The 143,848-nt window shown below is 40.0% G+C and overlaps 3 protein-coding genes across 26 annotated transcripts in view; all 3 read left to right on the forward strand.

The window, feature by feature from the left end:
* Positions 1 to 8,650: 8,650 nt before the first annotated feature.
* On the forward strand, positions 8,651 to 92,495 carry SMG1 (SMG1 nonsense mediated mRNA decay associated PI3K related kinase). Of its 2 annotated transcripts, none has more exons than XM_082714866.1 (63): positions 8,651 to 12,893; positions 16,246 to 16,409; positions 16,888 to 17,043; positions 19,131 to 19,267; positions 20,458 to 20,516; positions 21,565 to 21,778; positions 24,502 to 24,627; positions 24,999 to 25,071; positions 26,202 to 26,299; positions 29,158 to 29,331; positions 30,889 to 31,113; positions 32,525 to 32,626; positions 33,878 to 34,147; positions 35,686 to 35,816; positions 35,982 to 36,143; positions 36,600 to 36,718; positions 37,158 to 37,245; positions 37,334 to 37,435; positions 38,116 to 38,256; positions 38,806 to 39,005; positions 39,421 to 39,617; positions 39,772 to 39,933; positions 40,734 to 40,888; positions 43,711 to 43,853; positions 43,994 to 44,195; positions 47,370 to 47,479; positions 48,165 to 48,312; positions 48,681 to 48,840; positions 50,136 to 50,256; positions 53,381 to 53,629; positions 53,947 to 54,231; positions 55,419 to 55,563; positions 55,696 to 55,834; positions 57,000 to 57,230; positions 57,333 to 57,510; positions 58,040 to 58,201; positions 58,765 to 58,982; positions 59,286 to 59,440; positions 61,149 to 61,371; positions 63,456 to 63,702; positions 64,087 to 64,316; positions 65,850 to 66,098; positions 66,592 to 66,730; positions 66,817 to 66,926; positions 67,050 to 67,268; positions 68,053 to 68,243; positions 68,939 to 69,111; positions 69,256 to 69,535; positions 70,001 to 70,273; positions 70,535 to 70,769; positions 71,015 to 71,241; positions 74,365 to 74,515; positions 74,617 to 74,806; positions 74,980 to 75,449; positions 77,324 to 77,461; positions 80,321 to 80,473; positions 81,556 to 81,735; positions 83,041 to 83,268; positions 83,939 to 84,150; positions 84,313 to 84,419; positions 85,224 to 85,403; positions 85,487 to 85,593; positions 88,032 to 92,495. In XM_082714866.1, the coding sequence occupies exons 1-63, from the start codon at positions 12,880 to 12,882 to the stop codon at positions 88,107 to 88,109; spliced, it is 10,905 nt and encodes a 3,634-aa protein (XP_082570992.1). In that variant the 5' UTR covers positions 8,651 to 12,879; the 3' UTR covers positions 88,110 to 92,495. The 2 variants fall into 2 exon arrangements, with proteins under 2 accessions (XP_082570992.1, XP_082570993.1); XM_082714867.1 differs by having other exon boundaries at positions 85,227 to 85,403.
* A 2,289-nt stretch (positions 92,496 to 94,784) lies between these two features.
* Positions 94,785 to 103,527, forward strand: ARL6IP1 (ARL6 interacting reticulophagy regulator 1). The gene is made up of 6 exons (XM_082714941.1): positions 94,785 to 95,050; positions 97,222 to 97,355; positions 97,835 to 97,954; positions 100,606 to 100,723; positions 101,298 to 101,382; positions 101,803 to 103,527. The coding sequence occupies exons 1-6, from the start codon at positions 95,015 to 95,017 to the stop codon at positions 101,919 to 101,921; spliced, it is 612 nt and encodes a 203-aa protein (XP_082571067.1). The 5' UTR covers positions 94,785 to 95,014; the 3' UTR covers positions 101,922 to 103,527.
* Positions 103,528 to 110,739: 7,212 nt separating this feature from the next.
* RPS15A (ribosomal protein S15a) overlaps positions 110,740 to 143,848 on the forward strand; it is a 420,016-nt gene continuing 386,907 nt past the window's right edge. For 10 of the 23 annotated variants that reach the window (XR_014306580.1, XR_014306581.1, XR_014306582.1 and 7 more), the window contains exons 1-5: positions 110,811 to 110,905; positions 111,980 to 112,117; positions 112,740 to 112,819; positions 116,595 to 116,680; positions 138,430 to 138,531. Coding sequence is in view for 13 of the 23 variants with exons in the window: in XM_082714943.1 (XP_082571069.1) it covers positions 111,985 to 112,117; positions 112,740 to 112,819; positions 116,595 to 116,680; positions 138,430 to 138,511 (381 nt within the window). In the remaining 10 variants the exon portion in view is untranslated. Of the gene's footprint in view, positions 111,857 to 111,979; positions 112,118 to 112,739; positions 112,820 to 116,594; positions 116,681 to 117,861; positions 118,033 to 138,429; positions 138,532 to 143,848 lie in introns of those variants that run through there. The other 13 variants (XR_014306589.1, XM_082714945.1, XM_082714946.1 and 10 more) reach the window with 9 other exon arrangements.

Consider the following 143,848-nt stretch of genomic DNA (forward strand, 5'->3'; position numbering starts at 1 on the left):
GAAGCTGTTATTTCAAGATCACCCCTAAAACAAAGGTCCCAGTGCTTAAGGAGGAGAGTTTACCATACGTATTTACCTCTGATTACAGGGAGTATGTTTCTTTACCATTGCACACCAGGATACCTAAGGAGCTGGGTCTTATAGGTATTACAGGGGGTGTTGAAAGAAATCAGAGTCCATTTAAAAGTCCACTAGTTGTCTCAGTACAATGTTGGTAAAGTTAGAAATAAAGTTTTTGTTTGTTTGTTTGTTTGTTTGTTTTTAGATTCTTCTTTAAGATAGATTTATTTTTAAAGAGGATTGGGGCAGAGGTCATGTGTATAATTTGAGAATGTCCTGAAGATATTTCTGTTAGTTTCTTCCTCATCTTAAGAATTACTAGTGTGGAGGGGTGCCGGGGTGTCTCAGTATGTTGTGTCTGCCTTCTGTTCAGGTCATGATCCCAGGGTGCTAGGATCATGCCTTGCGTCAGGCTCTTAGCTCAGTGGGGTCCCTGCTTCTCCCTCTCCCTCTGCCTGTGGCTCCCCTTGCTCGTGCCCATGTGTGCTCTCTTGGTCAAATGAGTAAGTAAAATCTTAAAAAAAAATGGAATTTACTGGTGTGGAATATGAAATTCAGTAAGTGTCTTTTCCATAATTGCTATTGTATTTAAGATATGTTGCATGTCAAGGGCTGCATGGTAGAATATTGCTTTTTTGATACCCTAAACTCTTGACTATGCCCAAGATTTGTAGGGTATATTCTACCATTGTGGCGGTTGTGCCTAACCTGATAATACTTTCCTTTAAAAGTATGTATGTCTGAATTGCATAATATTTGTTTTTGTTTTTTCTTAACGTATTACAAGTGATTCTTGACAACCATGTCATTTTTCTTAGTAGTGTCACCTCAAAAAATTGTAATGATGTTTACCTGTTACATAGTACCTTTGTACTTGAAAGAAACTACAGTGCCTTTTAGGATTATTTTTAAAGGGAAGATTTAATGTAATTTTTGGAGAATCTCACAAGCGTGTCAGTCCCTTGGGGATATGTTTGAGTCTATTAGAGGAACTTTATCTGAATAACTCTACAGTCACAATTTGCCTATTTTCAGGATTTTTTTTAAAGATGGTTGCACACATTTTTATACTGCTAAAACACTCTGCCTTTCCTTGCTTACAGAGTCCCAGTTTGGTTTCAAGACTCTTCCTTTTGGGATTTCTGTAGTAAACTGTTAGTGATCATTCATCTCTAACCTTCTCTGTCCTAAGGGGGACTGTGTTTGGCATTTAACTGGAGAACCTCAGGGGGTGTGGGTGAAGAGGTGGACAGGTTTCTTTGTAGACTTTCTGTCTTTTTGTCCTTTCTCTGCTAGGGAGGTCATGGAGTAAGAGATTTCCTTTCAATCTTGGCAATTTTCCAGGCTGAATGGGATGTTTCTAAAGTACTTCCAGGACTTGCTGACAAAAGAGGAAGATAAGCAATACAAATGGGAGCTCAAGCGGGTTTCTTTTTAAGGCACTCAGCTAGCGTAGGTTAAAAATAAAGGCCAGGAGAAAGTGAGTCAAATTAACATGGTGCCTTAGATTCATGAGCCTTTAGGTGAACTATTATTTAACATAAACAACATTATTTCTGTTAAATACTGAATCCTGAATTCACATTTGTATTGGAGATTGAAAACATACCAGTTTTTATAATTTCAAATATTCTTAATACCTGGTAAGGTAGGAATTTATGCTAGTTGAAGTACAGAACCTTGGTATACTTAAATTAGCAGTAGATTTCTCGTGTCTCTGTCTCAGCCAGTGATTTTCTGATTTTACCCATTTTAGTGGTTTGACTTTTTCTACAACAATGTTCTTGTGCTGTCTCGGTGGTCAGTTAATAGGAATTAATAAGAAAATTTTGAAAGCTATCAAAATGGGTAAGCAATAAAATATTAAGAATTTATAGTGCATTTTTTTGTGCATTTTAGAAAAATAAAGTGCTATAGGGACTATCTTACGTATTTCTCAGGCATGGGTAGAGTGAAATTGCTGTTTTGCGAGGAATTGAGAATTTTTTTCTGTTAATGTTGGTAACAGTTCTCTTTTACTGATACAAGGGCTGTTTTGTTTCTTTCTATACCTTGGCTAGGTTAATCCTTTCTGAGCTTTAAGTTACAGTTCTTAGGCCTGATTAATTAATTCAAATGCTAACAGTCTTTGGTTTTATTGGAAAGCACAGTGACTTAAAGTTGGTGGCACGTTTTGCTTTACCATTTAGACTGGTTAAATATTATAGGCAATATAAGACCTGAAATACTCAATATTAAAAGTAAATAAACTGCCTTTCCCTTATCTTTTCTACTTTTACTGTAAAGATCTGTTTCCTTTAAAGTCAAGATTTACTGGGGTGCCTGGGTGGCTCAGTCGGTGAAGCGTTTGCCTTCAGCTCAGGTCATGATTCCAAGGTCCTGGGATCCAGACTCTCATGGGGCTCCCTGCTCCACGGGGAGCCTGCTTTTCCCTCTGCCCCTCCCTCTCACTTGTGCGCACTCACTCTCTAAATAAATAAATAAAATCTTTTCGAAAAGTTTTTTATATTTTTATTTTTTATTTTTTATTTTTTAAGATTTTATTTATTTATTTGACAGAGAGAAATCACAAGTAGATGGAGAGGCAAGCAGAGAGAGAGAGAGGGAAGCAGGCTCCCTGCCGAGCAGAGAGCCCGATGCGGGACTCGATCCCAGGACGCTGAGATCATGACCTGAGCCGAAGGCAGCAGTTTAACCCACTGAGCCACCCAGGCGCCCCAAAAAAAGTTTTTTATTTTTAAATTTTAATTATTTTTTTAAAGATTTTTATTTATTTATTTGACAGAGAGAGAGCACAAGTAGGCAGAGAGGAGGCAGAGGGAGAGGGGGAAGCAGCCTCCCCGCTGAGCAGAGAGCCCGATGTGGGGCTCAATTCGAGGACCCTGAGATCATGACCTGAGCCGAAGGCAGAGGCTTAACTCACTGAGCCACCCAGGGGCCCCTAAAATGTTTTTTAAAAGTCAGATTTATAGAGGTATTATTTACATGCTGCATAGTTCTTTTGAGTTTTGACAGATGCATGTAATACAAACATGACCACTGCAGTGAAGCTGTAGAATAGTTCCATCCCAGAACATTTCCTGGTGTCCCTTTGTAGTCAGCTTCGACTCTCAGCTCTTGATAACTTCTGTTCCTTCCCCACCCCCCTTGTAATTTAATCTTTTCAAGAATGCCATACTTTTTTTTTAAGATTTTATTTATTTATTTGACAGAAAAATCACAAGTAGACAGAGAGAGAGAGAGGAAGGGAAGCAGGCTCCCTGCTGAGCAGAGAGCCCGATGTGGGGCTCAATCCCAGGACCCTGGGATCATGACCTGAGATGAAGGCAGAGACTTGAACCCACTGAGCCACCCAGGCAGGCGTCCCTGCCATAAAATTTTTTAAAGGATTTATTTTGTTGTTGTTGGGGGGTGGTGGTGGTAACACCTGGTTCGCTTGGTCAGTTAAGTGTCTGCCTTTGGCTCAGGTCATGACCCCAGGGTCCTGGGATCCACTCCCTGCTCACTGGGGAGCCTGCTTCTCCCTCTGCCTGACTTTTCCCTGCTTGTGCTCTCTGTATATCAAATAAATAAAATCTCTAAAAAAGAAAAAAGATTTTTTTAAAAATTCTTGAGAAATTTCTATACCTACTTTGTGGTTTGAACTCATGACCCCAAAATCAAGAGTTGCATGCTCCACCAACTGAGTCACCCAGGTGCTTTAAGAATGTCCTAAATTTTAAAAAAATTGTAAAATGCACATAAAAGTTAACATTTTTACAATTCAGTGTACCAAGTACAGTTGATCCTTAAACAGTGTGGGGGTGGGGTGCTGACACCTCCCCCTACCCCCTTTCGAAAACTTCGTATAACTTTTGACTTCCCTGAAACTTAACCATTAATAGCCAGCTGTTAATTGGAAGCCTTACAATAATACAAGTAGTCACTTAACAAATACCTTGTACGTTGTATGTATTATTTACTGTATTCTTACAATAAAATAGAGAAAAGAAAATGTTAAAGTCATAGGGAAGAGAAAATACATTTACAGTACTGTGCTGTATGTATTTAAAAAAAAAAAATCTGCATGTAAGTGACTGGTCCAGTTCAAATTCGTGTTGTTCAGGGGTAAGCTGTACATTCATGATATTGTGCAACTGTCACCACTCTCTAGTTCCAGAATTTTTCATCACCCAGACAGAAACTCCGTACCCTTTAGGTCGTCACTTCCTACTCTCCCCTCTTCTCAGCTCCTGGCTATCATAAATCGACTTTCTGTATGGATTTACCTATTCTGGATATTTTATGTAAATGGAATCATGTGCAGTGTAGTCTCTTGTTTCTGGCCTCTTTCACTTGGCATAATGTTTTCAAGGTTCATAACTGTCTCAACTTTGTGGCAGGTATCAGTACTTCATTCCTTTTTATGGAATCATATGGAATCCATTGTATGGATATACCACATTTTTGATGGACATTTGAGTTTCTGTCTTTAGTTTATTGTAAATAGTTTTGTGATGAACATTCACATACACATTTTTGTGAGAAGGCCTGTTTTCAGCTCTTTTGGGCATATACCTAAGAGCGGATTTGCAGGGTCAAATGGTAATTTTTTGCTTAACTTGAGGGCATATACCTAAGAGCGGATTTGCAGGGTCAAATGGTAATTTTTTGCTTAACTTGAAGAAGTGCCAAGTTTTTTTGAATTGGTTGTACCATTTTACATTCCCATCAGTTATATATGAAGATAACATTTTCTCAGTATATTTGCAGCACTGGTAAATTTTTTCTTTCTTTCTTTCTTTTTTTTAAAATTTATGACTGTCCTAGTGGGTGTGATTTCTCAGTATGGTTTTGATTTACATTTTGCTAATCACTAATGATGAGCAGTTTTTCATGTGCTTATTGGCTTTCTATCTTTGGAGAAATACAGCTGTTCAAATCTTTAGCCCATTTAAAAAATTGGATTGTCTTTTTATTGAGTTATAAGAGTTCTTTATATATTTTGGATATTAGACTCTTGGAAGATATATGATTTGCAAACATTTGCCGATTTTGTGAGTTGTCTTTTCACTCTGTTGAGAGTGCCCTTTGATGCGATAAAAATAAGGCTTTTAAAGTGCTTATTTTTATAAAAATTACTTTTATAAAATAAAAATTCAGAATTCATTTAAATATATTGCTGAGACCAGCCCTTTCTAATTTTGATGGCTTTTCTGTGTCTGTACAAGTTACTTTTTTTTTTTTTTAAGATTTTATTTATTTAATTTGAGAGAGATACAAAAAGACCACGTGTGTGCATGTTCCCACAGATAGGGGGAGAGAAAGGGGGAGGGGCAGACTCCCTGCTGAGTAGGGAGCCAATGCCAGGTGGCATCCCAGGACCGATCATGACTTGAGCCAAAGGCTGATGCTTAACCAACTGAGCCACCCAGGCACCCCCATAAAAGTTACTCTTAAGATCATATGCACAGGAGTGCCTGGGTGGCTCAGTGGGTTAAGCGACTGCCTTCAGTTCAGGTCATGATACTGAAGTCCCAGCACGAGTCCCGCATCAGGCTCCTTGCTCGGCAGGGAGTCTGTTTCTCCCTCTGCCTCCCCCCACTTTCATGCTCTCCCTTTCTTTCTCATTCTCTCTCTCTCAAAAAAGTAAATAAAATCTCAAAAAGAAAAAGATCATTTGCACAGATCACATTTTAGTAGGGAAGTTTAATGTAGAAGACTAATTTTTACTTAAATAATTGTAATTTATTTAATTTAAATAATTGTAATTAGTTGAACCAAGATCATCATCTAGTCTGTCTGTACCCCTCCCTTCTCTGTGCTGCAACCACTATGCTTTTCTCTTTTCCCTATGAAAGTGTATGGTGTAAGATAGTACCCTCTGCTAACATCTCCAACAAGTGAGCAAATTGAAGCTAGTATATAACTACTAAGTGCCAAGTGTGGTACATACTTTGAGAGTTGGAGGAAGGAGGTGGATAATGGGATTTTTTTTTTTTTTTTTTAATTCCAGAGCGTTTTACTCCTAATTGGGACTTCAACTGACTTTACAGTTCTTTTCTTTCTAGATGATAAATTCTTACAGGGTTGGAGCCATCTTAGTTCATCTTTTGGAGTATTAGCTCTTAGTTGATGCTCTTGTAGCAAATGATGAAGAAAATACTGATTCTGATAGACTGCTTTGGAGAGGAAGTGTGGGTTGAAGAAAAGTAAGTGTTCATTTAGCTTAGGGAACTATATTCCACAGTTGAGAGAAAGACCTCAGTTATGGTGATGGGCGATCATTTAGTCAGCAGGTAATTTGTGTCATCTAGGCTCTTGGGGGTATGTGATACGCAGCACTGAGAATCTCCTGCCCTTCTGCTGTTTACAGTCTCCTTGCAGAACACATTTAAATAAGCTTCTCAATGGGGTCCCTGGGTGGTCCAGTCACTAAGCTTCTGCCTTCAGATCTGGTCATGATTCTAGGGCCCTGTGTCAGGCTCCGCTCAGCAGGAAGTCTGCTTCTCCCTCTCCCTCTCCCCCTGCTTGTGTTTCCTCTCCCACTGTCTCTCTGTCAAAAAAAAAAAAAAATCTTTAAATAAGCTTTTCATATCATCTAAGAGCTAAAGGAACTCTTAGGGTTTTCTGGTAGCACATCTATAGCAGGACTACTACTACCCCTACTCAGGGAAATCAGAAACTTTCCAAAGGAAAGCTGAAGCGTGGAGGATAAAGAGAAATAAGCTAGGGTCAGCAAAGAGGACAAAGCCATTCCAGACTGACTGGCTGAGCAAGGTGATTCTTTCTGTGGCAGTGAAAGATTAGGATGGATGGTGCATAGCGTGTAAAAGGGGTGGTTGGTAGAGATATAGCTAAAAAGGGAAATGAGGTACATACCTATGATAAGGTAGTGAGAGGATATCAGATTTGTGTTTTATGAAGCTAATCTTGGAATGTGGAGGAGAAATGGGACAGACAAGAGAATTGGAAGTGGGAAACATACTGTCTGATCAAATAGTGCCATTTATTAGAAAGTAGTGGTCAGATGATGGCACCATTTATTGAAATGGGGATTCCAGGTAGAAAGGAGCAAGTTACGTTTGAGGCATCAGAACTTTTATTTATTTATTTATTTATTTTAAGGATTTTATTTCACAGAGAGAGACCATGAGAGGGAACACAAGCTGGGGGAGTAGGAGAGGGAGAAGCAGGCTCCCTGCTGAGCATGGAGCCTAATGCAGGACCCTGGGGTCATGTCATGACCTCAGCTGAAGGCAGACACTTAACCAACTGAGCCACCCAGGTGGCCCAAGCTGGTGGTTGTGGGTTTTTTGTTTTTTTTTTTTTAAGATTTTATTTATTTATTTATTTATTTATTTATTTATTTAAATATTTCTTTTTCTTTTTTCTTTTCTTTTTATTTGACAGAGAGAGATCACAAGTAGGCAGAGAGGCAGGCAGAGAGAGAGGGGGAAGCAGGCTCCCTGCTGAGCAGAGAGCCTGATGCGGAGTTTGATCCCAGGACCCTGAGATCATGACCGGAGCTAAAGGCAGAGGACTAACCCACTGAGTCACTCAGGCACCCCAAGATTTTATTTATTTATTTGACAGAGTGAGAGAGCCCAAGCAGGCAGAGCAGCAGAGGGAGAGGGAGAAGCAGGCCCCCCACTGAGCAGGGAGCCTGATGCAGGGCTTGATCCCAGAACCCTGGGATCATGACCCAAGCTGAAGGCAGTCGCTGAACCAACAGCCACCCAGGCACCCCCCCCCCCGAGTTGTTTTTTAAACAGTTGGGTACATAGATCTGGATCTCGGAGTGGACATCAATGATGGAGGCCTAGATCTAGGATTCGATGTCATACAGGTGGTAAATATTGCCATCGGCATGGATTGAGTGAGATAGAATAGAGAGCCTAGGGTCAGGCTTCAAGACATCTCAAGATTTTGGGGTTTGGTAGGGGAGGCTGAGCAAGCTCTCAGAAGTTCCTGAGAAAGTAGAACCAGGTAGGAAGGAATATGGAGTACTTCCTCCCATAAACCAAAGGGAGGGAACAATCTTTGATTACTTTGAATTCTCACGATCTCAGCACAGAGGGTTATTGTAAGAATTTTAAAAAGAGGTTTTCATTCAGGCCACCTCATTCCTCTGCAAGGCACCTTTGTGCAGGCCACAACCTGCTTAACCCTACTTAGCAGCCCTGTGAAAGCTGCTGAGAGGATGAGTAAGATAAAGCCTGAGGTATGAGTTTAGCAACCTGGGCTCATAGTTGGTTTTGCTGAAAGTAGTGGGGCAGAAGTTGGATCAGTGGATTGAGGAGCCAGTAAAGGTGAAAAAACAGGGTGGGGAGTAGGGACAACTCTTTTAAGTTTGCAGAGTGATGGCAGATTGTTTGGTGGAGGGTCTTGTGGGATTGATGGAATTTTTCTGTTTGTTTTCTAATATTTTAAAAAATATGTTTTTGTATTTTTAAATGGGAGACATCAGAAAATTTTATGTGTGTAAAGAGAAGAATCAGTTCAATGGGAAAGGAGAAAAAGGTATTGGTAAAATTAAGAGAAGGTGGAAGTAGATGGAATCCCATTCAAGGCCTAGAATTGGGTCCAGATATGTGATGGTGTCTTTTTTTTTTTTTTTTTTTTTCTTAGTGACGTAGAGAGAACGTGAGAGAATTCGTGTGTGTGTGTGTAGTGGGGTTAGGAGAGTAAGTCATTAAATAATATGTATATGTGGTCGTTTTAAAACTCAAGCAATCTGGTCTCCATCCCCCTCTCCCCCTCTCCCCTACCCCAAGGAGAAATAAAATAGCTGCTTTAGGAAAATTAAGTCTTTATCTAGTAATTTCCAAATTAATATAGATGAAGAGTAAGGTACTCATTAGACTGAATGGGAAGCTTTTTGTTATTCTGGATTTGCCTTCAAAATACTAACTTTTTAGTGATGCCTAAGATATGGTAGTTTCCTCTTTGGTGTGATGGTCCCTGACCTTCTCATGTGATGAAGGTGAAATCACTTGTCAATACAAAGTATATTAGAAATTGATGAAATTAAAGCTTTGAGTTTGAGAAATAAAGATATATTATCACCCCCCCCACCCCCAAACGGGGCAGGTCTGGATAATGCATGTAGTGAATGGGAGATGACTATTGGAGGACTTGGGGATGTGGTGCTTACTTAGGGATGATGGATAATTGATACTAGGGTTTATCCAGGGTTGGAGTTTTAACAGATTGGTGTGAGGAAAAATATTAAGGGAGGTTAAGGGGATTGGCAAGAGTGTTACTAAACTGATAGACCATGAACTGTAAGCTGAAAGAAGAAAGTGAGGAAGGAAGAAAGTACTTGACTGGGAAAAAGAGAGAGTCACTGGAATTCAAGTTACTTAAACAAACCAACCAACCAAAAGCAAGGTGGTATTGAGAGAGTGTGAGTAGATAGTTGTCAAAAGTAAGTCATTGGGGGACATTGAGCAAGATGAACTAAAAAGGGGTTATGGAATTTTAGAGACAAGTAGGCCACAAATGGAAGCTCCTACTGTGGCAGGAACAGATTCATTGGAAGTGCTGATGGTGGAACCCAGGTTACAGTGGATTCAAAAGTGAGCAAAGATAAGGTAAAATTTCCCCAAGAGTTGTGGCTGTGAAGAGTCTAGACAATGAGAATTAGAAGGGAAAAGGGTATTAAAATTTTGCCTCCCTCCACCTTTTTAAAAGTAATCTCCATGTCCCAATTGTGGGGCTTGAACTCAAGACCCCAAGATCTAGAGTTTCATTTCTCTTTTTTTTTTTTTTTAAGATTTTATTTATTTATTTGACAGAGAAATCAAAAGTAGGCAGAGAGGCAAGCAGAGAGAGGGGGAAGCAGGCTCCCTGCTGAGCAGAGAGTCTGATGTAGGGCTCGATCCCAGGACCCTGAGATCATGACCTGAGCCGAAGGCAGAGGCTTAATCCACTGAGCACCCAGGCATTCTGATTTTGACTTTTTGTTGTTGAAAGACTCAAGGGTGCTCATGTGTGGCCAAGCGATGAGCAGTAGCAAAGTGGGAGATCCACAGGATACCTCAGAAAATAGGGGCAACATAGGGATTCAGAGCGTTGCTTTAGATAGAACATTTACTTTTTCCATGATGTGAAGTTGATGGGAAGAAGGTCTGTGTGTGAACATGTGGGTAAATTTCTGGGTTTACTGGAAGGAACTTGGCAGACTCTGGTGGAGTGCTCAAGAACTTGAAAGTTAAACAAATGAATCTGAGTTGTCTTGCTCTGTTTTTTTACTAGATGTGCAGCTTTTGGTCAGTTATGGAATCTTACTTATGTGTAAGATGGTAATTTATGGTCTTTAATGATCATAAGAGGATGATGTTAAAGATGAAGTACTAAATATATGTAAACTGTTTGGCTCATTAGCTTATCAGATATGGTAGGAGCTCAAAGCTGCTACCCCTTATTATTGAGAGTGCTATAGAAAAATGGCTTGCATTTTTTAGGAAGCAGGAATGTGGAAGGTCATGTACCATGAATGTGGAAGAGCTGGGGAAAGAGGAAGGTGCAAAAAGTTTGAAAACTGTTTTGGAAAGGAGAGAACACTGGCTAGGGAAGCATGGTCTAAGCAAGTATATATACATGGTCTAAGCAAGTATTGAAGACCCAGTTGTAGTCTGAGAACTACCTGGGGGTGGCATATTGACCAACCTTTACATTGAGGACAATTGTGCATGTGAAGCAAAGCTTAAAATCTAATACAGTACTCTCCTAGAGTTGCTTTGTTTGTCCCTTCCGGTTAATATGGTTAGAGGTCAATTAATAGAGGGTGTGGTTGAGATTCCTTGGAAGGGAAATTATACTGAAGTCACATCTTTACTATGTTTGCTTAAGATGTTATTAAAAAAAACTTACAATCTTTAAAATTTTGGGTTAAAGCATAGTCAGTGATTTTAAATATAGATGCAGAGTTAGTGGGAACATAGTCCATAAGACCAGCTTTCCTTCTGATACTAGTTCCAAGTTTAGGGGTCCCCAAGGATACTCTTAGGTTGGATAAGTCACCAGAATGACTTGCTGAACTCATTGAAAACTGTTCTACTCATGGTTACAGTTTATTACAGCTAAAAGTCAGATTGAAATCAGCTACTGTTAAAAGCCATGTATAGCAAGAGTCCAGGAAAGTTTCAAATGTGGAGCTTCCAATTGTCCTTTCCTTGTGAAGTTATGAACACAGTATTAGTCTTCTGGTGTTGATGTGTGATACACAGTATGTATGGAGTATTATCAAGCATGGAAGCTTGCCCCAGCATTGGTGTTTAGGGTTTTTCATTGGGACTACATGACTGACTGTCTATATGCGTGAAGTTAGTTTCCAGCCCTTTTGGAGGTTGAGTTGGCCCTTGGGACTCAGAGCCCCTTCACCCTCATAAATCACATTGTTAATGTTCTGGTATGGGCCAAAACCCCCAGATGAATAAGGACACTTTTTTTAGTGTCACGTTCTAGGACTTCAGAGATTATCTTCCAGAAGCCGAGGGTAAAGGCCAGACAGACCTCCTTTGGTGTTGGTGAAATTATTTACAGTTTTACAAACATAATTAAATGTATTTTAATATTTTGAGTCTACATTGCTGTTTAGTTGAGTTTGATTAGTGATTGAAAATTGGTAACAAAGAACCCATAAATCATTAAGATTTGATATTATATACAGTTAAGTAGCTAAGGAAGTTTCATCAAGAAATTATGTTAACTTAATATTTCAGTGTTGCAAAACTGATAAAAACTCATAATTTTGGCATGGTGGTTCAGCTCTGTTTTAATAAATTTGAACTTAGATTTTCTCTTGTGGGAAGAGTTTTGAATAATGAAGTCCATGAGCCTCCTGAATGAATTTTTTAGCTGTAGATTCATATTTTAGAGCATAGTTTCACCTTTTCTTCTATTCCTCATGAAAGCGTATATGAATCCAGGTGAGTAACAGGCATCATAGGGATGACCTTGAATTTATTTCTACAAGATAAATCCTTTTTAAGTGGTATTAACTGTTAGTAATGAAAAACTCACAGCATATTCTACAGCTACTTTATGACAGAGACATATTTTTGTGCACCATTGCTTTAGAGAATAAATGCATTCCCACCTCATTGGCTTAAGTGCAAATCTCATTTCCTGGTTGATATTCATTACCAATTAGATCTCACCGTCAGAGCAAAAATCCCTTAATAAGCCTAGTTAAAAGCAACTTGAAGCAATATGATGCTTATTCCAGTGGCACCACTAAGTGTGCTGTTTGCATCAAGTCATTTTGGGGTGCTTTATGGAAATGCTTCCCATAGGGAATTCCCTAACTTAATACTTGCAGAGTGGTGCTTTTTTTTGGGGGGGGGGGTGCCTTTTAGTGCTTACATGAACTGGATGAGACCACATGTAGCCAGGAGATACTGCATCCCCTAGCACATGGTGGATTGTCGATGTGAGGTCTGAGGATTTGGGTCATTCAAAATAAATGGCCTCTCAGATTTATTACATTTTCAGTACAATGAGAATAGGTAACTAAATGAGCGGTGACTATATTTGCATGTGATTTGTATGTTACAGTTAACATTTAAATTCTCTTATGTACTAAAAAGTTTTTTGGTTGCCACCTTAAGCCTCTCTATCTTCAGAGGCACAGAGTGGCTTTCCATCTCAATTTTTGCTTCAACATTCGAACCCTAAGGGCCATAGTACGACTAAAAGCACCTAACCCATGAATGATATTTGCTTCATGTTTGAACAACAAATGTTTTAACCCACTGTCTTCACTAATATTGTAACTACTGTCTTACAGATTGACTTGATGCAAAACATCACAAAGGCTCCATATTATACAGTATGCGATTTTTGAGGTATGAGCTTTAGAAACTTACCTCTCATGTGGCATGTACATCAGGCTTTAACTTCACTTTAATCATTTGGGGGAAATTTGTGCATTTCTTTTTTTTCTCTCTCTCTCCATAATATTTTTAGAATATTAAAGGGACTGTGGAGGTATTTTTCATCCTTGCTAGTATGATTCTTAGTTTTAACAGATACATTTTTTTCTTATCACTAAACAGACACTAATTCTGGCAGATGATAGCTTTTTCAGCCCTTATAACTGGCTTAACATTTATACCTGCCTCTTTGAATTCAAATCTGTTTTTTGTGCCTTTGATTGCCTCATTTTAAGTGCTCATTTCCGTTCATTAACAGTTTTCTATTTCTTGGACTGGGTGGTGGTGGTGGTGCGGTGCTAACAGCCTGGTACTGACTTTTTTTGAGACCTTAGCAGTCTTGATATTTTAAAAAAAAATCAAGATTTCATATAAATGCGGAACCATTTTGTGCTTTTGGGTTCAGACTACCTATAACTTGAATTCTGGTTGGAAATGTTTTGATTAGTTTGTTTTAAAAGAGTGTGGCAACTGGTGAGTTTTAGACAGTTCTGAGACTAGTTTTAACCCTAGTGATTTTGTTGTTGTTATATTTCTGAAAACCCAAATTCTGAGTGGGGGGAAACACTTGGTGTTCATAACTCATGGGATTTAAAAACCTGTATTTCTAATAAATTGGGAAGTTGTTCCCATTCTTTTTTTCCTTTTTTCCAGTTTAGTTTGAAATCAAATGCTTTTGTAGATATAAATGGATTTGTTGGTAGGACATTGCTTAATTTCTTCACTGAAGAACTTAAAACCATATTGGGTATGAAAACTTGTTTTGGTTGTATTCTTGTGCTCTTGAGCTGTATATATATTATTTGTCTGTTAGACTGGAATACTAAACTTCAGTTTAGTATTAACGGAATTAATAACTTTTTTTTTTTTTTTAAGATTTGTTTGTTCATTTGAGAGGAGGGGCAGAGGGAGAGGGAATCCTAAGAATACTGTCTGCTCAGTGTAGAGCCTGATGTAGGACTTGATCTCAGAACTCTGAAAACGTGACCCGAGCTGAAACCAAATCAGGCACTTAATCGACTGCACCACCCGGGTGTGCCCCAGGGTCTTCGTAACTTTAAGCATACCCTGTAAGCTAAGTATTTCTTAAGAATTGAGTATCTGATTTAAACCTCACAACAACTTTACAGGTGAGGTAGGTATTCTCCCCATTTTACGCAAGAAACAGCTGAGGCGTGGAGATTACCTTGTACAAAATCCCACTTAACTTTTCTGTGTGGGAGCTGGGATTAGAGCCAAATCTTTTTTTAACCCATATTCTCTGCTGCCTTATGTTTACAGCTATGTCACCAAAAAAATGATTCTTACACTTAACTCTCAGTAGTAAGAGTAGTATATGTGATAAATAAACATAATTTAAGCAGGAAATTCAGACATTTAGATACTGGTAGATTTTTGTTATCTTGTATGCATTCATTTGCTAGCAGCTTACTTAACCAGGTTCAGTTAGGAGTCATACAGATAGATAGACAAGTTCAGAATCTGTCAGAGAAGCTCTTAAGCCCTTCTTTATTTTTCATTTCCTGTCCAGAAATTTATGGTATGTTATGGTTTATTGTAGGTGCACATTTAATGTGCTATTTTTAGAAACATGGGAGGTGCTGTTACATTCATTTTTTTAAAAAGCTGTCATGCTCCATTTAGTGTTAATGATACTTAAATGCTTATAGATTCAGTATGCTTAGAAAAAAGTTCTCATACCTTTTTTTTTTTTGAAATTCCAAAAGTTATATTTTTTCACCTATTGGAAATACTGAGCTTTCTTGACAAGTGAACCCTAGATGTTTAAAGAAGAGGCTCCATTATGAAGCCTTAGTTATTTTCATATGCTAGGATCATGGAATTTTACCACGTTTGCAATTGAGAGCCTTTAGGAATAATTTAGATTTGTGCCACTTATCCAAGTTTAATTGGACCTCTTGTTTGCTTTCTGTATTAACAGTGGTTTCAGTAAGTATAGACCAGGTTGTCTGACCGAGCTTATACTAAGTTTCATGGTTCAGAATTTTTGTGAGTGGAGGCAAAGAAAAAATGATAAATTGAAATATATAAACAAACACTGAAGTCATTTTTTATAAGAGGAAGGAATCACAAGGATTGAGGAATAGGCTTGATCTGCTTTTGCCAATGTCCTCAAGTTTCCCAAATAATTGTGAGTTCAGAACCTTTTGAACCTTCTTTTTAGTACATACCATAAAAGTGATTTTTTCCAGAAAGTTGTTCCTCTCAGTAGTAGTATCAACAGGAGAGAAGCTTTTCTCTTGGTATTTTTCATATGTTATTTTTCATATAGTGTTGTCTTATTTCTTGATGCTTTATGTTTGATGGTGGGAAAAATAAGGCTCGTGAAAATTATGAAACTCAGCTCCTGGTTGGCCTAATGAGGCATAGAACTGATCCTTAGATAAGGATAAGGACTCGTTTTACCCTGGGGCTGTACCACTTGTTTGTTAATGGCTTAGTATCAGGGATTATTCTTCACAGTACTTGACTTTTAAATAGATGATGGACTGCAACCTTCAAATACAGCTTTATTGGATTCCTGATACTTTATTTTTCTCACTTTTTATAATTTTGATAGTCTCTGTAGGTAAGGAATCTTCAGTGAAGTCTCCAATACATTAAAATAATCTTACTTTCTAACTAATGTGTTTTTATATCCTATCAAGTTTGCTTTCAAATCATTCTATAATTTCCTTTCCCACCAGATAATTCCCCCAAAATTAGGAATTCAGGTGAGAGAGAGAGAATATGCCACATGGCCCCTCCCTTGTATGTTGCCAGTGCTTTTTACTTTTATGACTGGGAATACTGTAATTTTTCCACTGACCAACCTCTCCTGGGAGGAGAGCTGAGGAAGAGTGATTCCTTTTATCAAATCATGTGAAGAGAATCCTGGACCAGGGTGATCAAATGTCTTGGTTTGCCTTGGACTGAAAGTCGGGGGCGGGGGGAGGTTCATGGACATAGAATTTCCATTGCTGAAATTATTAACTCTTGAACACAGAAGGATGAGTTGGTCACTCTAATCTGGGTAGTTATCCATATATCTTAATGAGTCTGTAGAATAGAAAGGGCTAAAAACCTGGCATTTCTGCATTCACTGACAGTCCCTTCCCTCTTGAAAGACTTCTGTTGGAGTGCTTATTTATTACTAGTAATGATTTAAAAATTAGAGTGGTAGGAGAGGCTTGAATAAAGATTTATGATTTGGGCTATGAAAATATTTGTTTAAAGTTAATCTTCTATTCTTCTTTCTTTGCAGAACTGATAGTGCATCAGCCGACCCAGATACTTTAAAATATTCTTCATCCAGAGATCGGGGTGGGTCTTCTTCTTATGGACTGCAACCTTCAAATTCAGCTGTGGTGTCTCGGCAAAGGCACGATGATACCAGAGTCCACACTGACATACAGAATGACGAAAAGGGTATATATGCTTCCTTTATTGTTAGAGGCATGTTTTTTGGGTTGTTTTTTAACGTACCAGCTTTTCCCTTGCCTCCTCTTTCCCTCTCTTTTTCTCCCCTATTTCTCTCTCTTTTTTTTTAATATGCTTAAAATAAAAATATTTAAGTACAGTGCTGTTTACTCCCTTCATTAAAAAATTTTTAAAATTTTCGTACATTATAATATACATAGGCAGTTTCCTTGTCATCCAAAATATCACAAAGGCAAAGTAGTCTCCTGACTACTATTTCTCCTCTAGATTTCTAAAAGTTTTTAAAGTGCAATTATATTTCTCTTCTGCGGATGAACAAAATGAAAACAAGATGATTTCAAAGCAGGTAGCACAATGGAAGTATAGAAGAAAGGCTGTATGTGGGTAGTATGGTCCTGAACTGTCAGAAATTGATTGAGTAACGCAAAGAGCCCTATTAAAGTAAGGTAAATGTTGCTGTTTTTAGGTGGCTACAGTGTCAATGGAGGATCTGGGGAAAATACTTATGGTCGGAAGTCGTTGGGGCAAGAGCTGAGGGTTAACAATGTGACCAGCCCTGAGTTCACCAGTATTCAGCATGGCAGTCGTGCGTTAGCCATCAAAGACATGAGGAAATCACAGGGTAAGGTTGGGCCAACTGGGTGCCAGTCTGCCTCCACATTTGTATTGCTCTACAAACACCTGTATCCCCTTTTTCCTGGACATCGTATTTCTTACTAATGCTTTTGCACACATGAATTGGTTTGTTTACTTCGAGTTGAAAAACATGTACAGATTCACATTGAGTAACGCAAAGAGCCCTATTAAAGTAAGGTAAATGTTGCTGTTTTTAGGTGGCTACATGTTCACATTCTTTCTCCTGTAAACTGTTTCTTAGACTAAATTCTCACAGGAAAGGTTTTAATACTTTTTTAGAGTACACTTTCTAGAGAATTCTCTTAAAGTAAGATTTGAAGACTAGATAAGTTGAAAGAAACAGTTTTCCTGATCATAGTGGGTAATGAATGTCTAGTGTGTGGTGGGCTCTTCCTGCAGCAAAGTCCTTGGACTCCCGGGGTCTGTTGGGGATTTCCATATAAATGATGTAGATGTTTTTCTAAAGTTAAAGAGGCTAATAATCACCTTCTGCCTTATCACACAGCCTAACTGTATAGGTAAAGTGCCTTGAATGTCAGAGGATTAGAGGTAGTGATCATTAGTTTTCTAGAAGAAAAATTTATTTTGTGTAAAGCTAAGCATGAAATCAGGATTTCTGATTTATTTACTTTGTTGGATGTAGTCACTCTTTGGATATGTTTACTTATGACCATTTGCTTTCATGAGGGTGTGTATGTATATCTGTGTGTTGTGTATATCTTGGTGAATATTTTTGTGCATATAGGTGCTTTTTTTTGCATAGGGTTTTAAAAAATGAATTTTTTTTGGATAAATTCTCAGAAGTGGATCCACTAGTCAAAGGCTGTGTTTTTTGTTTTTTTAAGATTTTATTTATTTATTTAATATATATATAGAGAGAGACACAGCAAGAGAGGGGAGATAAGCAGGGCAAGTGAGAGAGGGAGAAGCAGGCCTCCTGTGTTGCTGGGAGCCCAACACACGGGTTTGATCTCAGGACGCTGGGATCATGCCCTGAGCTGAAGGCAGATGTTTAATGACTGAGCCACCCAGGTGCCCTGCTGTGCTGTTTCTTAAGAGTGTTTGAAGCCCTTGATTTTGGTACGATAGAAGCTAGAAAGTGAGTCTAAAGATAATGTCCAGTTCTTTCTCCTTTGAGGCTCAGAATTAAGTAGTTTGCTAGTGGAAGAATTGTAAATATAGCATAGATTTCCTGGCTTGTAACCTAATGACATTTTCAGTATCCATCTTTTCTGAAATACTCAGTGGGCTAGGGATTAAAAAAAGAATCATTTTCCTTCTCTCAGATGTTGTAATTCCTTTTATTATTAAGTTTTTCCATGGCTTAGGGAGACATGAAACTATCAGACTCTTTAATGTGGTTTGTTTTTACTGTACATTGGTTAATCATTACATAGCACAGCTGAAAATATAAAAAGAAAAATTAGTACTTAAATGTATTTTTATTGGCAATTGTTTCAGCATTGTTGCTTGTTCTTGTCATTAAAAAATAAAAGGGCAGAACAGTCTGGTTTGCCACTTTTCTAGTGGCATCATGCCTTGCACATGGCTGTTGGTAATTAGACATTTGCTGAACTGAATGTTCAACAAATTGAACTGATTTGAATTGAATTGAACTGATTTGCAGTTCATAGAAACTTTGTCTTGGGAAAGTAATGCTAATGTGAACAAGAGACTTCCCTCCATTGGATACCAAGTGAGAAATAGAAACATTTAGCCTCTTTCTGCCTGGTTGAGACTTTATCCCTAACCTGTAGACTTCTCTTACCGGTACTTCTGGTCTTTACCTGAATGTTGAAAAGATTTTGGAACAAATCTGAAGAAAGTAATTTCTAAGCCTTTCTTTTTCCTCTCACCTGGTCCCCTGGAATGAGCATTTGCTTAGGTTTATCTTTTTCAGGGTCTGCTTTCTGTGTAGCAGGAGTCTGCTGGAATTTGGTTTATAGTGACAAAAAAGTGTGATGGGACCTGCATTCAGTTGAAGTTTTACTGTTCAGTGGTCTGTGATTTTTGATGTACTTTTAAATATTTGGTCTATAAAGCTTCTGTGTTTATACATGTTTATTTTCAAAGAGCGATCGATGTCTTATTCTGATGAGTCTCGACTGTCGAATCTTCTTCGGAGGATCACCCGGGAAGATGACAGAGACCGAAGACTGGCTACTGTGAAGCAGTTGAAAGAATTTATTCAGCAACCAGAAAACAAGCTGGTAAGTACAGTATGGAAATGTTGATTACTTACGTTTTTTTCATAATAAAGTAGATAATGCTGTCTGGAGAGGTTTAAGAAGGGAAAAGCTTTGCTTCTCAGGAAATATGACAGGAATTCCTTATTCTAGGTTAATTTGGCCTATGTTACAATGATTGAGAACTTGATGACCATGAGTGTAGTTTACCTACCATTGGTGGATCCGCACTGGTGTCTTTTACAATTAAGTGTTTTTAACCTTTAATATATTTATTCTGTTGTCCTCAGAATTTTATTTTCTGTATGCCGGGATAGACTGTGTCTTTGTTTTTCATATGTGAAATTGGGGTTGCAGTGTGTGTATTTTGTTCATGAATAGGTATGGTCTGGTGGCCAGGGCTAAATAAATAGAAAAATCCTTTAAAGAAAAAAGTTCAGGAGCAGTTACAAATTTCTCTCCACTCTGAGTAATTCTAACGTGAAATTAAGAACTTGATATAGAGGGCGCCTGGGTGGCTCAGTGGGTTGGGCCGCTGCCTTCGGCTCGGGTCATGATCTCGGGGTCCTGGGATCGAGCCCCACGTCGGGCTCTCTGCTCAGCGGGGAGCCTGCTTCCTCCTCTCTCTCTGCCTGCTTCTCTGCCTACTTGTGATCTCTGTCTGTCAAATAAATAAATAAAATCTTTAAAAAAAAAAAAAGAACTTGATATAGAGCAGGAAAAAAATTAATGAGAATTGTATGACTCAAACAATATTTGGTTCAAGGCAGCTTTTCTGTTTCCCCCCTATTTTATTATGAAAAAGTTCAAATATATAGCAAATGAAATTTTTGAAAAAATTTTGAATCTATATTGATGATTGAATATATGTCTGCCATCTAAATTCTGTCGTTAACATTTTATCATGTCTTTTGTTACATATCTCTTCACCTCTTCATCTGTCAGTCCATCACGTAGTGTATTTCAGAGTAATAAATAAAACCGGCTTTTTGAGTTTATTTTTTTTTTCATTGATCATGGCAGTGCATAGGATGGAGAAACTTTTAGAATCTGAAAGGAAACTTTTAACACTGATACATGCTAATTGTGGACTGGGAATAATAAGAAAAAGAAGGTGTGCTGTTTGATTAGAATTTGGAGGGGAAGATGAGTAAGAAAGTGTACAGTATTATTGAAAGTATAGGAATTTGAAGTTTTTTATACTTTTTTTTAAGGTACTAGTTAAACAATTGGATAATATCTTGGCTGCTGTACATGATGTGCTTAATGAAAGGTAAGTAACCAATGGGCAATTTTAAGACTTTAAAATATATTTTTAGAAATTATTTAAAAATGCACAAGAAGATAAACCCATCAGTGGCTTCACTTATGAATATCTACTTAATATTTTGCTGGGTTCTGTGCCATCTTTATCTATGTTAAAGTATTCATATGTTAATTACCATTGAATACAGATGGATTCCACTTGAAAGGAAATGCCTTTTTTTTCTTTCTTTTTTTTTTTTTCTTTCTGATTTGTCAATGTGACTGAGTAATTGAGCATTGACCTGTGGAATGCCATAAACTCTTAATGCAGGCATGAATGAATGCAATTAACTTTTGTAAACTAGAGAACTTTGAAACTGCTTAGAGAATAGAGGTGAAAGGGAGCTTCCTTCTTTGGGCAACAGTGGATTCACACCACCTGCTCTACGAGGCTACTGGGGTTCTCCACAAAGGTGTGCAGTCTGTTCTTCGTATGGGGATTCCCAAAGAATTGCTGTGTTGGAAAGCACCAAAAACTCATCTCAGCAGGTCACGAAACTTACTGCTTTTTGATGGTCTCATTTTATATAGTTATTAATATACTTAAATATACTTAAATCAGTACTGTTATCCTGTTAAGTTTGTTGTGCTTTAACTAGTACCATTTCTTGTTTTATAGTCCTTACCTACTGAACATTACATAGTATTTGTACACTACATAGTAGTATTTGTAGTGTGTTTTATCTGATCCTTGTTGCTGCCTTTTTCTGTGGATTATTTACTGTAGCTTGAGATGGAATGTGAAGCCTGATTTTTAGTATTTCTGGGCCTTTCTTTACTGTTTGTGAATAATTGATTCCATAAAAGAATCTAATGTCTAACAAAGGTACTTTTGGGCACTGTGGGATAGAGAAAGTAGAGAGCATATTTAAAGATAAAATTTCAATCTTTTATGTATTTCGAATAGAAAACTTAAAATCGTTGAAGACATTCTTTGGTAAAATGTGTCATTCTTGTCACTTTGAAAGCTTAAATCTTTTGTATGTTTTGTTTTGTTTGCTTTGAAATAAACACAGTAGCAAATTGCTTCAGGAGTTGAGACAGGAGGGTGCTTGCTGTCTTGGCCTTCTTTGTGCTTCTTTGAGCTATGAGGCTGAGAAGATCTTCAAATGGATTTTTAGCAAATTTAGCTCATCTGCAAAAGATGAAGTTAAACTTCTCTACTTATGTGCCACCTACAAAGCATTGGAGACTGTAGGAGAGAAGAAAGCCTTTTCATCTGTAATGCAGGTAAGAATGAGGGGGAAAATTGATGCATTTGGGAAGAAAATTGTCCCTAACAATTTTCTAGCAATGTTTTTGAAGAGGAACTTGGAGAAACAAAACTTAGTATAGGACTTATCTACTGATAGTAAATATGATATAATTAACATTCCTCTTTCTGAGTTTGAGTTAAAGGATACAAATTAAAGGTAGGTTTAAAATAAGTTAGATTTTTCTTGTCTTTTGGCTTTTTTGGAGCTGTCCTTTGAATTTGCTTAGTACTAGAATCATTTTCACATTTGGAAGTGGGGAGTTGGTGAGGACAGCTGGATATGAGGGGACTTGACTTTTCTGAGGGAGACAAAAACTGAACAATACCACTCATTCTACGCCTTTTAAGGTTTAGTAATATGTCAAAAATTCTTATTCTAGGTGATATAAAATAATTTTGTATAAATGGAAACCAACCCTCCTTAGCTTTATTTCAGTTTTGTGTGTAAGTAGATTAAAAGATCCTTCTCGATTTTTTAAAAAGATTTTATTTGTTTATTTTACAGAAAGAGACATAGCGAGAGAGGGAACACAAGCAGGGGGACTAGGAGAGGGAAAGCAGGCTTCCTGCCGAGCAGGGAGCCCGATGCGGGGCTCGATCCCAGGACTCTGGGATCATGACCTGAGCTAAAGTCAGATGCCTAACCGACTGAGCCACTCAGGTGCCCCAGATGTCTTTTATTTATATGTGCTCTTTACAATTCATCATATGCTTTATTTTGCTTAAGTCACTTTAAATAATAGTTATAGTCAGTTTGTTATGTTTTTTACAGTCAGGTTTTTAAAAATCCATTTTTCTTTGATTATAGAGGTTATATGAGAAATTTTGGGAAAGATTAAGAAAAATTGTAACTAAATATTATAACACCATATTGGGCTTATTCTGCACATAGTTTTTATATTTTGAACATTTCTTCAAATATTTATTTTGAAAATTTTCAAATCCAGAGGAAAATAGGTAGACCAGTGTAATAAATACCCATATTAGCTTTTATCTAGATTTATCACTTACTAACTTTTTTTAAGTTTTTTTTTTTTTAATGTATTTATTTGAGAGAGGTAATGAGTGAGAGAGCATAAGAGGGAGGAGGGTCAGAGGGAGAAACAGACTCCGACTGAGCAGGGAGCCAGATGCAGGGTTCAACCCCAGGACCCTTGGGACCATGACCTGAGCCAAAGGCAGAGGCTTAACAGACTGAGCCACTAGGCACCCCCATCCCTTATTAACATTTTCTACACTTGTTTTATTTCTGCACACATAGCCATGTGTACTTTTTTGTTGAACCATTTGAAAATAAATTACACGTCATGACAGTTCACCCTATAGTGCCTGAACACACATCCCTTGAAAATAAGGCTCTTATATAACAGTACAATTATTATCATACCTAAGAAAATTAATATTACTACATAATACAATCCATATTCAAACTTTTGCCCTTAAGATATATTGTACAGCTTTTGCCTTACCTGACCCAGGGTTCCATTAAGACTTGTGTGTTGTTTAGTGCACTGCCTCTTTAATCACCGTTAATTAGAACAATTCACATCTTTTTTGTCCCTCCTATTTGTGAAATGTTCTATTTTATGAGTTTGTCTGATTGCTCTTTCCTGATTTTAAACCTTTTGGTCACAAATACATCCTGGGTTATTTTGTAGCATCACACAAGCAGGCACATAACTTCAGTTTGTCTTCTTGTTCTGGATGAAGAGTTTGATCACCTGATTGAGGTGATGACCACCAGAATCTTTCCATTGTGGAAGCTTATTTTTCTCCTTTTGTAGTTAGTGATCTGGACATGATACCTGAGACCTTCTGAATACCCTATTTTTTAGTTATATTTCACTCAGTGATTTTGGCTCCCATTTGTATCCTGTACCTGTATAGATTTATCACACTGGCTATGCAAAATATTAGATGCTTTTCCAGTTCTGGCACTTTTTCTGTAGTTATAACCTTTCTAAAGAAGAACTTTACTTTTTAGGAAAAAATGGTTTCTAACAGCTGCAAAATATTCTATCAATGGCATGCCATGTATTCGTTTAAAAAATAGATCTATATATAGTGGTAACATGAGCCTGCATGTCTGTTACTCATGCGGTCGGGCCATGCCTATCTTCTTTAAATCATTCAGATTTGAAACAAATACTAATATCCTAAAGTATAAATTGTATAAAATTTGCTATAAATTTTGAATTGGAAAGTAATTGTCACACTTTTTAAAGGAAAGTTTTCCAAGCACATCTTAATTTCTGTTCTTGAAATTTAATCAAGTCTGTGGTATTAAAGAGAGCACTTAGGAATAATGTCAACAGACATTACTTAGGAATAATATTAAGAGACTTTAAATAAGAGGACACAGTCTTTATTTTCAGCCTATTTATGGTGGAATGAAATGTTTTCAACTTATTTTTGAGCTGAAACTGTAAGACTTTCTTTTCTTTAGTATCATAATCAATTTTAGATAAAGTCACTTTTCAAAAAAAAAGATCTTATTTGAGAGAGCACGTGCTCTGCATGAAAGGGGTGAGGGGCAGAGGGTGAAGCAGACTCCCCGCAGAGCCAGGAGCCCAACATGGACTTGGGGTCATTACCTGTGCTGAAGATATGTCACTTTTTGATATGAACCCAACATGCTTGTTTTCTTGTTTTCTATTTTGTTGAATATTCATGGTTTATAACTTTTTTTGTTTTTCAGCTTGTAATGACCAGCCTACAGTCTATTCTTGAAAATGTGGATACACCAGAATTACTTTGCAAATGTGTTAAGTGCATTCTTTTGGTGGCTCGATGTTATCCTCATATTTTCAGCACTAATTTTAGGGTGAGTTCTCTGACTCCCTCTGTTCAGAAGGATTGGATTTGTGTCTAAGAACCTTTTTAAATCAGAAAGAAAACAGTTTCTGCTTCTTGGAGTATAATCAGTGATGCTTGAGGGTCCAAGATAGAATGGTGCATTAATATGTTTTTGTAAATACCATCTGTACTTTCTGACATTAATACCTTAAAATATTTAAAGAAAAAACATTTTCTCGAGGTCTTAAAGTTCCGTTCTCTTGCCCTGCCCTTTCCCTTTCTAAGTTTGTATAATGTCACATAGGTAGAACACAGATGCTTTTTGTAGGATTTCTTAATTCGAAGTGGTCACAGAAGTAGCAGTTAGACCTTAAAACAATTCTCTTTGTCTCCAACCAGGATACAGTTGATATATTAGTTGGATGGCATATAGATCATACTCAGAAACCGTCGCTCACACAGCAGGTGTCTGGTAAGTTATTTAGCATATACCAGGCGTTTAAATGTGGTGGGAAGGAACTCTGGTTCTTCAAAGTCCAGCTGTTAATACTGTTTCTTTCATAATGCAAGAAAAATAATTTCTTCACAGAAATAATTTGGTTATTATGTATTTTTTCTTTTTTTTAAGATTTTATTTATTTTGTCAGAGAGAGAGAGAGAGAGAGAAAGCACAGCAGGCGGAGCAGTAGGTAGAGGGAGAAGCAGGCTTCCTGCCTAGCAAGGAGCCCAGTGTGGGACTTGATCCCAGGACCCTGATACCTGACCTGAGCTGATGTTAGACGCTTAATTGACTGAGCCACTCAGGCACCACAATAATTTGGTTATTATAAATGAACATTACTTGTTAGCAGAATTTATCCTTTCAGAGGAAGACTTTGTACTTTGAAGTACGTAGGAGAGAGTAAGTACAGATTATAACGTTGCACCTGTGAGAAATTAAAAGGACTTATCCACGAGTCATTGTAGTGTGTTCTGGTGGCAGGAGACACTACATTGGCAATACTCAAGTATAGATTGAAAGATCCTGGATATTTGTGACTCGCTTTTCTGGTTATTAAAAAAACAAATGGATAAATTTGGGAAACTTCGTAATTGATAAATTTAAAAATATTTGTTTTTATTTATGTGAATGACTACCCTGACTCATTTGGACATTTCAGCTTGTTTCAGGTGCTATAGTTTCTCTTAGCTTAATTGGTGCAATGGACTTCTGAAAATAGGATATTCCACTGAGAGTGGTTCTGACCCATTTCCATTGGGGAGATTAGTGGATGCCTTTGGTGGATAGTTGGGGTTCTGGAGTAGAAAGCCAGGCTAATGGCGGATTGTGTTATTTTAGTCTAAGCCTTGTGTATATTGATAATATGGATATTAAATCTAATGAAAAATAAGGACTAAGAATCACATTTTAATTTCTGGAGACTTCATTTTTGTAGTATTAAAAGAGACATTGGTTAATCATGATCAGCATATTTACTAGTTAACAGTACTAATTTTATGAAATATGGCATTGTTTAAGGGTACACAACTTGAAAACCAAAAGACTTTGAAAACAAGGCTTTTAGATACATTTCTTTTTACTTGAATTTTTGTGATTCCTAGGGTGGTTGCAGAGTTTGGAGCCATTTTGGGTAGCTGATCTGGCATTTTCTACCACTCTTCTTGGTCAGTTTCTAGAGGACATGGAGGCATATGCTGAGGTGAGTATGTAGAAAGTTATTTTCCTAAAATATAGTTGAGAACAAAACAATGTTAAAACAGTGGTAAATTAATTTTTTTATTATTTAATTTTTTTAAAGATTTTATTTGAGAGAGTGTGCACACAAGGGTGGGGAGGAACAAAAGAAGAGGGAGAAAGAGCCTCCTCGCTGAGTAGGAGCCAGTTGTAGGGCTAGATCCCAAGACCCTGAGATCAAGACCTGAGCTAAAGGCAGACACTTAACCGAATGAATCACCCAGGCGCTCCATCAGTGCTGGATTTATTTTAAAATAATTCAGACCGCTTGACATTAAATAGAAATTACAAAACCATTGCAACATTTAAAAAGATTTTTTAGATACTGTTTTTTTTTTTTTTTTAATATTTATTTATTTGACAGAGGTCACAAGTAGGCAGAGAGGCAGGCAGAGAGAGAGGAGGAAGCAGGCTCCCTGCTGAGCAGAGAGCCCGATGCGGGACTCGATCCCAGGACCCTGAGATCATGACCTGAGCCGAAGGCAGGGGCTTAACCCACTGAGCCACCCAGGCGCCTTAGATACTGTTTTTAAGCTACCAGCTGAATTACCAGAAAGACTGAAAGAAAAGTAGTAGGTCTCATTTTGCAAAGCTTGAAATATTCCTGGTAGCCAGTAGTCGTCGTCTTTTTCTTTTTCTTTTCTTTTTTTAGAAAGATTTTATTTATCCACTTGAGAGAGAGAGCATGAGAAGGGGATAAGGTCAGAGGGAGAAGCAGACTCCCTGTGGAGCTGGGAGCCAGATGTGGGACTCGATCCTGGGACTCCAGGATCACGACCCCAACGAAGGCAGTCGCCCAACCAACTGAGCCACCCACGCACCCACCAGTAGTCTTCTGAAGACATTTTCTATAGTTCATTTTTATTTTTTGATAAAGAAGAGTATTGACCAGAAGAGTATTTGACCATTTTTATTTTTTGATAACAAAGAGTATTTGACCAGAAGAGTATTAAAAGTAAGGTGAATTGATATTGTATAAAAGCTTCTAAAGACTTCTGTTACATATATTGGGGATTTTGGACCATGCTACCCCATCTTTATAGCTGATCTACCTTGCTGAAGCTCCCCAAGGGGGAGAGTCTTCACAAACCAGAGTGGGCAGCTTCAGCATAGTAGATCAGCTATAAAGATGGGCTGTGAAAATATATATTCTCGGTGTGGAGGCAAAGAAACACGTGAAAGACAAAATCTTCCTCCCACTTCTCACTGAAAGGCTCGAAATAGCATGGATGAAGTTAAATTGTTATAGGAGCCTCAAACACCAGTCAAGAATCATGGTAGGTCTGAATAGAGAAGAACCACAAAGAGGTTCTCACAGGACATGGCCGATTAAGTCATGACCAATGGGATAAGAAAGCTAAGACCCGATACCAGAGACTTAAGCAGCACCCATGAAGTCACTGTACTATACTTGTACAGCCACAAAAGTTTGCTAGAGCCAAGTCTTTTCCTCCAAAGCATGATCTAAGATCCCCAATATATGTAAGAGAAAAGTCTTTAGAGGCTTTCATACAATGTCAATTCACCTTATTTTCAATACTTTTCTGGGGAAGGCAAGTGTTAAAAAAAATTAGAAAATCTGGTTTATAAATCTAGTTAAGGAAATAAGATATACTCAAAACACTAGCAAAAAACGGGATACTGGGCGCCTGGGTGGCTCAGTGGGTTAAGCCGCTGCCTTCGGCTCAGGTCATGATCTCAGGGTCCTGGGATCGAGTCCTGCATCGGGCTCTCTGCTCGGCAGGGAGCCTGCTTCCCTCTCTCTCTCTCTGCCTGCCTCTCCATCTACTTGTGATTTCTCTCTGTCAAATAAATAAATAAAATCTTAAAAAAAAAATAACGGGGTACTAGAACCAACATATTCCTACATATAACTAATTCTCTATTATTTTGGTGCTTAGTTGTATGTAGGTGTATGTTGGTTCTAGTATCCCATTTTTTTGCTAGTGTTTTGAGCATATCTTGCCTCCCCCATTTGCCCTTTGTGTGCATAATGTTGGTGTGGGATGATTATTGAATTGAGTGGCTCAGAGAATACCTGGAATAAGATTTTAGCAGAAACCAGTTTAGGAATGGCAAAAGTTTCTGGCTTCATTTATATCTCTCTGTATCCGAGCATATGTACTAGAATTTATTACCCCCCCCCATTACCTTTCTGAGTTGGTATGAGAAGTTATTTTCTTTAAAGATTTTATGTATTTATTTGTCAGAGAGAGAGAGAGAGAGAGAGAGAGAGAATGAGAATGAATGCACATGCACAAGCAGGGGGAGTGGCAGGCAGAGGGAGGAGCAGGTTTCCCGCTGAGCAAGGAGCCTGATGTGGGACCCAGTCTCAGGACCCTGGATAGTGACTTGAACCAAAGGCAGACGCTTAACCACTGAGCCACCTAGGCATCCCCTGAGATTACGTTTGGTCTACTGAGATTACTTTTGGTTTATTTAAATTCAGATTTGTTAATTAGTGAAGTATAATTTACTTTTACATTTAGATTCATGTTTCTTTCTTTAACATTATTATTTTTTTCTTTTATTTTGTGGTGATGGGGGCAGAGGTAGAGGGAGAGAAAGAATCTTAGGTAGGCTCCATGCCCAGCACAGAGCTCAATGCGGGACTCAGTCTCACAACCTCATATGACTTGAGCCAAAACTGAGTTGGAGGCTTAAACAGTTGAGCCACCCAGGCACCCTTCATGTTTCTTTTTCTTATAGACTAAAATGCCTTTATTTGTAAAGATAAAGTTAATTCACTTAAAAATTGGGAGTTTTTTTGTTTGTTTTGAACATTGTCCTCCTTAAGTAAGAGTGCTGTGATTACACATCTAGGACCTCAGCCATGTGGCCTCTGGGGAGTCAGTGGATGAAGATGTTCCTCCCCCATCGGTGTCACTACCAAAGCTGGCCGCGCTTCTCCGGGTGTTCAGTACTGTAGTGAGGAGCATTGGGGAACGCTTCAGCCCAATTCGGGGTCCTCCAATTACTGAGGCATATGTAACAGATGTAAGTGTCTTAAGGAGTTTTAAGTATCATTCAAAAATAAAGTTGTTGTCTATTGTAAATACTTCTTTTCTTTACCGAGTGAACTATGTGACTAACCCTCGTTTGTTCAGTACGTATGTACATATGTGGTTACTTTCTTCAATTGGCAGAAAAGTAGGAAAGCCTATTACATCCTGGCCCTTTTCTGTTCCTTCCCCTATGTGAGAAAAAGGCTACATTCCATTTTAAAATATGCATAAACTTTTTTCTCATGAGATCCTTTATAGATTCATTATTCTTTATTTATATTCTTTTAAAATCTTTCTTTAAAGATCTTATAATATTTGTTTTTAATTACTGAAGTTAGTTTTTCAGCATACTGAGAATAACATACTGTAGAGAAAGCCTGGAAGAGTAATTTTTTCTGAGCATGACAGGATGAAACAACTTGATAGTGTGACATCCAAGATTATAAAGATACAAGAACTTAAATATATAGTAGTCTGAGATCAGTCACAAGAGGCAGCATGATTACCACACTTCAGCAGCTGCAAACATTAGCTGTACTCTGTTAAAACAGTGAGTGGTTCCGTGTAATAGACATGAGAAATGAACCTGTCACTGTACGGTGCTTGAATAAGAAGGGAGAGACGTGCGTGATACAGACATAAAATATTAAAAGATTAAAATTTTACTCTTAGGATACGAGTGTAGCTTTTACTTATTTCTGTTGAAAATGTTGCAAAATAAAATAGGATATTAATTTTATATATGATTTTTTGGTAGGTTAATTGTGTATTTGAACAGAAATGTCAGATCTTGAGGATAAGTAAAACCAGCAGTTTGATATTTTAAACCTGAAGGAGATGATATAATATCTTCATTTTATTTATTCCTTTTTAAAAGTTGGTGGTTTGGTGACTATGTCAGTGTTGAAATAAAGGCAGCAAACGCAGATGTAAAACAAAAGGAAAGAAAATAATCATTTCCCAGGATAGTTATATATTTAATGTATTCTTGTATGAAGGTCTTTTAGGCCTTTTTTAATCTATAAATTTAATGTCTACATAAAGTGATTATTGAATATTACAGAAAAATATACTATATCCCTTTGTTTTTTCTTAACTAATTTTGACTAGAAATTTAGTGCATTAATATTGACTACTATAGTTCGGTAGGGTTTTTGAAGATGCTTCTCATGGCAGGTTATTCCTGTGTTTAATGTTACTGTTCCAGGTACTTGTGTATTTCATGCAGATAAAAATTCTGAGCGTTAGCCGTTTGGTCACGTTGCCTGGGGGAGGGAGGGTGATAGGAATTGGGTGTAAGGGATGTAGAGGACGGCACGGTCCATTTCCTGTCACGAGAGTACTTCAGAATGTTTTAAGCAAGATCATTTGTGCATGTTTTACTAAAGATCCCCTTATTATTCAGCCACTGAAAGGTAGAATATTAAGAGACTACTGACAAGGCAGGCAGTTAGTTTTTAGTTGAAACTGCATTAAATAAAAACTATTTTCTTGCTCTGTGGAAGCTTGTGAATTTTTTTAAAAAGCTGCTTGTTCTCCCCATTTGCAGGTTCTATACAGAGTAATGAGATGTGTGACGGCTGCAAACCAAGTGTTTTTTTCTGAGGCTGTGTTGACAGCTGCTAATGAGTGTGTTGGTGTTTTGCTCGGCAGCTTGGATCCTAGCATGACTATACATTGTGACATGGTCATTACATATGGATTAGATCAGCTGGAGAACTGCCAGACTTGCGGTACAGATTATATCATCTCAGTCTTGAATTTACTCACATTGGTATGTGAATTCTTTCTTGTGGCTTATAAATATGTTGTTTTTTCAAGACCTTAAATTTAAATTAGTGTGGAAGAAATGAAGGCCTTGGTTGTTGTTGTTGTTTTTTTTTTTTTTTAAGAGTGCATTAGTCTTATTTATATAATCTAGTTTGCTTTTGCCCTGTTATCTGTTTATTTTTAGTGTTTGATCTCAGTGTAGCTTTTATTCCTTTTTTTTCTTTTTTTAATGAAACATTGTCTTTCATATAAGACTACTTAGTATTCCTGGTAAATATTATATGGATACTTGGTAACTATTTTGAAAGACCTTGTTGTGTTTTATTTTCCATATGAAACTTGTTTTATAGTTTTTATTCTTAACCATAAGTATTCTTCCTTTCCACCATTTATTATGAACATTTTGAAGTGTATAAAAGAGTAGTATGATAAATCTCTGTATACTTAATACTGTTTCTCTAATTAGAAACATATGGTCCATCTGGTCTCATCTAGACCTCTCTGACGTGCTAGCTCTTCCTTGCTCTGCCTCTATCCCCAACTGGATTGTTTTAAAGCAAATTCTACGTGCTGTTCTACTGAACATTTCTGCTGAAGTTATACCTTTTTTTGCCAATATTAAAAAAAAATGCACATGTTTAAGTATAGATACATGAATCCTATTTAGGGATCTAGACATTTTAATGTCATGTTAAGGCCTTAAGATGCAGTTTAGATATATTACTTTTTTAATTAATAGATATTTTTCAGAGCCGTTTTTAGGTTTACACAAATACTGAGCTTTAAGTATGGAGTTCCCATACCCTGTCCCACAATAGTGTCCCTCATTATTATTTTGCCAGGGAGAGAGAGAGAGCATGAGCACAAGGAGGGGAGCAGCAGGTAGAGGGAGAAGCAGAAGCAGGCTCCCCACTGAGCAGGGACCCCGATGTGCAGACTCGATCCCAGGACCCTGGGATCATGAGCTGAACTGAAGGCAGACGTTTAACTGACTCAACCACCCATGTGTCCCAGTTTCCCTCATTAACATCTTGCTTCGTTGTGGTACATTTATTACAACTGATGAGCCATATTGACATGTTATTAACTGAGGTCCATAGTTCACCTTAGGGTTCATTCTCTGGATTGTACGTTCTGTGGGTTTTGACAAATGAATAATGCCACATATTCATTATTGAGGTATCGAACAGAGTAGTTTTGCTGCCCTAAAAATCCCTTGTGCTCCACCTGTTTGTCCCTCCTTGATCTTTGGTAACTATAGATATTTTTACTGTCTCCATAGTTTTGCCTTTTCCAGAAGGTCATATTGGTGGAATCATAGTATGTAGCCACGTCAGATGGGCTTCTTCACTTAAAGTTCTCCCATGTCCTGTTGTGTCTTGGTAGCTCACTTCTTTTTATTTTATTCTTTTTAGATCGTTGAACAGATAAATACAAAACTACCATCATCATTTGTAGAAAAACTGTTCATACCATCATCTAAACTACTGTTTTTGCGTTATCATAAAGAAAAGGAGGTAAGTGTTGCATTGAGAAGGACTTTTGGTAACTTCAGTCATTGAAGAGTTTACTCAAGTTGCTTCCTAGGCTACATAAATAAAGTGGGAATGAAATGATAAATAAATGTTTTAAAATACAGTGATTAAATGATTTATTAGTATTTGTTGATTGTCATACCACTGTGCCATATACTCTTCTTAATTACTGTAATTTGTTTTATTAATATTTTATAAAACAAGTTATATTTAAAAAGTTATAAATTCAGAAGTATAGTATATCACAAATTTCATTATTAGCTTCTCATCTGACTCCCAATCAGAACCACTATAGACTTTCCAAGTGGACAGAAGAAAACGAATTGTAATATTCTTTCTTTTCTTTTCTTCAAGATTTTATTGATTTATTTGACACACAGAGTGAGAGAGGGAAGGGAGAGAGCAAGGGGAGAGGGAGAGGGAGAAGCAGGCTCCCTGCTGAGCATGGAGCCCGATGTGGGGCTCAATCCTGGGACTCGATCCTAGGACTGTAGGATCATGACCTGAGCCGAAGGCAGATGCTTGACAACTGTGCCCCTTAGGTGTTCCATAAATTGCTTTTTTTATGTGTGTTTTGATACCAGTCATTTTTAAAAAATGGCCTTCTGGGGCACCTGGGTGGCTCAGTGGCTTAAGCCTCTGCCTTCGGCTTAGGGCATGATCTCAGGGTCCTGGGATCAAGCCCCACATTGGGGCTCTCTGCTCAGCAGGGAGTCTGCTTCCCCCCTCTCTCTGCCTACTTGTGATCTCTCTCTCTGTCAAAATAAATTTTAAAAAAATCTTTAAAAAAAAACGACCTTTTAAGAACTTCTAATTTAGAGGACTCTGTAATAAAGTTTTGAAGATTTTTATAAATTTATTTACACATGTAGGTTTCCTAAGGTTGATTTTTAAAAAAAATTTAGGTCTTTGGTGTTGTGGACAGTGAATTTATTTTTCTTTTTCCCCAATTTTTAAAGATTATTCATTTATTTGACAGAGATCACAAGTAGGCAGAGAGGCAGACAGAGGAGAGGAGGAAGCAGGCTCCTTGCTGAGCAGAGAGCCCAAGGTGGGGCTTGATCCCAGGACCCTGGGATCATTACCCGAGCCGAAGACAGAGGCTTTAACCCACTCAGCCACCCAGGCGCCCCATGAATTTATTTTTCTTAAAATTGATTTGTACTATCACATTATGCAGTTAGTAATATTATTTTCCATTTAATTATCATTTTCTTGAATTCTCTCTTAAAGGTTGTTGCTGTAGCCCATGCTGTTTATCAAGCAGTGCTCAGCCTGAAGAATATTCCTGTTTTGGAGACTGCCTATAAATTAATTTTGGGGGAAATGACTTGTGCCCTAAACAACCTGCTACATAGTCTACAACTTCCTGATGCCTGCTCTGAAATAAAACATGAATCTTTTAAAAATCACGTATTCAATGTAGACAATGCAAAATTTGTAGTTATATTTGATCTCAGTGCCCTGACTACAATTGGAAATGCCAAAAACTCACTAATTGGGGTGAGTCTTTACTTGCAGTGCTTTGTTTTATTCTTACTTAAGCCTCTCTTCATTGCATGTTTACCTATGTTTTTTACTGCCATTATCATGTCAGTATCTCCAGAGTCACTATAGACCACACTGCCGTATGTATGTAGGACATGCCTGGATCATTAAAATTGACAGGAATGTTTCTTGCTGTTGTATTTCCCTTATCCCTTCCTTTCCTTGACAACACTTATAAAATTTTCTTATATTTGTCTTATTCTTTAAAAACTGTCTTTTATGAATTTATACCTATTCTAGCATGCTTATAAAAAAATGTGAGTGTTTTGCACAGTTCAGATTTGTGTAGTTCTTCTAATATGCAGGTTCTTCTTCCCCGCTTTTCTCCTCTTCACTAATGTTAGTGCTTACATATGGTCTTCTTTTTGAGTTCCTACTTTTCTCTAGGTATATTCATATATTCTTTCTTTTGGGAAAAGAATAAAGATTTCTTCCCTTTAAGAAGTTTGATGTGACCTTCCTTTTGACTGATAATTATTGCTTTGTTTATTTTTTCCCTTGTGTTAGACCTTTCATGATTGGAAGACATTACTTCTAATAAAAAAAAATAGCGTATAATTAAAAGATTAGGTTTTCTAAAAGAGAAGGGAGGGAAAAGTCAAATTTTGATGTTTAGATTTGCGTGCTCTCCTGATCAGATTGCCTTGTATCACTCCATGAGTAGCAGTTCCTTCCCCCACTGCTAGTCATGGCTGATGGTGTACAGTAAACTCTACTCAGACCCTAAAATTTCGTTTTTGAGGAATTCACATTGTGTATAGATTTGAGGAGGTTTTTTTGTCTTGTAGTCTGGAAACAGAGTGGGTCAGGAAGGGGCAGGCAGATGGAATGGAGTACGTTAGCAGCAGAAGGAAAAGGGAAGGATGGGAACGGCTTAAGAAAGTGGTAAGATGTGCTGCTTTCCTCATCGGACAGGGCACCGTCCTGTTTAGTATACGGAAAATTGAGGAGATGCTGTTTGCTACATTGTGAGGTACAGAGGACTTTGTTTAGATCAGGAATCCATAGATGACAGCCTGTGGGCCAAATATAGCTCAGTACCCTTTTCTGTCTCTTTTAAAAAATTACTTTCCTTATGTGGGAGAGTGAGTGCAGGAGAGCGCAAGTAGGGGAAGGGGCAGAGGTAAAGGGTGAAGCTCCCCACTGATCAAAGAACCTGGCATGCTCAATCCCAGGGCCCTGAGATCATGACCTGAGCTGAGGGCAGACACTTAACTGACTGAGCCACCCAGGCACTCCTGTTTTTTCCTCTTTTTCAAAAAGTATCTTTATTGATCTGTAATTCAAATACCATATAATTCCCACTTAAAGTGTACATTTCAGGAGCACCTGGGTGACTCAGTTGGTGATATGTCCAGCTCTTGATTTCGGCTGAGGTCGTGATCTGAGCCCCTGTCATTTTAACTTTGAAAAATGTGTACATGTATTTTGAGGAATAAGCTTGTATGTGTCTTGGAGGAGCCAAATATTTGTTTTCTTTTGTACATCATCAGATGTGGGCGCTGTCTCCAACCGTCTTTGCCCTGCTGAGTAAGAATCTGATGATTGTGCATGGTGACTTGGCTGTTCACTTCCCTGCCATTCAGTACGCCGTGCTCTACACGCTGTATTCTCATTGTACCAGGTACTCTACTGTACAGATACTTCTTACAAACAAGGGTTTGTTTTTTCTCTTGAACTTTTGTGGGCCCTCATAAGAGTAGATTTTTAAAAATAGGTGTTGACTTTGGAATTGCTTTCTTTTTTTCAATTAGAGGTGAAAAGGTGATTTTTTTCCTTTGTCTTCCAGGCATGATCACTTTATATCTAGTAGTCTTAGTTCTTCGTCCCCATCTTTGTTTGATGGAGCTGTGATTAGTACTGTAACTACAGCTACAAAAAAGCATTTCTCAATTATACTGAATCTTCTGGGAATATTGCTTAAGAAAGATAATCTTAACCAGGATACAAGGTAACTAAATAGTATTTCCTAATTTTAAGTGTTCTTCTGAACTTTTATTAATTTAGTTATGTAATTGGAGGGTAGGAAATCCAGATTATCGGGGTGGTAGGGTGGAGCAGCTTCATAAACTCTTCAAAATACAGCTTTATTATTTAGTTTAGGATTTCTGGTTCTTTCCCAAAAGAATTAAATGAAACCTCATTTAGTTTATTAAACCTGCAGTGTTTAGTTGAAGAATGTTATCTGTAGAGGTCTTTATAATCTTTGCTACAACTTATGCTAGTTTGGGGACATTTTCTTAAAAGGCATGCAACTTTTTGACAAAGGAATTTCTATAGTTTGTGTTTTCATTTCCTGTTGCTTGACATATTTAAAGAAATCAAAACCAAAGTAATGTAAGAAGAATAGACCTTTTTCTTTCTTTCTTTCCTTCTTAAGAAATCAACTGGTTATTTTGTGTTTCAGGAAACTGTTAATGACCTGGGCTTTGGAAGTGGCTGTGTTAATGAAGAAGTCTGAAACATATGCACCTTTATTCTCTCTTCCATCTTTCCATAAATTTTGCAAAGGCCTTTTAGCTAACAGTAAGTGATTTTTAAAAATTTTGTTATTCTGCACTTAAAAGGGATCTTTGGTAATGAAAGATAGTCACTTAAACATTTTCATAACATGAAATGTATAATTCCCATCTCAAGGGCAGATGCCTAATCTAATTTTTTCTTAATATGTAAGTTGTTTTTAAGTGATCGTTTAAGCTTATGTGAATGCTTATGCATTCTGTATACTTTTAAAATTCCCTTCAGAGAATGGTTGGGGTAAAACTCATGACTTTAAGTGGCTTTTGTTGAATGTGTTATGTTCCTAAATGTTACTACCAGCAAGGGTTCTAGGCAGGAGCAGGGCCTAGTCCATCCATGGTAGGCATTTACTGTTTATTGAATGAGTGAATGGGATCGGGATGTTAGGACATGCTGGCATGTAATTTCTTTTGGCAAACTGAAAGTGTCTTTTAATTTCTAATAGCTCTCGTTGAAGATGTGAATATCTGTCTGCAAGCATGCAGCAGTCTTCATGCTTTGTCTTCTTCTTTGCCAGACGATCTTTTACAGAGGTATGCACTAAAGATCCTATCTTTGATCCTAGTCCTAATAACTTGAGGCTGTTGCCACACTCGTATTATCTGTTTCATTTTTTTGTAGGTGTGTCGATGTTTGCCGTGTTCAACTTGTCCATAGTGGAACTCGTATTCGACAAGCATTTGGAAAGCTGTTGAAGTCAATTCCTCTAGATGTTGTTTTGAGGTATAACGGTTGCATTAGAACAAAAACATCCCATGGTTGTGAGTGCCTGGTAGTCCTTTAGGAAGAGACAAATTGCCTATTAGTGAATCTTGTACGGCACCTCTCAGTGACTGAAGGGATGTCAGAGGGTCAAGTTGTGCAGGTCTAGAAGAAAGTAACAAGATTTTATATTTTTTATAAACTTAGAAGCTCATGATGATAAGTACTGAATAATTTATATACCACAGTGCCAAAATATGTTTCTTAGTAGTTCAGTTACTTGAAAAACTCAAGTGTAATCTTTATTGTTTTGATTAAATTAATTTTCTTTTCTTTTTTTTTTTTTTTGTTTGTTTTTAAAGATTTTATTTATTTGACAGCAAGAGAGATCACAGTAGGCAGAGAGGCAGGCAGAGAGAGGGGGAAGCAGGCTCCCTGCTGAACAGAGAGGCCAATGTGGGGCTCGATCCCAGGACCCTGAGATCATGACCTGAGCCGAAGGCAAAGGCTTAACCCACTGAGCCACTCAGGCACCCCTGATTAAGTTAATTTTCAAGTTGTAACAACATTTCTGTTTTGAAGGCTCAGTTTTAATTTTTTATTTCTACATTCAGTTAACAAGAAAATAGCTCATTTACAATACAAAGTAACCTTTTGACTGAAACATTTTGTACAACTGTGACTTTATTTTCTTTCTACAGCAATAACAATCACACAGAAATTCAAGAAATTTCTTTAGCATTAAGAAGTCACATGAGCAAAGCACCAAGTAACACATTCCACCCACAAGATTTCTCTGATGTTATTAGTTTTATTTTGTATGGGAATTCTCACAGAACGGGGTAAGATTTTCTTTGACTCCTTCATGTGTGAAAGTTAATTAAATATTCTTGAATATCTTGACTCCATGCCCATTTTGCAGAGAAGATATATCCGGAGTGGCAGAGTAGGAAGTGATATCTTCTCCAATGGATCATTTTTGCTTTCAGCAGTAAGAATTGCTTTGATGATAGTATCCGAAGAAACAAAAATGGACTTTGAGATTGAGTGATGAAATGTGTTTGACAGTTAACTGCTCTGCCTAGTCATGAGTGTTTTGGGGAGAGGCCTAAGGACATAGACATTCCGCAGGTGCTTAGTTGCAGTGAATGTTTTACCCCGATAGCCAGTGTCATAAGTCATTTACCCTAATAACCCATCCACACTGTACCCTATCCTGTTTTAACTATAAAAGACCTCACAATGAAAGGGATATAATGCTTCTCACTATTAAAGGTTTTGCCTTTTTGAGGTAGGAAAATTGTAGTCCTACTCCCATTCCCTTGGCAATTTTTTAAAAAATTTTAAATGAAGTTGTCATTGTCTGTTAAATATGAAACTGCTTTTCCCAGGAAGGACAATTGGTTAGAAAGATTGTTCTATAGCTGCCAGAGACTGGATAAGCGTGACCAATCAACAATTCCCCGAAATCTTCTAAAGACAGATGCTGTCCTTTGGCAGTGGGCTATTTGGGAAGCAGCACAGTTCACTGTCCTTTCTAAATTGAGAACCCCATTGGGCAGAGCTCAGGATACCTTCCAGACCATTGAAGGTAATCAGCTCTTTGTGCTTTTTCAAACTTCGTGATATAAATACTTTGAAACCCTTTTTATATTAAGAAGCAATGGATTTCTTAATCTTTGTTAAAACAAAAATTTGAGAGTGTATGCTTTGTTTTTCTTTAATACTCTTTCAGTCTTTCAGGTACTGTTTGTGAGAATAAACTTTCATAGAATAATGGTGTTGACAACAACATGGTTGTCTACTTTTGTTCAAAAACTAGGGGATTTGTATAGAGAAAACATTTTTTTCCCCTAAAAATAAGAAATCTTTCATGTTGGGAGTTTTGTTTTTAAATGATGGCTGTACAGGGAGATACTTGATATATGTGATTTTGTGAAATTATCTCCAACTTCTAGAATCTGTAAAGATTTCTTTTAAATTTGGAATGTTGTCTCTGCTTTAAGGTATCATTAGAAGTCTTGCAGCTCACACGTTAAACCCTGATCAAGATGTTAGTCAGTGGACAACTGCAGACAATGATGAAGGCCACAGTAGCAACCAGCTTAGACTTGTTCTTCTTCTGCAGTATCTGGAAAATCTGGAGAAGTTAATGTATAATGCATATGAGGGTTGTGCTAATGCATTAACATCACCTCCCAAGGTTGGTTTCAGTGGGCTAAGGGTTGGTTTGTAGCCATTTCATGGGCAAGCCTGGCAATGCTTGTAGAGCTGAAATCACAATACTCTTGTGTATTTGATACATCTATACTAGAATCTTAACCAATCCTGGGCTCTTCTTTTTCTTTATTCTAAAGGTCATTAGGACTTTCTTTTATACCAATCGCCAAACTTGCCAAGACTGGCTGACGCGGATCCGACTCTCCATTATGAGGGTTGGGTTGTTGGCAGGCCAGCCCGCTGTGACAGTGAGACATGGCTTTGACTTGCTTACAGAAATGAAGACAAATCTCTCTCAGGTAAAGTGTATTTGAAGATCTTTAAATCTCTTAATTAGAAATTTTGAGTTTAATTCCTTTACTGTGATTTAATCTATGGATGAAATAAGTTAAAATTTCTGTTCATTCAAACTTCTGTTTCAATGGCTTTGATTCAATTGTTTGTAAAAGCAGTAACTTCCAAAGTCACCTACTCATATTTTGTACTTAGAACCTGTCAAAGTACATATTACTTATGTTTAAGGGGTTGGAACTTTAAAGGTAATTCTTAGAAATTTGTGGAAGAAATAATTCTCATTATGATTTTAAAGAATTTATATAACGTGTAGGAAAGTACATATAATTTATAGTATATGCATAGGTATATATGATGTTATAAGGGGAAAGTACTGGTTTATAAATGGGTTCAGTAAGTGGAATCCATGAATAGCTAATGTTTATTAATTAGACATATTATCAATAAGTAGTATTCAGACAAAATTATCATTTTTTAATTCGTGGTTATTTATAGTTGATTTTTGCTCTGTATTTAATTCATATGTTACTCCTACAGATACTGCAGTTTAAATGTCTGGGTAATTTTTTAGTTTGTAAAGATGGACATCCATATGTTAAGGTTGTGCTAGTTACCTTTTGTAGAAACATATATAAATTTTTAGGAATTATGTTCTAGGAATATATTGCCATTGTTGTAAAAATAATTGTTAAATACATTTGCCTTTAAATGGGCTTAGATTATGATCAGTAGTTGTAAATTTAGTAGATACTTGAATTTTAATGGTACTGAGATCTGTGATTTATTTTTCTGAATGAACTTTAAGGGGAATGAGTTGGAAGTAACCATCATGATGGTGGTAGAAGCACTGTGTGAGCTTCATTGTCCTGAAGCTATACAGGGAATTGCTGTCTGGTCGTCTTCCATTGTTGGAAAGAATCTTCTCTGGATTAATTCAGTGGCCCAGCAGGCTGAAGGGAGGTAAGCTGGTAGGAAGGAAATAGGTGATAGGAAATCTTGACATTTTAAATCCTCCGTATTCCTGGCTAACTTTGTAGTTAAATGTTAAAACAACTTTGTACAGTTTTGGGGCGCCTGGATGGCTCAGTGGATTAAAGCTTCTGCCTTCAGCTCAGGTCATGATTCCCAGGGTCCTGGAATCGAGCCCCACATCGGGCTCTCTGCTCCACAAGGAGCCTCCTTCCCCCCCCCTCTCTGCCTGCCTCTCTGCCTACTTGTGATCTCTGTCAAAAATATTAATAAAAATCTTAAAAAAAAAAAACAAAACTTCGTTCAGTTTTAGTTATTGGAACTTGGTGCAAGTCACTTGACTAAGGAGCTGTCTTTAGTCTGTTCTTTAAGTAGCAGCAAAACTTAAATGCCTTTCTTATTAATGGATTAGTAAGAAATCTTCCTCAAAATATGATCTGCCAATTACTTGTCTTCTAAACCAGTCTGCCTGCCTGCCTTCCTTTTTCTTTCCCTTTTTTTTTCCCCCCTCTTGAGAGGGAGCAGGGAAGAGGGACAGAGGGATAGAAAGAATCCCAAGCAAGCTCCATGCCCAGCACAGAGCCTGATGTGGGGCTTGATCGCACAACTCTAACATTATGATTTGAGCCTAAATCAAGAGTCAGACGCTTAACCAACTGAGTCATACAGGCACCCCATACTTGTTTCATAAATATTTTTGAACTTGATTCTTAATTGATAACCTTTCATATCAGAGTTTGGTACAAACCAGAGTACTTGCTCATTAGCCCTGTGCATTCAACATTTAAACTTACTGATTTCACTAGGTAAAGGAACATGAATCATAATCTGTATGTATTTATGTTAGTTTTACCAAATCTGGAAAATGTAGCAAATAAAGAACTCATAATTCCATCTGCCAGTGATAACTGTTAGTTTTGGTGCACATGCCTTTTTCGTTCTTACTTCTTTCATATTTAGTCTTTTCTCCACTTTTTCCAGAAATAGCTGTGTTTTTGCTGGTTACCTCATTTTCCTTTTGCCACTCAGCAATATTTTTAAAAATATTTTGCCATGTTAAATAATCTACAGTGTTATTTTTAATGACATAGTTGTATTTTTTGTGAGTGCACCATACTTTTTAGTATTCCTTATTTTTGGACAGTAAGGTTATTTTTGATGTTTTTTACTAATCTTTTTTTTTTTTTTTTTTTTTTTTTAAGATTTTATTTATTTACTTGAGTGAGAGAAAGGGCATGAGAGGGGAGAGGGTCAGAGGGAGCCTGATGCGGGACTCTATCCTGCGACTCCAGGATCATGACCTGAGCCAAAGGCAGTTGCTTCACCATTCGAGCCACCCAAGCGCCCCTCTTTTTTACTAATCTTAATGCACTGTGGCCCTTAATTCTGTAAACTATAGTTTATAGTTGTTTTTATTTTCTTTGAATTCTCCTACAAGTTGGTTTACTAGGAGAAAGGCTATAGACAATAAGGCTTATGGTATGTTCTTTTGCGAAGTACTGTACGGAAAACTGTTTCTGGTTTAATCTGTAACAATAGAATAATAAACCCTTCCCTTCACCTTTGTGAATACTGAGGGTCACTAAAAAATAACAGCTCTGCCACCATCGTCAGTGAAGATAGTTTTAATTTACATTTGCTTATTAATGATTAACACTGACTTTACCCATATGTTCTGTTGAACATTTGTGATTCTTAAAAACATAGATGATGTCTTAATGGCCTCTCATTTTTTCCTGTATCAATCTATGAGATTTTATTATACAGCAAGATTGTTGATGATGTGGTTTCTTGCTTTCTTAAGATTTTATTTACTTATTCGACAGAGAGAGACACAATGAGAGAGGGAACACAAGCAGAGGGAGTGGGAGAGGGGGAAGCCGACTTCCGCCAAGCAGGGAGCCTGATGCGGGGCTCCATCCCAGGACCCTGGGATCGTGACCTGAGCTGAAGGCTGATGCTTAACTACTGAGCCACCCAGGCACACCTTTGCTGTGCAGTTTCTTAATTTGTAATTTGTTTTTAATATTTATGGTGTTTTTGGTACTTAGAAATTTTAAGTTATATCATTAGTATCTGTTACTTTATGAATTCTTTTTAAAAATATGTTCTACATAGCCTTTGTGTACGTTGAGATCAGATACTTAACAATATTTTTTGTTACTTTTTTTTTAAAGTGAAGGAATACCTTTGTGTGTGTGGTGTTTTAAAGATTCTGTTAATTTGAAAGAGGGAGAGAGAGAGATCAGGCAGTAGGAAGGGGCAGAGGGAGAGAGAGAGAAGCAGACTCCCTGCTGAGCAGGGAGCCCAACGCAGGGCTTGATCCCAGGACCCTGAGATGGTGACCCAAACCAAACGCAGATGCTTAACCAACTGAACCACCCACGCACCCCTTCTGATATTTTACACTGCCTTTTTAAAAGATTTTATTTATTTATTTGAGAGAGAGAGAGATGCATATACTAGGGAGGGACAGAGAGCAAAAGTGAAAGTCTCAAGAGACTCTGCACGAGCCCAATGCCTGGGCTCAATGTCAGAACTTCCAGATCATGACCTGAGCCAAACCCAGGAGTCAGACGCCCAACCAACTATGTTACCCAGGCCCCCCTACCTTTTTTTAAAATTTATTTTTCATTTGTGTGAGGGAAAAAAATCTAATTTTATGTACCCTAACTCCACACAAAATAATTAACTCATTGTCTCCACTCAGTTTATTTCCCCGCTCAATTTGTTGAGTGATTATTTTTTTTGTTTCTTTGGAAGTGATGTCTGTGAATAATTAAAAATAAAGACTGTTTGAATTTGCACTAAAGGTTTGAAAAGGCCTCTGTGGAGTATCAGGAGCACTTGTGCGCCATGACGGGTGTTGATTGCTGCATCTCCAGCTTCGACAAATCTGTTCTCACATTGGCCAACACTGGGCGTAACAGTGCCAGCCCCAAACATTCTTTGAACGGTGAGCATCTGGAATTTAAATAAAAAATTGTAGTCCGATATTTTGTACTGATGATGTTACAGTGCACTTTTAGATTTCTTTGCTCTTTAAAATATTTATAATTGCTTTGGATCTCTGTTTTATAAAATATGTTCACTTAGGTGAATCCAGAAAAACTGTGCTGTCTAAGCCAACTGACTCTTCCCCTGAGGTGATAAATTATTTGGGAAATAAAGCATGCGAGTGCTACATTTCCATTGCTGATTGGGCTGCTGTACAGGAGTGGCAGAATGCTATCCACGACTTGAAGAAGAGTACCAGCAGTACTTCTCTCAACCTGAAAGCCGATTTTAACTACATAAAGTAAGGACTTTTTTTATTTAAATAAATTTTCATTAGCTTTCAAGTCTTCCTCTATGCCAGAAAAAATATTAAAATTGGTAACATCTACTGTTGTAAGGTATTTGAAATTCTGATAATATTGCTGTTTGAAAATTACTACAGTGAGAAACTAACATTAGAGGTGAGGAAGGTGTTCATGCAGTAGGAAGACAGTCTTGTCACTGTTCATAATCTTTTGGTATTGATTCTTAGAGCTTACAAAATGAATATAAAGAGAAATTTGTTACTGCTTTAGAAAGGGTCACACTTGATGACTGTTTCAAAATTAGGTTTTGATTGATTGAAAATAATCTGAAGAGGGCAGTTAATGAACATTTGTAAATTCCCTTGCCTTTTTTTTTCTTCTTGTTCCTCTGTGCATTTATTAATCCCTTAATTCATAATGTTATGTACCGGGGGCGCCTGGCTGTCTCAGTCAGTAGAGCATGCGACTCTTGATCTTGGGTTCATGTGTTCGAGTGCCACATTGAGGGTAGAGATTACTTAAATATATAAATATTAAATTTTTAAAAAACAGAAAGTATGTATTGAATTAATTCCTTAATTCAGAATTTGTATACCCATAAGTGGCTGGGATATAGTGGTCGTTAGTGTCCTTCCCATTGAGAAGCTCAGTTTCTAGAGCGTAAACGTGTTAATGGGTAATTTCTCCACTGAGCTTGTACTGTGTGCCAGTCAGTGGGGTTTAACATTTCATGAAACATGAATTCTAATCCTTGAGGAGCTCCTTCTAGAGGAGACAGACAGACAAGGTTGGGAATGCCATCAGCACGACAATTTGAGCAAAGACTTGAGGAAACATCTGATGTAAGAGTGATGTGGTTTTAGTGTTCTGGAAATGCCCTGGAGGCCATTCTTGTTGAAGCAGGTGAATAATAAGAAATAAGGGTAGAGAGTAGGTGGTAACTCTGAGGACTTTGATTCTTTTTTTTAAGATTTTATTTATTTATTTGACAGAGAGAAATCACAAGTAGATGGAGAGGCAGGCAGAGAGAGAGAGAGAGAGAAAGAGGGAAGCAGGCTCCCTGCCGAGCAGAGAGCCCGATGCGGGACTCGATCCCAGGACCCTGAGATCATGACCTGAGCCGAAGGCAGTGGCTTAACCCACTGAGCCACCCAGGCGCCCCGAGGACTTTGATTCTTAATAAGACAGAAAATCTTAGGTGAGATTTGAACAGGAGAAGCATGTTCTGACCTGACCTCACTCTGCTGTGTTGTCAAGAGACTGGAGGTGGATGGCAAGGGTGGCCGTATGTATACCACTGGTCTGTGGGACAGTGGTAGAGGGAGAACAGACACTAGTAATTGAAGGAGGGGCACACAGGACAATGAGGTGTGTTTAAGGTGCTTATGAAACATGCAGAGGAGACTGCTCAATAAGCAGTAAAGAATTGGATTTGGAGCACAGGAGAGGTATCTAAGCTAGAGAATGATTTGGGGATCATTAGTATGTAGGTGACAGTAAAAGACCCTCTTTTCCCTGGCTCTGTTCCAGAGCCTTTTGTAAGCTACCAAGTAACATAAAGCTCTGGGGATGGGTAAGTGAAAAGTAAAGTAAAGAGGGCCAAGGTCAGAATCCTTTTTTACAGGAGGGGAGAGGAAGCCATTGATAAAAACAAAGACACTGAGAAAGGAAGAGTCTGAGTTGTAGGAGAACCAGACTGGGGTCGTCCACCTTGTCAGGAGTTCCAGAGATGGCATGCAGGAAGAGCTTTGCAGAGAAAGAGAAGGAGAAGCAGCCAGGCTGAATACTGTCGAGTGGTGAAGAAACTTGGAAATCAAAAGCTCTAAAGGTTACTTGGGTAGTGAGTTTTTCCTGAAATCAAGGAGAGGAAGCTGTGGCTAGAGGAGAATTTTGTGTATTTACTTGAAGTATTGGAGAGATTTAGTGTTCCTTTAAGCTTAGGGGAAGGAGTGATTGGAAAGCAGAGGCTGAAGAAACGGGATAAAGAACATTGATTTAAGGATTAACTGGGCCCTGCCTTTTTTTGAACCCAAGGAAAGTAGCTGCATATGAACAAGTAGATGGTGAATTAAGGGTAAGAGTAGAGGAAACGAAAGCCTGTGTGGCTGTGTGTGTGTGTGTGTGTGTGTGTGTGTGTTTTGAGGAGTTAGTCATCAGCAGAGAGAATGGGGCATTGTAGAGTCTAGCGGGGATGCATGGAACCTGCCACTGGAGAGGGCTCAGACTCTCTAGTGGCAGGAATGATAAAGGTGTTGTCACCAAACCTTGACAGTTCATCATTTGCGGCTCACATGAGAAGCACTTGGTTGCCTTGGTCCTGGCTTTGAGCTTATAAGGTGGGGGTAGGTACAGTCCTTGATGTTACATTGCTAGTGCTGAATTCAGGCTGCATTGTAAAACAGGGATACAGTAAGAGGGACAGGAAAAGATGAGTGATTAATGGGAAAGAGAGAGAGGGATGAAGAAGTTGAGTCATCTTCTTGGTTGGAAAGCAGCTATAGTAAGAATGGGAACAGAGTGAGTGCTCTGAAAGTGGCAGCAGTAGGTGGGGAGCTAGAAGGCTTCTCGTCCTAGCATTGTTGCCACGGGACTAAAGGAATTTCAGAGGCACCACCATCTTCAGATGACATAAGGAGATGGAAAGGAAGAATTCTTTGAAAGAAGAGAAACAGCTTCCATGAAACACACTGGAGAAGGGAGAGAGGGAGGGAGGCCAGCAGTGAAAGGTAGGATAGGTTGGAAGGATGAGATAATAGAACAGGAACCCTCCAGGGGCCTGGGTTTTAGGTGGGGGATGGGCCCATGTAGCAAATATAGAGATAGTTTGGGGAGAATCAGATGTTGGCATTGCCGTTCAGAGATCTGATCTGTCAGTTTGTTGGATGGGCCCCTGAGGATAACAGGCTCAAAAAGAGGAAGGAAACATGGAGGGGTGGTTATGCTAGACTGTGTATGACTACAGCTGTGGCTTTCTGGTTCACTGCTCCAGTTCTAGTGCTAATTAAGTCGGTAGTCACATCTTCAAAATAGAAATAAAAAATGAAGGCCTATTCTCATCAAGAGAATGCTATGTAACTGTGCTGTGTTTTTCTAGAATTCGTTCTACTTTTTTTGAATGGTCCCACGGGCTGGATAGGTGTAATACAAGCTAACTGGTATTTTAATTACAGGTCACTAAGCAGTTTTGAATCTGGAGAATTTGTTGAATGTACTGAGCAATTAGAATTGTTACCAGGAGAAAATATCAATCTACTTGCTGGAGGATCAAAAGAGAAAATAGGTATTTGAAATAATAATCTTAGAATTAAGTATTTTATAGACAAGTTGCTCAAGATATTTGATTTAGTATTTCCTGGAAAATCTGGACATTTTTGTACATTTATTTTGGGGCCAAATTCTATGTAAAGGAACATCTTTAGGTCTGTTTTACTTCTATTTGATTTGGCAAATGAAAACAGTTTAAATAAAATTAAACTAAAAAAAGGCTATTATAAGACTTGGAGATTTATCTAGCCACATTTGAAAAAGTTTAAGTATTTAGTCTTTAAGCTAAATATTTTTCTTGACCTCTTAATGTGGTTCATTAACTTCCTTACCACAACTGGGAATATTCTGTAAAATATTATCCTAAAGTTAGTATTGTGAGTAGTTTGTGTGTTAGCTTTGAGTTGCTAGATTCAGTAAGGTTTGCAAAGTAGGGCTAGATTTGTCCCTTTAAATGTAGTGGTTGATTTACTGATTTTTGAACTACGGAACTCAGTTGTTTTGAGGCAGGTCTGAGATATAATTTGAATGTGGACTATAAGTTTTATATAGCTATTAGAAATGCTTAACCGTAATGTTCAGCTGCCTGAATTTAAATATGAAAGAATGTATTCATTGGTGATAACTTTTTAATACTGTCAAAATATTTTATCACATATTAAAAGCATATTAACTTAATGGATTTTATTTAACTTCTGTAGATATGAAAAAACTGCTTCCTAACATGTTAAGTCCAGATCCAAGGGAACTTCAGAAATCTATTGAAGTTCAGTTGTTGAGAAGTTCTGTTTGTTTGGCAACTGCTTTAAACCATATAGAACAAGATCAGAAGTGGCAGTCCATAACTGAGTAAGTTCAATCCAAAGGGGGTTAATGTGCACTATGTCTTGCTATATGGTAAACATATACTTTGGGGGCGGAGTCAGTTACATGATCACTTCAGTGTTAGTCATGATAGCTTCATTTTAGTTGTAGAAGTCATACGATACATGAATGCCACTTGGCAACATACGTAGAGGTTGAAACTAAATAAACTGTAGAAATCCCCAGAAGCCTGTCTTGACTTATGTCATTTTACTAGAGGGAAGGCATTTCCTCTTCCTTCCTCCTCTTTGGATGCCACTGTAGTACCATCTTACCAAACGGTCTTATCCTTTCAGTGATTATGCAGATTGGAAAATCTCATTTATTGATTGACAGTGAATATTTTGTTTCAGGAATGTGGTAAAGTACTTGAAGCAGACGTCCCGCATAGCTATTGGACCACTGAGACTTTCTACTTTAACAGTTTCACAGTCTCTTCCAGTTCTAAGTACCTTACAGCTGTATTGCTCTTCTGCTTTGGAGAACACAGTTTCGAACAGACTTTCCACAGAGGTGTGTATATGTGTATCCTTATCAGGGTATTCTGAACATTAACAGGCATTCGTGTAGAATTTTTTTTTTTTTTTTTTTTTTTTTTTTTTTTTTTTAAGATTTATTTATTTGAGAGAAAGAGAGAGCTTGGAAAAGGGGCAGAGGGAAGAGATGATCTCATGCAGACTCCCTGTTCATCATGGAACCTGGCGTAGGGCTCAGTCCTGTGACCTATGAGATAAAACCAAGAATCACACCCAAGTGATTGAGCCATCCAGGCGCCCCAAGATTTTTTTTTATTTTTAAAGTAGCATTTATAGCATTTGTTGGACAAGCTAGTAAATCAAGAAATCTAAAAGGTCATTTTCAGGCACATTTTCATTTCAGGACAGTGTGACGCAGATGGAGGAACCCAAGATACATCATTTCAAGGATGGCTAATTGGTTATTTTTTCTTTTCTTTTCTTTTCTTTTTTTTTTTTTTTTTAAGATTTTATTTATTTATTTGATAGAGGGAGATCACAAGTAGGCAGAGAGGCAGAGAGAGAGAGGAGGAAGCAGGCTCCCTGGCTGAGCAGAGAGCCCGATGCGGGACTCGATCCCAGGACCCTGAGATCATGACCTGAGCTGAAGGCAGCAGCTCAACCCACTGAGCCATCCAGGCACCCTATTTTTTCTTTTCTTTCTTTCTTTCTTTTTTTTTTTTTTTTTTTTGAAAGAAGGGTTGGTGTATGTAAATATATTTTCCATTGAAAGATGTTATAAATTTTAGATTTGATTAAAACAAAGACTCTCAGGGGCACCTGGCTGGCTCAGTTGGTAGAGCATGCAGCTCGTGATCTCAGAGTTGTGAGTTCAAGCCCTGTGTTGGGCTAAGAACTTACTTTAAAAAAAAGAACTAAATAATAATGAAGACACTTCATCCTCTTCCCAGATAGGGTAAAGTTTAACCAAAATGGGCCCTTCCCAAGGGAATTGTAGTCTTTGAGAATCTGCTTACAAAGCAATAGTTTAATGTTTCTCTGTAATTCAACTTCTGCTTTATATTAAATATGCTATGTTTAATTTTTTAAGAAGTGCTTTATTGATAAGTATACTGATAAATTGGACTTTTTTTTCCCCCCAAAGCAAAGATTTTGCCCTTAGAGTGTCTTAGAGTGTCTTTCCTCTTGTGATTAGGAGATATTGAAGATATCAATAAATGAGTTTAAGAGATGAGCCTGGAGCAGCTGGCTTATGAGGGACCCAGCTTACCTCAACCTACAAACACATAAAGAGGCTGTTTACATTAAGTAGTTTTGGTTTTTCTCTGGCAGGATTGTCTTATTCCACTCTACAGTGAAGCTCTGCGTTCATGTAAACAGCATGATGTGAGACCGTGGATGCAGGCATTAAGATACACCATGTACCAGAGTCAGTTGTTGGAGAAGATAAAAGGTAATTAGGTTGTTTTTTTTTTTACTAGCTTTGATTGAGATGTAGTTTACACATTTTAAACGTACAGTTCCAGTTTTGACACATCTTCATCAGTATAACCCTCAATACGACCAAGGTAGAAAACATTTGTCTTATCCCAAAAGGTTTTCTAATGCCTCAGTCACCTCTGCCATCTCTCCTGTTCCTGGACAACCACTGATTTGTTCTCTGTCACTTTAGATTAGATGTGTCTTTACTAACGTTTTATATAAATGGAATCATGGAACTCTCTTGTGTCTGGCTTCTCTGGTTCAGCATTTTATTTTTAAGGTTCCCCTATGTTTTGTATAGCAGTACTATGATCCTTCCTGTCATTGTTGAGTACTGTGCATTTTGTGGATATACCGTAATTTATCTCTGGGTCTTTTGGTGGATATTGGAGTTGTTTATTTTAAAATTTGGACTACTGTATAAAGCTGCTATGAAGTTCATGTACAGGTCTCTGGGTGGACGTATATTTGTGTTTCTCTTGAGTAAATGCCTCTGAGTAGAATTGTTGGGTTATATAGTTTAATGTTAAAAATAGTTTGGCATTGGGGCGCCTGGGTGGCTCAGTGGGTTAAGCCTCTGCCTTCGGCTCAGGTCATGATCTCATGGTCCTGGGGTCGAGCCCCGTATCGGGCTCTCTGCTCAGCAGGGAGCCTGCTTCTCCCTCTCTCTCTCTGCCTCTCTGCCTACTTGTGATCTCTGTCTGTCAAATAAATAAATAAAATATTAAAAAAAATAGTTTGGCATTTTCTTAGAAAGTGTTTGGACATTTCTTCTGGCATCTACATCCTTGTAGTGCTGGTCTTTAATTTTAGTCACTGGCACCAGTGTAATAGTAGTACCTCATTGTGTTTTTATTTGCATTTCCCTGGTGATTAATGAGATTAAGCATTTTTTTGCATGGTGACGATTGTATGTCTTACTTTGTTAAGTGTTTCCATCTTGCCCATTTTTAATCAAGTCATAGACTTGTTTGTTTGTTCTGGATACAGATTCTTTGTCAGATACAATGTATTGTGAATGTTAAGTTTTTAAACACTCCAAATGAATACTTAGAGAAGTAGTACTTGTATAAATATTAGTAGGTCTCTCTTTTTTGTAAGTAGGATTGATTGATTGATTGATTTTGTAGATCTCATTTTTAAGAAAGAAATGTCTGTCATGTTAAAGAGATGCTAGCAATTTACTTTATTGCTTAAAAATGGAAAAATTGACAGAATTCTATAGAATGTTAGTTGAAAAATAGCTAAGCTTAATATATTTGTGTATTAAATTTCAAGTAAGGTTTTGTTGGCGTATGGATTTGGGATTGCCCAGTGATTACTGGGAACTGTGACTCACCTGGACCCTCCTTGCCATATACCCTTGTTTGGATTGTTAGCCCAGCATTTGCAAATGGAAGGACCTTAGGGCAAGTCATTAAATTTCAGAGGCACTTTCCTCTTCAGTTGAGGATATTGCCTTGCTCAGGAGATTCTTTTAAGGATTATAGGAAATGAGGCAAGGCATATAAAAGCCCCAGCACAGAGGATGGTGTATAACAGGACTACAGATATCTTTTTTCCTCATCCTTCCCTTATTGAACAAGTTTTAAAATTGGGAATACCAAGTCAGTAACCCAGTGGTTTTATTTGGAGACACAATTCCACTCCTCACTTTTTTCCCCCTTCTTCAGCAAGTGCTTATGAAGTATGTGCTCGAAGTTGTGATGTAACAGTTAACAAGACAAGCCTGTTTTCTGCATTCCAGGGACCACAGGGATTCTAGCGTCTAGCAGGGAAAACTGAACTCAAACAAGGGACAGCATTATGGTGTGCTGAGTGGAAGTGCATGTACATGGTGAACGTACAATGAGGGTATGAATTTAGTCCTAGGGATCAGTCAGAACAGGATTTGAGGAGGAAGTAATATTTAAGCTGGTTCCTGAGGGAGGTAAGGATGAGATGGAAGGCAGTAGACTGGTTGGAAAATAATATGTAAAGGCCAGCAGGCAATAATGAAGGATTCCTAAGGGAGAGTGGGAAGAGAGGAAGTAGAAGGAGATTGAGACTGGAATGAAATGGAAGGCATCAGTGCCTTTCAAGGCAAATTCGGGAGTTGGGGTTTTGTCAGAGGTGCAGTGGGAATCCATCAAAGGGAAGTTAAGTGTTAAAGATTTAGTTTTGTATAAGATGATTTTAGTTGAAAGTTGGAGAATGAACTAGAAGAGGATAACACTTAGGGGTCAGAGGGACCGGCTAGGCTTAAATTCCTGCTAAAGTACCCAAGGTTGTGGCAGTAAGGATAGAAAAAAATATGATATGATATGATATGAGGGCTGTGGGTAGAGTCTTAAGATAACTGGCAGGCACCTGCTTAGGTAGCCAGGTGGATCATGTGCCTTTCCTTGAGAAAGGAATAACAGAAGGAAGTATAAGGTTTGGAGGGTGGTAGAAAATGGATTCCACTTGACACAGGTAAAAAGTGTCCTTGAAATACCTGAGTGTAAGTGACCGGTAGGCAGATGGGGCTCAGATGTCAGGTCTGGCTAGAGATAAAGATTCAGGAGTCCTCAGCATTCATATGGTAATTGAAGCTACAGGAACAGATGATACTGTCCAGGGAGAACATGCCGAGTGGGAAGAGTAGAGAGTCTAGGGCTGACCCTGAGGACTAGGAGTTTTAGCGGATGGGTAGTGGATGAGAAGGGGACGAAGGATTCTTCAGAAATTCTCCCAAGAGAATGGTATGAGAGGGGGGCAGAGGGTACTTCCACAACAAGAGCAAGTTGGTCTAGCTTTTTCACCACACTTTGGCTTATTCTCTTTAGTTAGAAGATCTAGGAACTGAAAAACAAATTTCTTACAGTGAATGATTTTTACTTTGTCTGCTTCATCATTTGCTTACATTTATTTCAACAAACGTACTGTTTATTATATGCCAAGCTGTGTGCTAGCTGCTAGGGATTTAAAGATAACGAAAAATGGGTTATCTTTATTTAGGGAGTTGGTAGGGAAGGGAAAATGGAAAATGGCTGGGGAAGAACTTTTGGTCATGTTTCCATGCAGTCTGGGTTAGAGCAATCAAGGACTAATGCAACTTTTTTCCCCCCCTCCAGAACAAACCGTTCCAATTAGAAGCCATCTCATGGAATTAGGTCTAACAGCAGCAAAATTTGCTAGAAAACGAGGCAATGTGTCACTTGCAACAAGACTGCTGGCACAGTGTAGTGAGGTTCAGCCCGGAAAGACTACTACTGCACAGGATTTAGTCCAGCATTTTAAAAAACTATCAACTCAAGGTCAAGTGGATGAAAAATGGGGGCCTGAACTTGATATCGAAAAAACCAAATTGCTATATACAGCAGGTTAGTAAAATGAACTGTGCTTAATGTATGAGTAAAATGAAGATCCTGTGTTTGAAATATGTATGATGTAAGGCAATAAAAGATTATATTTTTCAGCTGTGGCAGAATATTTGGATCTTGAATAGTAAATTACTTCTAATCAATTTATAACCTTTGTAATTTGGTGCTTGAGAAAAAGGTGATTTTGTTATAGTATATCAAAGTAATGCTCCTAGAGATCATTGATTACCACTGAATTTACAATGTTACTTTACCCTGAAATACTGTTAATAATTTGCAGATAAGGCTTCTAAGGGCTGGATTTTGGTTTTCTGTAGGTCAGTCAACACATGCAATGGAGATGTTGAGTTCTTGTGCCATATCTTTCTGCAAGTCTGCCAAAGCTGAATATGCAGTTGCCAAGTCAATCCTCACACTGGCTAAATGGATCCAGGCAGAATGGAAAGAAATTTCAGGACAGCTGAAACAGGTTTACAGAGCTCAGCAACAGCAGAACTTCACAGGCCTTTCTACTCTGTCTAAAAACATACTTGCCTTAATAGAACTGCCATCTGTTAATACCATGGAAGAAGAGTATCCTCGGATTGAGAGCGAATCTACAGGTAGGAGTTCTTTATTTTATTAGCTTTAACATACCAGCTTTAGAAGTTACTTCTCCATTATTTTAAAGTTTATAATATTATGCTGGCCGTAATTTCCCACAAAAATTGTTTGCATGGAAATTTAATGTATTATACTGTCTGGAAGTAACTAAAACACATTTGTTTAGTGTCTAATGCCACTGTGGAAGTCACCTAACTACTCCACAGGCTTTTCCCAAGCCACAGTGCTTTTATGGACTTAGATGTTTTTGCCGGCAAGAAAGTCTGACTGCAGATACCTGAGTTCCTCCTCACACTTGAAAGAGCCGGAAAGGTACACAGTAGTTGCCTGGGGTCTCCTTGGCTGGTAGAGCACAGAAACTCAAGCAAAGATGAAAGTTTCACATTCCGACGCTGGTGGCAGTAATAGAAAACTACTTGACAAATAGGGTAATTCATTCAGTGTGAGTGTCTGTTCTGTTCAGGTTTTACAGAGTGGGACATAGGTAACCTCTTTGCTGATGAGAATGTACTTTGATTTTGGTTTTTATGAAGCCTAGGATTCTAATTACTTAGGTTAGTCTTATAATATTTTATAAAATTATAACTATAATTATTTTATAATTATAATCTATGTAATTCAAAGTCTTAATATTCATAAGGGGTGTGTCCTGTGATTATTATAAATCTTATATTGGCAAATGGCATTATAGCAGGTGGTTTCTTCACTCCTAAACTGTGAATAAAGATATTTACTTCATGAATTTCTGACTGAGTGAGATTGTATAGTGATCACCTATGTATTATTTTTGCCAGAATGTTCAGTCTTAACCTAATCACAAGGAACGAGCCAGTCATAACTAGAATTTAAGACGTTGTACAACACATGTGATGCCTGAACTGTTTTATATAAGGTTCAGTGTCATGAAAGATATTTATATGGTTTACATGGTGATAATTTAAGCTGCCTTGCGAAGCTGAGTGATGATTTCAATATATTAGCCTTTGAGGAAAGCATAATAAAGATGTGTTTTTGGATCAAATTTTGTACTGTAATATTCTGGGACGTAGAGATAGCTTACAGATAATAAAATTCTAAAATGTTGGTAGGAATGCCATTTGAAATTTATGAATGTAACATTGCTGAGTCCTTTCGTTTTTCTTTCTTTCTTTCTTTCTTTCTTTTTTTTTTCCCCCCATTATGGCAGTGCATATTGGAGTTGGAGAACCTGACTTCATTTTGGGACAGTTGTATCACCTATCTTCAGTACAGGCACCTGAAGTAGCCAAATCCTGGGCAGCACTGGCTAGTTGGGCGTATAGGTGGGGCAGAAAGGTGGTTGATAATGCTAGGTATGTATGTTGAAATGTGTAATTTATTTAATACATTGCAAGATAGAGATTTGAAATGTCTGCTGACATGTTTTGGTAGCTTCACATGACAAGTGTTGGTAGCTGGAACCAGTGACTTGTTTATTTTTATAGTCAGGGAGAAGGTGTTCGTCTGCTGCCTAGAGAAAAATCTGAAGTTCAGAATCTGCTTCCAGACACTATAACTGAAGAAGAAAAAGAGAGAATATTTGGTATTCTTGGACAGGCTGTGTGTCGTCCAGCGGGGATTCAGGCAAGGAAAACATCATATAGTGTTTGGGAGAATTGGTGTCAAGATCACTTTTTTAATTCATTGATTTTGGGGACACCTGGGTGGCTTAGTCAGCTGGGCATCTGCCTTTATGCTCAGGTCATGATCCTTGGTTCCTGGAATCGAGTCGCACATCAGGCTCCTTGTTCAGCAGGGAGCCCACTTCTCCCTATGCCTGCCACTCCCCCTGCTTGTTCTCTCTCTCTCTGACAAATCAACTCTTTAAAAAAAAATTACTGATTTTGAAGAGGCTGATCACATATACTTGATTACATGTTGAATGGAGGTTAGGCAGGTACTCTTACAAATCAAAACTTTGAGTTTTAAGATGAAAGTGAGTTATGATACTTTTCTAAGGAGAATGTATACCTTGAGAAATCTTTTCCTTAAGATCCTGTTAAAATAGGTGAAATTTATTTTATGTGAATTAAATTTCTCTTTTAATTATTGTTTTGATCAGAAATTAGGTTCTTAACACTAGCTTGGGACCTTTTAAAGCACATTTGTGCCTGAATACCACCCCAAGTACTCTGAGTGTGGACATGGGTGTATGTATTTAAGCTTACTAGCTGATTCTAATTCATAGCCAGAGTTGAAAACTGGTAGACTAAATGAGCTGTAGGATTTATTCTCTCTCAGGTCAGAGTTGTGTTAATTCTAGAATGTTAGAGCTATTGAGATTTTAAGTAGACTTTAAAAGCTTGGATTTTATTTCGTAGGCTAACGTGTACTGACTCATCTTGCTCTAGACCAGCATGTATCAGTGTCCTCCAGAGCTGGCGTTGTGTATGTGCCCCTTACTGTAAAGAGAGTAAAGGCTGTTGGGAGTGAATTTGGTATACATTCAAGCCTCAAGCTTTTGAACAGATTACATTTAATGTTCTGCAGGCAGAATACTGTATTGTAACTTAGAAGCGTTTAAAGTACCAAAAAGCAAAGTCTGAAATCCTTCATTAGCTACTTTAGTAAATATATCTTACAGAGGAGCATAATGACATTAATTTAGGGTGTGTGAAACTAAATGAAATAATTTAATTTTTCATAAGCAAGAAAAATGCTTTCATAGGATAGGAAAGTCACGTACCCCCTCCCCCCCCTTTCTGTTTGCTTTAAAAAAGGTAGCATTTTATGCCCAAATTTTCTTCAGGATGAAGATATAACGCTTCAGATAACAGAAGGTGAAGATAATGAGGAAGATGACATGGTTGATGTTATCTGGCGTCAGTTAATTTCAAGCTGCCCGTGGCTTTCAGAACTTGATGAAAGTGCAACAGAAGGAGTTATCAAAGTATGGAGAAAGGTCGTAGATAGAATCTTCAGCCTATACAAGCTGTCTTGCAGCGCCTATTTTACTTTCCTTAAACTTAATGCTGGTCAGGTAGGTAGCATGACATTGGGGTCTAAGAGGATGTATTTGACATTTCCTTCCTAGCAGACGAAAACAGTATTCTTATTTTTGCCTTTCACCTTCCCCCCTTAGATTCCTTTAGATGAAGATGACCCCAGGCTACATTTGAGTCACAGAGCAGAGCAGAGCACTGATGATGTGATTGTGATGGCCACACTGCGCTTGCTCAGGTTGCTCGTGAAGCATGCCGGCGAGCTCAGGCAGTATCTGGAACATGGCTTGGAAACAACACCTACTGCTCCGTGGAGAGGTAATAGTCTGAATAAAAGGTTTCAGGAACAATTATTTCTGGGTAGGATACATAAGACAATTTTTTAAAAATTGCAGTTTCTTTATGTTTATTATTTTAATGTGTTATAGAGCACCTACATTAGTTGATAGGACACCAGGAACTGCACATTACATTCTCTCCTCTCCTACCTTTCAGAGAACTAGAAGGTTGACAGGAGCGTTAATGGATACAAAATGAATTTTGGAGACAGTGGTGAAAATAAGTTTCAAAAATTGTAGTATGCCCTTTGTTAAAAATTATCTCTGTCTTTACAGGCATTCATAGAAAATACAGTTTGCCAGAACATTGTTGAATTGCTCTGCATTTTGATTATAGCTCTGTACCCTAACCAGACTTGCAAATCAAGAACTATTGTTAGGGTTCTTTGTTATCACAGGGAGAAATTTGAGGCTCTTAGAACTGATTCTGACACACATCAGGTTTTATGCTTTTGCATCTACTGTGTTGACAGTTTTTAATAACTTTATCCTTCTTTCTTATCCTGAAGGAATTATCCCACAGCTTTTCTCACGCTTAAACCATCCCGAAGTATATGTGCGCCAGAGTATTTGTAACCTTCTCTGCCGAGTGGCTCAAGATTCCCCACATCTCATATTGTACCCTGCAATAGTGGGTACCATATCACTTAGTACTGAGTCACAGGCTTCAGGTATGGAATATTAAAATACTGCTACGTTAAGTATAAACTATTCTGCAGATAATGTCTGTTAGGTAAAAATTTTTTCAGCTTTCTGTTACAGAGTTGATGGAGTTTTTGGTTTTTTCAGTAATAATAATTGTCATTTATTGAGGTAGTTACTGCTGTGTCCAGGACTAGGGCATGTGCTTTACACATGCTCTTCATGTTCACAGTAACCCATTTAGGCTTAGAGAAACTGTGCCAGTGCGCACAGGTTCACCGATGAGCTGAGTAAATGGTAGATAAGGATGAAACCAAGCGTTAGGTTCTGACTGCGAGAAGATGCTTTCTTAATTTGTTGAGAATTGTTATTTATTTATTTTTCATTATCGTCCATTTGCTTAAAATAGAAATATAAAAGCTTACCTGTGGCAAGGGAAATGTCCATGAGATTTGGTTAATTCAGTGCATGAAAAGCAAATTAGTTAAGTGAGTGCTCTGGAGTTGAATAGATAACCAATGTTTTCCTTAACTCAACATACGCACATAGGGGAAACATCCAAAGCCTACCTAATTCTTCCATTTTCTTATAGGAAATAAGTTTTCCTCTGCAATTCCAACTTTGCTTGGCAATATTCAAGGAGAAGAGTTGCTGGTTTCTGAATGTGAGGGAGGGAGCCCTCCTGCTTCTCAGGATAGCAATAAGGATGAACCTAAAAGTGGATTGAATGAAGACCAAGCCATGATGCAGGATTGCTACAGCAAAATTGTGGATAAGCTGTCCTCTGCAAACCCCACTATGGTGTTACAGGTATAAAGCACAATTTATAAGCTTTTTAAACAATTTTTATTACATTTCTCCCTCCCCTAAAAAACAACCTAAACAAAACATGGAAATGATACCTGAAGAACAAAAAGGCTTTTAGAATAATTGAAATTGGCTTTACAATGCAGGATTGGTTTTATAAATGTGTATTTATAGAATCACTAGTCAAGGTTCTCTGATCGTATAATGAACAAAAGTTGCACACACTGAACATGTAATTTCTAGTGTTGGCAAGACTGCTGGATATGAACTTGTAGATGAGCATATCTGGATGTGCTGTTTGTGCAGGTTCAGATGCTTGTGGCCGAGCTGCGCAGGGTCACTGTCCTCTGGGATGAGCTCTGGCTGGGAGTTCTGTTACAGCAACACATGTATGTCCTGAGACGGATCCAGCAGCTGGAAGATGAGGTGAAGAGAGTCCAGAACAACAATACCTTACGCAAGTATGTCTTCGTACACTTCTATTCTGAAGATGAAGCTGCTCCCAAACCCCTTTATAATGTAAAATATACAAAACACAAAATTTCTTATTTTAACCAATTTTAAGTTCAGTCGCAATTTGACTACTCTGAGTACCCCATGTAAGTGGAGTCAAAGGTATTTGTCCCTTTGTGTCTGGCCTGTTTCACTTAGCATGTTTTGAAGGTTCGTGCATGTTGTAACACATATGACAATTTCCTCCCTTTTAGCACTGAGTGATACTCCATTGTATGCGTATTCCACCTTCTGTTTAGCAGTTGTCTGTCGATGGACATTGGGTTCCTTTTACCTTTTGGCTATTGAGAACGGTGTTCTGTGAACATGAGTGTACAAGTGTCTGTTTGACCCCCTGTTTTCAATTATTTTGTATATGATCCAGTAGATTTGCCTGGATCATATTGTTACTCTGTTGTTAACTTGGAGGAACAACCAAACAGTTTCCTGCACCAGTTTACGTTCCCACCAAAAATGCATGAGTGTTGCAGTTTCTCCATATCCTTGCCAATATTTATTTATTTTTTTTTTAATATAGCAGCCATCCTAATGGATGCAAAGTGGTATCTCATTGTGGTTTTGACTTGCATTTCTCTAATGACATGTTGAGCTTCTTCTTTTGTGCCTTTTGATCATGGGAATATTTTCTTATATGAAATGTCTATTCAAGTCTTTTCCCCATATTTGAATTGGGTTGTTTGGAGGTTTCGTTGTTGTTGATTTAGGAGTTTGCTCTGTATTCTGGATATTAACCCCTTTTTCAGATAAATGATTTGCAAATATTTTTTCCCATTTTGTGCATTCTTTTAACTCTCTTAATAATGTCTTTTTTTTTTTTTTAAGATTTTATTTACTTATTTGACAGAGAGAGAGATCACAAGTAGGCAGAGAGGCAGGCAGAGAGAGAGGATGAAGCAGGCTCCCTGCTGAGCAGAGAGCCCAACATCGAGCTTGATCCTAGGACCCTAGGATCATGACCTTAGCTAAAGGCAGAGGCTTAACCCACTGAGCCACCCAGGCCCCTAATAGTGTTTTCTGTTGCATGGAAGTTGAGTTTGATATATTAACCCCATTTTTCTGTACTTTTTCTTTTATTGCCCATGCTTTGTGCCATATTCAAGAAGTCCTTGCCAAATCCAGTGTCCAGAAGCATTTCCCGTATATTTTTTCCGAGAGTCTTAGGTCTTAAGGTCTTTGATCCATTTGGGGTTATTGTTTTTTTACATAATAGTCTAAAGAAGGTAAGGGTCTGACTTCATTCTTTTGTGAGTGGATATCCAGTTTTCCCAGTGCCACGTGTTTAAAAGCTGCCTTTTTGTGGGCTGGACATTTTACAATACTGTGTTTATTATTTTTTTTTTTTAAGATTTTATTTATTTATTTGACAGAGAGATCACAATTAGGCAGAGAGGCAGGCAGAGAGAGAGGAGGAAGCAGGCTCCCCACTGAGCAGAGAGCCTGACGTGGGGCTCCATCCCAGGACCCCGAAACCATGACCTGAGCCAAAGGCAGAGGCTCAACCGACTGAGCCACTCAAGCGCTCCTATAATGCTGTGTTTATAAGTTATTGTGCTAATATTTTATTTATTTTAGCTTATTCTTTTATACTGTTTATTTAACAGTAGATGCATTTAAACTGTTCCATGTTTGTAAAACTCTTTATGTCTTCCTGGTCAGGGAAGAGAAAATTGCAATCATGCGGGAAAAGCACACAGCTTTGATGAAGCCCATTGTGTTTGCTTTGGAGCATGTAAGGAGCATCACTGCAGCCCCTGCAGAAACTCCTCATGAAAAGTGGTTTCAGGATAACTATGGGGAAGCAATTGAAAATGCTCTTGAAAAGCTGAAGACACCATCAAATCCTGCAAAGCCTGGAAGCAGCTGGATTCCATTTAAAGAGGTACAGAAAAATCTCAAGAATGCCACTAAAATGGGAAATTCCGTATGAAATACAAAATTCAAATATGGGGACTCTCCTTACTTGGAATGTGAGAGATTTTGTAGGTCCATGGAAGGCAGCTTATGACCAATTTCTAAGGAATGTGGGGAAAGGTATTTTCTTCATTTTGAGAATTTGGGAGCAAATGGGCCTGGGGGAGCAAACTTTTATGTATAAAGGGTTCACACTAGGGAAGGATATACTGTAAGAAAGTTGTTGATGAAGGGGTCTGGCCTTGACCTAAATATTGATGACTTGCTTTATTACCTTTATAAAAGATTATAAAATTTGATCTTGTACCTATGTAGCCTTTCTTAGGGATTCTGACAGACCAAATAGTCACATATAACAACATCAATATTTATAAGTAACTGAAAAATCAGTTCCCCATAGGCTGATTGGCATGATTAGTCAGTGGGATGATTAGCATATTTGAATATTTGAGAATCCTTGTCTTTTTTTTTTCCTTGAGATTTTATTTATTAGAGAGAGAGAGAGACAGCACTAGAAAGAGCAAGCAAGTAGGAGTAGGGGGCAGAGGGAGAAGGAGAAGCAGGCTCCTGATGGAGTAGAGAGCACAATGTATGGACTTGATCCTAGGATCCTAGGATTCTGACCTGAGCCGAAGGCTGACACTTAGCCCACTGAGCCACCCAGGCACCTGAGAATCCTTACCTTTTATGTTTTGGGCCCCTTAGTCTGTATTTACTTTGGTTTTTATCTGGTATAGCAACAGCACCATTATTTAGGGAGCCTATTTATTACCTTGTAGCTTTTTCTTATTTTATCCTTTCTTTCTCTATCCCTTAACTTTATTGCTCCTGATTTCCTTACTTTAGCAATGAGAAAACTATTAAAAGGTATGGTGTAGAAACAAAGAGGACATCTGACTTTAGTAAATGCAATCTAGGGAAACTAGAATACTAAATTCATAGAAATAGCTAGAAGCACAAGACTAGAACCCTAATGTGAAGGATGAAGTTTATTATAGGAGTCCTAGCCAAAACTTGTTTGCTTGCATTCCAAGAGCAGTTTCTTGCTTGTTTGTCTCCTTTTCAATAAACTAAGAAAACCAGAAGAAGAGGTAAGAGAAAGAAGTACTTAAAAAAAAAAGTTATTGATGTATTTTTAAGGGATGTATTGTTTAGTTTCTGCTTGTTTTTAAACTTCATATAAATGAGATCATATATATACACATAGGTCTATATGTGTATTTATATATGTGTGTGTGTGTGTGTGTGTGTGTGTGTATATATCTGTTTATTACATAATGGGTGGGTCAGCATTTGGTTTTTATGATTCATCCATATTTTGTATACAGCTGAACATGGAAAGATGCTACAGTTTGTCCATTGTGTCCTATCCGTGAATACTTGGAGTGTGTCCAGTTGTCTTTTTCCTTTTATGGAGCAAAGCTCACTGAGGATTGATAAAACATTTTTCACATGAGAGTGGAGCTCAGAATTAATTCTGGTGCACATTATTAAGTTAGCTGCAAGTGGGGATACAAACTGTACATGTGATTTACTCCCTATTTGTAATTAGAAGGGGTTCTAGTGTTAATTCTGCATACTTCAAATGGTCAGAGCTCTAAATTGTTACCAGCTTTTCAAGTGGCTACCAAGGGTGTGTCTACTTGACACCCAGAAGCTGTCAGTTTTATCTTTTGCTCTATTTTAAGAAGAATTGATTTGTCTTGGCATTGATAAAACGTAGCTTAACGTGGGAAATTAGCTTGCTACCAGCCCTGAATTTCGTGATCACAGCAGTGCTTTCCTTCCATCTGTTATGATTGCATCGGTTGTTTAGACAGAGAAAAAGAGCTAAGTCTGAACAAAGTAGGAATCACGTAGATCATATTAGCACACCAGTTATTTCCTCTCTTGGGATGGCCCACGTATATAGCATGAAATTAAATGTAGGAACTACAATATGCGGTATCTGTATTGGTATTTTAAGTTTATTTTTATGCCAAATTGAATGTGGAAGAAAGTAAGTGTTGTGGTGATAATGTAAACCTGTTTTCCCCCATCTTATAAATATAGATAATGCTGAGTTTGCAACAGAGAGCACAGAAACGTGCAAGTTATATCTTGCGTCTGGAAGAAATCAGCCCATGGCTGGCTGCCATGACAAACACTGAAATTGCTCTTCCTGGAGAAGTGTCAGCCAGAGACACTGTCACAATCCACAGTGTGGGCGGAACCATCACCATATTACCTACCAAAACCAAGCCAAAGAAACTTCTCTTTCTAGGGTCAGATGGCAAGAGCTATCCTTATCTTTTCAAAGGTAGGATTTAAAAGAAGAGCCTTAATTTGATTATGAATGTTTTGTGTATGAGAGGTTGGTTCCAGGTAAATAGCCTGGATTATCTTGTATCTTTCCTGATTTTTGAATGGAAGTGGTTAGAGGCTATGTAATAAGATTTTCTATTCCTTATCTTCTCTTTGCTTAAGAGCCTATGTAAGCGGAACTGACGTACAGCTAATAATGCTGGCGTCTAATACCTTGTGACTGAATGGAATGTTCTCTCATGCTCCCGTTATGCTTCCTTGGCTCTCAGTTCTTGACTGCTGCTGTTACTGAGAGGAAACAACAAGGGTGATATATTTGTAACCCCATCCCCACACCATTTGGTCACCACTCTAACTACTTTAAATTTTGTTTGCATAGGATTAGAAGATTTACATCTGGATGAGAGAATAATGCAATTCCTGTCTATTGTGAATACCATGTTTGCTACAATTAATCGCCAGGAAACACCCCGTTTCCATGCCCGACACTATTCTGTAACGCCACTAGGAACACGATCAGGACTAATCCAGTGGGTGGATGGAGCCACACCCTTATTTGGTCTTTACAAACGATGGCAACAACGGGAAGCTGCCCTACAAGCACAGAAGGTTGATAAATTCAGATATACGTGTACTTTTATTTGAATTTCCAGAAAAACATATATTAACCTCTTTCTTGTTCTATGAAATACTCATACGTTTTCTGTACTTGAGCATTTTGGTAAATTTATAAATGTTCTAAGAACAGACTTTTGAAATACCTAGGAAAGTGTTTCCGAGGCATATTTAAATAACGTTTTAAGATGCGGAAATGGTGACATTTGGTTAATCTTATTCTAGACAAATACAGGGGGAGCAGGTAGGGTGGTATTGTGGTGGTTAATCAGCAAGCTGATATTTCACATCTTAGTGATTTTTTTTATTGGGCTTACTAGGGGTCTTTTATTTTTTAATGATTGTATTTATTTGAGAGAGAACAAATGGGAGAGAATGAATGGGGGGGGAGACATAGAGGGAGGAGAAGCAGAAGGGAGGCCATGTGGGGCTCCATCATAGAACCACCGCACCACAGGATCTCGGGATCAGGAGCCAAGAAGAAGGCAGACACTTAATTGAGCCACCCAATGCCCCAGGGTCTTCTAAATTAAATTTACAGATAAGAGAGCTTTGACAACCAGTTTCTTTTAAGTTTGTAAAAAAGAGACAACCTTATATTATAATTGCTGTGATGTCATATTTGGTGCCTGTGAAATTTATGATTTTGATTTAGACTAGGGATTTAATTTAGAATTCATTCTAGCTAAGCATCTGGGTGCTTAGTATATATGCCAGGAATAGTACTAAGTGCTATGGAAATAAAGATAAGTTTTAATACAGTCTCAACCTCAGAAGTCCATAGCTAGCCAAAATAATTAATGAGGGTAGGTATGGGAAGGAACAGGAGTTTGAAAGGAGTCAAATTTAAAAAATAAGCACAGGAGACTGCAGAACAGTTACTGAGCATTAAATGAGAGATGGGAATTAGAGAGGAGCTATATAAATTTTTCTCTGAAAACTGTTAATTTTATGTTGATGATTGAGTCATACCAGTGAAGAATGAAATTTGTGCATAAATGATAAATTTTCAGTAGAATTATGTGTTATAAAGAAGAATGTAAATGTTGAGTTTGAATTGAAGCTCAAGAAAATAGAACAGTGGACCACATTTTCAATAAAGTGGTAGTACTTAATTAAGAGAAAGGTTGTAAGAAAGATGCATAGTCCAGAAGAATTATCTATTTGGTCTGTGCAGGTTGCCTGGGAAGGTGGAGAATATCATTCAAAAACCAGTTTTTAAAGGCGCCTCGGCTGTTCAGTCTTTAATGTCTGCCTTCGGCTCAGGTCATGGTCCCAGGATCCTGAGATCCAGTGCCACATTGGACTCCCTGCTCGGTGGGGAGTCTTATTTCTCCCTCTGCCTCCCCTTCCCCCCCAAACTCATGTTCTCTCTCTCACTCTGTCTCTCAAAAATAAATAAATAAAATCTTAAAAAAAGAAAACCACAAACACAGTTTTTTTAATATTACTTTATAGTCAGAGTAATCTTTTTATATTTATATTTAAATAAAGTTGATGTTTTTCTTAAAAAAAATTTTTTTTAAGGCCCAAGATTCTTACCAGACTCCTCAGAATCCTGGAATTGTACCTCGTCCTAGTGAACTTTATTATAGTAAAATTGGCCCCGCTTTAAAAGCAGTTGGACTTAGTCTGGATGTGTCCCGACGGGATTGGCCTCTTCATGTAATGAAGGCGGTATTAGAAGAGTTAATGGAGGCCACTCCCCCAAATCTCCTTGCTAAAGAACTTTGGTCATCTTGCACCACACCTGATGAATGGTGGAGAGTCACACAGGTATGTGTTTTGTTCTGGGCTATGATGAGTATTCCTGTTCCTTTTCTCTGCTTCTTTTCTAATCTCTGTTGTTCACCTTCCTCCTCTTCCCCTTCGTCTCACTGCAGACTTGGTAGTTCTTACTTCAAGTCTTAAATTATGTTTATTTTCTAAGTCATGGCCATGACTGTGTGAGGACAGAACAGAGGGGATTATGGATGAAATGAAGAGTAAAAGCTTGAGAAAGGAAAAACTAGGGTGGCTGAAAATAGTTGTGTTGTTTTTTTATTAAATCCAGTATTCAAATACTAAGTAGAACCAACAGGTACCACAGTGTTGTTGCTGCTCAGTACAAAGCCTCTGGGACCAATTGCAGCATCCCTGAGGAGTGCTATTTAGAAACAAGTGGGATTATGGAATTTTGTAAATTTTAGAGCATCAAGTCCAAGTTGGAAGGAAATTTGCTGATGGTGTTACAACTTGCTCTCCTCACCCCCTCTCCCCTCTTGTTTAGTCTTATGCCAGATCTACTGCAGTGATGTCTATGGTCGGATACATAATTGGCCTGGGAGATAGACATCTGGATAATGTTCTCATTGATATGACGACTGGAGAGGTGGTTCACATAGATTACAATGTTTGCTTTGAAAAAGGTAAAATTAAATTGGACTTTTACATTTATGTGAGGGTCACATATTTTTGATGAAAGGACAAAAATATAACAGTTTCTCTTTTCAAGGTAAAAGCCTTAGAGTTCCTGAGAAAGTACCTTTTCGAATGACACAGAATATTGAAACTGCCCTGGGTGTAACTGGAGTAGAAGGTGTTTTTAGGCTTTCATGCGAGCAGGTATGCTCTTTCTCTTAGACCTCTTAATGTACCTGTTAAATTAACAAATCCTGTGGAATGAAAAATGACATTTGAGCAAGGAAACTTGTGGCAAAACCTGATTTAAAACACCTCTGAAAACAGGTTCTACACATCATGCGGCGTGGCAGAGAGACTCTGCTGACATTGCTGGAGGCCTTCGTGTATGACCCCCTGGTGGACTGGACAGCTGGGGGTGAGGCGGGGTTTGCCGGCGCTGTCTACGGTGGAGGGGGCCAGCAGGCTGAGAGCAAGCAGAGCAAGAGAGAGATGGAGCGAGAGATCACCCGCAGCCTCTTTTCTTCCAGAGTAGCTGAAATTAAGGTGAAGGCAATGATAAGTGGTCACCATCTTTTTACTAGTGTTAACATGTCCATCAAAAAGCTGGGTAAAGCTATCTTTTAAAAAATATTTTTGGAAGACTGTCATGAATATACTGAAAGGCCAGTGAAATAGGACAATTTGATGTCTTGTTAGTAGGAAATGCTTCCATACAAAGACAGATAATTACACTCTAACTCGTTGGAGGTGGGTCCATGATTTAAAAAAAAAATTACACCTTTTTTAATATATTGAAATGTGTTTACCAATGAGTATTATAGGCGTTTTATTTACTTGGGTAGTCTCCCCTCAGTCTTAATTTTAATATCATGTTAGCCAGTGATGCTAACACTTAATGTTGTGTGGCATGGTGTTGTGAGATTTGAGTCTTAGTTTATGGCTGTGTGAACTTGCAGTGGTTATCGTTATTTGTAAAATATATGTGGCACCATCACCCTCAGTGTTTAAGTAAGAGATTTAAATACAAAAATATATATAGGGGTGCCTGGTTGGCTTAGTGGGTTAAGGCCTCTGCCTTTGGCTGGGTCATGATCCCGGGGACCTGGGATTGAGCCCCGCATCGGGCTTTCTGCTCAGCAGCGAGTCTGCTTCCCCTTCTCTCTCTCTCTCTGCCTACTTGTGATCTCTGTCAAATAAATAAAATCTTAAAAACAAAAAAGAAAAATATGTATAAGATGTCCATCTAATGTGATCCTTGTGGCAGATGTCATCATGTCTCACAGTTCACCCTGTAAGAATTTCCCTAATCATAATTATTTTTTCATAGGTGAATTGGTTTAAGAATAGAGATGAGATGCTGGTTGTGCTTCCCAAGCTGGACAGCAGCTTAGATGAATACCTAAGCTTGCAAGAGCAATTGACAGACGTGGAAAAACTGCAAGGCAAACTACTAGAAGAAATAGAGTTTCTAGAAGGAGCTGAAGGAGTGGACCATCCTTCTCACACTCTCCAGCACAGGTTTAAAAGTGTTGAACACTTGTTTCTAAATATATGCCATTAAGGAGAATTTTCGTATTTGTGTAAACATTGTCAATTTGAATTAGCATTATTACAGCAGTTTACATAAATAATAAAACCTCTCCCAAGGACTGCAGTTCTAAATTATTAATACATAGAAATTCACTTAAATTTTCTGCTTTATTATATTTGATTGAAATGTTTGAGTAATTATGGGAGATAAGTGGATATAGTGGGTTAGAGTATGAACTTGGTTTCAGAAAACCTGAGGTTTGGGTTTCTCTCTACAGTTTGTGTCTGGATTCTTATTCATTAGTAAAGTGGCAGTTATTTTGCCTATTTTGCTGTATTAAGCATTAAACTAAAGAATGATCTAAGTGAATGAATCTTGTACAGTGCAGGTGCTTGGTAAAGGGTAAATATGCAAATGCCACACACTGCATGAGTCTGTGAAGTGTCCATTGTTTACACTAAAGATAACACCTGGCAGGTGTGGTGGGTTTTGAAAATGTTTTATTTAAAATGTGAGTATAACTGAGAGAATTATAGGAAAAACCAGAGAAGTAAGGGACATTTGAGCAGTGCCCTTAAGATTGAAAAGGAGCTTACCAGGCAGTCCCAAGTATGAACAAAATCAAGGTTATGAAAATATATAGGAGGTAGAAGCAATTAAAAAGATTTTTCCCTCTTATTAGGTATTCTGAACACACTCAACTACAGACTCAGCAAAGGGCTGTTCAGGAAGCAATCCAGGTGAAGCTGAATGAATTTGAACAGTGGATAACACATTATCAGGCTGCGTTCAATAATTTAGAAGCAACACAGCTTGCAAGTTTGCTTCAGGAGATCAGCTCACAAATGGACCTTGGTATGGGTTGATTTATCTTAGATACACATGTTGAGCATGTGAGTTTTGTATTTGTTTATGTGTGGGGTTCTGGTTTGTGCTTCTTTCAATGACTGCTGGTTTGGAATCGTTTCACCGTAATTAATAATCGTCTTTTACCAAAAGGTCCTCCAAGCTATGTGCCAGCGACAGCCTTTCTACAGAATGCTGGCCAGGCGCACTTGATTAGCCAGTGTGAGCAGCTGGAGGGGGAAGTGGGTGCTCTTCTCCAGCAGAGGCGCTCGGTGCTCCGAGGCTGTCTGGAACAGCTGCATCACTATGCAACCGTAGCTCTGCAGTATCCAAAGGCCATATTTCAGAAACATCGAATTGAGCAGTGGAAGACCTGGATGGAAGAACTCATCTGTAACACCACAGTAGAGCGCTGTCAAGAACTCTACAGGAAGTATGTTGGTCACACTTAATTTTCTTGACTTCTTACGGGATTAGATGCAAAGTTGTGTTCACATTATTATTATCGTGTGTGTAATATTTCATTTTTCTGAAAGAAGTGGTTGATGGATGGAAGCTGAATTGGGGTCAGGTTTTTTCTTGGTTTTAAGAGGATTTGAGGTCATGTTTTCCCTTATAAGATGTTGTGGTTTTCCTAATTAATTACAATGTATCCCAGTGTCAGAGTGATGGGATTGGGGTAAAGAGGGCTAACCTCAGTTGTGCAGTCCCTCACTAACAAGTCGTCTTGGAAAGTTACTTGAGCTCTTGAGACTTTCTTATCTGTAAGAATGGAAATCATGGTTTCTACTGTTTAGGGTTTGAGAATCAAAGGCAATATTCTCTAGTGTAAAATGGGAACTTTCTTTACAAGCAGGAAGTGGTTACATTGTAAACAAGCACCTCTCTTTCTGCGCAGATACGAAATGCAGTATGCTCCCCAGCCTCCCCCGACGGTGTGCCAATTCATCACCGCCACAGAAATGACTCTGCAGCGGTACGCAGCCGACATCAACAGCAGGCTTATCAGACAGGTGGAGCGCTTGAAACAGGAAGCCGTCACTGTGCCTGTCTGTGAGGATCAGTTGAAAGAAATTGAACGTTGCATTAAAGTTTTCCTTCATGAGAATGGAGAAGAAGGATCTTTGAGTCTAGCAAGTGTTATTATTTCTGCTCTTTGTACTCTTACAAGGTGAGTTAGCCAACTTCGTACTGAGACCATTTTGTTGTCCTGAAAACACTCAGACTTACTGAGATAGCCTGTGCCTCTTGTTTAATACCAGACTTAAGCATTCTCTTACTTTTGTTAATACCAGACTTGAGACATTCCCTTACTTTTATTAGTCTTGCCCACCATTACAGGCACTTTATTTCCTTTCTGAGTTTGAGGTATCTGCTTTTCTGTGTAAGCATAGCTTAGGAGGTTTCACTGTACAAACCTTGTTGCGTTTAGGCGTAACCTGATGATGGAAGGTGCTGCTTCAAGTGCTGGGGAGCAGCTGGTGGATCTGACCTCTAGGGATGGAGCCTGGTTCTTGGAAGAGCTCTGCAGTATGAGTGGGAACGTCACTTGCCTGGTGCAGTTACTGAAGCAGTGCCACCTGGTGCCCCAGGACTTAGACATTCCGAACCCCATGGAAGCTTCTGAGGCAGTCCACTTAGCGAATGGAGTATATACCTCACTTCAGGTGAGTGCTTTTAAATGAGCTTACAGTTGGTAAGTTTGTTTTAGATACTGAACATTGTACTTCTTACTGCTGGTTCAGAAAAGCAAAATTTTTACTTTTCTCCTTTAAATTTTGCTGCACCAGTCACGTAAAGATCAGTGTGAGGTTTGTAGCCAGAAGTTGGTTACCATTGTGTAGGTTTGTTCTTAGTACATGGCATTAAACCTCTAGGAGAATATTAAAATATATTTCTCACATATTTATAGGAATTAAATTCAAATTTCCGGCAAATCATATTTCCAGAAGCACTGAGATGTTTAATGAAAGGAGAATACACATTAGAAAGTATGCTTCATGAGCTGGACAGTCTTATTGAGCAGACAACTGACGGCGTTCCCCTACAGACTCTAGTGGAATCTCTTCAGGCCTATTTAAGAAATGCGGCTATGGGACTGGAGGAGGAAACGCACGCTCATTACATCGATGTCGCCAGGCAAGTGAATGGTAGCTGTGACGGAGCCGGGGAAACCAGATGACAGGTTCTGGGCTACGTGCTACAAGCTTAGTTTTAATTTTACAGCAGATAGAATTCCTTACAAATGCTTCTACACCAATCTTTTTTAGAAGTTTATTTATTTGGGGGCACCTGAGTGACTCTGCCTTCGGCTCAGGTCGTGATCTCTGGGTCCTGGGATCGAGCCCCGCATCCAGCTCCCTGATCAGCAGGGAGTCCACTTCCCTCTCTCCCTGCGTCCCTTCCCACCACTTGTCCTCTCACTCACTCTCTCTCTCAGATAAAAGGGTGTATTTATTTGGAAATAATCAGAGATTCACAGGAAGCTGCACAGTCCATGTGTGCAGGGATATCTTGTGCAGGTTCCGTCCTCCTGTGGTGCCAGCATCTTGCACACGTACAGTACTGTGGCACCCCCACAAAGTTGATGTTGGTGTGGCCGGCAGAGCTTACTGAGGTTTCCGCAGATGCACCCAGCATGTGCTGGGTGTGGAGCTCCGTGCACTTCTATCCCATGCACGCTGTACTTTAGTGTTGCTCTTTCACCGTATGTGTGCTGCACACACACAAAGTGGAGTGTGGTAGTTTTTAAGCCAGCCCTTGGGACTCCATGGAAGCATCTGAATCAGTTTAGTTAGTTCATGGAATGTACGCCGTACTTCAGGTGAATGCTTCTAAGTGTGTTTAGATACTGAACATGGTGTTTTTCATCTCTGAAGTCTACAAAAACAGTTGGATTCTGGAACCTACAAAGGTTGGGTGTTTCCTCCAGCCATGCACTGTGTCGCTGGCTAAGCTGTAAGCCCATTTATCTCTGGTGACTTAAGACTTCCTTTTTTGGGGGCGCCTGGATGGCTCAGTGGGTTAAGCCGCTGCCTTGGGCTCGGGTCATGATCTCAGGGTCCTGGGATCGAGTCGGGCTCTCTGCTCGGCGGGGAGCCTGCTTCCCTCTCTCTCTCTGCCTGCCTCTCCGACTACTTGTGATTTCTCTCTGTCAAATAAATAAATAAAAATCTTAAAAAAAAAAAAAAAAAAAGACTTCCTTTTTTGGCATTCTGGTATCAGGTTTACTCCAGAAAGTGTAGTTGGGAGAGTAGAAATGGGTTCACCTACCATGCTTCCTCCCGTGAGAAAATTCAAAGAAAAGAAAGTAGAATAGTATAATGGACCTTCATTTCCCCATCTTAAGCAGGTAATTATCTGCACCTGCTTGAATTGTTTAAATTATTTATCTTGTTTAAATTGTACCACCCTGGTTATTTTGAAGCAGGTAACTTTTCATTTTTAAATGCTACAGGAAGTAGATATGTCTAAAGTATAAACTTAGTTTTCTTAGTCATGGTGCTGTTACTTCACCCCAAAAGTTAACAATAATTCTTTTTTTTTTTTTTTTTTTTAAAGATTTTATTTATTTATTTGACAGAGATTACAAGTAGGCAGAGAGGAGGAAGCAGACTCCCTGCTGAGCAGAGAGCCCGATGCGGGGCTCGATCCCAGGACACTGGTATCATGACCTGAGCCGAAGGCAGAGGCTTTAACCCACTGAGCCACCCAGGCACCCCAACAATAATTCTTTAATGTTTTCTGTTATCTGCATTTAAAATTTTCCTATTTATGTTTCTTTGTAGTTGTTTCTCCATACAGTTAAAAAAAAAGTATAATTATTATAGCATAAACTGAATGTTAGCTAGATGGTGATTTAGATTATTTGCACAACAGCATTATCATTTAAATTGCTAGCATTATTTAAGACGTTACTCAATCTATACACCGTTCTTTCTCACTCAATTTCTGCCCTCATTTACTCCCTTCAATATCTAATTCAGATTCCTCTTACCCTCAAACGGACGATTACTTACTTTTCATGGATGATTTGGGTGACAAACTCCATGCTTGGTTCTGTTACATTTTGTTTGTACCTCGCTTTGGAGAAACTTGATCATCTTAAGAAAAAATTGTATACCATCTTGTAGCTCTTTTTTCCATTAGAAATTGCTCTGGTTGGGATGCCTGGGTGGCTCAGTTGGTTGGACGACTGCCTTCGGCTCAGGTCATGATCCTGGAGTCCGGGGATCGAGTCCCGCATCGGGCTCCCAGCTCCATGGGGAGTCTGCTTCTCTCTCTGACCTTCTCTTCATTCATGCTCTCTCTCACTGTCTCTCTCTCAAGTAAATAAATAAAATCTTAAAAAAAAAAAAAAAAAAGAAATTGCTCTTTTTAAATTCTCTTATTAGTTTTATAGTTATTTCTGTATGTGTGATAAAGTTGAAAATCTAGTTAACGTTAGTAACATGAACTGATACTAGTTGTAGGAATGCTGTTATTGATTTTTTATATGCTACACTTAAAATAGTGTCCAGACACATAAGCCACTGACTAAGCTTTTAGTTAATGATGATGTACAGGCTGAACTTCTGAAGACTTACACTCAAACTGTGCATTATTCAAAACCAGGCGTGCTACACATGGCAGGCATCTGAGCTTATGGTCTGTAGTTGGCTCTGTCATGTATGTATGTGACAGTGTGAACATACTTGACAGTTTTTGCTAAGTCTTCCAGCTTTAGAATTTTATGATTCTTGACATTTATTGGGGGTTTATATTATTTTATGTAAAGTGAGACTGTAATATCTTAAATAATTTTTTTTAAAAATTGTCATAATTCAAGTTTAATCACATGAACAGTTACTAATACCGAATTGGAACCATTAACTTCACATTGTGATGGTATTACATGTCATTTTATCCTAACACCATTTTCTGCATGCAAAAAGATTTCTAGGGGTGCTTGGGTGGATCAGTCAGTTAAGTGTCTGGTTATTGATAGTGGCTCAGGTAGTGATCTCTAGCGGTCCTGGGATCGAGCCCCATGTGGGGCCCTACACTCAGCGGGGAGTTCTCTTGAGAATTCTCTCCCTCTCCCTCTGTTCCTCATCCCACTCTTGTGTTCTTTCTCTCTCTCAAATAAATAAAATAAACCTTTAAAAAAAAGATTTATTTTCTGGATTGCATGCTAGCTGTGATTCTTGTTGACCTTTTGTATTCTCCCCCAAATTTATTACTCTTCAGTTAGGATTTTAATTCGTTTTTCTTTATCTCTAGAATACTTCATGCTCAATATGGTGAATTAATCCAACCAAGAAATGGTTCAGTTGATGAAACACCAAAAATGTCAGCTGGCCAGATGCTTTTGGTAGCATTTGATGGCATGTTTGCCCAGGTTGAAACTGCTTTTGGCTTATTAGTTGAAAAGGTAAATACTGATTTTATGACTAAATAATGCATGTGTGGTAAAGTAGTTATTCACTGTGTGAAAGGGGAGAAATGAACTTTTTTTTTTTTTTTTAAACATAGTTAAACAAGATGGAAATTCCCATAGCTTGGCGAAAGATTGACATTATAAGGGAAGCCAGGAGTACCCAAGTCAATTTTTTTGATGACGATAATCACCGGCAGGTGCTAGAGGAGATTTTCTTTCTAAAAAGACTACAGACAATTAAGGAGTTCTTCAGGCTCTGTGGTACCTTTTCTAAAACTTTATCAGGTAATCTTTCACATTTAAACATGCTGGATTTACTTGGGTAGAACTTTGGAAGGGACAGGATGCAGTGGGCTTAAGTTAATTGTGTGTTCGTAAGGTCTTGTTTTTAAATAAGCATCATTATTACCTTATTTTACTTTGCATGAACTACTTCAAGAAAATTTTCCTTTTTTTAGGATCGAGTTCACTTGAAGATCAGAATACTGTAAATGGACCTGTACAGATAGTCAATGTGAAAACCCTTTTTAGAAATTCTTGTTTCAGTGAAGACCAGATGGCCAAACCTATAAAGGCATTTACAGCTGACTTCGTAAGGCAGCTCTTGATTGGACTACCGAACCAAGCCCTGGGACTCACCCTCTGCAGTTTTATCAGTGCTCTGGGGGTAGACATTATTGCTCAAGTGGACGCAAAGGATTTTGGCGCTGAGAGCAAAGTTTCTGTTGATGATCTTTGTAAGAAAGCGGTGGAGCACAACATTCAGATTGGGAAGTTTTCTCAGTTGGTCATGAACAGGGCAACTGTGTTAGCAAGTTCCTATGATACTGCCTGGAAGAAGCATGACTTGGTGCGCAGGCTAGAAACCAGTATTTCTTCTTGTAAGACAAGCCTGCAGCGTGTTCAGCTGCATATTGCCATGTTTCAAGTAAGTATTTTTCTAATGTATTTTTCTCCACTAAAGGAATTTGAAAACTGGGGGGGAATTAATATTAAACAATATAAAGAAAAAATACTTAAACATTCTGAATTGTGCCAGCTCGCAGCAAAGCCAGCTTTTTGGTATTTTGGTATTTCTTTATAGTTTTTCCTTGTTTCTGTTCTATGTAGTTGAGAATATATATATATATATATATATATATATATATATATATATTTGAGAAATATTTGAGGATAAATATAATTGAGAATAAATAAATTTGAGAATAAAATATTCTCAAAAAATACATATATATGTGTGTGTGTGTATTTTTGAGATTATTTTGTGTTTATACTCTGCAACCTCTAACTTTGTTTCTATCAGTGTTGTATGGTAGGTATTATCTGTATCATTAAGTATTACTTGTAAATATAATTTCTCATGTTTGAATTTATTCGTTATGTGAGTATACCTCCTATATTATTTAACATATAATTAAGATTGTTTCTAAAATGACTTCTGTTTCTCCAGTGCCCTAATGATGTGATAACAGCTTTGTGCATGAGTCTGTCATCATTTGGAATTTGTTTTTAGAGGCCTGTTTTTGTCCTTGATTATATAGGGGGCAGTATGACAACATGGGCTTTGAGGGTGAGATGGATTTGGATTCAGTTATAGGAACTTGAGTTTACTCCTCCCTAGGTGGGGACCATGTCTCTTACAAAGGTAGAGGATAATGAGGGTTAAAAATAATTTTATATAAAAAAAAATAATTTTATATAAGACACTAGGCACAGTATAAATTATAGCTCTTTTTATTCTTTCTCTTCTTTCTTTCATTATAGGCTTCAATATTGTTTGTAGCTTCAGACAGGTTGTGTAACTCATGGAGTAATATTTGGGGCTGTGTTTTCCTAGGATCTCTTTTGGCACAACAATGGTTACTTTGTATTATTTATGTTGAAGCTGCTTCCTAAAGGTGGAGTTGGTGGCTTCAGCTTGGTGCATGGAATCAGCATATTTCCTTCTCTTCGCAGTTTTATCATGAGCTGGTTTTTTTAGCTCATAAATTAAGAAAATTAATTTCACATTTTGAAATTGTATTTATTATATATTGTCTTTCTAGTACATTGGAATCTTTTTGTATTTTTTCTTCTAAAAAATGTAATGTTGAACATTTTACTTATACATTCTGGAGTTTATTTCCTTAAAAAATTGACAAATGTATAGAAAATATTGTTAAAAATCCTTAAAATTTTGTTTATCTGAACAAATACTCATCATTTTAAGCCCTAAATACAATGTATTACTTTTAAATTATAGACCAAAGGTCTCTTGGGCCTTCTGGGGCCTCCCTTAAAAGATAGAAGATGGCTAGAACCTCTGTGAGCAGTTGCCTGCTTTCTGCAACTTCAAGGTTTTCTGGGGAATTCTTTGTTTTGTGACGGCTGCCATCATTTTCTTTAATCACTTGTTTAGCCACATGCTGGACAGTTCACCACCCACTATCCCCTCATGCCTTTTCCAGCCTCTTAACTAGAGATATTTCTTGTGGGAGGGGGTTGTATACTAGACTTTTATATAGACTTGGAGACATAGACTTGGAAACATTTTCAGAATTACTACTTAGATGTTGCTTTTCACTGATTCAAGACATTTATCAGCCATTCTCTACATTAGGAAATTTTTCACCTGGTTGTGATTCTTTTGAAATGTTTCTCCAATTACAGTTCTTTGCCTACCTCACTTTGTAGCAGCTGGGCTTTTTTTTCTTTTCCCCCAGTCCTAATTTGCACCTCCCCTCCCTTTATCTAAGGGTTTTTTTTTGTTTGTTTGTTTTTTTACCCCTGCTGATTCTACTACATTGACTTTTCTTTAAACAGTGGCAGCATGAAGACCTCCTTATCAATAGACCACAAGCCATGTCAGTCACACCTCCCCCTCGGTCTGCCATCCTAACCAGCATGAAAAAGAAACTTCATACTCTGAGCCAAATTGAAACTTCAATTGCAACAGTTCAGGTGTGTTTTGCCAGATCTTACTTGCAGCAGATTCACTTTCAGAAATAACCTATGCTGTGGTGTGGTGTTCACTGTCTACGTGTCTGTCCTTGGATGCTAAGCCACAGGGGCATTTTCTTTTTAACTTTTATTTGTAATTTGTATCTTTTTTTCTTACTCTCCAAAGTAACCAAATCTTAAGGTAGCAGTGTATTAGAGACATACTAAATATTTCAGGTTTTTAATGGATTTGATGATCGTTCTGCCTTTATATGTTCTGGGAACCTTGGTAATTAGAAAAACTTGAATATTTAATTTGTTTTCTGAAGGCATATAGCAGTTATATCTGGCTTACTATTCATATCTTAAAAGCTTAGGCTTTTTTTTTTTTTTTTTTTTTTGATGAGTGTGTGCAAGTGTGTCCCCATGAGTAGGAGAGAATCTTACGCAGGCTTTACTCTCAGCATGGACCTTGACGCAGGCTCTATCTCACAACTTTGAGATCATGACCTGAGCCGAAATCAAGTATTGGACGCCAAACTGACTGAGCCACCAAGGCACCCAGCGTAGGCATTTCTTATGTGTAGTTAATGATATTTTATGATGTCAAAGGCAATAGAATGTTTTCCTGACTGCTATTATTGAGTTACCATTTCTCCTAATATTTAATCTCACCTCCCTCTTTAAAATAAGAAACAGGTCTTGATAATATATATCTATATCTATATTGTGTCTCCTTATATTTTATGTACTCAATAGTAACTGACATTTTTCTGTTCCTTTTACAAATTAATTTTTATAAAATTGTTTCTGTAGGTTTTTTTATCTTTTTTTTTTTTTTTTAAGGATTTTATTTTTTTGGCACAGAGAGAGCATAGCAGGGGCAGCAGCAGGCTCATCAAGTAGAGTTGTTTGGTTTTTTTTTTTTAAGCTCATAAAACTAAAAAATCGAGTCTTGATGTGGGGCTCCATCTCAGGACCCTGGGATCATGACATGAGCTGAAGGCAAATGTTTAACAACTGAGCCACCCAGGAACCCCAATTTTTTAACATTTTTAATGAAGCTTTTCTGGAGCTTGCTTCTTTGAAGATTATATAATACCTTTTTCCTATGTATATTAGACCTAGTTTTCAATTTTGGTGAATGAATACCTGTCCTTTCTGATTTTAGAGGTATGTTTCTGTGAGAGGAGGAGGGAGAGAAGCAGCACAGGAAAGAGAGGATGTGAATTCTCCCACCTGAAGTGTTGAATAAATAATGAAATAACTTTGTCATATAAAACCTTCCTTATCATGGTAATATGGATAGATTTTTACTGTTACTTACAAACTTTTGAATTTGAGAGAATATGATTTTTGTCTTTCATAATTAAAAACATAAATGGATTTTTACAGTAAATTTTTTATTTTCTTTAAAAGAATTATTTGTTTATTTATTAAAGATTTTCATTTGTTTGACAGACAGCTAGAAGGGAAACACAAGGGATGGGGGAGAGGACGAGGTGAGCTGGACTTGGGGCTCGATCCCGGGACCTTGGGATCATGACCTGAGCCAAAGGCAGATGCTTAACGACTGAGCCACCCAGGCGCCCCAAGTTTTTTATTTAATCCAGCATAGTATTTAATATAGCATATATTAATATTTAATACAGCATAGTGATTCAGTAGTGCTGGGTATGCCTCGGTGCACTTTGCAGTGAGTGTGCTCGTTAATCCCCGTGTCTCTTTCACCCTTCCCCTACCCACCTCCCCTCTGGTAACCAGCAGTTCATAGTTAAGAGTCTGTTTCTTGGTTTGTCTCTCTCTCTCTTTTTTCCCCTTGGATCATTTGTTTTGTTTCTCAAATTCCATATATGAGTGAAATCATAAATTTGTCTTTCTCTGAGTGACTTATTTCACTTAGAATTATACTCTCTAGCTCCATCCATGTTGTTGCAAATGGTAAATGGGTTTTCTTATAGATAGCACATAAGGGCATTAAGGAATTTGTAGCAAGTGTTTCTTTTTTCTTTTTTTTTCTTTTTTTAGATTTTATTTATTTATTTGACAGGGAGAGGCACAGTGAGAGAGGGAACACAAGCAGGGGGAGTGGGAGAGAGAGAAGCAAGCTTCCTGCTGAGCAAGAACCCGATGTGGGGCTCGATCCCAGGACCCTGGGATCATGACCTGAGCCAAAGGCAGCTGCCTAATGACTGAGCCACCCAGGCGCCCCCAGGCGTTTCATTTTAAAGACTGCTTTATTTAAAAAAAAATCTTGGGGCACTCACATGGCTCATTTGGTTGAGCGTCCAGCTCTTGGCTTGGGCTCAGGTTATGATCTCGTGGGTCATGGGGTTGGGCCCTTTATCCGGGGTCTGTGCTCAGTAGAGAGTCTGCTTGAAAGATTCTTGCCTCAGCCCCTCCCTCCACTCTCTCACTCTTTCTCAGAAGTAAATACATGGATCCTTAAAAAAATTTTAAATCTTGAAAGCCAGTTCATACCTCCCCAGACATATTGAGCCTTAAATATTCTAAATGAAATAAAGGTTAATTCCAGTAGATGTATGTTAAAAATGATTTCTGAATTATGTATGTTCCGGGATGCCTGGATTGCTCAGTCCTTAAGCATCTGCCTTCGGCTCAGGTCACGATCCTGGGGTCCTGGGATGGAGCCCCTCATTGGGCTCTCTGCTCAGTTGGAAGGTCTGCTTCTCTCTTTCCTACTCCTCCTGCTTGTGCCCATCCCCCCGTCCCCCGTCAAATAAATAAATAAAGTCTTAAAAAAAATAAATTATGTATATTCCATCCTGCTTCTTTTGAATTTCTCTTGTATTTGTATAAAATGCTCACCAGGAATTGGAGAGTGTCAAATATTCACTGAGATTCTGCTGGCTTTTATAGGAGAAACTAGCAGCCCTTGAAGCAAGTATTGAACAGCGACTCAAGTGGGCAGGTGGTGCCAACCCTGCACTGGCACCTGTACTGCAGGATTTTGAAGCAACAATAGCTGAAAGAAGAAATCTTGTCCTTAAAGAGAGCCAAAGAGCAAGCCAGGTATTGTAGCCCATGAGCGCCATCCTTGTTACGAGAGTTACAGGATTCTGTAACCATTTGGAGGTTACATGTGGAATAACTAAGAGTTATTCGAGAGTCTACCATCTAGTTCACAATACTGGGAAGAGGGACTGATAGGCCTTGGTGGGAAGGGCATCCCTTAAGCTGAGCTCACAGCCAATTATTTCCCTAGACCTTTACTTCCTCCTAGCAAAATACAAAGTGGATTTAGCCTCTTTTGGAAAATAGGGAGTTTAATTCCATATCTGCCTGCGGTTCTCTTTATGCAACTGTGGTGATTCTGTGGCAATAAAATGCGTTTATGACCTTGTTTTCTGCCAGAGATTGTGGATTAACATCTTTATGATTGGGGGAAGGGGACAGAAGTTTAAAAAAATTTTTTTAAGGTAATTTTCAGTGAGGTATAAAATTAGACTAATACAGTGATTCCCATATCTTCATAGCCAATTAAAATCTAGTGATTATCAACTTAAGTCCCACTTGATTTCCTCTATACTTCCTATCCCTCCTGTCCGTCCCATTTTTAATGAAACCCCAAATATTTTTTTATCTAGAAATATTTCAGTGTGTATGAAAGTGAGAACTATTTACATAATCACAGTAGTATTGTCATACCCTGAAAGATGTGCATTACATTGTCAAATGTCCAGTTAGTATTTTCTGATCTTTATTGTAAAATTAGGCAAGAGTAGAAGCAGAAGGGCAACATTCCAAATTGAAATTTGTACATAGCACAAATAAACTGCAGCTGAATATGGTAAGGGTTTTATTATTAAGTAAATTTTCTGTGTGAAAGCAAACATGTAGAAGATACTTTTACATAATTGTACTTAAGTGCTTTTAACCATCTCACACCTAATGACATCAACCAAAACAAGGTGCATTTATTCATAGGCTTTTTCAGGATTACACCTATTTCCCAAAAGAGTCATTCATACATATTTTAGGATCAGTTGTGGTCTTGAATTCTGGAAATGAATAGGTAGTATTTTTTCATGTCAAATTAAAATTGCTTTTCCTCCCTTATTTTGATGGTCCTATTCCTCTTTGCTTTTTCATAGGTCACTTTCCTCTGCAGCAATATCATTCATTTTGAAAGTTTACGAACTAGAACTGCAGAAGCCTTAAACCTGGATGCGGCATTATTTGAACTAATCAAACGATGTCAGCAAATGTGTTCATTTGCATCACAGTTTAACAGTTCAGTCTCTGAGTTAGAGCTTCGTCTGTTACAGAGAGTGGTGAGTCTTGAATCTTGGTGTTGCAGTAAAGAGACTTGTTGATGAAAATCATAAGGTCAGGGTTATGCCCTAAAAGTAAATATATTCACTCAGTTTACACTTGTGCAGTGTGTGTGCTGTATGTTAAATATTGTTATTATAAGGGATCTATTTTATTTTTTTAAAAGATTTTATTATTTATTTGAGAGACAGAGATAGTGACAGAGAGCACAACCAGGGAAGAGAGGGAGAAGCAGGCTCCCTATCAAGCAGGGAGCCTGACATGGGGCTCGATCCCAGGACTCTGGGATCATGACCTAAGCCAAAGGCAGACGCTTAATCAACTGAGGCACCCAGGCGCCCCTGTTATAAGGGATCTAATGATTAACTCTAGGGGCACCTGGGGTGGCTTGTTGGGTGGAGCATGTGACTCTTGATCTTTGGGTTGTGAGTTTGAGCCCCACACTGGATGTAGAGATTACTTAAAAATAAAATGTTTTTAAAAAATGATGATTAAATCTTGCTCTTAGTCTCCAAGGAACCCAGTAATAAATAATACAATGAATTAAAAAGTTAAAAGAATTCTCAGAGCTACAGTTGGAAATACTGTGGAGGTTCAGAGGGTAGGAGAAATTTCAATGTATAGGAAATGACTTACATGCACTGATATAGGATAGCAGACAGAGTGCTAGTTGAAGTTGAATGCTGGACAGAGGAGTTGAGTCCAGAAATAGCACGTTGATAAATTTGGTGTTTATATTTTATGGGAAGGTTTTAGGTTGTGTATTAATTAGGAAGCTCTGGTGTTTTTGTTTGTTTTTTTTTTTTTTAAGATTTTACCTATTTATTTGACAGAATGAGAGCAGGAGAACAGAAGCAGGGGGAGTGGGAGAGGGTGAAGCAGGCTTCCTGGTGAGAGGAGCCCGAAGCGGGGCTCGATCCCCGGACCCTGGGATCATGACCCGAGCTGAAGGCAGACGCTTAACAGCTAAGCCACCCAGGCCCTCCTCTGGTGTCTTTTTAAAGAGTGATTTATGCTGGGTTTAGAGTCCTAGATACAGGTCATCTTTGTTATTCTAAGTATATTTTTTATGTCTTAAGTTTTAAGCATTTATTTCCTGTATGATAATGCAGGAAAGTTAAAAATCTTAATCTGTATCTCATAGATTATTAAATTAAGTAGTGTTACTTACATAATTAGTTCATGATTTAGCAAATGAGGCTCTTTGTGTCAGTTTGAGTTAGTAATACCTTTTGATGGTGATGATAAAGAATCTTACATTATTCCATCTGATACTTCAATCAAACAATGCTTGTTCTGTCTAGGACACCAGTCTTGAACATCCTATTGGCAGCTCTGAATGGCTTTTGTCAGCACACAAACAATTGACCCAGGATATGTCCACTCAGAGGGCAATTCAGACAGAAAAGGAGCAGCAGATAGAAACAGTCTGTGAAACAATTCAGAATCTGGTTGATAATATAAAGACTGTGCTCACTGGTCATAACCGGCAACTTGGAGATGTCAAACATCTGCTAAAAGCAATGGCTAAGGTAAGACTAATTCCACTGACACACAGTTAACTCCCTCCTTTCATAAAATTATAGTACATAAAAATATGTATAGTTGTATTTGGGATAATAATTGTACAAACAAGAACAACATCTCTCAGATCACATCTTCCAGTTTGTAATTGAGTTAATTTGTGTTTCTATCGACTTTTTTTTTTCTTTTTAAGTCAGGTTGTAGTATTGTGATTTTTGTACCCAGAGAAACTGTGGGCTAAAGAGATTGATTCATCCAAAGTCCTATAACTTAACAATAGAGCTGAAACTTGAATGTAGTAGCCTCAGAGTGTTCCAATCTCCTCCCACATCTTTTCCTCCTCCTAACCCTTATTCCTAAGCTCATATGAGTTTGCCTCCAAAATGAATGAGATATTCTCTCTCCCCTCCAGTGTACTACGTAATCTGCATAGTAAGGAGACTGAACCCCCAGAAAAGGCTAAATAATAGTAGATCATTTAACTCGGGGGGTTGTTTTTACTTGGAGTTTTTAATTTGTACTGGAAATAAGATTCCTATAGAAAAAGTTAAAGTGTAATTTACAGATTAAGCACATATTTGAACAACATTTATTACCTGTTATTCAAAATTTTACTCTCAACAAGTTATAGTTGAAACGAATACCATTTCTCTTAACTCACTGCAATATTGATTCTAGGATGAAGAAGCTGCTCTGGCAGATGGTGAAGATGTTCCCTATGAGAATAGTGTTAGGCAATTCTTAGGTGAATATAAATCATGGCAAGACAACATTCAGACGGTGCTCTTTACATTAGTCCAGGCTATGGGTCAGGTTCGAAGTCAAGAACACGTTGAAATGCTCCAGGAAATAACTCCCACCTTGAAAGAACTGAAAACACAAAGTCAGAGGTAAGAATGCCTTCTAACCTAAATTTGAAATGTAGTCAAAACATAAAACATGGTACAGTAAGTTTTGTTTGATTCATCTAATTTTTTTCAGTTTTGTTCATATTTATAAGCAGTTACCTGGTGAAACATTTCACAAATAAGCTATTTTATTTTGTATTTCAGTATCTATAATAATTTAGTGGGTTTTGCATCACCCTTAGTCACCGATGCAACAAATGAGTGTTCGAGTCCAACGTCATCTGCTACTTATCAGCCATCCTTTGCTGCAGGTATGAGTTTTATACTTCAAAAAAAAAAAAAAAATCACGAATCTTGATCTGTTAATAATCTACACATTGACGCTAAGATGTTTAATTATACTTTAAGTGTCTAATATGTTTGTAGTCAGCACCTTTTTAAAGAGTTTTCTTAAACTCTGTCACAACTCAAATGGAACACATTTTGGTTTAATTTTAAAAGTTCTTGGGTGAGAAAGTAGAAATATCTAGTGTTAAAATCCTCTTTAAATAATTTATGAATATAAAATAAATGCTTGTTGGGTAAAATTTTTTAAAAATGGGGAAATTTGTGGCTTCATTCCAGTTGGAGGTAAAACCATTACATATTTCTTGGGCTTGTGTGTATGTTTGCACACACACATGCACAAATTGGGATCATTCAGTGAATGCAATTCTTCTTGCCTTTTCCCACTTAATATTGGGAGTGTCCTTGTCATCAAACAGTCTTAAAAAAATGACTTAATGCCCCAGTTTAGTATGTCATTCTCTGTCTCTACCATATTAATCCCACATTCTTGGACAATTAATATATTTATAGTTTTTTGATGTCATAACAAGCAGTGAGCTTGTTTTTGAATGTCTAATTCTTTAGGTCTTTTGAATTTGTTTTTGAATGTCTAATTCTTTAGGTTGTGTTTTTAGGACAGTGTCTGTTTCAAGGAAGAAGGACTTGAAGGTTGTAAAATCATACTTATTATTTGTAGTTGATGTTTGAGAGAGCACTGCCCTGCCCTCTCCTCTTTGTCTCCATCTTCTGTTTACGTGTGAATTGAGCTACCCACTCTTTCTCTGTAGCAGTCCGGAGCAACACTGGCCAGAAGACTCAGCCCGATGTCATGTCACAGAATGCTAGAAAGCTGATTCAGAAAAATCTTGCCACATCAGCAGATACTCCACCAAGCGCCATCCCAGGAACTGGCAAGAGTGTTGCTTGTAGTCCTAAAAAGGCCGTCAGAGACCCTAAAACAGGGAAAGGTAATAAGTTAGAATAAGGATGCATGAAATATTTATACAGAGTGGTGGTTTGACTTACATAGAAGCTTTCCTTTGCTTTGTAGCTGTACAAGAGAGAAACTCCTATGCAGTGAGCGTGTGGAAGAGGGTGAAAGCCAAGCTAGAGGGCCGCGATGTTGATCCAAATAGAAGGATGTCAGTTGCTGAACAGGTGACCATTTTTTAAACTTGCTCTATCCATTTTAATGCTGCTGAACAGTACAGGCTTAAAGATATTCTCACCAGTATCCTTGGTGTTCATCAAGAAATAAGGCACTGACGTTTATTTTCAGAATTCAGAAGATTTTGAGTAATGGTGGCTCTGGAGTTGTCACATAGTCACTGTTTTATTCTGACTCTGTCCTTTTAGCACATTTCCTTTCTCCCCATCCCTCTTCTAACAGAAATTTAAGGTGTGACTTCACCCACTCTCTCTACTCCACCAGAGAGCATTTAATCTGCATTTTAAAGAGGACTATCTGAAGGTTTCCAGCTAAACCAGGGTGAGGTTTTGGGTGCAGGAATAGTATCTATAAAGCGTTCGGGGGTGTCAGTTTGTCTGAAGTCATTACTCTGAAATTTTCTCATTAGTGTCATTAAAATTGTACATACAAATTTGGGAATGAAAATCCACCCCGTGCCCTGGCTGTTTATTTTGAAATTTTTAAACCCACAGAAATGTCGGAATGCTCATGTACTCTTTACCTAGATTTAGTAAACCAGTTGTTTTCCTACTTTTGCTTCATCTTTCTGTGTATTGTATATGCATACACCGTTTTTTAGAGCCATTTGAGATTTGCAGACACAATACTTAATGCTTAAATACTTCAATATATGTCTCCTAAACAAAACATCATTATCAGCTCAGGAAACTCACCATTGATGTTAACATTCACTGTTACCTCACATGCAGTCCATATTCAGATTTCTCCAGTTACCCCAAACTGGCCTATATTGCTTAGCCCTTCTCTTTTTAACCCGCTGCCGCCCTCCTCCACAACAAGATCTAGTCAAGGCTCATCTTGCATTTCATATATGCGTGTTCTACTTTTACTTGTCTTTAATGTCTGAACAGTTCCTGAGCATTTTCTCTTTTTTTCCTTTTATGACATGGACCTTTTTGATGTTTTCAGACCAGTGTAGAATGCGGCTGACTGTGTATTTGATATTTTACTCATTAGATTCAGAATCAACATCTTTGGCAGGGATACTATGTCAGTGATGTGTCTTTGTGTGTGCCATCTTTTGTGTTAAGTTAGGTCCTTTGGTCAAGGGTAGTATTCCCCTGAATTCTCCTTTACTGATGTACCTTTTCTTCTATGGGGCAAAAATTTGAGACTATCTTATTTTCTAATGTTTTGACACCTACAATTCAGTTTTAACATCAGCAAGAAAAGATCCTTTTTATATTTTAAATGGTTGTTACATTGCTCTGTATGACCTAAAATTAAACTCTTCCTGGTCAAAAAAATTAATTTCCTTAGAAATTGTTAGGTTTAGGGGGAAAAAAACCACACAGGTAATAATGACTCAGGGGTATCTTTGTTTTCAGTTAGGTTAATGACTTGTGTACTTTCAGGATGGTCCATCTATTTTTTTTTTAAGACTGCATTCGTTTATTTGGCAGAGAGAGATCACAAGTAGGCAGAGAGCCAGGTAGAGAGAGAGGGGCAAGCAGGCTCCCTGCCTAGTAGAGAGCCTGATGAGGGGCTCAATCCCAGGCCCCTGAGACCATGACCTGAGCCAAAGGCAGAGGCCCTAACCCACTGAGCCACCCAGGCACCCCTGTTTTTTTTGTTTGTTTGTTTTAAAGATTTTATTTATTTGAAAGAGTTTACATGAACTGGGGGAGGGGTACATGGAGAGGGAGAAGCAGACTCCCCGCTGAGCAGGACACGGGGCTCTATCCCAGGATGATGGGATCATGACCTGAGCCAAAGGCAGGTTCTTAATCAACTGAGCCATCAGGCAGGCACTCCATGTCTTTAACTGTCTGTCTGTCTGTTTGATGGATGCTTGGCTATGGTGCTTATTATTGTTTCAGTCATTAAATTTTATATGAAGGAGAGCAGGAGTGGGGTAAGTATAAAGATCTTGGTGCACAACTTTGGTATAAGTCATAATTCAGCAGCTGTATATGGAGAATTTAGCATACATTTGGGCCTTCTGGATTCTTTGGATGTAGAGATGATTGTATCTCTTATTATAAAAGAAAATTTAGCGAAGTCAGAATCAATAGACATTTGTCGAGCACCTAACTGTATTTCAGAATCTGCTGTGCACTTCTTTTTACACTGTTTAAGCATTTACTTAGTGACTTCATGTGTTTAACCCCAAGAGCACCTGTGGGGTCAGTGGGGGCTCTGTCTTCATCTAAGGATTTATAAGGCTCAAAGGGGTTGTAACTCTTCCAAGACACACATCTTGTACATAATTGTGTGGAATTAGGAGGGAAGCTCAGGTTACTTAACATTTCCACCATAACAACTACACATCCTTTGGGTAATTAATCTGGGTGATTAGATACTTAATCTTAAACAACTCCTAGAACTCATTTATGTTCTTTGAAGTTCTGAGTGGTTTAAAATATTCTCCTGCCTGCTTTTACAGGTTGACTATGTCATTAAGGAAGCAACTAATCTAGATAACTTGGCTCAGCTGTATGAAGGTTGGACAGCCTGGGTATGAATGGTGAGACAGTAGATGAGTCTGGTTAAGCGAGGTCAGACATCCACCAGAATCAACTCAGCCTCAGGCATCCAAAGCCACACCACAGTCGGTGGTGATGCAACTGGGGGCTTACTCTGAGGAACCCTAGGAAATCTCGGTGCGCTAGGAAGTGAATCCTGCAGGACAGCTGCACTCAGGGATACGCCCAACACCATGGCCTGCAACCCCAGGGTCAAGGGTGAAAGAAAGAAAGCTCACCGCCTGAACATGGAGATTGTCTTTCTGCCACAGAACAGCTGCAAACGTGTCAGGAGGTCAGCTGCAGAAAGAAATCGGGATGCTGCGGAGCACAGAGTGATTTGGAACTCCATTCCACCTGACCCTGTGTGTACAATCCAGGAAAAAACAAACCCCGCTCAGAAACAGAGAAAACTGGGGCCGCGAAGAAATCACAGCCAAGGAAGATTTGATGCATTCAGATTCTCGTGTAACACTTGTTGCTTGGCAACAGTACTGGTTGGGTTGACCAGTAGGTACAAAAAGGCTATGCGATAAGAATTTCAGAAATGGACTGGAAATGGAGAGCTATGTAACAGACACACTACATTGGAAGAACTTACTTCTGAAATGAAGGGAAAAAAAAACTACCCATCATCCTCCTCCCCAATCCCATACCATCTACCCATTCCCCTTTTACCTGATCTAGTAGATTAGCCATCTTTCTAATTTACTTTTATTTCAATCCTTATATTTCATATGCCTCCATCTCGATGTTGTTAACGTAACAACTTATGTTTGGAGTGACAAACAGAAATTTCTCCAGAACAACTGAAAACATGGAAAATTCAAGGATTGTTTAAAGGTGTGATGATCACATACAAAATATAATTCTGGTTATTTAAGTCATTTCTGTGATTCTATCATGTACAGTTTCCAGAATTGTCACTGTGCATTCAAAAGTAATGAATCTAACAGACATTTGATTTAATGTCTCCCCTTTGCTTATAGTGTGCATTTTTGGGAGGTCATTCAAATTTTCCCTCTTCTGCGATTGCTGTAGTTTCTTTCATAGAAAGTAGCTAATCCAATGTAATCTTTTACCTTTTTAAAAAACCAGGATAGAGTACTATTAGAGTTTTACATTGTTGATGAGAGATTAACAATAAAGTGATGTTCTGGTGGAGGTAGAGTGAGATGTTTTTTAATTGTTTTCTCATTTAATACTTTTAATTTACACTTTGTAAATTAAAAGTGCTTTGGTTTACCTGGCATTTTAGGACATGTACATGAAACATCAGCAAAAATGAGAACCACCACCATCTTTTCTGGAGTTCAGTTTTTAGTCTGTGAAGTACTTTACTTTTTGCACAATTTTAATAGTTGCTGTGAATTCATGATCAAGGTTTCCTTAAATTTAGTATTGCACTTCAGTACTGTAAGCTGAATTGTTGATCCAAAATAAAAATCCAGACTAGAATAGGATTCATAAAATCACGTATCAACACAGAGTAGAACACAAAATCTTGATTTAGTACCTTTTTCCTGCATTTTAGAGGTTAGGGCTGTGATCATTTGTGGTTGCCAATCTTCACAGACAAACTTGAAGGGTATTAAGGAAAGATTCCACATAGCTCTGGCCTTTTCTGTATTCTGATTGCCACATTAATCTATAATCTTAACATACCCATGAGAGAATGCATCTCAGTGCTTTTCTAATACTTAGGCAAGTATTGCAAGAAAGATGGTATTTTCAAATACCCAGGTGTTTAATAGCAAGTTAAGGAACCTAGTGCATCAAATTTTATTTTCTTCATTCATTTGAACCTTATTTTCACAATCAAAACAACCTATCTGGAATAATAATGCCATATTGTGTTATGCACGCTGCTTTATTTCCTAGAGGCTGTGTGGGAGCTACTGCACTTAACACTTGATTACCTCTGCTCTCTCAAAAGTAAAGTCTTTTTCAGCAACATTGTCAGAGAAAGAAACTTTTATCACAGTGATAAAACAAGTTCACACTAGTTTGTCCCTACAGGTAGTATTCAGAAATTGCTTTTTCTTTGGTAAAGAAGATAAATGAAATAGGTGAATTTTATTGCCTGTGAATTTCAGGCCTCAGAGGTATTTGGCACCTTATCCGAGCAAAAACAAAACAGCTTTATATCAAAAACCTGTGCCTCTGGTAAATTATCCATCACTTTTATTTCAAAATGGTCCCTCAGAGAACAGTGTGGCATATACATGTTTGGTTGTGGAGCAGATGTAACTGAGGACTTGAAAGCTTGCTCTTTACTGCACTCTGGACAGTAAGACCCCAGTCTGTGCGGTCTGGCTTCCTCTAGGAAGTCATTCTGCTGAGCAGCCTTGGCTTTTTGAACAGTTATAAGCAAACTCCACAGATGTAATCACTGGTGAAATTCAGCCCTGGTGATAGAGCAGATTGAGAAGACAGGGCTATATTTGCGGTATTATCTTGTAAAATATAGTTTGGAGTGCTTTCGTTAGTCATACATTTTTGATGATATAAAACACCTGTGGAAAACCAGGGATCTGCTCTGCTCTTTTCATCTCTCTCTCTCTCTCTCTCTCTAAGATTCAGGGGGTATAGAAGAACCTACAACCTCTTCAATTCAGAGTACCCTTGGAAATTGAAGTTTATCTTAAGTGTTTTGTTGTCTTTGATTTTCTAAAATTGCTTCAATTTTATTTGGTATCTCTACAGAGCTGTGGAGGCTTAGTTGGTTTATGGAGCTGTGTGTATTAGTTTTTCTTTGGTGTGTCTTGCAGGATCTCATTCTTTCTGGTCATGAGTTAACATAATTTGCTAGATGATTATGAACATTCTTTTGTGTCTGGCACTTGTGAGTTTTGAACTTTGTGAGATTTCTGTGTGTGAATTGATAATCAAGCTCTTGATCTACTTCCCTACATTGTTTTTTTAGAGCCCAAACCCCAGGTTCAGGGTGAGGGTTTGTGTCACAAAGAAGAACTTCCATCACTTCTGCCCTTACCACTTGCCACTATTACCTAAGCTTAGTATGTAGTTTTCTTAATATTGTCTATATTTGGTATTATCTGCATTGTTTTTGTTTGTGGTTGTTCTGATGTGTGAAATTTAAGGAAAGAGCCATTAAAAAATGCCGAGCAGGGCAATGCAAGTACAGCCAAATATTAGAGTTGATGTGCAATCTTAGGTCCTTTTAAATCTGGGGTATTATAGGCAGTACTTTAAATTGAAAAGTCTTCCTGGCCTATTATCCTCCACATACTTGTAATTACTCTGGGGGCTTACCTGTTTTGGCAGTACTAAAAATCAAAGGAGCTGGTTCTTCTTTTCTCTTAATTCTTTTCATATTAAAGCACCTACAATTAGCCTGTTAGTCCTATTCATACACATCAAAAATCAGTGACTGCTTTACTCTTAGCACACGTACATTTGTTTTAGACAAAATTAGATGTGAAAACCAATGACCTTCCATTCTCTATCTTGGGCTTGCGAAATGTAATTTAGAGCTATAAGTCTGCCTCCTAAGGAGGCAAACTTCTAGTAATGTAAGGGTCACTTAAGGTAGATTTTATTTTCAATATATGGATTAGGAACATTCCTTCAGTGGAGGAAACTAGCGTTACAAATTTTTCCAAACATTGCAGAAGGGGAAATCTACTGTATTGTGAACCTCTTAAGGATTTGTTGCACTTTTCCTGCTTTTTAGGCCTGGGTAACAGTGTCACCATCCCTTTTTTTCAAAAGGGCAGTGGACTCCAAGAAACTTTAAAGGTTCAGGGGTTAGTTGTACAATGGGAACCCCTTGAAGTCCCTTGTTTTCTATGGGAATTTGGGCTTACTAGGGAAAAGCTGTTTGTTGTGCTAATGTAAAACTGTCATACAATTAGTTTGATTTTTTTGAAGATGGGAAACTCAAGGAATTGCATGTTCTGAAATGCAGGCTTGTAGAATGTTTTTCCTTCAAAACAGGCTGATTTTGTTCTTTTCCTGGCAGTCCAAGTTTCAGCTCCTATCTAAAGTTCTTGTGTCATTTTTTTTTTCTGGTTTAAATTTCTCTTATATTTCCACCTGTAATGTCAGTGGCAGTATCATACTTCACTTGTTAATTTACCATTATAAGAGCAAATTTAGTTGAACTGAATCTTCCTTGTCCTAGTAACATTGTATAAATAAAGTGGCATCTCTGTACAAAAGGTTGTAATGCCTCCCGATGGATATAATTTTGTGATTGTATTTAAGATTAAAAGTTGAATAAATCACACCAGCTTCCTGAAAATGTTCATAATGCATCTTTTGGAAAACAAAAATACATGCCTACTTTGTGCATATTTGCATTAACACAGCAAAGATTGTATGAAATACATTTTTCAGAAAATAAAGTCCTAAAAGACGTAGCATTTAAGCTCTGAATTTTATTGGTTGAAGTAGTATTGGTTCCAGAAAACTTGCTTTTGGAATATGGGTAGAATTTTTTTTTTTTTTTTTTAAGTATTAATTCTTCCAAAAGTTTTTGTAAAGCTTAATTCTCTTTTTTTTTTTTTTTTTTAAGAATTTTTATCTTTGCACCCTATATGGGACTTAAACCACAACCCTGAGATCAAGAATCTAACGCTTGGCCAACTTGAGCCAGCCAGGCACCCCTCAAAGTAATTTTTTTTCTTTTTTGTAAATCTTCGAAGTAGTATAGTATTTTTGAGCAGCAGTGGAAATTTTACTTTTGTGGGTAAGTTCTAGTATTGTAATTTGTTAAGCTCAACTTTATTAGTATTTAAAAACAAACCACAGGACATTACTGGCGTGTGTATTCCTCTTGGGTGTGAAAGCTCTGAAGGAAAATAGAATTAAAATGGTTTGTCTTAAATATCTGGAAATCAGATTGCACTTCCTTGTTGCTAGATTATAAGGGGATTTGTGTTAACTGTGTTATCATGGGGCACCTTTCAAAAGAGGACATCCTGTTTTTGTAATTTCAAAAGAAAGCACCAAGGGTAGGTGTTTTTTAAATAATTAAACCAATTGGAAGTTGACAGAAAGACCTTGTACAGGTGCTCCTGGACTGTGAAGTTGCAAATAGATCTGGGAGTACCTTCCTTGAGTAACAAAAATATTGGGAAGTGGGGAGACTGTGCTGCTTGAGTTGTTTCAATTTTTTTCACCTACCTCAATTTCACCCTGGTGTTGAGGTCTTAAGTAGTATATAGGGAACTTGGGTGAACCAGAAGCATTTTGTAGCAGAGACTGTTTTCCCACAGTAGAGATGTCATTTTTAAAGTGTAAAAATTCTTTGGCTTCTTTGGAAGGAGATACTCCTTGGGTCTATACCAAGATTTTTGGGCCCAGTGCTTAATATCTTCACTATGTGGCTGCTGACTGGGAACTTTTAATTTTCTTTTGAAGAGGGACAAGAGGGCCTGCTCCTCAAACTTAATAGCTTTAAAATCTCCCCAAATGGGATCTGTGTTTCAACTGGCTGCATTTTACCTACAGAAACTTATCCCCCCCCCCCCCCGAAGTGGCACATCACTGAAGAGACCCCTTCCTTCGCAAAGGCTTTCTTTCCCCCTCTTGAGTGTTTCTACCACCATCCAGATTGTCCGGCCCCCAAAGACAACGGTAAATTTCACAACCCTTTCCCCAATGGCTTTCTTAGGGGCAGCTGTGTCCTCTCACATTTCTTCGTACCTTACCCTGAACTGTTAAGAATCCGGGAAGTTATTTAAGGAATCCTTTTCAATGTAAATTTGTGGCATAATGCAGGTGATTATAAAAAAAAAAAAAAAAAAAAAAAAAAGGCTGAGAGGTCAAAGCCATGGTACGTTTTCCTGAAACATCTCTGGCGAGGTCAACATTTGGCATGGTTTTTGTTCGTGTTAAATGAGAATCAAAGCACTTAATGCATTTTGAAATTCTGCAGAGAAAAGACGTGTTAAGTCATTCATCTTAATATTATCTAGTAGTTCTTCTAGTTCTAAATTGCTGACGAATTCCAGTGCTTAAGAGTGGGTTTGCATCTTCCCTTAGCAAGGCCTCCCGTGTTTCTGTCAAAACCAGACCCTTTATGGAGGAGCTCGTCGTTTCAGAAGTAACAGGAACGCCCCGTCCCAGAAAAGATTTCCCTGAAGACCCGCTTAAATAAGCGAACTTTCCCCAAGTTGGAGAACTATGCCCAGATTCTCCCTTCCCCCCGCCCCCAATCTAGCTGAGGCCTTACTCTTAATGGTTAGTTGGGGCAAACTGCCGACAATGGACAGAAACAGCTCTTTCAACTCGTCCTCAACACCTCACGGGGTGAGCACGAGTGTCCCGCGTCTCAAACTTGGGCTTAACTGCCCAGGAGCCGGGCCAGGGCGGCCGCAGGGGGGCGCCGCGAGAGCGACGGGGGCACCGGGCCTTTGGATCACAGCGAGGTCCGCGTCACGCGCCCATCTCTGCTCTCCGCCTGATAATGCGTGTCCTGTTTCTTCCAGTCACCTTAGCTGCTTTGAACTCCAGCAGAAGAGGGTCTGAGAGCTACCAGGGCGGCCGCCCCTGATGACACCGCGGACGGACCAAGGCGCGCTGAAGCAAAAACAAGAACGGCAGCGGCAGTTCAACCGCTTCCGAAAGACCTGGGCGGGGCATCACACAGCTTTGGGGCTCTGGTTGGCCGTCCCTTGTCCCCGCCCCCTCGCCCTGCGCGGCCTCGGTCGCCTTTGACCTGGATTTCAAGCCATGCGCTGGGCAGCGGTTGGTCGAAACTTAAGTTCAATCCACCCAATGAGGAGCGGGCTTCGCGGAGACTGTCGGGAAAGGCGGCTGGCCTATATTAGCGGCCTGCGGGGCGTACCCTCGCGCCTGGGTGGCTGTGTGGGTGACGGCGAGAGGCTTGTTTTGGTGGGCGGCTTGTGCCCACTAAGGAAACACCTCAGGGACAATGGCGGAGGGAGATAATCGCAGCACCAACCTGCTGGTGAGTCGTGAGGGAACCAAGCAGGGCCTCCGGGCTTGGGTGGGCTTGGCCTGGCGGCGCTTGCGGCCTCGTTCCCTTCACGCGTGGTGGGCCCGGCCCTCCCTCCCGGTTCCCAGTCGCAGGCGGCGACGCCTGCCCCTTGGGCGTCTTGGGTAGGTGCGGCGCGGCGGTCGCGAGACGTGTCGACCCCTAACATCCCCTGGGGAAGGTACAAGACGCGGTGAGGAGGGCGCGTGATCTGGCACCGCGAATAGGGGCTGAAGAGGAAGTGGAGAAGGGGGCCTGCGAGAAGCCTGGGGTGAAGCCTGGGGCAGAGGGCCGCGAGGGGCCGGCCTGTCGAGCGCTTTCGAGCCCCAGGCCCCCGGTCGTAGCCGGTTTTCCCCTCTTTGATTTCAACCAGGCTGTCGCTTCGTTCTTTTTCCCAGTACTTGGGCAGCGTGGAGGGTCAAAGGGCTGCTGCCGAGAATTTGTTAGAGCTGGCACGGCTTACACCGCAGGGAGGCTCTGTGCTCACCGCAGGAGCTGGGACTAGGGTCCTGCAGGAGGGCCAGTGGGGGGGACCTTGTGTTTGTCTGGCGTTTGTAAGGGAGGGAGGGTGTGTGTGTGTGTGTGTGTGTGTGTGTGTGTGTGTCACAGGATGACTTTAGAATAAGCAGGGGTCTGAAGGAACTGCAGTGACGTATCACAGGCGGACAGATTTAACCTCACTGCACGATCCAGGCAAAACCGAGAAATCCTTTTGTCCGTTGCCACAGTAAATAGAGGAATCAAAGAATTTAATCTTTGACGTTTGATAGTCCAAGAGTCCAGATGCTAGCGACTTAAGTGACTTTGCAGGGCAGTTTTGATTGTGCGATATTTTCAAAATGCGTGACCTGTTCCTTTAAACACACACACACACACACACACACACTGTCTCTCTCTCTCTCTCTCTCTCTTTCTCTCTCTTACTTCTCTATAGTTAGCATGGTTAGCCCCAGACAGGTTCCAGTTAAGAGGATTGATTGAAGCAGAAAGAAATTGCCCAAATTCACACAGTTTTTTGAAATGACAGATCCTGGCCTGGAGTTCAACTTCTCTTTCCAGGAGAGCAGTGTAACTTTAAGGAGAACAAGGCCTTTGGCTTTGGATTTCTTGGGTTCAGATCTGTTAACCTCTCTCTATCTGCTACTTCATTAACAATACAATCCTTTTAGCTTATTGGGAAGATTAATTAAAGAATAAGCATATAAAATATGTAGAGTTTCTGGCCCATAGTAATCTCATGTTTAGCTATATCCAGAACGATATATAAAGTCAGAAATGTTGAAGTCACCCAAGTGATCAGTGCGGCACAGATACATAGCATCTTTATTGAGAGGAGGCTGCACTGTCATCTGTCTTTTGTGTATTTCCCGGTGATAACATTTATAAGGGCAGGTGGGTTTCTTTCAGTTCTTTTCCCGGTACCAAAGTCAGTTCAGGGGCTTTTTGCCACATTGGCTCATTCTAGAAGTCTCCTTTCAGCAGATTGTCACATTTGCAGAGAAATCTGAAGTCTTAACCAATGTCTTGGTAAGTGTAAGAAGCATTCATTGTATTGAGGAGATACGTTGAGTTTAAGATGCCTCATGTAATTTGGAGAAAGTAGTTTTACTTAATTGTGCAAACGATGCCGGCATCTAAATGATTCCATTACACAAAGCTATTTTAAAAATTGAATGCTGTTCGGGGAGAGGCTTTTCTAATGGATGTAGAAGTAGGGGTATAAATCAATGAAATGACAGAACAACAGATCAATTCTAACCACCTGAAAAATGAGCAAACTTAAAGTGATCTAATTTTATATTTTGGGTGCTGCTACTTAGTAGTGATGATGACCCCATTCTGAGGTCACTTTCTTTGTTAAATAGATTTCATTATTCCCACTTTGAGGGGCTCTATAAAGATCGTTACATTATGTATGAAGAGGAGCCCAGTGGTTGGACTTGGAAGGTGACTGTTAAATGCTAGGTGTCCCCTCCACTCTCCCTTAATTGATTTCTGTCTTTGGTACCAAAATTGCACAATATTTAGAAACTAAGATAGTGACTGAGTTGAGAGCTGTTTTACATTCTTGGTGTCTTAAAAAAAATTTAACACAGAATGTTGGGAGTAGTAAAATAATCGCTTTACATGTTGGTCTTACATAGGCTGCAGAGACTGCAAGTCTGGAAGAGCAGCTGCAGGGATGGGGAGAAGTGATGCTGATGGCTGATAAAGTCCTCAGATGGGAAAGAGCCTGGTTTCCACCTGCCATCATGGGTGTGGTTTCTTTGGTGTTTCTGTAAGTGAGCTATTAAATTACTGTGTATTGTGCTTGTTATTAATAAGGGCTCAGGTAATACACAGCCTCCACTTTTGAAAGTGCCTTAAATCTTTTGTAATGTGTAATCTGTAAAGAATGCCTTTTCTTAGAGAAGTTCTCCTAGTTTTCAGAATCTGTAGTACTTAGGTAAACCTGGAGCAGTTGAAAAAAACAGTGGCACTCATACTTTTTGGTCTTAGAACCCTTTACACCCCTAAAAAGTATTGAGGACCCCAAGGAGCTTTTGTCTCTTGATATTTACATTAACCATTGCAGCTATGATGTCATCACATTCAGAAGCCTCCCAGAAAACCACTTGTGAGAAACTGAGAATGAAAAGGGCAGATAACGTTTTTGAGACTCAAAAGACCAAGTGAATAAACATCTTCAGCTAGGATAAAAATGACTGTGTTTTTCTCAACTTCATTAAATTTTTTTTTTTTTTTTTTTTTGAACAGGACTATCTACTATCTAGATCCATCTGTTCTGTCCGGTGTTTCCTGTTTTGTTATGTTTTTGTGCTTGGCTGACTACCTTGTTCCCATTCTAGCTCCTAGAATTTTTGGCTCCAATAAATGGTAGGTCATATAATAATTTGGCTTGTTTCTGTAAAGTTACTGAGCCTGGTGACTGTGATTGGTATACTGTAATTAAGCAGAGAATTGTCTAACAATTGGATAACTAGGGTTAAGATTGTTGCTTTTATATGAAGAATTTCTTTGCTGATTCAGTTATAAATCATGAATTTCCAGTACTTACATCTTCACAGTTCTTTTATAGTTCAGCATTTATTTATTCTGAAGATTTTATTTATTTTTGCGAGTGCAAGCAGGAGTGTGGGTTGGGGGAGGGCAGAGGGAGAAGCAGACTCCTTGCTGAGTAGGATCCTGGGATCATGATCTGAGCTTTAAGGCTGACTCATGCCTAACTGAGCCACCCATGCACCCTACCATTCATTTTGCCTTTTCCTCCTTTCTCAACATTTTTTATTGAAGTAAGGTTTTTTGAGGTAATGTTTTATCAAATATTGCAGAACTCCTAAAATAGCTTTCCAGAGAAACAGCATGTTTACATTTTACATTTGTTTTCTTTGATATTTAAGATAGTATATTTTGCAGGCTGCTTTTGAAAGAATGTGAAAGCAGTAATGTGAATTTTTGTCCGTTTATTTAGCAACTATTTATTGAAGGTCTACTTTTGTGTTAGGGACTGTTCTGAGTGCTGTGAAATATTTTGACTCTTAAGATGGATCTTGTGTTGGGTGCCTGGGTGGCTCAGATGGTTAAGCATCTGCCTTCAGCTCGGGTCATGATCCTGGGGTCCTGGGATTGAGTCCCATATTGGGCTCCCTGCTCAGTGGGGAGCCTGCTTCTCCCTCTGCCTCTCTTTCTCTCTCTCTCTCATGAATAAATTAAAAAATCTTAAAAAAAAAAAAAAGATGCATCTTGTGTTTAAGGTTGATGTCGATGCATTGTAGTAGCTAGTTAAATGCATAGCAAGTGCTTCAGATCAGATTCATAAAAGTATTTTAACTTTCCTCTGGAATGCTGCATTTCTCACTTTTGATCAAAATAATGAACAAAACTAGATGTTGGAGTAGATTTTTTTTTTTTTTGGTCCTAGTTGCTTTTCTCCCTTGGTTGTTTATTTTAATTTGATGAGTAGTCTACATGTACCCTTAGGTTTTTTTGTTTGTTTGTTCCCCTGATAATAGCAAATTATAAAGTAATTCTGTTAAATACATGCCTTACAGATTTTTAAGAACAAATTTGGACATTTTAGGCGAATGTTCTTAAGTTATGGGATGATTAAGCATGTGTTTTAAAAAATGTTTTCCCTCTAGCAGAATGGGTTAGTTAGGAAATGCCCTTTGATTTGTTTTTCACATGTAGTAATGAGTTGTACTGCTGTTTTTCGGGCAATTTTGTAACTGTGTAATGTAGCAACTTAAAGGAAATCAACCCCTGACCTTGACTTTATTAGTCAGATGACATTCTGATCTGCTAATTCATAACTCCTAGAGAGAAGTTTTCAGAAATAAACAGTGGTGGTTTCATGGTAATCAGTATGTGGCTCAGAGTGCAGTTTTATTTTTTTATCTTAATGAGGAAGGAAGAACACTGTTGCATAGCCACAATCAGCCTTGACCATGGCCAGCTTATAAGGCCTGGTTGTTTACAAGAAGTTCCAGGGTTCATCAGGAGCCCTTCTGCTATATCTATCACTGCAGTTTTACAGGGACGAGAGCTAGAAGAGCAAAAGGAACCTAACCACCCGCCCTCCACAGTGTAAGTTGTACTTCATGACAGCAGCCAATGTATCTGTATAGCAAAGACGGTATAAGGGTGAATTTATCTTTTTTATTTTTTATTTTTTTTTTTTTTTTTAAATATTTTTTAAGATTTTATTTGACAGAGAGAAATTACAAGTAGACGGAGAGGCAGGCAGAGAGAGAGAGGGAAGCAGGCTCCCTGCTGAGCAGAGAGCCCGATGCGGGACTCGATCCCAGGACCCTGAGATCATGACCTGAGCCGAAGGCAGCGGCTTAACCCACTGAGCCACCCAGGTGCCCCATATCTTTTTTAAAATCAGAATCCAGAAAATATGAAAAAGGGCTTTCCTGGAGGATCTTTTTATATTTTTACTGCTGTTTTGTTTATATTTTCCCTCACTGGGAATTTGGATTTACAAAGAATTTGGATTTGAGCTGGCTGTTGCTGTCTTGGCATCAAGTGTATGAAGCCCAGCTGAGGGGGCTATCATGAGGGTATCATGCTTGGAATACAGGACTTAGTATCTTAGCGGAGACTACTCAAATACAGCTGTGTGGTAGAATCTTCACATTTTCTTCAAAATAGTGAGACCCTGATGGACTACAACCCAGAATTCATTTGGATTTGAAAAATAATACAGGCAGAGAGAAATTAATACCGATTTCTTCATGACCCATAGTAGCCTTGAGTCCTTTGCTACTATAATTAGCCACATGTGGTTTTAGAAGTATGGATTACCATTGCTTTGTACATACACATCTTTATGTAAAAACTTATTCCTGAGCTTGCCAAGCTGTCTTAATGATACGGAAACTTTTTCACGATTATAAGATAATGTGAAAAATTTTTTTTAATTTAAACTTACTTTAGGAGATAGCTTTTTAAATTTGAGAGGATGATATATTTCTGTTGACTATAAAGACTTGCTTATAGTGAAGGGGAAAATTTTTTTGTAGGACCACTGAGCAACAGCAAAGATTCCATGAAATTTGTAGCAATCTGGTAAAGACTCGACGTAGAACTGTGGGCTGGTGGAAACGTCTCTTTACACTGAAGGAAGAAAAGCCTAAAATGGTACTTTTTTTTGTTTTGACTGATTTCAGTAAAGCAAAATTTTAATATTGGGTCTACTTTTACTTCATTTTAATCTAATGATGGGCTTTTTAATAGTTGTAATAGTTTGATATTTATATTAAGTAGCTTGATATATATCATTATCCATTGGTTTAACATTCGTAAATGTTTGTATGAATTAGACTGAATTATTGGAAGTTTTGCATTTAATTTTGTACTCTAGTAGAGCAACATTTTTGTTTCTTTTTACTTATTGAAATAAAGGACAAATACTTAAAAAGAATTTGTTCTCTTACCTCTTAGCTTCACATAAGGTCACAATGTGAAGTATTAATTGTAAAAGTAATATAATTTATACAGAGAACTATAGTAATTCTAGGGGGGAATGTATGTAAATTCTATAAAGTAGATCTAATGGAGTTTTCTGTGGATTTTATATAATATATAAATACCAAGTCTAAAGAAAAATGGCAGTAATACGGGATTATTTTCCAACCTTTGGAACAACATCTTACAGTTAAGCTTCCTAGTCTTTTTCTAGGATTTGATACATTTTTGTTGTTTTCATTATTAGTACTTCATGACCATGATCGTTTCTCTTGCTGCTGTTGCTTGGGTGGGACAGCAAGTCCACAACCTGCTGCTCACCTATCTGATAGGTAAGTCTTCAAGGCAGAACTACAGCCATATTCTTCTGGCCACTGAAGTCTGATTGGAACTTAGTCAACAAATATGTGTTTATCAAGAGTAAGGCACAGATGGAGGAATTGGGAGGATAGAGAGATGACTAAAACCCATGTCCTTGTTTTCTGGGAGTTTGTGGTCATACAGTAAGTTAAGACAGAACATAATAACCAAAGTAGAAAGTGACATGCCAGAGGTAAAAAGCAAGCAGTGTATGTTATCTGAGGTTGTGGGTGTGATAGCAGAAGTTTCCAGGGATAAATGTAGTGAAAGTAATGGATTTTATATTGGTTCCTCCCATTAGAGTGCCTAGTAGTCTGGGAAAAGACCCTCTATAAAATTTAATAATCTATAGGAAATTAATTGTTGTCTCCCTCATTCTGTTTATTTTTAAGTGACTTTCCTACTGTTGCTTCCTGGATTAAATCAGCATGGAATCATTTTGAAGTACATTGGAATGGCCAAAAGGGAGATAAATAAGCTTCTCAAACAAAAAGAAAAGAAAAATGAATAATGCATCTGCTTTATTCAGTGTAATGAATGGCATATACATTGTCCTTGGGAACAGTTTCTATTAGGCTGTCCGGATACTAAAATGTTACAGAAGTAGCTCTTTGCTCTCCCTCGTTCTGCCCTTAGTTCGTAGAAATTCAGACTTGCCAAGTAAGGCTTTATGTCTTCATGTGAAGTGTAGCAGATGCTATCTCATCAGTTGGCCGTATATGGACAACTCATTCGTGAGTACTTGTTTTGATTTTTCTCACCCAGGTTAATTGAATTTTTATTTTTAGGCAACTTCCTTTAAAATAATATAGTGGTGAACTTCACCTTTTAGTGCAGTTAACTGTGACTTTGGATAATTGTTCCAGTTTATCTTTGCTTTAGCTAGATACAAGCTAGTGGTCTGTGGCTACAGGAAGCTGGTTCTACTGTCTGCTTCCACAGTCTGCTTACACTGTCTGGCTTCATGAATACAGAGACCAAGTTTACCACTTCGAATTAAGAGACCAGTTAAGATTCATTCCTCATGCTGTTTCTAAACCGTAGAAGAAGAATCCTCTGGAATAAAATGAAACCAATTCCATGCCCTAGTATCTGTTGGTTTCTGCCTTGTGCAGAATTTAGTAATTTGTAAGAAACATTGATCTTTTCTCCCAAATGGGGAACAGGACAGGCTTCGAGCTCGTCTCTCCTTGCTCTTAGACTTAAGTTAGTAGATCCTTAGAAGCTTTTTAACAGCAGGCTTCCAGAAACTTGTGTTTAGGATTTTTAGCATATTTTTAATTTCAGAGTTTCAGCTGACTGAAACTAAAGTATGTTATAGGTTAAGACTCATGTCTGTGACCTTCACTCCAACACCAGCCAATAAAGGACAGAAGTCTTCCTGTACTTAGTCAAGATTTATTTAGTAGAAAATAATCTTAGCCTACTAATTTTTCAAGACCAGACTAAGCCTTTAAAGATAAGCCTCAAGATTCTCATTTGAAGGTAATTGCTGGCTGCTTTGGTCCCCAGAGATTTGGCATAGGAGGTGGTGCACTGGTGTCTGACTTTCTTCCTTGATCTCTCTCTCTGAAGAACGCAAGGGCTGCTGGGGAAAGCGGACTTTTGGCGACGATAGGTGGCCTCTGGTCTACAGAGAGTTTGTAACTGCTTGGAACGTCTCTTAGAATCATTCTCCCTCTCGGTAGCTAGAAATTTAGAATAGCTGAAATCCGTAGGAATGAATCTCTGAGGGCCGAAAATGTGACATTTGGGAACAGTTCTTAAACTCTGATTAACTAGCTGTAATATAGTTTTGTGAATTTATTGCACTGATGCTGGACCTTGTGGTGTATCTGTCTCTAAATAAGTGTTTCTTCCCCTTCAATCTGACTGTAAACGGTAGCACCCATTGTAGCATATGTTTGATTTTTTTTTTTTTAATGTTTCATATGAAAACTACAAACTACCTTAATTTTTACATGTGTTTCCTCACTGTAGATAAGCCTATCTTGCTCTCTGGATTTTTTTGTGTATATGTGATCTACCAATTAACTACTTTTTGCAGTTTTAATCTTGTATTATTTCTTCTACTTTGTTTTATGTAAAAGGGGAAAAATAAAAAAAGCTGAAATCCCTTCTTGTGTGTCTTACTTTTTTATACCTTAGCCATTAAGGTGTTTACATTGTTTACATGATTGGATTTGTGTATCTGGTTAATGATCTACCCTGGGTGATCATTGCATGCCAACACGGTTCTCTTTTAAGAACAAAATGAAAGAAAAGGTAAAAATTAATTCCTCCAGCAAACATTGAGGCACCATGCTAGATGGAAAAGGAGATACAATGAATAAGTGATCACCAAAGATGAGTGTGAGGGGGCCAGGCAGGAAGAACAGGCAGGGAGCAATGGAGGCTAGAGACTGCCTGGCATGATTCTCTCTCCAGGGGCACTTGGGTGGCTCAGTGGGGTAAAGCCTCTGCCTCCAGCTCAGGTCAAGATCCCAGGGTCCTGGGATTGAGCACCACATAGCGCTCTCTGCTCAGCAGGGAGCCTGCTTCCCCCTGCCCCTCTCTGCCTGCCTCTCTGCCTACTTGTGATCTCTGTCTGTCAAATAAATAAATAAAATATTTTTAAAAAAATGATTATCTCTCCATCGAGGCCCAGCTAAGAGTTCAGTGCTTGCTTACTGGTAGTTAACTTCTGTCTGCACTTTGTGGACTTTAATTATAAAAAATTTTAAATTAGGGGGCACCTGCCTGATGCAGTCAATAGAGCATGCGATTCTTGATCCTGGGTAGTGAGTTGGAGCCCTCACATTGGGCATAGAGTTTACTTAAAAAATGGATGTTTTATCCATGGTCCTCACTGTTAATACTTCATGGATCTTGGGAACAGATTCAGGTTATAAGCCCTCTGACCCTTGCCTCTTCCCCCCAAATCTGGCTTCCTTATAGCCTCCTGGGGTTTTGGTGATATCCAGAAAAGGGACATTTTAACCCCATCACTGTAGCTCTCCCCATGGTCATTTGAAATTTGAAGTGCTGGTCCCCTACCATGCAGCTGTGGTTCATTCTCAGGCCAGTCTCATTTGCCTGGCTTCCCAGGCCAGCTTGGCTATTCCTGTGCCAGCTCTGGCCACAGTTTAAAAAAAAAAAAAAAAGTCCCTTTTTAACATTTGCCTTGGCACCACCAGTGGAGGTCCCATCATCCAAGAGTTCACAGGATACTGAGAGGAGGCCACCTGGGGTTAGTTGGATGAAAATTGGGGTTGCCTGGCTGGCTCAGTTGGTAGAGCACATGACTTGACCTCAAGGTTGGGTTAGGCATGGATCCTATTTAAAAAAAAAAAAAGCACACTCAAGTGACCTGCAGGGGGCGGGGATTTTTTTGAGTTTTTAGCAATTGGTTTTTACCAGCAGTTTATCTTCCACATTTAACATTTTAACCACTCAGATCACAATTAGTCCTGTATGAAGATCTCTGAGCAAGAAAGTTCCAGTTTGTCTGCAGCATAAATCACAAAATTGTGGGGCAATTTACAACTGCCCTCTGGTCCACTGCCATTCGTTCTCCTTGCTCTCCAACTTCAGCCCAGCTGTGCTGAGATTTCGATTCCTCTTTACATAATTCCATTCCCTCCTAGCTCTTGAGCTGTTAGAAGCCGGGAATATCTACTGCCCACACACCCTTCTTAATATGTCAGGACGCCTGGGTGGCTCAGTTGGTTAAGCAGCTGCCTTCGGCTCAGGTCATGATCCTGGCGTCCTGGGATCGAGTCCCACATCGGGCTCCTTGCTCCACGGGGAGCCTGCTTCCCCCTCTGACTCTGCCTTCCACTCTGTCTGCCTGTGCTTGCTCTCTCTCTCTCTCTGACAAAACAAATAAAATCTTTAAAAAAAAATATTTTGGGATCAGGCAGTCCTAGATTCAAACCCGATTAAGTAATTTATCCAGTAGTTTAAACAAGAAACCACTTTTTTGCTTTGCCCTTTTTTTTCTTTTTTCTTTTTTTTTTTAAGGATTATTCATTTGGGAGAGTGAGCGAAAGCGAGAGTGGGGGAAGGGGCAAAAGAAGAGGGGAGAGACTCTCCAGCAGACTCCCTGCTGAGCAGAGCCTGATGTGGGGTTTGATCTTTACTTTGACTGTGACTGTGGTCCAAGCTGAAATCAAGAGTCAGATGCCTGACTGACTGAGCCACCTAGGTGATTTTTTTTTTTTAAAGATTTTATTTATAGGGACGCCTGGGTGGCTCAGTTGGTTAAGATTTTATTTATACATTTGACAGAGAGTGAGAACGCATGCAGGCAGAACAGCAGGCAGAGGGAGAGGGAGAAGCAGGCTCCTTACCAAGCAGAGAGCTCAACGCAGGACTTGATCCCAGGACCCCGGGATCATGGACTGAGCCAAAGGCAGACGCTCAACTGACTGAGCCACCCAGTTGCCCCTGACTTTCTTTTCTTTCTTTTTTTTTTTTTTTAAGATTTTATTTATTTATTTGACAGAGAGATCACAAGTAGGCAGAGAGGCAGGCAGAGGGAGAGAGAGAGGAGGAAGCAGGCTCCCTGCTGAGCAGAGAGCCCGATGTGGGGCTCGATCCCAGGACCCTGGGATCATGACCTGAGCCAAAGGCAGAGGCTTTAACCCACTGAGCCACCCAGGCACCCCGCCCCTGACTTTAAATTGAGATTATATTAAGTAAGTTTCAGACTGAGTTTTCTCATTTGCGAAATGAGGGCAAAAGTAAAGATCTCACAGGGGCATTATACATTTGTTTTGAGGATCCTGTGAGTACATCTCGTGGAAGCATATAGCAGGCATGAATTGGTAGTGTTAGTACCATTCTGGACACAGATCAAAGGGCACTTCTGTGAAATCTTTAGCAGCTTCCCAGGCCAATGCTGCATCCCCACAGCACTTCATAATGGCATCCCGTATAGCAAACTTGCCTGGTATTTTATTTTTACTTAGAGGTCTGTTTTCCCTGTTGGGTTCTGAACCTCTTAAGGTCAGAAACATGTCTTTGTCCCCTCATGGTCTAGTACAACACAGGGCACATGGAAGACACTCAGATGTTGAATAAATGAAGTATAAAAAGAGATAGGGGATGGTGCTATTTTTCTATTTATGTACAGGAAGGCTCTTGAAGGAAAGTGGGTTAACTCCCCACTGTTGCTAATGCCCTAAGTTAAGATGAACTCCATATTTTTAGTAAACAAGACAAGAATATAGATGATCAGTTAATCACAATAATTTTCTTTTTCTTTTTTTTTAAAGTATTTTTTTTTTAAGATTTTATTTATTTATTTGTAAGAGAGAGTGAGAGTGAGCACAGGCAGACAGAGTGGAAGGCAGAGTCAGAGGGAGAAGCAGGCTCCCTGCAGAGCAAGGAGCCCGATGTGGGACTCGATCCCAGGATGCTGGGATCATGACCCGAGCGGAAGGCAGCTGCTTAACCAACTGAGCCACCCAGGCGTCCCAAAATAATTTTCATTTAAAAAGTAAATAGGAGGGCGCCTGGGTGGCTCAGTGGGTTAAGCCGCTGCCTTCGGCTCAGGTCATGATCTCAGGGTGCTGGGATCGAGGCCCGCATCGGGCTCTCTGCTCGGCAGGGAGCCTGCTTCCCTCTCTCTCTCTCTCTGCCTGCCTCTCCATCTACTTAAAAAAAAAAAAAAAAAAAAAAAAAAATTAAAAAAAAAAAAAAAAAAAAAAAGTAAATAGGAGGGGTGCCTGCATGGCTCAGTCAGTGAAGCATCTGCCTTCTGCTCAGGTCATGATCCCAGAGTTCTGGGATTGAGCCCCACATCAGATTCCTTGCTCAGCCGGAAGCCTGCTTCTCCCTCTGCCTGCTGCTCCCCCTGCTTGTGCTCTTTCTCTCTCTCTGGCAAATAAATTAAAAAAAAAAAAAAAAGCAAATAGGAAAAAAGAAACAGGGCACCTGGGTGGCTCAGTTGCTTAAGCGTCCAACTCTTGATTTTGGCTAGGGTCATGATCTCATGGTTTTGAGATCCAGCCCCAAGTCAGGCTTCGGGCTGGGCATGGAGCCTGCTTAAGATTCTCTCTTCTAGGGGGACCTGGGTGGCTCAGTCGTTAAGCGTCTGCCTTCAGCTCAGGTCATGATCCCAGGATCCTGGGATCGAGCCCTGCATCGGGCTCTCTGCTCGGTGGGAAGCCGGCTTCTCCCTCTCCCACTCTCCCTGCTTGTGTTCCCTCTCTTGCTGTGTCTCTGTCAAATAAATAAATAAAATCTTAAAAAAAAAAATAAAGATTCTTCTCCTTGATGTAACTGCCTGATGGGCATGAAGGAAGGCATGTGATAATGAGCACTGGGTGTCATATGCAACTGATGAATCACTGAACTCTACCTCTGAAACTAATAATATACTATATGTTAATTAATTGTATTTAAATAAAAAATAAAAAAGATTCTTTCCCTCTGCCCCTCCTCCTTTCTCTTCTCTTAAGAGAAAAGGGGGTGTGCCTAGGTGGCTCAGTTAAGCGTCTGCCTTTAGCTCAGATCATGATCCCAGAGTCCGGGTATGGAGCCTTGCGTTGGCCTCCCTGCTCAGTGGGAAGCCTGCTTCTCCCCGACTCTCCCTGCTTGTGTCTCTCGCTGTCTCTCTCTCTGTTAAATAAATAAAATCTTTAAAAACCAATATATAAATAAGCCAACGGTCCTTTTGTAAAGTAAATTAAAAAAGATTTTATTTATTCATTTGACAGAGAGAGAGAGAGACAGAGACAGAGCACAAGCAGGGGGAGAGGCAGAGGGAGAAGCACACACCCCGCTGAGCTGGGAGCCTGACATGGGTCTTGATCCCAGGACCTGGAGATCATGACTCAAGCTGAAGGCAGACACTTAACCATCTGAGCCACACAGGCGCCCCTGTAATGTAAATTATAACCGGAGAATTCTATACCCTGGAGATGTACAGAGAGTTTTACTTTCCTAAGGTTCATTTAGGCTATCTTTACACCCAGCTTGGGGCTTGAACTCGCCCCCCTCCAGATCAAGAGTCACATGCTCTACCAGTTGAGCCAGCGAGGCACCCCTCAAGGTTCATTTAGGATTTGAGAAGTGGTAGGGGTGTGGTGGGGTGAGAGACTACACCAATAACTAATGTTGACTGAGCCCTCACTCTGCCAGGTTTTGTGTTAATTTCTTTATTAATTTTTTTTCTTATTGAAGTACAGTTGATGTACAATGTTATATTAGTTTGAGGTGTAACAACGTAGCAAATCAGCAATTCTGTACATTACAGTGTTCACCACTGCAAGTGTAGTTACTGTCACCATATGACATTATTATAATGTGTTAACCTCTTATATGAATTACTTCATCTATCCTCACAACAACTTCAAGTGATTGTGAGCATCATAACCATTTTACAGATGGGGAGACTGATCTGTTCATTCATTTATTCATCAAATCTAAATGAAGGGCCTACTGTATACCAGAGAATTTTTCTAGAAGCTGTGAATACAGCCATGAACAATACTGACCAAATCTGTCCTTGCTTGGAACCTAATGGAGACAGGTAAATACACTTCCAATATTTCAGGTGGTAAGTGCTATGGCGAAAACTTAAGCAGGACAATGGAGTTAGGGAGAATGGGGAGAAGGCTCTATGAGAGAGTGTGTAACTGAGTAAAAGAGCTGAGGGAAGTCAGGAAGCAAGTTTCCTGGCAAACTGGAGAAATGTTCAAGTTAGAAGGAAAAGCAAGCGCAAAGGCCCTGAGGTGGAGTATTCTTGGAGTGTTCAAAGAAAAACGAGCTAGAGGAGAATGGTGGGGAATGGTCTGGTGTGCTGGTGCTAAGAGGCAGGTGTGCACATCGCGGAGGACTTTAGCTTTCGTATGGAATTTGGATTTGGATGAGGGTAATGGGAGCCCTTGGAGAGTGTGTGATCTGACTTAGGTTTTCAAATAGTCATTCTGGCTACCATGTGGGAAAAACAGGGGTGGTAGAGGGAGGTCAAGGGTGAAAGCAGCAAGGTAAGGACACTACTGCAAGTATTTCAGATGTTAGGTAACTAGTCTCAGGTCACTCAGCTCCACAGAGGGCTGAGCCAGAATTTACTCCCGCCCAGGGTATCAGAACCTGGCTTCAATTAATAGCTAAAACTCCTTGTTGTTTCCAGTATCAAAATACATTGAGTATTTTCTGTATGTCAGACACTGTGCAAGCCCTTGCCCCATTATCTTATCTGATCCTGGCAATCACTCTTTTTTTTTTTAAAGGAGGCTCCATGCCCACTGTGGAGCCCAATGCTGGCCTTGAACTCACCATCCTGATATCATGACCTAAACTGAGATCAAGAGTCCCATGCTGAACCAACTGAGCCACCCAGGTGCCCCTCCCCAATAACTTTTAAGGCATATTATCATTATTATTAACCCTTCTCCCTCCGTTTACATGTAGGGAAGGTTCAGAGAAGGTAAGAGACTGAACCAAAATTAGTTCTTATCTGGGTGCATTATTATAGTTAAAAACTACTGGTTCAAGAATCCTGAGTGTTTATTTTGAAACATTTGCAGCTTCTTCCAAACTGTATCCCAGAAGGAGAAAGAATCCTTTTGGAACCCCAGTAAATGATTTATAAGAGTTACGGAGATCCTGGGCAGCTGGGTGCCTCAGTCGGTTGGGCGTCTGCCTTCAGCTCAGGTCATGATCCCTGAGTCCTTGCACCAAGCCTCAGGGCTCCCTGCTTGGTGGGGAACCTGCTTCTCCCTCTGCCCTCACCTGCACTCCTGCCCCCGCTCTCTCTCAAATAAATAATCTTTTTTTTAAAGATTTGTTTTTTAATTTATTAATTTGACAGAGATCAGAAGTAGGCAGAGAGGCAGGCAGGGAGAGAGAGGAGGAAGCAGGCTCTCCACGGAGCAGAGAGCCCGATTGGGGGTTCGATTCCAGGACCCCGCGATCATGACCTGAGCCGAAGGCAGAGGCTTTAACCCACTGAGCCACCCAGGTGCCCCTCAAATAATCTTAAAAATAAAAAAAAGGAGAGTCATAAAGGAAGCACAGAATTAAAAATATATTTTTTACTTCTTTGAAGAAATAATCTATACACAGATTTGAAAAAAACCAAAATTGTGTGCGGAGAAAAGCAAGTGTCAGTTTCTAAAACACCCCCTGCAGAGGCAGTTATCGATTTGTGCGGGTCCTTTCAGACCCGCAACTATAAAAACCCAAATATAAAAATTTATTCTAAATGGCAAGCGCTTGTTACAACCGAAGTTAGCAAATATCTGGGCCCTTTTCAGTTTCATTTTTACAGATTTAGTGCCAGAAGGAAGTTAACCTCTCCTCCCTTGGTCTCTCCGGGAGCGGTTGATTCTATCGATTCTCCACGTCTCACGCCTTAAGAGGCTCCGCCCCTTCATCCGCCTTCTTCCACCAGGCGAAGTATTTTTTTTGGCTCGCCTTTTAAAGTCTCGCGATAGGCTACCCGCTTCCCATAACTCCGTGCGCTCGCCCCTCCCGTCCTCTTTCCGCCATCTTTCTTTGCCGGTGAGTGTCTCTCTCTGAGGGACCCAACATCATCCGTTGGCTATCTGGGCCATCCTGCAGTCTGAGCCTCCATTTCGGAGCTCTCTGATGATGCCAGGGTCCTTTTGGGCCGAGGATTCTGCTCTTTCGGGGGTTTGGGCAGGCGTAGGGGAGAGTCATGCCCGTCCGCCCCACGCTCTGCACTTTGGGGAGGCCGTTCTGTGAGGCGCAGGCCGCAGCACTGGCGGGAACCAGAACGCTGTCGACCATTCGGAGAGGCGGTAGCCCCAACTGGGCGGCTGCAGGACCTCTTCTCAGTGGTTGAGGCGGCACCTTGCCTCCGGGCGGCGGGAAGCATCGGGGCTGGGGGCCCCGATGGTCTGTGCAGCTTCCCATTACTGCTCCCGTTCTGTGAGCTTGCCTAGGATGCCGAGGCCACTTAGCCGGGAAGACCGCATTCTGCCTGGGATGGCAGCTTGCTAGGAACTAACCTGGGTCTTGTGGGCGCCAGGGTTTCCCTTGATGCTTGATTGGGCTTCAGGAAGCAGGTTGGATCCTTAGAGTTGGAGCTTGAAGCATGCTTTGGTCTTCATCCTTTTTCTCCCAGCGTTACTGGGGTGTCTTGGATTTGGTGCCCATTAGGGTGGAGTCGAGTCCGGTGCACGTAAAAAGTTCCTCCTTGCCACTGGGGTGCAGTTTGCCGTCGGGGCACGATGGTCGCTGGCTCAAGAACGGGCGTTTTATTAGTTGTGTTAGTGACAGTGGTGTCCTTCGGATGTTAGGACAAGGCTGGCATTGAGTTGGTTAACTTGGAGGACAACGTGAAAAGTACAGGTGCTGCCGGGTTTGAGAAGTTGGGAAAAACGTGCCCGGTGATTCTCAGGCCCCCGTTTTGAATAACCGACCGACCGTAGTAGCTTTTATTGCCGTTTTGGTAGCTGCCATTGCGCTCGGGGACGTGCCTGCTTAGAGGTAGGAAAACTTCCTGATCGAGGCCGAAAGGAAATTTCGGAGGTGTTCGCCCTGGAATGCTTGGGTGCCTTTTGAGGTTGAGAATGCCGGTAAAACACTCTTTTTTTTTCCTTCCCTGAACAGCCATAATGGTGCGCATGAATGTCCTGGCAGATGCTCTCAAGAGCATCAACAATGCTGAAAAGAGAGGCAAACGCCAGGTTCTTATTAGGCCGTGCTCCAAAGTCATCGTCCGGTTTCTCACTGTGATGATGAAGCACGGTAAGTGTGTCGCGGTGTCCTGTGTTTTCATGGGAGGATGTTAAAGGAATCAGTTCTGTAGAAAGGAAGTGTGCAGGAGAGGACTGGGGAGGTGAGGTGGGGGTGATGGCAGTCATACTGGGGAACTGAGGCAGGTGAATTAGACTGGAGGCGGGAAAGCTTGGACAGAAGCTAGTCAGGAAGCACCAAGGAAGGGAGGAGGAAGTTTGTGACTGTTGCTCTGCTAATAGTTTGAGAGCTAACCTGGCCACTTCTGTGTAATACTGCGGCTGCAACGTACCACTGAGCGTGTCCTGAGCTCTCCTGAGGGCTTTGGAATGGAAAGGAGAATTGCTCTCTGTCTTGGGCACAAAGCAGCCTTTGCGAGGAGCAAGGGGAAAACAATCCCCCTGTTGGAATTGCAGAGGGGGTTGTTTTTGGGTGTTGGCCCCCAAGTTTAAAATACTAGGCTATACAAATTTTGGTTTGGAGCAACTGTCTTTGCCTAAACTGATTAGAGAAACAGTCACTGAGATGATGTGAAAGCATCTAGTAGGCAAAGTGGGAATTTATACTACAGCATAAATACTTAGGTCTCTGAAATTCCCATCTGTCCTTTAATACAGCCATTTATGTTCTGTAGGTTACATTGGCGAATTTGAAATCATTGATGATCACAGAGCGGGGAAGATTGTTGTGAACCTCACAGGCAGGTTGAACAAGGTAAGAATTGTTTATTTTCCACATAGAAGATTCTTATTATGAATTATTCATGGTGCTAAACATTTTGTAATTTCCCTTGTAAAACCAAATTAGTGGTGTGCTTGCTCTATCAGGGTAAAAGAAGAAAAAGGGAGTTGATTAAAATCATTAATTTTTATGTCACATTTTAATTGATTTGTTCTCCAGGGTTGTATTTCTCCAGATTGTTAGTTGACATTGTAATGTTTGTGAAGTGTGGGCCCTTTGAGGGGAGCTGCTGTAGGGTGGGGTGAAAGGATTTTCTTTGAATACGGGATTTCTTTGAATACCCACTGGCTTGAACTTGTGATGTGGCAGGGCTGTAAATAACTTCGTTCCTCCTCTCCGTGATTTTATGTTGATTTCATTAGTTGTGTTAGTGACTGAATGTGGTTCTCTAACAATATTAATACCTACATTTTTGCCATTGAGGGCTGTATTGCTGTCTGTATGGGAGTTTCGTACTCCCTTTCAGTTTGACTTCTCAGCCTGGTGGATCTGTTTGGTCTGTTGACTTTGTGGCTAACCTTACTGCATGTATTTTGAGGATAGGTGTCTCTAACAAGTTAGGGTCCCTGAATTGCTCCCCTGCTTTTTGTGTTCAGGTTTCTAGCTTTCAGATTTACATGGAGCCTGCCATCCTGTGGCCAACACAGATGAGGGGAAAACAGGCCCAGAAATGAGTCGTGGTTAGTGGCAGGGGCCAGATTGATTGGTAAGGTTATTGTCTGGTCCACCAGTTTGTTTTACAAAGTTGCTTCCCTGTATAGTGAACTTTGTTGATGTGTGGATTGATACCTAATGTTAGATGAAAACTACTGGGGGTGAAGTTTTTCTGAGGGATTAGAAGAGTTTTCAGGTAAATTATGAGACTGTTTTGTTTTGTTCTAGTCACTCTGATCAAGTGTGTTCTTGAAGTAGAAAAGGATGTGTGTTTTTCTTTTAATATTTTATTTATTTATTTGACAGAGAGAGAGAGTAGAGTGATCACAAGTAGGCAGAGAGGCAGGCAGAGAGAAGAGGAAGCAGGCTCCCTGCTGGGCAGAGAGCCCAATGCAGGGCTCGATCCCAGGACCCTGGGATCATGACCTGAGCCGAAGGCAGAGGCTTAACCCACTGAGCCACCCAGGCGCCTAGAAGAGGATGTGCTTTTTCCTAATTTTAGGAGTTGAGATGCTGAGATAGGAGTTATCCTCAAGGTCTCCCAACTAGTTGGTAACCAGTGGGAGAGCTGGTTACAGTATGTAGTTGATAGAACATCTTAACTCTGTCCTGCGGAAGACTGACTTGATGTTTAAAAAAAAAACCACCCACAACCCAAAAAACTTAAGTTGGGTAAGTCATGTGCACCCATTCAACTATATGTAAAACATGAGAAATAAGTTTGAACAGAGTAATTCTCAAGTGGAAATCCTTTATGGGCATCCTTGTTCTGTGGTAAAGTAATTTGAAATATTCTGGCTAAGAGGCAGTTGAAATCCAGATCCTGCTCCTTAGCTGCCCCCCCCCCCAATGCAGCTTTTATTTATATGAGAGGAGAGAGCGTGAGGGAGGGTGGGTAGAGTCCGAGGGCAGAGGGAGAAGCAGGCTCCCTGCTGAGCAGAGAGCCCAACTCTGGGCTCCATCTCAGGTGACCTGAGTCAAAGGCAGATGCTCTGTGAACTGAGCCACCCAGGCACCCCTAGCCGTTTGATTTTGGTTGGCCAGAACAAACTTCAGTTTTCAGTTTCTCTAAAGTTGAGTTTTCCTCCTTTGTAGGACACTGTTTCCTCAGTTACCTTCATGCAAGAGATGGATATACCCCATACTGTGGAAATTTAGTGGTGTTGAGAAGTAAGGTAATGTTAGAAGTTAGATAGGAATTCTGGTTTGGGAAAGGTTTAGCTGTTAGCTGAGTGAGGGATTTTGCTGGAATAAATAAAAGCCCGGGTGTGGTGGAGTGGAGGCCTCAGAAAGTCTACCATTTAGCTTGCTTGGAGAAAGATTGCATTTCCCTATTCCTCCATCTGTATTGTGGGATTGCCTTTGACAATTCAGTGACACCATAGCTGTTAAGATCATGTTATGAAAAGGAGAGTCCGAGTGGGCCTCCTGACTTAGGGGATTTGGGCCATTTTCAGTTGCTTTGGGTTCAGATCTGCCTGTGGACGTCTTAACTGTTTTAAAGATTTGAATAAGTTCTAACCTCATAGTCTCCTGTTAGGCATTTTGGGACTTGTATGAATGTGGGCACACAAGTGTCTCATACCTGCTTTCTTCTCCGGAGTTTACACTTCACTAGTACTAATCCTGAGTGTTTTCAAATGATCCGTTTCTGCTATGTAAGTAGCAGGAACCTTTATGCATTGATACTTTTGAAGTATATTAGTGATTTGTAGAGTAGGACTGTGGTGGTGGGGGGTCATGTTTATCTCTAATGAGGGAGTCTTTTGATTCCCTTGGCTTTGACTTTGTAAACCCAGTTGATCTAGTCAGAGACTGAATGAGACTATAGTAAGTGCAGATAGCCTGTTGGTAGATGTTAGAACGTTTATTGTGTTTTAGGCTTTTCGTATAATTCAGTGATTAGAGTGAGTACTTTGGCTCTTATGGAGAGTTCTCACATTGGAAGATAGTTGTTGCTTTGTCCCAATAGCAAACAGGTGGGATAACTAAGAATCTGCTCCTTCTGCCTTTCACCCATTTTGCCAGATTAGTTTGGAAAACTTGGCCTGGGGTTGTAACTATATCGTGGTAGTTTGCTGATGAGGAATACCAGCCAATTCTTAGATTTTAGTTTAGTGTCTGTAGAATTTATTTTTTAAAAATTCTAATACTTTGAATACTTCGCATTTTTGGCTTATGAGTGAAGGATTTGAGACCCTCCACATTCATCTCAGGCTTACTGTGTAAAAAAAAGTTGGACTACAGTTCCGTCGAAGGCTTGGTATCTTAACCTCTTTAAAATCTGGCCATTTGTCTTGGGACAGCTCCCTAGCCCATAGAGATACACACTGTGAACCTGACCTTTCCATGCATTGCCTTTTGTTCTCCCTCCTCTGTTGACTTTTAATTTATTTATATTTTTTAATTTGAAGATTTTATTTATTTGACAGCACAAGTAGGGGGATCAGCAGGCAGAGAGGGAGAAGCAGGCTCTCAGCTGACAGGGGGCTTGATCCCATCACCGTGGGATCAGGACCTGAGGTGAAGGCAGAAGCTTAGCCAACTTAGCCAACCCAGGCTTGCCTACTGTTGACTTTTTTTTTCTTTTTGCACATTTAAAAAATAATTCTTTAAATTCAAGTAGCCAAGATAGAGTACATCATTGGTTCAGTGATTCAGTAGTTCAGTATAACACACAGTGCTCATCACATCATGTGTGACTTTCTAAATACTTTTCTTTCCCTAGGCAGGCATAATCCTATTTCAGTATATTTTTCTTTCTTTTTTTTTTAAGATTTTGTTTATTTATTTGACAGATCACAAGTAGGCAGAGAGGTAGGTGGAGGGAGGGGGGTACGCAGGCTCCCCACTGAGCTCGATCGCAGGACCGTGAGACCATGACCTGAGCTGAAGGCAGAGGCCCTACCCACTGAGCCACCCAGGCACCCCCTGTATATTTTTCAAATGACATTTATATCAAGGTGGCATAGAATAGTTACCCATGAAATGTTGATTTGGCTGTTTTGTATACTCTTCAGATGTAAATGATTGTGTACTAAGGTTTTCTGTTACTGCTAAGACGTGAACAGTGTTTTCTGTTATGCTTTTACAGTGTGGAGTGATCAGCCCCAGATTTGATGTACAACTGAAAGATCTAGAAAAATGGCAGAATAACTTGCTCCCGTCCCGCCAGTTTGGGTGAGTCAGTTTTCCTCATTTAAAAGAAATGAATGCTAAAGATTGCTGACTGTGTAGTTTGACTTGAGCTGAGTTTTTGTTTGTTGGGTTTTTACTGTTATAGTAGTAATTGTCTCCCATCTCCAACCATCTTAACTCAAGGATTAGTTCTTAGGTATTCATGTCCTAGGCTTCAGGTTCTGAGAGACCTGTGAGAGTCCAGGCTAACTGAGAGACAGCAGATGTATGTCCTCTAATGTCTGCTCTTTTGGCTTAGTGCTTATAGTTGATACTATATGTTCACTGGGATCCCGTTGCATGGTTGGAATCACTTCTGAACCTTAGGTCTCTGGAGAAACTCCATTTCTTCATTCTTGGTAAGAGTTGGAGTTCACATCCTTGGTTTTCTACCTTAAAGCTGTGAGGCCTTGGGTATCTCGTGGCCTTGGTTTCTTCATTATCATTTACATATTGATATTTACATATCATTTTTATCTGTAAAAATGGTAATAATTTTCTTATATTATGTGGTTTAATTCTGATAAAGAACTTTAGTATCTGACACAACACAGTAAATGTTTATCTGTTTGTGGTTAAGAAGTTAACCCCCACACCCCCCGCCTCAATCATGATTGGTGATGTGATTGAATTTACTCCCACTTCATAGTTATGTTGTGTTATGAGTGACTCATTTTTGATTTACTTACGATATACTAATTTTAATGCCTCAGAGTTGGCATACCACCTTATGTGTCTTACCTTGATCCCTGTGAGGTTGCCAGGCCAAATGGCATTTCCATTGTCCATCTGACTGTCTCTTTCCAGGTAGCTTGCCTGTGATCATATAAGTGGCAGAAACAATTGAATCAAGTTTATATCAACACTCTATTGCTTTAAACTCTGTCTCCTTACCTGAAAGTGACATTTTGAGGTTAAAGGAGTTGTCTTTGTTTTCTGTTAAGCTTAACAGTGTTGTTTCTCAGTGTTAGCCCAGGGCAGGGCTGTGAGTGTGTTGTTTAGCTGAGGTCTTCAGATTTGGGTCTTTGGGTTCCAGGAGCCATGCCTGCACTGCCAGCCTGAGTAGGCAACATTAGTCTCTGCGTCCTATTGTGGGAAAGCGTCTTAAGCACTTAGGAATGTTGGTCTTTTTCTGTACGAGAAAGCCACTCTGTGTTGAACTATTTTTAGGAAAAACTCACCAGCATTTTCTTTTTTAACTCTCCATAGTTTCATTGTACTGACAACTTCAGCTGGCATCATGGACCATGAAGAAGCAAGACGAAAACACACAGGAGGGAAAATCCTGGGATTCTTTTTCTAGGGATGTAATACATACGTGCAAATAAAATGCCTCAATGGACTCTGGTGCTTCACTCGGTCGTTTTGAACTTTACAGCAGAGTTAGCAAGAGCGTCTGGAGCAGTATGCAGCCTTTGTGTTAATTGAGGAATGCTGTTTCCCTGAAGTGAAGGAGGAGGAAGTCTTGACTTGTGCTAACTCACACCATCATGCTCATGGCTCGCCAGAGGAGATTGTATTGGCTGAATCTGGCTTGGGGTTCAGGTGGTGATGCTTTCCCTTCAGGAGTCTTAGATTAACACTGGAAGGAGTGGTGCCTTTCCTCTTTTTAGCCTGACAGTACACTTTTCATGTACTCTTGTTAACTGCCCAAAAAACATGACCTGGCTATAGAACTGTGTAAGTGCTCCTAAGGAAGCAGGCAGGAAACAGAGCCCACAGATCACTAAGATGCATCTCAGTAAATTTGGATGGCGTATTAGTAATATTTTAGTAATCTGTGTAAGATGTCAGGAAAATGAAACCTCTTTTAAGAACTAGTTTGGACTGTAAACCCATCACAATATATTCATGGAATCGAGAAGAATTAATTTGCTGGGCCACTTCACCTGAGGAATGCTTGTAACGAACTCAGTCAATGAAGAGGGGAGGGCGACTTCAGTGAGCTGCTGTGGGCTCCACTGCCCTTCTGTAAGCCTTGCTGTCCAGTAATGGAACAAGAGCCACACGTATGCTCTAACCTTAGAGTGGCTATATAAAACTATTAAACAATTGGATTGGTTTTTTTTTAATAACACTAGTGTTCAAAATGATAGACTTTCAACATGTAGTCGCTAATAAGATAATGGAATTTTACTTTGAATTAAGTCTCTGAAATTATGTATACTAGACAATTATTTATACTTAAAGCATGTTTTAATTGGGACTAGCCACTTTCATAGCTGCATGTAGCTGGTGTTCGTGTTGGACAGCACAGGTTAGAATTGATTCTTGGAAGGTCTGAGTCTGGCCAAGGAGAAAGGAAGCTTGGATGAGAGCCTAGATAGGTCATTGTGCACCTGGTCAGCTAAATTTGCCAGGCAGGGGAGTGGGAGAATGGGGCAGCTCACAGCCTTATAAAAAAAAGACAGCAACTACTCTTACTGTCTTTTAGTCGAGTGAGGCAAAGTTAAAAAAAAAAAAAGATTGCCAATTGTAGCGCTGATTCTAGGAAGTCTAACATCAAATAGGATGTGAGGTTCTAAAAGCTATTGGATGTATAGGTTTGATATGTTTTTTTCCCCTTCTCAGAAAAGGACACTTTTCACTGATTTCACTCTTTTTTTTTTTTTTAAGATTTTATTTGACAGAGATAACAAGACAAGAGAGGCAGGCAGAGAGAGAGGAGGAAGCAGGCTCCTTGCTGAGCAGAGAGCCCCATGTGGGGCTCGATCCCAGGACCCTGGGACCATGACCTGAGCTGAAGGCAGAGGCCTCAACCCACTGAGCCACTCAGGCACCCCTGATTTGATTGTTTTGATTACTCATCTAGAAGACTATTTTTGACTTTCTGGTAGGTCAGACAGTTTTTAACACTCCAGTATCTCAGTCTGAGTAGGGATGTTAAATTAGCACTACCCTGGTTGTAAGGTCCTTTCTGGCATGTGACAACTTCTGTGGGACTCCCTGTGTTAGGTAAAAAGAAATTACTCCATAGTGATGCTCAATGAGAGCGCACTTGAAATAGCCCAGGGTTGGGGCATGGCGGGCATTCAGTAATGTAACTTTCTGAAATGGGTCACTCTAAGATGTGGAAACTAGCTAGGAATGCCAAGACTGGCCTTAGAGGTGTAAGAAATGGCCCTGATTAGTTGGCCTCACTTAGTAAAATGCTAGAAGAAAGCCAGTAGACAAGTGTGTCTGGGTTTGGCGCTCTATTATTTGGACGACCATGCATAATTAATGTGGGCTTTAGGGGTTTAGCAGATCAGAAATTAAGTGTGCTTTTCTGCTAAGTAGCTTTGATTTCCTCATCTGCATAATGGGAATAATAGAAAACCTACTTAATAGTTGTTAGGGGAAAGATGAGATTATGTAAAGTACAGTTAATTAGTACTTGACAGTCATATATGCAGTTGAATTTATCAAGACACAGGTGAAGTGAATCCAGAAGAATTTTTCAAAGAGCTGATTATTGATAGTTCTCTTAATTAAGACTCTAAGCTCTTGGAAGATAGGTCACGTTTTGTTTACTGTTGTATCTCTCCCATAACTGGCTTGGCAGAGTGGATGGTTCAGTAAGTACATCTTTTTTTTTTTTTTTTTTTTTTTTTTTAAAGATTTTATTTATTTATTTGACAGAGAGAGATCACAAGTAGGCAGAGAGGCAGGCAGAGAGAGAGAGAGGAGGAAGCAGGCTCTCTGCTGAGCAGAGAGCCCGATGCGGGACTTGATCCCAGGACCCTGAGATCATGACCTGAGCTGAAGGCAGTGGCTTAACCCACTGAGCCACCCAGATGCCCTGGTCCCCACCATTTAGTGGGGATCCAGTATCCTTTGAAGTGGTCAGGGGTAGAAAAAAGTAGGTGCTGAGGTTGGGAAAATTGGGTGGCCAGTTGATGGATTTAACAGCAAATGTCCCTTGTGTTTATGGGGAAGCAGATGGCTTGAGCCGGTATTTCTGAGACCAAGTAAATAGATACAGTAAACATGACCTGTGCGCTGGTTGGTCCAGGCTAGACTCCAAGGTTTGAGGGTCTGGAGACAGTTTAGGTTCCTTCTGGCAGGAAGACTTGCCTCTGGTGTGGTGTGAAACCAGCATTCCCTCCCAGCCTGCCACTGCCACAGGCAGGGCGAGGTTAGGGGGGTTAGGGTGGTGAGGAATGATAGCATCTTGATCATCTGGGCCTACCAGATGCACTTTGAGACATTGTTAAAAGGGGCCACAGCACCTATCCAGACCCTGTGTTCTAATCTAAAATCTATATAGACCTGTGTCAGAGAGAGATGAACTTTCTGAAAAGAACATGCAAATTGATAACCATGCATTTTTCTGGAGGGATTCCATAGAGCATAGAGCCTTTGATGAAAAACTAAAAAATTAAGTCACAAGAACCACTACCAAAGATGACCTCCTAGGATATCTGTGTTCATGGTCATTAAATCCTATGTTCTTATTTAAAGGCTGTTTTGCCTTAACCTCCGGGCAATGTGAGTTAACATGCTAGGTAGAAGAGCACTGAGTTCTCTGGGCAAGGGAGAGAGGGTCTTGGTCTGGTCAACATTTGAGAGATTAACTTTTCACTGAAGGCTAGGGAGTTTGGTTTCCACTCCTGACCCCAAAGAAAACCAGCTTTGGGAGGCCCCAAATCTGATTCTCACTTGGCTTTCAGTCTAATCCGCTGTTCTTCCAAACACCCACGAATCCTCATTTGAAATTGAACCCCTATGTCCTACACCTCAGTATGCTTAAGGTTCCCAGGCCAATGCCTGTTCCCTGGAGATGTTCCTAAAAGCCAGCTTAAAAAGTCACTTCCGCCATAAATCTTCCTCCACAAGAGCATGTGCTGTTAAACTTGATCTTTTCTCCTAAAAATATGAATGCCTTAAGAGTAATAGTTTTTAGTGCTTATTGAATGTTTACTGTATGCCAGGTGTGGAACTAAGCTTTACATAAACCATCTCATTTAACCTTTATGATTCCACGTTCCACATCATGGCTACTATTAAGGGCTCTTGTTAAGTGAAAAATGTGAAACACAAGAGTTGTGAAGCCTTTGGTTCAGGATGCTACAAAGTGGCAAAGTCAGGCTGTTTCCTGGCCCTTAAGTTCTGTCATGCCTTGTGGTCTTTAACATAGTATTTATGAGATGTTTTCGTAGGCATTTGGGGTACAAGGATGTACAAGCATCTAGTCTCTGCCCTCACTGGAGCTTGTTAACCTGTAATAGACTGACCTCTACACAGAGGGAATCTGCATGACGATCTCTGTATGGCCAGCATGTAGTCTGTCAAGGGGGATGTAGGCGTGTTTTAAAGTCCTCTCTGCCCCTCACAGCTGTGGAGACTGCCTTTTTTTTTTTTCCTCTTTTTTTGAGCATGTGGTTTTTTTAAGTGGAGCCCTTTCTAGAGCCTGTGCTATACTATGCTGAGTGCACAGAATTCCTGGACCCAAGAATCAGGAATAGAGTGGGATGTGGCACTTTACAAGGTCATTGTCCTGGCATCCAGGTCCCCCCTTCTTATGTTTGCGTTATCTAATGAGCAACGAAATTGCTGAACGCCACACAACACAAGCCAAGGGAGGCAGTAAAAAAAAGGATGCTTAGGAGAATGGACTTGGAAATCAAATGCTGGCCTTAGTCGCTAGCTGTGTGATGTTGGCCGGTTGGCCTTCCTGTGTGTGTGTGTATTTCTTCATCTTTAATATGGGGATAATAGTAATACTTCCTGTGATGGTTGTAAAGATGACATACAGTGCTTATAAAATGCTGGAGTGGTAAATTGGAGCTGTTTGCAAAACACTCAGGTTCTTCCCTGCACATGTGCACATGTGCAGTTTGCATGTGACCAATTCTGGCCAGTGCATTTGTTGTGAGCAGAAGTGATGTCTGTTACTTCCAGGCTGGAGCCTTTAGTGGCTAGTGGGAGACTTCTGTGTCTGTTTCTTCTGTACCAAGGAGTAGCTGCTCCATTATTGCAGGCCTCAGAGTGGCAATGCAGAGATCCAGCCATCCAGCAGTAGGAGGTAGGAAGAGCAAAAAATGACCCAATGACTTGGGTTTGTTACTCACCTCCTGATAACAAGCCACCTCTGACATTTAGGTTTGGTAAGGGTTTGCTGAATTACAAAAAGGAATAGGATGGATACAGAATAATAAAAGGGATTCTTTGGCTGGATATGAGGGGCTGTAGCACTCGTTCTGAATGTGGTTTATTCCCATTAACCACCTCTATCCCCTTTCCAAAGTGTTTACAGGGGGTCTTAAATATCCCTAACCCCCAGCCCTTTGACAGATACTCAGTCTCTGAATGGGGCACCTACTTCAAACCAGGTCGAAGATGCCTTAGGACATTTTGAACTTGGAAGATCTGAAGTTTTTCTCTCTGGAATGGTAGAAATTGTAAGGTAAAAGTATTTAGTGCTCCTGGTTGTCATAATTTCTGCCATGTGGAAAAAGTTACTTGGGCGATAACAAAGAGGATTAGTCTAGAGCAGCACAGAGAAGCTAGAGCAGGTCTTCATGTGTTGGAGGCTGGGCTCTTCCTAAGATGGTGTTGTATCTCTTCCTATGTTGTATTTTGTGAGCAAGAAGTAACATTCTCCTCTTAATTAAAAAGAAGTACTTGGTTGAGCCGGAAGTTATTGGTTTGAGCTGAATTTTAGGCCTTCATTTGTAAACAGACGAATAGAGCTGCAGTTCCAACTTTGACTACTGTGCTCTGGGATGTTATGGGACCCAATCTTGTCAACTCTCAAATGGGGGCTGGGATACTGTTCCTACCTGCTTTAGCAGTCAGTGTTCTCTGTTGCAAGGAACAGAAAGAAGCCCCTCAAGCTAGTTTATTGAAGGAAGGCCTCTGGAAGGGCCAGAGAATTGGTTGGAGGCTTTGCGGTTAGGCATGGCATTTCTTTTCCACCTCTGGCCCATCGTTGGCAGAACTGCTGCAGCTTTGTCTAGAACCACTGCTCCCTCTGTGATCCCATATGCCTCACATGCTCCTGAGTTCTTTGCCCCTATCATTTCCAGGAGCCTGAGGTTTCTCTGTCACTCTTACTAGAATAACCTTGATACTATGGACATCTTGGGTTGGATAATTCTTCGTTGGGGTAGGAGTGGAGAGGAACCTATCATTGTGCCTTGTAGAATGTTTAGTAACATTTGTGGCCTCTCCACACGGGATGCCCTTGAGACAACCGGAACTGTCTCCAGGCATGGTAACATACCCCTGCCTGGAGCAGTCACCCCAGGTTGAGAAGCCGTGTTCTTTGGATCAGAAGTTCACACCCCAACTGCAGGCAGACAGTGCCAGGGCACAAGTTCAAAAATAGGCCTATGTGCCGTATATCTATATATTTAAAAGGTACAATTCAAGCTAACAAACTTTTTAGTAAAATATGTTCAATTCTCCTACCTTGACAGCTTCATAACAACAAAACCCTAAACAAAATCTTTTTATGTGATGAAGTTGGCAGAATATCAAGAAAACAACTTAATGGTTGCATATATCTGAGTAAGTTGATGGGCCAGCAATAGTTGCAAGAGAAATAAAATGAAGACATTCATGAGTTATAAACTATTATATATTTATTCCTTAAAATTTATTTCTCTTGCCTTCACTTTCATAAAATCACTGCATACGTTGTTATGGCAGTAACAACCTAAAGGACATAAAAGAAAATGTAGTTTTCAGAATTTACAACTTCAGAATATAAAGAATTTTGAATATATTTTTATAGAAAATGTGAGAGTTAATGTAAAAATTTTAATGTTTAGAAACTAAAGTTTTCTAAAATATTCAAAAGTATTAAAATTATAGGACAAAACACAAAGTACAGTATCAAAGTTTTAAATCAGAATTGTTTAAAGCTGGAAATTTTAAATATTTTGAAAACTTCATTAATTTGTATAATATTTATATTACATAACTTTGCATTTCTAGTATTCATTGTCAGTCTAGTTGTTAATGTAAAGAAATGGTGTCACTTCACATGTCTTGTGTCTGGGTCTCCTACATACAAATTAGTGGTATAAATTGTTTAGATTGTAGAATGTTCCTCAGCTACAATAAGCTTATAATACATGAAGAGAAGCTAAAAAATGGGTGCTCAGCGTTGCTGTTATGCTATAATCTGTTGCATGCATGCCACTTGAAGTTATTTAAGTTAATTTGTCATTTTTCTCAAGTGTTTTCAACACTTCCTTCTTATACTCTGAAACAGTGTTTGTCTACAACATTGGCAGAGGCTGCAACCCCCTTTGTGACCTTCAGATACAATTGCCTTTTGTTGAGAGATTTTAGGGCAAGAGGTGAGAACATTCCTTGGGGCCCGAACAGTGTTAGTTATGAAATGAGATGTTGAGGATTATGTGCTGAGCATATGATCCCGAGTGACAAGAGCACCCTGTGTTCCTTAATACATTTATTTTTTTATGTATCCTGGGTTGCAGGGCCAGTCTTGATAGTATCTAAGTGCACTACTGTCTGGAGGGAGACTGGGACAAACAAGTCCCTGGCCTCCACCCTGGGGATCTTTAGGCTCACCGTGTAGGGTTTTTCTCCACACACAGAGTGCTCCAAAAGTGCTGGGCCACCAAGAATGGAGAATAGAGAAATCTCTCCCTCTCCCCGTCCAATTAATGAACTGACCAAATATTGTCAGAATCAGCTTTTGAAGAACTCCGGAATCTAGCGGAAAACTTAAAATGGGAAATGTGGTGAAAAGAGACGCTGCAGCTTTATGGTGAGAGTGCTATGGCATTTTAAATGCCATGAGGGTGGGCACCCAAATGTCTGGTGCTGCTTGCTGGTGCTGGAAGAAGCAAGATAGGACTTAACTTTCGAGGAATGTGATTGTGGGTGTCTGCCTGTCCGGTTCCTCCCTCAAGGATAGGTGGAAAGGCTTCCTCTTTCTTCACTCAGGGCATTCCCTTGGCGAGGACAGTTGCCGAAAACATTTAAAGGCACAGGTACTAGCTTCAGCAGCCTGGGACAACACTTGGGACAAGTAATAGACAAGAAGTCTGGGAAAGAAGAGGTTGGGACAGCTATGTTTGGGAATACAGCTTTTCAAAGCTTCCATGTATGCCTGGGAATTGAGAAGAGCCACATGCAAACAAGAGTGTGAGACATAAACTCAGCAAAGGCCTGAGAAGACCCTAAGCTTTCATCTCTTGCTGGCCTTCGGGCTCTGTGTGAGAAGGAAGTGAAGCTAAGGCAGAATTCTAAGCAGTCATGCTAAGTGTTCAACGAGTTAGCTGTGATACAGTTCCATCTTGCAAAGATGTAGGAGAGTATTCTTTCTTTCCTTAAAAAAATAAAAAAATAAATGTTTTTTTGTTGTTGTTTTTGGCTCCAGATATTTAAGGTAACTGCCAAGATACCAGCTATCCAATAAGCTGAAGGAACACAGACCTCAGTGGCAAAGAGCACAGACCTCACACAAAGAGTTGAGAAGTCTGTAAGCATGCAGGCAAGCACCAGGAACCTGTAACAGGCAGCAGTAAACCTGGAGAGGGAGGAAAATCTGACTTCCAGAGGTGCCACATATTCAAAATAGCCAGTATTCAACAACAACAAAAATCACAAGCTGTTCGAAGAAACAAGAAATTATGGCTTTACACAGAGGGAAAAAAAAAATATATATATATATATATAGAAACTGTCCATGAGGCAGCCCAGGTATCTAGCTAAAGTCTAAACAAGGACCTTAATCTCATGGTTTTAAATATGCTCAAAGAGCTAAAGGAAACCAGGAGAACAATATCTCAGCATGTAGAGAGTATCAGTAAAGAGACAGGAATTTAGAAAAGATACCAAATAGAAATTTTGGAGCTGAAGAGTATAATAACTGAAATGAAACATTATTTGCTAGAGGGGCTTAGTAGTAGATTTTGTGCAAGCAAGAGAAGGAACCCTTCAACTTAAAGACATGTCAGTTGAGATTATTCAGGCCACATTGCAGAAGGAGACAAGAATGAAGAAGAATGGTCAGAGCCTGAGACCTGTGCTACACCAACAAGGATGTAACATGAATAAATGGAAATCTCAGAGTAAAGGCAAACGTAGATCAATAGAATGAGAGTCTAGAAACACAAATACCATACATCTATGGTTAATTAATTTTTGACAAGGGTGATAAGACTATTTAATGGAGAAAGAATAGTCTCCAACAAGTTGTGCCAAGATAAGTGGTTATTCATGTGCAAAAGAAAGTTGGACCTTGAACTCACATCACATACAAAAATTTAATGAGTCAAGACCTAAACATAAGAGCTAAAACTAAATAAACTCCTAGAAGAAAATCCGGTAAGTTTTCATGACCTTGAGTTTGGTAGTGGATTCTTAGATATGACCCCAAAAGCACAGGCAACAACAATAATAAAATAGATACAATGAATACATATCATGGTTGAAAATCTTTATCACTATCAAGAAAGTAAAGGACAACTTACAGAATGGGGAAAGATAATGCAAGTCATGTATCTGATTAGTGTTTAGAATCTGGAATATATTATGGGCTGTCATAACCACAAAAAGACAAGGTAATTAAAAAATGGGTAGAGGATTTGAATAGACATTTCTCCAAAGGGGACATAATACAAATGGCCAATAAGCACATGAAAAGATGCTCAACATCATTAATTGTGAGGGAAATGTCAGCCAAAACCGCAACAAGATACCACTGCACAGTGGGATGGCTATCATAGAAAAATGGAAAGAAAACCAGTGTTGGTGAGAATGTGGGGAATTGGAACCCTCAGACATTGCTGCTGGGAATGTGAAATGGTGTAGCCACCGCGGGAAACAGTGTGGTTAAACACGGAATTACTGTGTTTACTCTGAGGTAAACAGTCTGAGGTACACTCTTTGTATCCCTACAAAGACTTGAAAACACGTATTCAAACAAATGCTTGTATACAAGGTTCATAGCACAATTCACAGGAGAGCCAAAATATGGGACCCACTTAAATGAATAATCCGAATGTGGTCTGTCCGTACAGTGGAGTATCACTTCAGTCCTAAGAAGGGAGGAAGCACGGATGCATGCTCTAACGTGGCTGAACCTCAAAAACACGCCCCGTGAAAGAAGCCGGACTCAGAAGGTCACGCTCTGTGTTATTCCACTTATACGAGCCATCCAGAATATGTTCATCTACAGAGACAGAAACAGATTCGTGGTTATAGGGGCCTGGGAATAGGGGGGAGGGAGTGAGGGCGACGCCTGCTTAAAGGGTGTGGATTTCCCTTTGGGATTCGAATAGGTTTTGGAACATAGAAATGATCTGACAACATTGTGAACGTGCTAAATGTCACTGAATTGTACACTTTAAAATGGTTCATTTTATGTTATGTGAATTTTACCTCAATAAATTAAAAAAAAAAAAAAAGTGCTGCACGGCCTGAAAATGTGGATGTCTCCCCCGCCTGCCACAAAGAGGGGTGAGGTCTGGGGATGTTCTCGTAAGTGAAGTTTCCTACAGGTATCTTTGGGGTCCCCTCTGGGATTTATATCTGTCTTGATAAGTCTGTCAGATGGCGGGAAGGTGGGACCATGAAGAGGCCTAAGAACCAGACAGCCCTGTTAATCCAAGAAAAGTAGTATTTCTGAATTTGGCCTTGTCTTTTGGTGTAGCCCCTGTTGGAGACATTCCCAGATCTGTTCCTGGACAGAGGGTTTGGATGTAAACGTGGAAAGTGTTTCTCTAAAATTTGTAAGCCCCGTTAGGGAGCCCTCCGATAGAGGGTAAGACACGTAAGAGGAGAGAGAACCATGCTCTCCTACTCTCCCAGGTTGCTGTGGGACTTGATACCAGAAGGTCCCAGGGTGTCGGCGGCAGCCCCTCATGGAGAGGGGATGCCTCCCCATGCATCAGGTGAGGCACCACTTGGGGACTCCCAGAAATACTTAAGAGCACTTTGCAGAAAGTGTAGACCCCCTGGGAGCCAGTAGGATAGTGGGCCAGTGAGGTGTTGAGTCACTTTAACGTTAATTCAAATTACATGGCAGCACATCCTCAGATAACAAGAAATGTTTGGAAGGATTCTTCTAAACCGGGCTGACACTGCTCCCGTCAGCCAGGCTGGGGTCCCGAACTGGGGACAGGGACTGGTACATCAAAGTTCCTTAAAAACTGTTTTTTAAATAAATGAGTACTATTATGTTGTATAAGTTCTTTTTATTTATTTATTTTTAAATATTTTATTTATTTATTTGACAGATAGATCACAAGTAGGTAGAGAGACAGGCAGAGAGAGAGGAGGAAGCAGGCTCCCCACCTAGCAGAGAGCCCGATGTGGGACTCGATCCCAGGACCCTGGGATCATGACCTGAACTGAAGGCAGAGGCTTAACCCACTGAGCCACCCAGGCGCCCCGTTGTATAAGTTCTTTTTAACAGCCAGCATTTCTTTTTTTCCTCCTGCGTGGAGGGGAAAAGGAGGAATGGCATCGAGGGAAAGTGAACCCACATAGTCCTGAATTACCAGCTCACTCTCTCTCTCGTTTCCTTTCTGCACTCAAGATAAAGGCATCTTTTGGGGCTGCGAGGATGGGACCGTGCTTAGAATAAGTGTATACATGTGGGGTGACGCGGAGGCAGAGAGTCTGCTGTGTTCTCTCTTGGTGTTACAGTGCCAGTGGGCTGCTTTGAATGGGGTCGCCTGTCTGTATCCTCTTAGCCCAGACTGCAGCATGGGGCGGGAAAGCTGCCGAGAGCCCCCGGGAGGTCACAGCTTCAGCCAAGGAGGCCGTGGTGTGGGCAGGTGGGGAGGTGCCCGGGAAGAGGAGGTCCGTGCCCGGCTGTGCTTCCAGCACGATTGCTTGCTCCCAGAGCAGAGAGAAGATGTCATGTCCCTATTTCCTGAGGCATCAGAAGGCTTGTACAAGGTAACTTAGCTGCTGTGGGAGTGGGAGTGTGGAGGAGGCCAAGGCTTGACGGCAGTAGGACAGCAGCCTACTTACCTTGGAGCTTCTGTTGTCTTGTCTGTGGAAAGGGACGGGGATGATGTCAGCCACCCTCGTACTCTGCTTACTCTGTTCCAGACACTGCTCGTGTGGTAGTGCATCTAACTTCCATCTCCGCGTTATGATGTAGGTACTGTGACTATGCACATTTTCCAGATGAGGAAGTCGAGGCACAGAGAAGGCAAGATACTTGGTTGTATTTAGAGGAGGCAGATTCAGACCTTGGCCTCTGTCTTAACCACCGCGCTGGCTTCATGGGCTCATCGCTAGAATTAAATGAGTGAACATATTAAATAGCCCTCAGTCCAGTGTCTGGTACAGGACGAATGTTTAGGAAAGTCCTAACAGCGGTTATTATGAATGTCTGATCCCAAACATATAGGCGAGGCTTTTGCCAGCTCTCATGTCAACCCACTTCGAAAGGGGAGTGAGGAACACCCCGTTTTGCTGTTGTCTGTTGAACTGGTGGATTCTTAGAATGAACACAAACTTCAAAACTTGTTCATGTCTTCTCTCATCCTGCCCCAACTCCCTTTGGGCAAGTTGACGCCACTCCCTGTCCCTCAGTCCCTGTGTTTCGCCCCCACTGGGCCCTGACCACCTGTTTACGTGCCTGATCAAGAGCCAGTCTCTCCTGTTGGCCCTCAGAGGTTTTGAGAGGTTCACAGGACAACACGCAGGATGTGGCTTGTCCTCCGCACATGATTCTGAGGGCCTCTCCGATAGAGATGGGAAGTGTGGGCAGCCCCCTCCCCAATCCATTCTGGCAGTTTGCTTGTTAGAGCAAAAACTGGATGTCAGAGATGTCGATTTCCTGTGTTTCTTTACCCTGAAATAGAATGTGGGTCCCGTGGTGGGGGGAGTGGGGAGAATCTGGTGATTCACATTTTCTGCTTATTTGGCTTCTGGCTGAATGGGAATTTGCATTACTTAATGTCTGCCTTTTTCCCTGGGAATCAAAATAAGTTTCGCGTTCAATTACTAAGCAAATTTCACAGCCAAATAATCCTCTTATTTCTACAAGTGGGATTTCCCGTGGTGGAGGGTGTCTGGATTCTCTCCATAGTTGATCCTTCTCAAGTCTTCTGTTTCCGCTGTTCTAGTCTGTGCAGGAAGTTAAGCTTTCATTCATGGATTAGGAGCTTCTAAATGGCTGCTGGGAGACTTCGACCTTGCAAAGTCAGGGGTGAATTCTTGAGTTCTGTTCACTAGCTGGGGGGTGAGAGTTTGTACCCCCTCCCCTTTCTTCCATTTATCAGTTTTCGAGGTGGTCACAGAAGCCACGTCTTCAGCAGAGATGGGGCCTGGGGTCAGTGGACACCAAATAGAGAACAGAGCGGTGGGTATGATCCGGTATACTCTGCCCAGGCTGATCAGGAAGAACAAAAAACAAACCAAAAACTCCTCCACTGCCCTTGACATGCAGTTTAAACCAGACTTGCTGAAGGGCCATGTCTGGGAAGCCCACAGATGAGGCTCAAATAATTTTCTTTCCATTCAGTCCCGTTTGTCCTATCAGACTGTAGGCTTTTGGGGGGCAACTCAGCCAGCTATCCTGCTTTTCCTTCCTCTTAGGCCATTATGTATGCAAAATGATGATTTGATATATGCTCTTGGGGCCCTGACAATCACTGGTCTATTCTCTCTTTCTTTAAGTTTGACTTTTTATTTTTTGGTTTCATATATAACTGATACCAGACAGAGTTTGTATTTGGCTTATTCATTTATCATAATGCTCTCCAGGTTCATGCATATTGTTGCAAATGGCAGGATTTTCTTCTTTCTAATGGTTGACTACTATTCCTTTATATATGCATATACACCACATTTCTTTTGTCCATTCATCCATTGATGGACACTTAGGTTGTTTCCGTATTTTCGCCATTGTGAGTAATGCTGCAACGAACATGGGAGTATACATATCTTTTCTAGATAATGATTTCCTTTCCTTGGTTATATACCCAGAAGCGGGATTGCTGGATCATATATGGTGGTCCTACTTTTAATTCTGTGAGGAGCCTTCTACCATTTTCTGTAATGGCTGTACCAGTTTACATTCTCTCTAACAGTGGACAAGGGCTCCCTTTCCTCCACATCCTCAAGCACATTCGTTCTCTCTTCTCTTTTTGGTAACAACCATTCTGACCAGTGTGAAGCAGTATCTCAGTGTGGTTTTGATTTGCAGTTCCCTGAGGATGAGTGATGTCGAACACATTTTCATGTACCTATTGGAGATCGGTATGTCGTCTTTGAAAAATGTCTGTATAGATCCTTTGTCCATTTTATTTTTATTTATTTATTATTTAAAAAAATATTTTATTTATTTATTTGACAGACAGAGACCACAGATAGGCAGAGAGGCAGGCAGAGAGAGAGAGGAAAGGAAGCAGGCTCCCTGCCGGGCAGAGAGCCCGATGTGAGGCTCAATCCCAGGATGCTGGGATCATGACCTGAGCCGAAGGCAGAGACTTTAACCCACTGAACCACCCAGGTGCACCAATCCTTTGTCCATTTTATATCAGATTTTTTTTTTTTTTTTTTTTTGCTATTGAGTTTATGAACTCTGTATATTAGATAATAACCCCTGATCAGAAAGATAGTTGGCAGGTTTTTCTCCCATTCTTTATGTTGCCTTTTCATTTTGTTGATTGTTTCCTTTGCTGTGCAGTAGCTATTCAGTTAGATGTAGTCCCACTTGTTTCTTTTTGCTCTTGTTGCCTGTGTCTTTGGTGTCCTAGCCAAAAAAATCACTGCCAAGACTAATGTCAAGGAGCTTTATTCTTTGTTTTCATGGAGGAGTTTTACAGTTTTAGGTCTTACATTTAAGTCTTTAATCCATTTCACATTAACTCCTGTGAGTAGTTAAGAGTCCCAATTTTGTTCTTCTGCATATAGCTATCCAGTTTTCCCAAAACTTACTTTCCAAAATCTTTCTCCATTGTGGTGTATTCTTGGCACCATTGTCAAAGATAAGTTGACTGTGTACATGGGCTCTTTATTCTGTTCCACTGGTTTTGTGTTTGTTTTAATGCCAGTTCCATACTATTTTGATTACTATAGGTTTGTAAAACGAGTTTAAAATTGGGAAGTGTGCTGCCTCCAGCTCTTTCTCAAGATGGCTTTGGCTATTCAGGATCTTTTGTGGTTCCATACAAATTTGAGGATTCTTTTCCTATTTCTGTTAAAAGTTTTTTTTGGAATTTTGATACAGATTGCATCAAATCTGTAGGTTGCTTTGGGTAGAATAGACATTTTGATAATATCAGTTCTTCCAATCCATGAGCATGGGATGCCTTTCCATTTATTTGTGTCTTCTTCAGTTTCTTTCATCCATGTCCTGTAAAGTGTACTATGTACAGTGTACCAGTATAGTGTACTGGTTTTTTACCTCCTTGGTTAAATAAGTATATTCCTAAGTATTTTATTGTTTTGATGCAATTGTAAATGGGATTGATTAAAAAAAATATTTATTTATTTTAGAGAGGGCGAGAATGTGCAAGTGGGGAGAAGAGCAGAGGGAGACTCGGAGAGAAATCCTCAAGCAGACTCCCTGTTGAGTGGGGAGCTTGATGCAGGGCTCCGTGCAGGACTTGATCCGAGGATCCAGAGATCATGACCAGAGCTGCAATCATGAGTCAGGTGCTTAACTGACTGAGCCACTCAGGTGTCTCTGGGATTGCTTTCTTAATTTTTCTTTCAGATAGTTTTAAAAAAAGTGTATGGAATGCAATGGATTTTTGTATATTGACTTTGTATCCTGTGATTTTACTGGATTGATTTATTCTAACAGTTTTCTTGGTGGGGTCTTTAGGGCTTTCTATATATAATATCATGTTATTGGCAGGCAGAGACAACCTAATTTTCTTTCCCATCTGGGTGCCTTTTATTTCTTCTTGTCTGATTGCTTTGGCTGCCACTTCCATACTACATTGAATAGGAATGGTGAGAGTGAGCATCCTTGTCTTATTCCTAATCTTAGAGGAAAAGTTTTTAGCTTTTCACCATTTGTCGGAAGCAGGCCCCTGGCCAGGGCGGCTTCCGCCATTAAAAGATGGCGCCTGGCTAGTTGCCAGCTTAGGATTGCCTCGTGAGACTAAGCGGAACGCCCAAAGAGGAAGTAAACAGCATTGGTTGCTAGCGAAGTTGTTCGTTTAGGTGTGCAGCCTGATTCGCTCCCTCCTGTACCCTGCTCGCTGATTGGTCATGTAAGCGTATATAAGTGGGTAGACTTGCGGAAATAAAGAGAGAGAAGATGCATCTGAACCAGGGTTCTTGTCGTCCTTGCGGGCCGACGGCGGTAAATGGTGCTGAGACCCGGGAACTAATAAAGGAATCTTGTAAGGTAATCCGCAGGAAAGCGGGGAGTAAAGATCCGCAGGTAAGCGGGGACATTAGCCACGTTCAAAAGTGGGAATTCCGCGGTAAAGCGGGGAGTAAAAATAGAAAAACCTTGCAAGGGAGAAGTCCGCAGGTATGCGGGGTAAAACCATGACAAAGGGGGGGGGATTTAAACTTGTACAAGTCCGCAATAAGAAGCGGGGCGGCCTTGAGCCGGGATTTAAACTTGTACAAGTCCGCAATAAGAAGCGGGGCGGCCTTGAGCCGGGATTTAAACTTGTACAAGTCCGCAATAAGAAGCGGGGCGGCCTTGAGCCGGGATTTAAACTTGTACAAGTCCGCAATAAGAAGCGGGGCGGCCTTGAGCCGGGATTTAAACTTGTACAAGTCCGCAATAAGAAGCGGGGCGGCCTTAGAGCCGGGATAAACTTGTACAAGTCCGCAATAAGAAGCGGGGCGGCCTTGAGCCGGGATTTAAACTTGTACAAGTCCGCAATAAGAAGCGGGGCGGCCTTGAGCCGGGATTTAAACTTGTACAAGTCCGCAATAAGAAGCGGGGCGGCCTTGAGCCGGGGTTTAACTTGTACAAGTCCGCAATAAGAAGCGGGGCGGCCTTAGAGCCGGGATTTAGCGAGTCCGCAATAAGAAGCGGGGCGGCCTTAGAGTCGGAATTTAGCGGTGAGTCTTTAATGTCTGCGTCTGTTGTCTGTGTGTTCATAATGGGGAATTGCACTAAGAATTGCTACCTTTCCCAGTGCTGGAATGTTTGGGCCTTCAAGCTGGCTGTGATTATGCGTATCCCTACCCATGTTCCTATCCTAGTTTCCATTCCAGAGAACAAGTTACCGGTGGTGCTATCCAGAAAGAAGAGAGATTTTGATATCACAGCTGCGGTTGTGACAGCATTGGCTATATCTACAGCAGCTGCCACGGCAGCAGCAGTCTCGCTTGCTGCAACTATACCCACTGCGGAAGCTGTGAACACCCTTGCAGAAGGAACGGCGGGGGCCCTTCAAACATAGACTCAGGTCAATGCACATCTGCAAGCAGAAATCCGGATAGTCAACCAGAGAGTGGATTTGGTTCAAGAACAAGTGGACATATGGGGGGCCCTATTGGGACTGGGATGTATAGTACCCTTCCTGGCAATTTGTGTAACTCCCATAGCCTATACTAATATGAGTAACTTACAGAATATCTCCCGACAGCTCTCCCAATACTTGCGGGGGAATTAGTCCGCAGAATTCCAAAACTATACTTAGCACCTGGTACTAGGAATAACAAGGATAAATACTTAGCACCTGGTACTAGGAATAACAAGGATAAATAACTAGCACCTGGTGCTAGGAATAACAAGGATAAATAACTAGCACCTGGTACTAGGAATAACAAGGATAAATAACACCAGAGTTGAGCTTGCAACCCTCCCAGAGATAATCAAAACATTGCAAGATGTGTTAACCTTTACGAAACAATGGGCTAGCATAATTGGTCTGATGATAATCCTCGTAGTGGGCTTGATTCTGCTAGTAAGGAAACTGCAAATTTGGAGGCGACAGCAACCTAGGCAACAGCAAGCCATGGTGCAGGCCTTGTTAGCCATCGAGGCTGGAACATCCCCCCAGGTGTGGCTAAGTATGCTGGATCGGTAGTCAACGACGGGTAAGATTGGTGGGGGAAATATACCAACCTAAGACAGGACGCAGATCATTGATATCTGCCGTCTGATGACGGGTAAGGATATTCCCCGCCACTGACAACCTAAGACAGGCACGATCCCTGCCATAAAAGAAAAAAGGGGGAGATGTCGGAAGCAGGCCCCTGGCCAGGGCGGCTTCCGCCATTAAAAGATGGCGCCTGGCTAGTTGCCAGCTTAGGATTGCCTCGTGAGACTAAGCGGAACGCCCAAAGAGGAAGTAAACAGCATTGGTTGCTAGCGAAGTTGTTCGTTTAGGTGTGCAGCCTGATTCGCTCCCTCCTGTACCCTGCTCGCTGATTGGTCATGTAAGCGTATATAAGTGGGTAGACTTGCGGAAATAAAGAGAGAGAAGATGCATCTGAACCAGGGTTCTTGTCGTCCTTGCGGGCCGACGGCGGTAACCATTGAGTATGATATTAGCTATAGACTTGTCATATATGGCTGTTATTATGTTGACATACCTTTCTTCTCTAGCCAGTCTCTTCAGAGTTTTTTTTTTTTTTTTTTAAAAAGATTTTATTTATTTTTTTTGTTTATTTGACAGAGATCACAAGTAGGCAGAGGCAGGCAGAGAGAGAGGCGGTGGGGGTGGGGAAGGAGGCTCCCTGCTGAGCAGAGAGCCTGATGTGGGGCTCAATCCCAGGACTCTGGGATCATGACCTGAGCCGAAGGCAGAGGCTTTAACCCACTGAGCCTCCCAGGCGCCCCTAGCGTATAAATTTTTTAAAAAGATTTTATTTATTTATTTGACAGAGCAAGTGAGAGCACAAGCAGGGGTTGTGGCAGAGGGGGAGAGGGAGGGAGAGAGAGAAGCAGGCTCCCCTCTGAGCAGGGAGTCTGATATGGGGCTCAGTCCCAGGACACTGGGATCATGACCTGAGCTGAAGGAAGATGCTTAACTGACTGAGCCACCCAGGCGCCCCTCTTGAGAGACTTTTGCTTACCGATCAGTCTTCTTACTACTTACAGATCGTCGAGATTTTCTATTTCTTCATGGTTCAGTTGTGGTCGGTTATGTTTCTAGGAATTTATCTGTTTCTTTTAGTTTACCCAGTTTGTTCAAAGTAGTCTCTTTGTTCCTTTCTATTTCTGTGTTGTTGTAATATCTTCTCTTTATTATTTTATTTATTTGATTCCTCTCTTGTTTTTTTTTAGTCTTCTTTTTTCTAGTTCTTTGAGTTGTAAAGTTATTTGAGGTTGTTCTTTTTTTTTTAAATTAATGTAGACATTTAATTGGAACTGCTTTTGTTGAATCCTGTATTGGTATGTTGCATTTCCACTTTTGTTTCAAAATAGTTCTTTTTTTTTTAATATGTTTAGTTATTTGTTTAAGTAATCTCTACACCCAGTGTGGGTTCAAATTCATGACTCCGAGATCAAGAGTCGCATGCTGTACTGAATGAGCCAGCCAGCCAAGTGTCCCTGTTTAAAGATATTTCTTGATTTTCCTTTTAGTTTCTTTGACCCATTGGTTGTTTAGGAGTATTATTTAATTTCCACATATTTGCTAATTTTCCAGCTTTCCCACTTTTACTGATTTCTAGTTTCATACTGTTATGGTTGGAAGAGATACTTGATTTGACTTCAGTCTTCTTAAATTTTGTAAAGACTTGATCTGTGGCCTGATGTTTGATCTATCCAGGAGAATGTTTCATCTGCACTTAAGAAGTGTGTGTGTTCCATTGCTGTTGGATGGAGTATTCTGTAGATGTCTGCTAGGTCCGTCTGGTCTAAAGTGTAGTTTAAGTCCAGTATTTCATTTTGACTTTCTATCTGGATGATCAGATCTTCAGACGAGATCGGGCGCGTTCAGGGTGGTATGGCTGTAGACTGGATGATCAGATCTTCAAATGGAAGATTGACACCCCCTACTATTGTTGCATTGCTGTCTATTTCTGCCTTCAGATGTGTTACTATTTGCTTAATATATTTAGGTGCCGTGGTGATGAATGTATATATATTACAGTCATTATATCTTCTTGATGGATTGACCCCTTTATCATTATACAATAACCTTTTTACTTAAAAGTGTATTTTAAGTAGTCTATTTTATGTATTTAAGTGCATTCTCTCAGTGGGAATGCAAGCTGGTGCAGCCACTCTGGAAAATAGTATGGGGGTTCCTCAAAAAGTTGAAAATAGAGCTACCCTATGACCCAGCAATTGCACTACTGGGTATTTACCCCAAAGATACAATGTAGTGATCCAAAGAGGCACGAGCACCCCAATGTCCATAGCAACAATGTCCACAATAGCCAAACTAGGGAAGGAGCCTACATGTCCATCAACAGATGGATGATGGACATCCATCATCCATCCTTCTTCTTTGTATTGACTACGGTTTTTTTCTTTGTGGTTGCTGTAAAGTTTATATGGTACACTTGTAACCATCTTTATACTTATAACTGCCTCTTTTAATCTAGTAACAGCTGAAGTTTTGATCGTTTACAAAAACTGCCCTTTTATTTTTTTTTTAATTTTTTTTTTTTTAAGATTTTATTTATTTATTTGACAGAGAGAAATCACAAGTAGATGGAGAGGCAGGCAGAGAGAGAGAGAGAGAGGGAAGCAGGCTCCCTGCTGAGCAGAGAGCCCGATGCGGGACTCGATCCCAGGACCCTGAGATCATGACCTGAGCCGAAGGCAGCGGCTTAACCCACTGAGCCACCCAGGCGCCCCTGCCCTTTTATTTTTGACTGTCACAATTTACCTCTTTCTATTTGTGTATCTGTTAACAAATTACTGCAACCATAGTTACTTTTAACAGGGTGCCAAGGCATCGAGGTCACCCAGAAAGTCAGGCTACTCACTCTTGGTGCATCATGGGGAAGCTGGTGACCATGAAGTAGAGAGCTGACCATTTTCAAAGGTAGGTCACCCTGGGATCTATTGTATTTGTTAGATGGCCAGCACTTTGTAACTGAAGGTGCCCATTACTAACCACCTAAAGTGCCTCTGTTGCTCGTGTTCAACTGACTTGCAGAACTACTGAGTTCTTGTTGGGTCCCTGGCATTAGGCCTGTTCAGCAGGCCCCAGACGGACAGAAACTGCCTCAGTACTTGGCTATGCCCTTGCTAAGCTGGAAACCACCTAGCTTTGGTGGGGAGGGGGCTGAGGTCTGAGTTAGCTTCACAGAGCATTTCCGGTGTCCGTGTATTTCAACGTTCCTCACAACGAGGGTGAAAAATTAGGTTCTGTGCCACTCTGGAGAAATAGAATGTCAGCCACACGTGTAGTCTGAACATTCTTTGATCACCCTATTTAGAAATGGAACAAGACCCAGAGAAATGAAAACATAGGTCTCTACAAAATCTTGCGTGTGACTGTTTGTAGTAGTGTTACTCAGAATAGCCAAAAGATGGAAAGAACTCCAATGTTTACCAGCTGATGAGTGGATAAACAAAATGTCCAGACACGGGAATATTATTTGGCAATAAAGAAAAATGAGTTACTGATACCTGCTATACCACAGATGAACCGTGAAAACATGCGGAGTGAAAGGAGCCAGACCCAGAAGACCCTATGTTGTATGATTTCACTTCTATGAAATGTCCGCAACAGGGAGATGCACAGGGACAGGAGGGAAATGGTTGTGGACAAAGGGCTGAGGGAAAAGAACATGGGAGTGACTGCAAACACGTACCCAGTTTCTTTCTGAAGTGATGAAAATGTTCCAGAATTGATTGTGGTGATGGTGGTACACCTTTGTGGATCCACTACAAAATGAGTGAGTTACACACTTTTTAAAAGTTTAAAAAAAAACCATTTATTTATGTGAGAGAGCAAGAGTGGGAGTAGGGGGAGGGGCAAAGGGAGAGGGAGGAGCAGACTCCCTGCTGAGCAGGGAGCCCGATGAGGGACTCCAGCCCAGGAACCTGGGATCATGACCTGAATCAGAGTCAGAAGCTTAACTGCCTGAGCCACCCTGGCACCCCTCAGTTATTTAAGTAAGCTCTATACCTGGTGTGGGGATTGAACTCATGACCCCGAAATCAAGAGCTGACTGCTCCTCTGAGTCAGGCAGGTACCCCGAGTTAACAGAAACAGTTTAAGAAGGAAAAAAAGAAGGGTACCTGGCTGACTCAGGTGGAGGACTGTGTGACTCTTGATCAAAACCTGTGGGGTTTTGAGAAATTACTTAAATAAGAAACTTAAAAAAAATAAAAAGGGAAAAAAAGAAACAGGTAAAGTTAATTTTACTAATATATTTTATTTGGAATGTCCAAAATAGTATTTAGAGATGTAATCAATGTAAACCATTATCAGTGAGAGATGTTACATTCTCTCTCTCTCTCTTTTTTCGTAATTAATCTTTGAACTCTGGCTTGTGTCTTATAGGTGTGGCCCAGCACTTTGAACTAGCCCTAGGGCTCAGTAGCCACATTCTGTCAGTGGCTTCCATATTGGAAGGTGCAGATCCTGCTAGTACTTAGACAGCAAAAGTCTGTCTGTCTTCCTGCTGCTCCTCCCTTACAAATACAAACAGGCCGGGGTCCAAATCACTTTTTGACACTTACTGGGAGTACAACTTTGGCCTGTTATTTAATCTTTCTAAATGGGTTTTCCTTTCTGTGAAATGGGCACAGTTAAAGAGGGATTGTGGTCGCGGTTAATTGAGATCATCAGTATAAAGTTATAGAATGGTGCTTGGCTTACAGGAGTCAATCAGTGTCAGCTGTTATTATTTTTTTTCCTGACCTCACACATCGGGACAGCCTGTGTACTCATGTGGGAATGACTTGGGACCAGAGAACTTGGGCTCAAACCCTGGTCCTGCCGCATACAAGCTGGCTTGTGGAGAAGCCTGTTACAGGTGCAGACTGGCCACACCCACAGCTCCCTCAGAGAGTTCTTCACTCTCAGTTACCCCACTTTGCACCTTAGGACCCAGGATGCAGCTGATTGGACAGGAGTGGACACCCAGCTTAAGGGCAGACAACATCTAGGCTGATCAGAGGACTGTGAGGCAGCCCCATGTGAGAAATCCAACCCACAGGGAGACTGGGGACCAACTGAATTGTTCTGATCCTTTCTTTTGCTGATTCCTTTCTGTTCTTTTTTTTTTTTTTTTTTAATTTAAATCTTGTTAGTTAACATACAGAGCAATATTGGTTTCTGGAGTAGACTTCAGTGATTCATCTCTTACATACAACAGTGAGTGCCGTCCTTAATCCCCACCACTCATTTAGCCCATCTCCCTGCCCACCCCCCTCCATCAATCCTGAGTTTGTTTTACTGGTAAGAGTCACTTACAGCTTGTTTCCCTCTCTCCTTTTTTTCTTTTCTCCCTTCCTGTATATTCATCTGTTTTCTGTCTTAAATCCCACACATGAATGAGATCATATGATGACTTATTTCACTTGCAGAATACACTACACTCTAGCTCCATCCATGTATTTCACATGGCAAGATTTCATTCTTTTTGATGGCTGAATAATATTCTGTTGTATAGATACATCACATCTTTTTTAAAAAAAAATTACTTATTTTAGAGAGAAAGAGAGTAGGGGGAGAGGCAAAGGGAGAGGGAGAGAGAATCCTCAAGCAGATTCCTTGCTGAGTGCAGAGCCTGATGTGGGGCTCAATCCCAGGACCGTGAAATCACGACCTGAGCCATAGTCAAGAGTTGCCCTCCAACTGAGCCACCAGGTGCCCTGTATCTCATCCTCTGTATTCATCAGTTGATGGGCATTTTGGCTCTGTCCATAGTTTGGCTATTGATAACGCTGATATACACATCAGAGTGCTTGTACCCCTTTGAATCTTGCTTTTTATATCCTTTGGGTAAATACCCAGTAGGGCATTTGCTGGGTCATAGTGTAGCTCTATTTTTAACTTTCTGAGGAGCTTCCATACTCTTCTCCAGAGTAGCTGCACCAGTTTGCATTCCCACCAACAGTTCTTTTTCTGAATTTGAGTATGAGACCAGAGGGAAGATTAGTGTCAATATGGAGGGCAGAAGCAGTGACACATGGAGAAGGAAAGCTCTAAGTCGAAGCCTTAAGTCAACACATGCTGTGCGTGAGGAGGAGCCATGAATTAGCAGGAATTCTGAGTCAGCAGAAATGGAGACGGAGAGCAAGAGTGGGGACAGCAGAGGAACAGGCCAAGACCCAGAGATGCTGAGTCACCAGGGTAGTGGAGCCCTAGGGTAGCGGCCTGAGATGCTTCCCTCCCCACCCCCCAGCGCCCCGATGAGGGGCATCCAAGAGTGTTGCCGCTGAGTTGGAGAGCTGCCCTCCAGTGACTAGAGCTGCTGCTGTAGCCCAAAGCGCTTTCACCCGCTAGGAGTTTGGGTGGCTGAGACTTCGGTCGTCCCAGGCTCCCAATGAAAGAATGTTTCTCTTCCTTGCAACCTACAAGAACCCAAGTGATGACACCAGCCACCTCAAAGCTCCTCTGAGACTGTTTCCTTGCCTGTGGAATGGGGACAGCTGTGGCCTTTGGGTTCAGCGTCCTTCCTCGGGGCAGTGATTTTTATGTGACACTCTGCTGTTCTAGGCCTGCCAGTCATGGGACACGACTGGCCACACAATCCAGGCTGCCCTGGAGCGTCTCCACTGCAGCACTGTGTTTCTTATCTAGGGACACCTCCAGGGTATCTTGAGAGAGTGCTGGGATCTTCCTGTTTTCCCGGGCACATTTATCTAGCTCTTATGTTCTAGGACTTTCCAAATGGCCTTTACAGATCCCCTTTTTTTAAAATAAAGATTTTTATTTATTTATTTGACAGAGATCACAAGTAGTCAGAGAGGCAGGCACAGAGAGGTAGGCACAGAGAGAGAGAGGAAGGGAAGCAGGCTCCCCACTGAGCAGAGAGCCCAATGTGGGGCTCGATCCCCGGACCCCGGGATCATGACCTGAGCCGAAGGCAGAGGCTTAACCCACTGAGCCAGGTGCCCCTCCCATTTTCTTTTTAAAGTAATAATGCTAACTGTACACAAACCTTGCAGGGTTGTTTTGAAGTGAGACAAGTGACTCCCAGACAGATACTGCTTCTTGCCCCTGGTCGTCCCTCTGCTGCGCTTTCCTGTTCCACCTGACCTGCCTGCCCTCCCTACCTAACATCTCTCGGCCCAGTGTACCTGAAATAGCCCAGCCTCCAGTTTACTGTAGGCTTCACCGAGTCCTTGCCCAGCGCCTTTTCAGGCTTCATTTTCTCTTCATAAAAGCATATGTGAGAGGACTCCTTAGGATCTAAATCAAACAGGGCTCCTCTCTGCAGTACCACAGCCTCCCTGTAGGTGGCAGCATGCCACCGCAAATGTCATGGAATAGGTGCTCCGGTGCTCAAGAGCGGACAGCAGAGGGCGTGTGTGATGCTGGGGGAGAGCGCTTGCTTGCCCCGGGGGAGAGGAGGATGCAGGAAGTAGGAGGAAGGAAAGTGGACTCCCACTGGCCTTACGACAAAGGACAATCAAGGTTTGGAGCACAGGAGTCCGAGCACCCAATCCGTCCAGCCATCTGTCCACCCAACAAGTATTTTTTAAAATAAAAATTTAAAAGATTTTATGTATTTATTTGATAGAGATCACAAGCAGGTAGAGAGGCAGGCGGAACAAGGCTCCCCGCCAAGCAGAGAGCCCCATGCAGGGCTCGATCCCAGGACCCTGAGACCATGACCTGAGCCGAAGGCAGAGGCTTAACCCATGGAGCCATCTAGGCGCCCCCAACAAATATTTTTGAGAACCTGTGCTAGGCTCCAGAGATGGTGCGGTGAGCAAGACAGACATGCGTAGTCCTTTTCCTCCCGAAGCTGGCGCTCCTGTGCAGATACCCACCCTAGCCCCCAGCGGCCCTTATGTAGCACACCTCGTTGCCTTCTGGGCTCGTTTTCGCATCTGCTGAATGGGATAATAAACCATGTACCTCACAGGTCCCGGTGAGGCTTAGGTGCTGGCTCCCGGTCTGTGCTTCTACCCTGGCCCTCAGTGCTCCCTCTGCCTTCGTAGGAACTGAACACTGCTGAACACTGCGGTCATCCGGGTGGGGGCTCAGTGTCCTCCTTGTAGCTAGGGAAAGCACCGGCTAGTCCCCCACTTCTGCAAAGTCTAGGTAGGCCTTGAACTTGAAGGAAATCCCCAGGCCTATGAGAAACCCCAGAAACGTCAGTGGTTTGAGTCTGACAGTTTGTATCTATTTTAGGTTTTGGTGAAATATTTCTAAGGAAAGAAGCTGGAGACAT

This window comes from Mustela nivalis (genome assembly GCF_964662115.1).
Source record: "Mustela nivalis genome assembly, chromosome: 19".
NCBI classification, from domain to species: domain Eukaryota; kingdom Metazoa; phylum Chordata; class Mammalia; order Carnivora; family Mustelidae; genus Mustela; species Mustela nivalis.

Coding starts and splice junctions, on each gene's coding strand:
- SMG1 (XM_082714866.1), top strand. Junction 64,317..65,849: donor CTGCCCTACAAGCACAGAAG/GTTGATAAATTC, acceptor ATTTTTTTTAAG/GCCCAAGATTCTTACCAGAC. Junction 83,269..83,938: donor TGCTAAAAGCAATGGCTAAG/GTAAGACTAATT, acceptor TATTGATTCTAG/GATGAAGAAGCTGCTCTGGC.
- ARL6IP1 (XM_082714941.1), top strand. CDS start 95,015: ATGGCGGAGGGAGATAATCGCAGCACCAACCTGCTG. Junction 97,356..97,834: donor GTGGTTTCTTTGGTGTTTCT/GTAAGTGAGCTA, acceptor TTTTTTGAACAG/GACTATCTACTATCTAGATC. Junction 97,955..100,605: donor ATTTTTGGCTCCAATAAATG/GTAGGTCATATA, acceptor ATTTTTTTGTAG/GACCACTGAGCAACAGCAAA.